General features: G+C 46.6%; 3 protein-coding genes and 1 long non-coding RNA gene across 7 annotated transcripts; 3 read left to right on the plus strand and 1 right to left on the minus strand.

The window, feature by feature from the left end:
* Positions 1–8721: 8721 nt before the first annotated feature.
* Positions 8722–30392, plus strand: YPEL5 (yippee like 5). Its single transcript, XM_048843411.1, has 3 exons — positions 8722–8869; positions 26496–26667; positions 28775–30392. Exons 2-3 carry the CDS (start codon positions 26527–26529, stop codon positions 28997–28999), a joined length of 366 nt encoding a protein of 121 aa, XP_048699368.1. The 5' UTR covers positions 8722–8869; positions 26496–26526; the 3' UTR covers positions 29000–30392.
* On the minus strand, positions 19648–49591 carry LOC142071623 (uncharacterized). Its single transcript, XR_012667750.1, has 2 exons — positions 49461–49591; positions 19648–20267 (listed from the first exon to the last, which is right to left on the minus strand). It is a non-coding gene; the product is annotated as an uncharacterized LOC142071623 (long non-coding RNA).
* LOC125633714 (NACHT, LRR and PYD domains-containing protein 3) lies at positions 48984–70117 on the plus strand. Of its 4 annotated transcripts, none has more exons than XM_048843400.2 (13): positions 48984–49081; positions 51097–51338; positions 53116–53415; positions 55003–55044; positions 55534–57217; positions 58353–58505; positions 62015–62188; positions 62384–62542; positions 65819–65941; positions 67543–67713; positions 68132–68299; positions 68967–69137; positions 69328–70117. In XM_048843400.2, exons 3-13 carry the CDS (start codon positions 53139–53141, stop codon positions 69503–69505), a joined length of 3300 nt encoding a protein of 1099 aa, XP_048699357.1. In that variant the 5' UTR covers positions 48984–49081; positions 51097–51338; positions 53116–53138; the 3' UTR covers positions 69506–70117. The 4 variants fall into 4 exon arrangements, with proteins under 4 accessions (XP_048699357.1, XP_048699354.1, XP_048699352.1 ...); XM_048843397.2 differs by lacking the exon at positions 48984–49081 and adding an exon at positions 49428–49561; XM_048843395.2 differs by lacking the exon at positions 48984–49081 and adding an exon at positions 49659–49719.
* A 29192-nt stretch (positions 70118–99309) lies between these two features.
* On the plus strand, positions 99310–115799 carry LBH (LBH regulator of Wnt signaling pathway). Its single transcript, XM_048843413.2, has 3 exons — positions 99310–99538; positions 102701–102803; positions 113058–115799. Exons 1-3 carry the CDS (start codon positions 99513–99515, stop codon positions 113244–113246), a joined length of 318 nt encoding a protein of 105 aa, XP_048699370.1. The 5' UTR covers positions 99310–99512; the 3' UTR covers positions 113247–115799.
* The last annotated feature ends 27485 nt before the right edge of the window (positions 115800–143284 follow it).

A 143284-nucleotide genomic window follows, 5' to 3' on the forward strand; every position in this document is an offset into this window, starting at 1 on the left:
GGTGTGGGTGACGGGATTGTTTGGGCGGTGACGGGGGTAAGAGAGGGGTGTGGGTGATGGGGGTGTTTGGGCGGTGACGGGGGTAAGAGAGGGGTGTGGGTGATGGGGGTGTTCGGGCGGTGACGGGGGTAAGAGAGGGGTGTGGGTGACGGGATTGTTCGGGCGGGGACGGGGGTAAGAGAGGGGTGTCGGTGACGGGGGTGTTCGGGCGGTGACGGGGGTAAGAGGGATGTGGGTGATGGGGGTGTTCGGGCGGTGACGGGGGTAAGAGAGGGGTGTGGGTGATGGGGGTGTTCGGGCGGTGACGGGGGTAAGAGGGATGTGGGTGATGGGGGTGTTCGGGCGGTGACGGGGGTAAGAGAGGGGTGTGGGTGATGGGGGTGTTTGGGCGGTGACGGGGGTAAGAGAGGGGTGTGGGTGACGGGATTGTTCGGGCGGTGACGGGGGTAAGAGGGATGTGGGTGATGGGATTGTTCGGGCGGTGACGGGAGTAAGAGAGGGGTGTGGGTGACAGGATTGTTCGGGCGGTGACGGGGGTAAGAGAGGGGTGTGGGTGATGGGGGTGTTTGGGCGGTGACGGGGGTAAGAGAGGGGTGTGGGTGACGGGGGTGTTCGGGCGGTGACGGGGGTAAGAGAGGGGTGTGGGTGACGGGATTGTTCGGGCGGGGACGGGGGTAAGAGAGGGGTGTGGGTGACGGGGGTGTTCGGGCGGTGACGGGGGTAAGAGGGATGTGGGTGATGGGGGTGTTCGGGCGGTGACGGGGGTAAGAGAGGGGTGTGGGTGATGGGGGTGTTCGGGCGGTGACGGGGGTAAGAGAGGGGTGTGGGTGATGGGGGTGTTCGGGCGGTGATGGGGGTAAGAGAGGGGTGTGGGTGACGGGATTGTTCGGGCGGGGACGGGGGTAAGAGAGGGGTGTGGGTGACGGGATTGTTCGGGCGGGGACGGGGGTAAGAGAGGGGTGTGGGTGATGGGGGTGTTCGGGCGGTGATGGTGGTAAGAGGGATGTGGGTGATGGGGGTGTTCGGGCGGTGACGGGGGTAAGAGAGGGGTGTGGGTGATGGGGGTGTTCGGGCGGTGACGGGGGTAAGAGAGGGATGTGGGTGACGGGATTGTTCGGGCGGTGACGGGGGTAAGAGAGGGGTGTGGGTGCTGGGGGTGTTCGGGCGGTGACGGGGGTAAGAGAGGGGTGTGGGTGATGGGGGTGTTCGGGCGGTGACGGGGGTAAGAGAGGGGTGTGGGTGATGGGGGTGTTCGGGCGGTGACGGGGGTAAGAGAGGGGTGTGGGTGACGGGATTGTTCGGGCGGTGACGGGGGTAAGAGGGATGTGGGTGACGGGATTGTTCGGGCGGTGACGGGGGTAAGAGAGGGGTGTGGGTGACGGGATTGTTCGGGCGGGGACGGGGGTAAGAGAGGGGTGTGGGTGACGGGGGTGTTCGGGCGGTGACGGGGGTAAGAGGGGTGTGGGTGACGGGATTGTTCGGGCGGGGACGGGGGTAAGAGAGGGGTGTGGGTGACGGGGGTGTTCGGGCGGTGACGGGGGTAAGAGAGGGGTGTGGGTGACGGGATTGTTCGGGCGGGGACGGGGGTAAGAGAGGGGTGTGGGTGACGGGGGTGTTCGGGCGGTGACGGGGGTAAGAGAGGGGTGTGGGTGATGGGGGTGTTCGGGCGGTGATGGTGGTAAGAGGGATGTGGGTGATGGGGGTGTTCGGGCGGTGACGGGGGTAAGACAGGGGTGTGGGTGACGGGATTGTTCGGGCGGTGACGGGGGTAAGAGGGATGTGGGTGACGGGATTGTTTGGGCGGTGACGGGGGTAAGAGGGATGTGGGTGACGGGATTGTTCGGGCGGGGACGGGGGTAAGAGGGATGTGGGTGACGGGATTGTTTGGGCGGTGACGGGGGTAAGAGAGGGGTGTGGGTGACGGGGGTGTTCGGGCGGTGACGGGGTAAGAGGGATGTGGGTGACGGGATTGTTCGGGCGGTGACGGGGGTAAGAGAGGGGTGTGGGTGACGGGATTGTTTGGGCGGTGACGGGGGTAAGAGAGGGGTGTGGGTGATGGGGGTGTTTGGGCGGTGACGGGGGTAAGAGAGGGGTGTGGGTGATGGGGGTGTTCGGGCGGTGACGGGGGTAAGAGAGGGGTGTGGGTGACGGGATTGTTCGGGCGGGGACGGGGGTAAGAGAGGGGTGTGGGTGACGGGGGTGTTCGGGCGGTGACGGGGGTAAGAGGGGTGTGGGTGACGGGATTGTTCGGGCGGTGACGGGGGTAAGAGAGGGGTGTGGGTGATGGGGGTGTTCGGGCGGTGACGGGGGTAAGAGGGATGTGGGTGATGGGGGTGTTCGGGCGGTGACGGGGGTAAGAGAGGGGTGTGGGTGATGGGGGTGTTTGGGCGGTGACGGGGGTAAGAGAGGGGTGTGGGTGACGGGATTGTTCGGGCGGTGACGGGGGTAAGAGGGATGTGGGTGACGGGATTGTTCGGGCGGTGACGGGGGTAAGAGAGGGGTGTGGGTGACAGGATTGTTCGGGCGGTGACGGGGGTAAGAGGGGTGTGGGTGATGGGGGTGTTCGGGCAGTGACGGGGGTAAGAGAGGGGTGTGGGTGATGGGGGTGTTCGGGCGGTGACGGGGGTAAGAGAGGGGTGTGGGTGACGGGATTGTTCGGGCGGGGACGGGGGTAAGAGAGGGGTGTGGGTGACGGGATTGTTCGGGCGGGGACGGGGGTAAGAGAGGGGTGTGGGTGATGGGGGTGTTCGGGCGGTGATGGTGGTAAGAGGGATGTGGGTGATGGGGGTGTTCGGGCGGTGACGGGGGTAAGAGAGGGGTGTGGGTGATGGGGGTGTTCGGGCGGTGACGGGGGTAAGAGGGATGTGGGTGATGGGGGTGTTCGGGCGGTGACGGGGGTAAGAGAGGGGTGTGGGTGATGGGGGTGTTTGGGCGGTGACGGGGGTAAGAGAGGGGTGTGGGTGACGGGATTGTTCGGGCGGTGACGGGGGTAAGAGGGATGTGGGTGACGGGATTGTTCGGGCGGTGACGGGGGTAAGAGAGGGGTGTGGGTGACAGGATTGTTCGGGCGGTGACGGGGGTAAGAGGGGTGTGGGTGATGGGGGTGTTCGGGCGGTGACGGGGTAAGAGAGGGGTGTGGGTGACGGGATTTTTTGGGCGGTGACGGGGGTAAGAGAGGGGTGTGGGTGACAGGATTGTTCGGGCGGTGACGGGGGTAAGAGGGGTGTGGGTGATGGGGGTGTTCGGGCGGTGACGGGGGTAAGAGAGGGGTGTGGGTGACAGGATTGTTCGGGCGGTGACGGGGGTAAGAGGGGTGTGGGTGATGGGGGTGTTCGGGCGGTGACGGGGGTAAGAGAGGGGTGTGGGTGACAGGATTGTTCGGGCGGTGACGGGGGTAAGAGGGGTTTGGGTGATGGGGGTGTTCGGGCGGTGACGGGGGTAAGAGAGGGGTGTGGGTGATGGGGGTGTTCGGGCGGTGACGGGGGTAAGAGAGGGGTGTGGGTGACGGGATTGTTCGGGCGGGGACGGGGGTAAGAGAGGGGTGTGGGTGACGGGATTGTTCGGGCGGGGACGGGGGTAAGAGAGGGCTGTGGGTGATGGGGGTGTTCGGGCGGTGATGGTGGTAAGAGGGGTGTGGGTGATGGGGGTGTTCGGGCGGTGATGGTGGTAAGAGGGATGTGGGTGATGGGGGTGTTCGGGCGGTGACGGGGGTAAGAGAGGGGTGTGGGTGATGGGGGTGTTCGGGCGGTGACGGGGGTAAGAGGGATGTGGGTGATGGGGGTGTTCGGGCGGTGACGGGGGTAAGAGAGGGGTGTGGGTGATGGGGGTGTTTGGGCGGTGACGGGGGTAAGAGAGGGGTGTGGGTGACGGGATTGTTCGGGCGGTGACGGGGGTAAGAGGGATGTGGGTGACGGGATTGTTCGGGCGGTGACGGGGGTAAGAGAGGGGTGTGGGTGACAGGATTGTTCGGGCGGTGACGGGGGTAAGAGGGGTGTGGGTGATGGGGGTGTTCGGGCGGTGACGGGGGTAAGAGAGGGGTGTGGGTGACAGGATTGTTCGGGCGGTGACGGGGGTAAGAGGGGTGTGGGTGATGGGGGTGTTCGGGCGGTGACGGGGGTAAGAGAGGGGTGTGGGTGATGGGGGTGTTCGGGCGGTGACGGGGGTAAGAGAGGGGTGTGGGTGACAGGATTGTTCGGGCGGTGACGGGGGTAAGAGGGGTGTGGGTGATGGGGGTGTTCGGGCGGTGACGGGGGTAAGAGAGGGGTGTGGGTGACGGGATTTTTTGGGCGGTGACGGGGGTAAGAGAGGGGTGTGGGTGACAGGATTGTTCGGGCGGTGACGGGGGTAAGAGGGGTGTGGGTGATGGGGGTGTTCGGGCGGTGACGGGGGTAAGAGAGGGGTGTGGGTGATGGGGGTGTTCGGGCGGTGACGGGGGTAAGAGAGGGGTGTGGGTGACGGGATTGTTCGGGCGGGGACGGGGGTAAGAGAGGGGTGTGGGTGACGGGATTGTTCGGGCGGGGACGGGGGTAAGAGAGGGGTGTGGGTGATGGGGGTGTTCGGGCGGTGATGGTGGTAAGAGGGATGTGGGTGATGGGGGTGTTCGGGCGGTGACGGGGGTAAGAGAGGGGTGTGGGTGATGGGGGTGTTTGGGCGGTGACGGGGGTAAGAGAGGGGTGTGGGTGATGGGGGTGTTTGGGCGGTGACGGGGGTAAGAGAGGGGTGTGGGTGACGGGATTGTTCGGGCGGTGACGGGGGTAAGAGGGATGTGGGTGACGGGATTGTTCGGGCGGTGACGGGGGTAAGAGAGGGGTGTGGGTGACAGGATTGTTCGGGCGGTGACGGGGGTAAGAGGGGTGTGGGTGATGGGGGTGTTCGGGCGGTGACGGGGTAAGAGAGGGGTGTGGGTGACGGGATTTTTTGGGCGGTGACGGGGGTAAGAGAGGGGTGTGGGTGACAGGATTGTTCGGGCGGTGACGGGGGTAAGAGGGGTGTGGGTGATGGGGGTGTTCGGGCGGTGACGGGGGTAAGAGAGGGGTGTGGGTGACAGGATTGTTCGGGCGGTGACGGGGGTAAGAGGGGTGTGGGTGATGGGGGTGTTCGGGCGGTGACGGGGGTAAGAGAGGGGTGTGGGTGACAGGATTGTTCGGGCGGTGACGGGGGTAAGAGGGGTTTGGGTGATGGGGGTGTTCGGGCGGTGACGGGGGTAAGAGAGGGGTGTGGGTGATGGGGGTGTTCGGGCGGTGACGGGGGTAAGAGAGGGGTGTGGGTGACGGGATTGTTCGGGCGGGGACGGGGGTAAGAGAGGGGTGTGGGTGACGGGATTGTTCGGGCGGGGACGGGGGTAAGAGAGGGCTGTGGGTGATGGGGGTGTTCGGGCGGTGATGGTGGTAAGAGGGGTGTGGGTGATGGGGGTGTTCGGGCGGTGATGGTGGTAAGAGGGATGTGGGTGATGGGGGTGTTCGGGCGGTGACGGGGGTAAGAGAGGGGTGTGGGTGATGGGGGTGTTCGGGCGGTGACGGGGGTAAGAGGGATGTGGGTGATGGGGGTGTTCGGGCGGTGACGGGGGTAAGAGAGGGGTGTGGGTGATGGGGGTGTTTGGGCGGTGACGGGGGTAAGAGAGGGGTGTGGGTGACGGGATTGTTCGGGCGGTGACGGGGGTAAGAGGGATGTGGGTGACGGGATTGTTCGGGCGGTGACGGGGGTAAGAGAGGGGTGTGGGTGACAGGATTGTTCGGGCGGTGACGGGGGTAAGAGGGGTGTGGGTGATGGGGGTGTTCGGGCGGTGACGGGGGTAAGAGAGGGGTGTGGGTGACAGGATTGTTCGGGCGGTGACGGGGGTAAGAGGGGTGTGGGTGATGGGGGTGTTCGGGCGGTGACGGGGGTAAGAGAGGGGTGTGGGTGATGGGGGTGTTCGGGCGGTGACGGGGGTAAGAGAGGGGTGTGGGTGACAGGATTGTTCGGGCGGTGACGGGGGTAAGAGGGGTGTGGGTGATGGGGGTGTTCGGGCGGTGACGGGGGTAAGAGAGGGGTGTGGGTGATGGGGGTGTTCGGGCGGTGACGGGGGTAAGAGAGGGGTGTGGGTGACAGGATTGTTCGGGCGGTGACGGGGGTAAGAGGGGTGTGGGTGATGGGGGTGTTCGGGCGGTGACGGGGGTAAGAGAGGGGTGTGGGTGATGGGGGTGTTCGGGCGGTGACGGGGGTAAGAGAGGGGTGTGGGTGACAGGATTGTTCGGGCGGTGACGGGGGTAAGAGGGGTGTGGGTGATGGGGGTGTTCGGGCGGTGACGGGGGTAAGAGAGGGGTGTGGGTGATGGGGGTGTTCGGGCGGTGACGGGGGTAAGAGAGGGGTGTGGGTGACGGGATTGTTCGGGTGGGGACGGGGGTAAGAGAGGGGTGTGGGTGACGGGATTGTTCGGGCGGTGACGGGGGTAAGAGGGGTGTGGGTGACAGGATTGTTCGGGCGGTGACGGGGGTAAGAGGGGTGTGGGTGATGGGGGTGTTCGGGCGGTGACGGGGGTAAGAGAGGGGTGTGGGTGATGGGGGTGTTCGGGCGGTGACGGGGGTAAGAGAGGGGTGTGGGTGACGGGATTGTTCGGGTGGGGACGGGGGTAAGAGAGGGGTGTGGGTGACGGGATTGTTCGGGCGGTGACGGGGGTAAGAGAGGGGTGTGGGTGACAGGATTGTTCGGGCGGTGACGGGGGTAAGAGGGGTGTGGGTGATGGGGGTGTTCGGGCGGTGACGGGGGTAAGAGAGGGGTGTGGGTGACAGGATTGTTCGGGCGGTGACGGGGGTAAGAGAGGGGTGTGGGTGACAGGATTGTTCGGGCGGGGACGGGGGTAAGAGAGGGGTGTGGGTGACAGGATTGTTCGGGCGGTGACGGGGGTAAGAGAGGGGTGTGGGTGATGGGGGTGTTCGGGCGGTGACGGGGGTAAGAGAGGGGTGTGGGTGACAGGATTGTTCGGGCGGGGACGGGGGTAAGAGAGGGGTGTGGGTGATGGGGGTGTTCGGGCGGTGACGGGGGTAAGAGAGGGGTGTGGGTGACAGGATTGTTCGGGCGGTGACGGGGGTAAGAGGGGTGTGGGTGACGGGATTGTTCGGGCGGTGACGGGGGTAAGAGGGGTGTGGATGATGGGGGTGTTCGGGCGGTGACGGGGGTAAGAGAGGGGTGTGGGTGACGGGATTGTTTGGGCGGGGACGGGGGTAAGAGAGGGGTGTGGGTGACGGGATTGTTCGGGCGGTGACGGGGGTAAGAGAGGGGTGTGGGTGACAGGATTGTTCGGGCGGTGACGGGGGTAAGAGGGGTGTGGGTGATGGGGGTGTTCGGGCGGTGACGGGGGTAAGAGAGGGGTGTGGGTGACAGGATTGTTCGGGCGGTGACGGGGGTAAGAGGGGTGTGGGTGATGGGGGTGTTCGGGCGGTGACGGGGGTAAGAGAGGGGTGTGGGTGATGGGGGTGTTCGGGCGGTGACGGGGGTAAGAGAGGGGTGTGGGTGACAGGATTGTTCGGGCGGTGACGGGGGTAAGAGGGGTGTGGGTGATGGGGGTGTTCGGGCGGTGACGGGGGTAAGAGAGGGGTGTGGGTGATGGGGGTGTTCGGGCGGTGACGGGGGTAAGAGAGGGGTGTGGGTGACAGGATTGTTCGGGCGGTGACGGGGGTAAGAGAGGGGTGTGGGTGACAGGATTGTTCGGGCGGGGACGGGGGTAAGAGAGGGGTGTGGGTGACAGGATTGTTCGGGCGGTGACGGGGGTAAGAGAGGGGTGTGGGTGATGGGGGTGTTCGGGCGGTGACGGGGGTAAGAGAGGGGTGTGGGTGACAGGATTGTTCGGGCGGGGACGGGGGTAAGAGAGGGGTGTGGGTGATGGGGGTGTTCGGGCGGTGACGGGGGTAAGAGAGGGGTGTGGGTGACAGGATTGTTCGGGCGGTGACGGGGGTAAGAGGGGTGTGGGTGACGGGATTGTTCGGGCGGTGACGGGGGTAAGAGGGGTGTGGATGATGGGGGTGTTCGGGCGATGACGGGGGTAAGAGAGGGGTGTGGGTGACGGGATTGTTTGGGCGGGGACGGGGGTAAGAGAGGGGTGTGGGTGACGGGATTGTTCGGGCGGGGACGGGGGTAAGAGAGGGGTGTGGGTGACGGGATTTTTGGGCGGTGACGGAGGTAAGAGGGGTGTGGATGATGGGGGTGTTCGGGCGGTGACGGGGGTAAGAGAGGGGTGTGGGTGACGGGATTGTTTGGGCGGGGACGGGGGTAAGAGGGGTGTGGGTGACGGGATTGTTCGGGCGGTGACGGGGGTAAGAGAGGGGTGTGGGTGACGGGATTGTTTGGGCGGTGACGGGGGTAAGAGGGGTGTGGATGATGGGGGTGTTCGGGCGGTGACGGGGGTAAGAGAGGGGTGTGGGTGATGGGGGTGTTCGGGCGGTGACGGGGTAAGAGAGGGGTGTGGGTGACGGGGGTGTTCGGGCGGTGACGGGGGTAACAGGGACTGTGGGTGACAGTTTGGGTGACGCAATGAGTTTTTCAAGCGGATTTTTATAAATTATACGAGGAGTGAAGCCCCGAGCGCGGCCCCGTGACCGCCCCGCCTCTACCCCCGCCCGGCCACCGGCGGCAGCGTCACACAGCGAACGCCCCGCCTCCAATTGACCTCCCCCTAACGTGGCCTCACTCCGCGTTGTGAGTGGCCCGGGCCAGCAGGGGGCGTGGCCCTTGGCCCAGGGGAACGGTCATAGCGGCCGTGGGCGTGTCTCTGGCGGGGACTGACAGGGCAGGGGCGGGGCTTCTGGGGCGGAGTCAGATGGACCGAGACCGAGCGGTAGTGCTCAGCTGAGGGGAGACGCCAGACGCCGACCCGCTCCGGCCGCCCGCCCGCCAGGTAACCGCCCCACGGGAGGGGGACGAGGCCCGTCCAGCCCTCGAGAGCGCGGTGGGCTCCGGTGTGAGGCGGCCCCGGGCCCTGACTCCCTCGGTCCGGGTGTGGGGTGCGGGGCCCCGCTTCCCTCCTCCCAACGGCGCTCTCCGTCCGTCCAGCGGCGCAGGGCCCCCAACCCAGCCACAGCGACCCCCGCCCTTCCCTAGCAACCTCCCGTCTCCCCGGCGGCACCGTCACAGTACCCCCCCCCCCCCACCGCCGGGTACTGCCACAGCAACCCCCACGTACCTCTGCCAGAGCCAACCCCGTACCCCCGCCAACAACCCCCCCTCCTGTGCCACAGCCGCAACACCCCCCTCCCCGTACCGCTGCAGCAACTCCCTCGTCCTCCTGTACCCCCGCCGAGCACCACCACAACCCGCCGCCCAACAGTTCCCGACCCCTGTACGTCCCCTCCCCCCAGCACAACAATCACCCCGGCACCACAAAGCGCAACACAACTTCCTCCCCTGCCCCAACCGGCGCCACAGCAACCCTCCTCCTCAGCACGCACCAACCTCCCTCCGCCAACAGCCCCCTTCGCCTTCACTATCCATAACAGCTAAATAATTATCCCCCATTCCCAGCAGAGCAATACGGTGTCCTACAGCACAGTACACCCCGCACAAACAGAGGTTGGCTGTGGCTATTAGGGGAAGCTGGCTTGCGCCACGGGGGTAGCTTCATTTCCTGTAGTGAATGTGGTTTAACTTTATTACTATTCTATCCACACACACACAGACACATATATATATAACAGACAAACTACCCGGCCAACAAGAATCACTCCTAACCCCCCCCCCCCCCGCCCCGCAAGATAAATAGTACCTGGAGAATCATTCCTTGGATTTATCATTCCCTGGCCCCAAATTTAAGAGGTATAGAGAACTCTCTTGGACCAGTTACCCCTTTGTTCCTCCAGCTCAGCAGTAACACATTTCCTCCTCCAGCAAACCCTCTAATACACCTTTCAATTAAAAAAAAAAAAAAAAGTGGTGCAGAGTGAAGTGTTTGGATCAACTCATCCTCCCCAGTGTAAATAGTTTCAGCTACATAGTCTCTTGGGTTAATAATCTTCCTGTCCAGCAGCAATTGCCTCTGTTCATGACCAATCCGCCCATAAAGTAAATATAGGGAGCACCAGACCTGGGATCTGTACAAACACAATAATACTGCTGAGTGTCTAAATGATGGGTGGGGAGAAGAACGACTGCCTGTGGGATTGCTACTGAGGGGGTTGTTCCTGCTGCCTCCCCCTTGGTAGTATGGTACCTGTGACTCAGGCCCACAGGACTTTTGTGTTTCATGTCAGCTGTTTCCTCTTATTTGTTGTCAAATTGCCTGTGCTTCTGGTAGAGCCTCATTCTCAAACCAGACATAGGCTGAGCCTTTACTTATTGGCTCCCAGCAGCCCACATGACCAGTATCAGCTGTTGGACTGCTCTCTCGCTCTCCCCCGCCCCCCTTTTGGTTTTCTTTGTGTACAGTTTAGGTTTAGATAATAGAGGCTGTGCACTGTATGTTCTGGGGATTGGGGCTATGAGCGAAGGCAGTAGCGCATGCTCTTGCAATCTGCAGTGGCTGCTCGGTGAGGAGGATTCTAGTGCTGCAGTAGTGATGCTGTTGCTCTAGCCAGAGCATAGCTCACTGCCAAATATAGCAGCAGCCTGAGTGACTAAAAACATTTATCAGAGGGGAGCAGGTTCTGTGCCTTTTTTTTTTGGTCTTCTAGGGTTTGGTTCTCTAATAGACATCACTCGAACAGTCCATATTCAGTAAACTGTATATGAAACAGGAAGAACTGAAACAGAATAATCTTAACTTGCTTTTGAGAAGTATTGTGGCAAGTGCAACTGCAAACCTTGTGTATAAAACATGCCTTATTTCAAAACTCCCTTCCGTGTGTGTGTGTGTGTATATATATATTTTTTACCATTGGGGGAAATTCTGAGGTAGTTTACATCCACAGTTTAGGTTTTCTTTTAAACAAACAAAGTTAATAGAAATAATGTAATGATTTAAAAAAATTGTAAAACTTTATTGTGATTCTGTGTGCAAATACAGTTTTTAGGAACAAAGTGACAGTTTACATTCTTTAAGGAAAAATACATGTGTGTGGGAGGGGATTTAAACAATACCTATAGTCTTTGCAAGCCAAAGGTGGGACCCTGACAGTATCATTGACTAAAAACAATTCTGAAATTGTTCTGTTCTTCACTGTCCAAACTGAGTGAAGTGAAAATACCAAAAAAGTAATTTTATTCTCCAACTTCTCTAACGTTCTTTGATCTGATGAGTTATGTATTAGTACCACAATTAAGGAAACTTATTTAAGAAGATTGTCAAACATTAATCCCTTTTATGCAGGCACTACAAATGGCAAACAATACAGACTAACACGGCTGTTCCTCTGAAACCAGAAAAATACATATTTTTATAGCATCCAGGAGGGCTTATCATGCATGTTATCACTTCTGTAGCTTCAGGTGATGCTCCCGTCTGTTTAATCATTAATATAGTTGTTTTCTTTGGTTATTGTGACCATGTATTATCTAATGTGGATATAAACTTGCTGATTTCCCTTTTCCCCTTCTTTCCTCCCATGTCCCTTGCCCTCCTGTCATGTGACCCTGTGTAGCTTGCTTATGATACAACATTCAGATGCAGGAAGTCGTGGAAGGCTGTTATGAACAACAATCATGTTGAAACAAAGTGCTGTCTTGCAGGCAAACCTATTTCCTGACCTTTCAAACTTTAGATAGTATCTTGTGGCTATGTGAGGCCTCATACAATCCAAAAAGACCTCAATCCTGGAAATGGTTCTGCATGAGTAAATCCAGTTGTCTGCACAGAGCCCTGTTGAAGTCAAAACAGCTCTGTGTGGGTCTAACATTTACCTACACAGAGCCATTTTTAACATTAGGGCCTTAATGATGTGCGGCTTTATGTTTCTGCTTCTCCTGTTCCCCCACCCCACCACTTTATAAAAACCATTATTTGTTTAAAAGCATCTTTTCTGTTTATGCCTTTCTGAAGCCTCATTCCATCTGTCATGGGAGATGTTGAATCAGCCTTAAGTAAACCCCGTGTCCTTATTTGACAGCTGACTTTTTTTTTTTTTTTTATAAAACATTCCGTTTCCTCAGTGCTAGAATGATCTTGGTCATCTGATTATTAAGGATTTCACTGCAGTCATATTAAAAGCCAGTTTTATCTAACAAATTTTATATTTGGATCTCTTTCGTCTGACCTGGATTCTCAAGAAACTAAAATATTTATTCCAAGTGTTTTAATTCTGGAAGAGATTTTAATTGAGGCAGTGAGGGAATCAAAAGCAATGTCTGTATATAAACACAATTTATAATGCCTAAACTAGTATGAGAAAACTGATATGGTTTTGAGTAATATATGGCATGCTTGTTTCTTTTTTTTTAAAGGGTCTATTTTAAAACAGTATAGTGCTAGAATTTTAAAAATGCTTTTGTTGCATCCTCCATACACAGAGCAAAATGCAATATCAAGATTAGATTAAGGAAATAACAAAGGAAATAAAACATGCATAGTGTGAATGACATAGACATGTACAAGATATTGTCCTGTAGTTTGTCTTCTAGTGGTGATTACTGAAAATTAAAATGTTATCTTTTAACCATTAATCATCTTTTCTAATGTTATGTGTCTACAGAAATATCCTTTGTAAACTTCTGTTACCCATTACTTCCCCTCTTCTAGTTTTCAAAATATTGAAACATAAACTACAAATTTAATTCACCATAGATTGACTTTTTCATAAGTGGCTTCAGCCATTGTGTGGGGTGAGAAATGTAGGGTGTGCCTGAAAGCTCCATCAGGCAGGTAGGATAGCAAGACCAGAAATGTTACTAGTAGTCTCAGACAAACTTGCCAAATATTGTACTTCCCTTTTCAGTCTTTATTGGGAGCCACTACAATTTTACAGCAATATTTTTAAAGTTAGACAAGTTTCCTCTCTAAAATAATCAATTTGTGTAATTTTTGGGGGGATTTTTTTTTCTTGCATTGGGGACCTAGTTAGCATGGTATTATTTAAGAATGACTTTAGGTGTATAGGTGAAATATTACACGATGAAGTTTTGATTACATGACTCCTTTAAATTTTAGTGTCTTTATCTAACCTAAAATCTTCCAGTGCATAAGTGAATTTTTAGTGGAGATACACTGTAGAAATATCTAAGTCCCCTTCCTGCCAGTGGATGTCATTTTTGCATGTTTATATGTGAATACAGTTGTTCATCTTTTTACCGTTTTAACTAAATGCTTATTTTAAACATGTCTAATAAAACATTGGTGTTTTCAGAGTGAAGATTAGTACTATTTGAACACTGAAGTTGATTAAATATAATTCAGATGTCTATTTTTATTTAAAATGTGTAATACTTTGTGAAAGTTGCTGAGGGGTTGCTTCTGGAGACTAAAGTTCACTATTCTTTTTCCTTAAATTATTTTCAAACTGAATACAAAATAATGTTTGTAAACTTAATTTTTGCTCATCAAAGGCACTTGAAAAATCAGGGAGGAAAGGCCATCTTGTGGTCAAGTGGGATGAGATTTAGGTAATTTCTGGCTATGGACTTGCTGTGTCACATTGGGAAAGTCACTTCATCTCTGTCTCTCCATTACACATCTGTAAAATGGAAGAAATATCTCTACCTTGCCTGGGATATTGTGAGGACACATACGTTAATGTCTGTGGTGTTGTGCTGGTGTGGGGGGCAATAGAGAAAATGGTACTACAAATAATAATGCAAGTCAGCTGAGCTATCTTCTAAGTTCTTTGATACAGGCTGTCTTGTTTGCAACATCGAACACTATATTGATGCACTAGGGCCATGTCTACGCTTACTAGTAGATTAGCACTGCTCCAATCGATGCAGTGGGTGTCAATTTAGCGGGTCTGGTGAAGACCCGCTAAATCGATGGGAGAGCGCTCTCCCATCGATGATGTACTCTGCCTCCTCAAGAAGAGTAAAAGAAGTTGGCGGGAGAGCATCTCCTATCAGCCCAGCACAGTGTAGACACCGTGATAAGTCGGTCTAAGCTATGTCAACTTCAGTTACACTACTTTGGTTACGTGAATAACGTAACTTGGGTCGACTTGCTGCAGTAGTATATACCAGCCCTCAGATAAAAATGCGAGAATACTCGTGCTACCCTGTCAAAATAACCTGGAGAAATTACCTGTTAGGCCTGTCTGCAGTTGGGAATTGTACTATTGAAATTTGTACCAGTGCTGTTGAATAAGTGCAAGTTGCAATTGTACAGAGCATCCACGTTAGCCATCCTGTTCCAGGAGGTTACAGTGCAATGCTTCTGGATGCAGTGCTCCCTGCAGACGTTGGAGGGCCTTTGGATCATGGCCTCTACCTTAAAATTCCTGGCTCAGCTTTCTAGAGCACGTGCATAATGTCTAATAAGTCTGTTATAATGTTCCGCTGCCTGCTTCAGCTTATTCTGTCCGGCATAAGGATGCATGCATCATGAGGAGCAGGGTTTATACCCTGCTAGCTGTAGCCAATGATTTTAGTTTATTATCCACTTATTGTGTGATGTTATGATTAATCAATATGTTATAAGAATATGAGAACAGCCATACTTGGTCAGACCAAAGATCCATCTAGCCCAGTATCCTGTCTTCTGACGGTGGCCAGTGCCAGGTGCCCCAGAGGGAATGTACAGAACAGGTAATCAAGTGATCCATCCCGTCACCCATTCCCAGCTTCTGGCAAACAGAGGCTAGGGACACCATCCCTGCCCATCCTGGCTAATAGCCATTGATGGACCTATCCTCCATGAATTTATCTAGTTTTTTTAATCCTGTTATAGTCTTGGCCTTCACAACATCCTCTGGCAAGGAGTTCCACATGTTGACTGTGCATTGTGTGAAAAAATACTACTTTTTGTTTGTTTTTAAACCTGCTGCCTATTGATTCCATTTGGTGACCCCCTAGTTCTTGTGTTATGAGAAGGAGTAACACTTCCTTATTTACTTTTTCCACACCAGTCATGATTTTATAGACCTCTATCATATCCCCTCTTAGTAGTCTCTTTTCTAATATTCATTGTATGTTAAATAGAGTTAATTGATCCGTATTTAGATGGAATCATGTATTAGATATAAGTAAGAAAAGCTGAAATGCAAGAACTTGTAGGTTGAGGCCTGCAAGACTGTAGCTTAGCTATTTTAGGCCTTGGAGATAATAGAAATGCTGATATAAGTAAATGACTGAAAAAGAATCCGATGCCCTAAGATTATGGGAAAAGAGGTACCAAGTGGTGGTAATGCAAAAATCTAGCTGGAAGATTAATTCTAAATTATAAAAATTCTGTAAAAACACATCTTGTCTCCAACATTTGTCTTAACCACAGGATACAGGGGGTAGGTCAATGTTAATGAGACTAAAGAGAACCTATACAGCCTATAGAATTCTGGGTCCCTTATGTTTCTAGGGGACACGCACCAATAAGAAAAGAGAGGGTTGACACTTTCATGTACGTGCACAGAATGTAGGTATAGACAGAATCACATTATAAGAAAGGGTGCCTGGAGCTGGGAAAATTGAGCTTCCAATGGGAAAACTCCAGCAGGGACTACCCTGTATTGGTGATCAATCCATGAGACCCATCAGACTCTTACTCACATCCTCCTAGATGGTGTTATGTCTGTAGTTATAATGGGTGCATGGATATTTTTAGGAATTTTATATGCTGTGACATTCCTAACTTTGTTGGCAACTTTAATGAAACTGCTAAAATATAGGTTTCAGAGTAGCAGCCGTGTTAGTCTGTATTCACCAAAAGAAAAGGAGGACTTGTGGCACCTTAGAGACTAACAAATTTATTTGAGCATAAATTTGTTAGTCTCTAAGGTGCCACAAGTACTCCTTTTCTTTTTGCTAAAATATAGTGGACCTTGTTCTTGCGATTGTATGTTACTTGCCTATGGTTTCATGTGTTCCTATTCTAGATCTAGAACAAACAGATAACTCTGTTGAACTTGAAACTGTAGCCACCAGAGCCGAACCTATTGTGGTATAATATAACCGTGCTAAAATTAACATTAAATAAAAGATTACATAGCTCATTCACTCTCAGATGTCATGATGGAGGATTACTCGCTCCCACTGTACTTGCTGTTAGCCTGACTGGGCCTGGAGTGTATTTTGATGAGCTTTGGCACCTTTGGGTGGCAGTGTTAAGAAGGTAAGGAATTGACTTTATTTTCTTTCATTTATCCAGTAATTCTTGTTTCTCTGTACTCTTTTGTGTTGCTTTGTTTTGTAGCTTACCTGCTAGTTTCCTTCTCACTTGTATTTCTCTCCAGGATACAGAGGTGAAATGATCTGGGCTTGATTCCAGAGTGAATACATCTTTTGAGCCTCTTCGTGTGGCTCAGGGAGTTTCTCCCCCACCTAAGGGAATGTGGCTCCTGTCGTATGCACCACTTCTCCTCAAGGGAATGATTGAGTGCTGGAGGGCCACGGGAAGGTAAATGAATTACTTGGGAATATGAAGACAGAAGGTCTGTTATTATTGCATCTCCTTTAATTAGCAGTCTTTCGGTTTTCTCTCTCAGATTTCAGGAGTGGTTGGAGATGGTTCTGAGACAGCATCCAGACTGCTGGAACAAGCCCTGGTAAAGTGAGTTTCTGTGTTCAGGTGTCTGCTGTCAAATCAAACATCAGAAGTTGGTGTATTTTCTGGTGATTCTCTGTGTGACCAAAAATCTCTCAGTTGTTACCACGCTTTTAAAAGATTAATAAAGTTTTATTTTGCATTATCTCTCTCTGTCATCTCTTGGTTGTGTGGGTGGAATGGGTAGAGCAAACATCTGTGAAGTACCCCCTTAGGTACTCTTGAGTCAGTGTGCGTCCAGAAGGTGAATAGCTTGATGAGTGACTGCTATTTGCTCTGAGCTGATACTTGCAATTCACTTCATAAAAGTTGCTATCAACTGCTACTTCGATCAAGCGATTAAAAGTTTCATATTTGATTACTGACTCTGAATCACTTGATTCAGAATACTGATATTCACTTGAATATTGTCCAAGTAGTTGTTTTTTCTGTTAAAATTTGTAAACTTTTCCATAAGGACGTTGCATCTCTTGTGCACATTTATTAGAGGGTGAGGAACGACTGGAGGCTGCATAGCTGCTTTGAGGAAGGGCTTGGGGATAAGAAGTCTCCATTTTGGGTCCTTCCCTGTAAATGTCTCTGGTGCTATTTATAGCTTCCTCAAGAACAGCATGGAACTGGCATGATTTTTGATAGCTCTGCTGCTGTCTCCAGGGTTATGAATATCAGCAGAGAACTTGAACTACTATGAGAAGTCCACTGTAGCTGTTTCTATATAGATGCAGGGAGACAATGCTGGACTGGTTTATACTCTTCCGTCATTGGAACCTTGGCTTTTGTAACTGGAGGTCTAAACTTTTTTCAACAAAGGCATTTAGTTTCTGCAGAATTAAAGCCTTAGTCTCTCTTTCACTGGAGAGAGGCATCCCACTCCCACCAGTGAGTGGATTTTTCAGACCCTATGTGTGCATGAGACAGTGAATAAATATACACCCATACCTCTTACATGGGATGTGAAATCTGAAAAAAATAAAATTTTAGACCAATTATCTTGGGTGATATTGTACCTTCCATTTAGGGACACTGGATGCTAGTCTGGAAGGTACAAAGGCAGCTTTTTGCCTCTGCTGTATGGGTTCAAGACATACTTGACTATACTCCAGACAAATTCCTTTGCAGGGCTCAGCATCAGTATGTATGAAAGGGCAGCTAGCCTTTGTCCACAGCAAAATATCCCCTCAACTTGTGTGTTCTGCAGGTAAGTTAGTGCTAAACTGGTGCTTACCTTAATTTTTTCAGGGAAGCGTCTCAAGTCCAAATTCAGAGTTTTCCTAGGGTTTTCCTGCTCCTTGATAGCAATACAGCTTGTCCAGGATACTCAAGATCAAATCAGCTTTTTAAGGCCTTTCTTTTAGCATTCATTTTGTAATTACTACTGTATTTCACGTTAATTTCTAGATTTATATATAACCTAAAGAACTGTGCATGAGGTAGACTTTAGAGCGGTTCAACTAGACCTCATTTACTTACTAAAATAATTGGATTTTTATCAAGTAGTTATAAAATCCGGAGCCCAAATAAGTATTCCAGATCTTTATCCTTGCAATAAGGCTAAAATTTGTAATGGGGAAGATAGGTGTGTGGATTTTTAAAATGTTAGAAACTGTAGTAAGGATTACATTAATTGCTAGTCATAGATTTTTAGGGACCCTTATGGTTATCTAGCCTGACCTCTTGCATAACAGGCCATAAAACCTCACGCAGTAATTTCAGCATGAAGTCCAAAACTTTTGTCTAAGTTACAGTATTTCTTCAAGAGAGACATCCTGTCTTGACCAAAACTTGGTGATGGAGAACTGCATCTCTAGGTAAATTGTTCTTTTGGTTTAATTACCCTTGCAGTTAAAACTGGGTGCCTTATTTCTAGTCTGAATTTGCTTAACTTTACCTTCCAACTGTTTGTATATCATTATGCCTTTTTTCTGTTGTATTAAAAAGTAGTCCATCAGAAATCTCTTCCCCGAGTAGGCACTTGTACAACATGAACAAATCACTTCTGAACCTTCTTTTGGATAAACTTTAAATAGGTTGAGTTTCTAACTATAAGGTGTGTTTTCTAGAGCTCAGATCATTCTTGTAATTCTTTTCTGAGCCCTTTCCAATTATTCAACATCCTTAGATTCTGGAACATGGTGTCTATCTCACTAATGCTGTGTGTAGAGGTAATATCAACTCCCTACGCTAGCTGATATTTTCTGTTTATATTTCCAGGGATTACATTAGCCCTGTTAGCTACAGCATTGCACTGGAGGTTCATGTTTAGTTGGTTGTCTCCGCCAAGTCCTTTTCAGTGTCTGTTTTCAGGATGCAGTCTCCCATTTCCTTTTGTTCCAAGACTTTTTTTCCATAAAGCCATGTTGATTAGTATTCGTTATGCTATCATCTTGAATTCTTTACTGATTACATCCTGTATCCACCTATCCATGCTTTTGACCAGGATCAATGTCAGGTTAACTGGCCTGTAGCTTCCTAGGATATCCCATTTGCCCTTTTCAGAATATTGACACAGCGTTAACTTTTTTTCAGGTCCTCTGGAACTTCCTCAGTATTGCAGGATATGTTCAGAGAGCTCATTGGTCAATTATTTTAATGCTCTTGGATGCAAGTTATCCATTTTTGCAGACTTAAAAATGTTTAACATTAAATAGTTGCTCTTTTACATGGTTTTTAGTTACCATTCGACTAGAGCATTTCATTATCATTGTAAGATATGAATATACCATCCAGCTTCTTTCCAAATACAGAAGAAAAATATTTACTGAATACTTCTGCCTTTTCATGATGATTTTGTCATTCTTGTTCAGTGTTAGGCCTATACCATTTGTGGGATTTCATTTGTTCCTGATTATATTTGTCATTTTTAAGCTTACTGGCTGTGGATTTTTTCACAGCTTCCTTTAGTTTACTTTATCAATTGTCTTCTTTTCCTATCAGCTTCACCATTTTTCCATTTGTTACAAAAATTTTAAACTCTTTTATTGCTGCTTTTACCTCCCTTCTTTTACCAAGTAAGATAAAACCGTGCTAGAAAGGGATATCTTGCCACTTAAAATTCAACTGTAATGTTGAAATTGTTTTATCAAGTAGAGAGACCTGCTTTATTTACTCTTTAAAAGAAGCACAGTACATGCTGACTGAAAAGGAGATGCAGAATCTAACACTGTTACCTTGAAGTTATATATACTTAAATACTGAATAAGATTTTTGAGAAACACGTAATTCAAACAAAATTTTAATACATAAAACCTGTGGTAAAATAATTCTGTTCAATAATAGGCTGCTTATTTCATTACCAAACAAACCACATTACCATACAAATTGGCAATACAAAGCAACAAGAAAATCACTGCCATCTACTTTAAAAGTATGTTTTAGGTGAGAATGGATGAGATTTTTGTTTAATTAGTTTTGTTTCATGACTGTGAAGCAAATTATTTCAGTTTAGGAGATAGAACCTTTAGAAATGGAAATCTGAAGTGGGAAAATATTTATCTTAAGATTCACCATATCAGATCAGACTAAGTGTCCAAGTTGGGTGTCCTGTCTCTGGTTGTCCAATGTATGATCTTCACAAGAAAACCAAACACCATTCCTCACACAGAATGAATTTGGTGCATTATGTACGATGTAGTAATAGGGGAAGAGAAGGTAGATATTCTCTTCTGATTCTTCTTGGTAACTGCTTCTTGACCTGAAACATAAAGAAAGCAGTACTTTAACTGAGCTTCTAGAAACAAAAGTTGTTTGGTTGTAAAGCTTCTTTAAGAGAGAAATGGAAATAAGATAAATGATTCAGTAACAGTCCACTTTAAAATGTATTCCTCTGTTTAATGCAGGTTATCCTTCATTATCTGCTTTTGCTGTTTGGGTATCTTCTATGCATAATTAATGGCTAACTTTCAATATCTTGGCAACATCAACACAACTAACTTACTTTAGCTCCTTTTTGCAGGTTAGGAGAATTGCTCAGCTGCTTTGGTGATAGTGCCTAGAAATACCCAGGGTAGACACAAACATTTTAAGCTATCCATTTTTATTTAAATAGAAAATGTTTATATACAAGCTGTCTACTTCTAAAGCCTCTGGAAGGTGGGTTGTTTATGTGAAATAGCATCTGAAGCTTAACTACACTATTATGTATATGAAGCTATAGTGTTGCCAGGTTCTGCAACAGGCAGCGAAGTATTGCGGCCCAATCTGCTTTACTAGAGGAACTAAAGCATCCTGGATGATTTTTAGCATTGTGTGTAATAGTGAAGCATTACTACATGGTTGTATGTGACAAATTTTGACAAGCTTGGCACATGACTAAGAATTAAAGTGACTTAGAAAAATTTATCTGTAACCATCCTGCTGATTCACTATATCTGTGGTAATACTAAGTGATGTATCCAAGTGTTGACTAAGATGGATGAGTTTTATTGGAATGGCATGTCAGGGATTCAGTAGAGAGAATACATTCTAAAATGGGGAGGGAGCATACGGTTTTGAATACAGGAGCCACAATCATTACAGCCTGAGGCTGTGGTTCGCAGTTGTAAGTTACTGCTCTTCAGGCTCACTCACTTAGTACATCTGATTGTACTTCCATTCCCTCCTGGTTCAGAGCACTCCAATATGTCCTGCTGTGCTCATCTCCTGCTGTTGTCCTACTAGCATATGGCAACAAAAGGAGGAAACGGCCACAGGCAATTGTGTGTAGAGAGGCTATGCTGTGGAATAGCTGTTTTGCAGAAGACTGCAGCTGTGAAAATGTCTATTACAGTATTGAGTACTTTTCCAGGACTGTACTACAAGTGTTGAAGGGGCACATTGTGATGACTCTTATTTGTATTACAGTAGGGCCCATCTGATGAAGTGAGCTGTAGCTCACGAAAGCTCATGCTCAAATAAATTGGTTAGTCTCTAAGGTGCCACAAGTACTCCTTTTCTTTTTGCGAATACAGACTAACACGGCTGTTCCTCTGAAACCTGTAATCAGATTGGGGCTTCACTGTATAAGGTACTGTATAAACACCAGTACAAGGACAGTCTCTACCCTGAGGTAGTTTCTCTTGCACTGTCTGAATGGTGCTTCACAGCTTTGTTTGGCTTTGGAGACTGCCCAGGGCTCTGATCCTGCAAATAGTCATGATGTTGCTAACTTTACAATTGTGAGTAGTACTGTTGAAATCAATAGAATGAGAGACTAGTCCAGTGCTTAGTGCTTGATCTGCAACAGGCATCCTGTGTGACCTTGAGCAAGTCACATATGTCTACCCAGCAATAAAACACCCATAGCTGGTCTGGGTCAGATGACTCAGGCTGCAGAGCTATGACATTGCAGTGTAGCTGTTTCGGCTTGGGTGATCCCTCTAAGTAAAGTTTATGCAAGATGTGAGGAAAGTGACATGGAGTCTGTTAATGAAGAAAGCTCTATGCTGTTTCTTCCCCCACTTGGTAGCTTAATAGCTTTGTTTACCAAATAAGTAAAAATGGACCTTCCTGAAGACCGGGCTAGTCAGAGAATCAAACACATGTTCCTTTGTCTAAGGCAGACCTGTTCACCAGCTCCCTGATTTAAACACATTTTCAACATGCCTGGTTTAATCATACTTTAGTAATAATCCTAGCCTATATCCATACTTTTAATACACATTGTGTATATGCATCATGCAAAAATATTAATGATTAGGCAGTTTTCAAATGATACCTCACAAAGCATGTTTTGTGCAAAGATTATTACAATAGTGTGTAGGGTGTGAATATAGGGATTCTTAGGGTCACAATAGGCATTCACTGTTTTGGTATAGAATTGATCATATACTCCCACATTTGATCCGACTTGGCTAGAGACTAGTCAATTTCAAAAGACAATAGTTGCAGCAGTATTAGATTTAGGATTCCTACAAGCAAAACAACGTTATTCTAAAATTAACTTTAGAGCTCCATCCACCTCATATTGAAGACAAAGGAGGTTTTGGTAGCGACTTCAGTGGAAATTGGATTGGGCCCTTACATACATTACCCAGAGTACTTTACCATCTCACAAATGCAGTATTGGCTGATCTGGATTTGGAGTCTGGAAACAAAGTTAAAACTCTATGAAAATGCACAGATCCCATTTTCAAAAGCCGTTTCTTGACTTGCATGCAATAGACTTAAGCAGACATTTAAACAAACAGGGCTCACATGCTTTGTACTACAAGGGCATTTTAGAGAAGAGGTTCTCAAACAGTAGTGACTGAAGCATTGATAGGCTGTGTAGTGCTGTCATATAGTGCTAGTTCTTTACTTCTGCTGCTAAATACAGCTAAAAATACATTTTTCCTAATATTACTGTTCTATATAAATTGCTGTAGATTATATAATAATCAGTGGGCTGACCACTTCCTTCCATATTGATGCCAGTCATGTACTTAATGGGAGGTTGTTGTACCAATAAAATAAAAACCAGCAGGATCTTATTAAAGGGAAAAAGGCAAAATACCACATTTATTGTGAATACAGAAAGAATCATAGTAAGCAGTTAGTTCTAGTTATAACATTCCATTCAATCTCATATTTATTCACACATTCATTCATACAAACACACACACACTGGTTCTGCAAGGTTGTTATCATAATTACCAGCCTTAGAGTTGCTCATGCCAAGCCACTGGCCAGGTGGCCTGGACATGAGGAGGGAGCAGGGCCTTGTCAGATGCTCATCTGATGCTCCTGGAAGTTGGTTTGCAGAATCAGACCCCAAAGTTCTCACTTTTTTAGAGTCTATTTTTATAGGAATTTCTTCCTATGCCAGTCTATGGGAATTGCTTCATCATGCTGTTGCTGAATCAATCAGCAGATAGCACATTCCTGACGGCTCCAAGATGTTATCTTGTTCTTTGGTTCTCCCATTCTTGAGGCTGTTGGGTGGATTCCAGTCTGCCCTCCGGGGGGGGGTCCTCTGGTTATTTCCACTTGACGCCTTCTTCAGCCGATGGACACTGGATTCTTAGGCTGGCACCTCCCTGATCATTCAGTTATTATCCACACCAAGCATCCATCCACATACATCCTCTATCTCTATTTTAATCACAATTGTTAATACAACAAAAGGGTGGGGAGTCTCTGGGTGCTGTTTCTGTTGTTAGAGTATTGCTTTGAGTCTCTCTCTCTGTGAATTGCTTTGAGAATAGACTCTGTCTTAGAATGTACAAACACAATTAGCAGCTTGCAAGTTTCACACATAGAGGGAGAGAAACAGTACCAAAAACCAAGAGACCTCTTAATTAGTAATACCCTGGAATTTAAACTCTGGGGAATCAAACTCATTTGTGATTTTAATACAGAACTTCTTTAATATGATCCAACAAGGTGAGGTGTCTGAGACAATCTTAGGTTACCTTCCATACTATCAGGTTTCAGAGGAACAGCCGTGTTAGTCTGTATTCGCAAAAAGAAAAGGAGTACTTGTGGCACCTTAGAGACTAACCAATTTATTCCATACTATGAAAATGTTTGAGAACCAATGACTTTTTCTTTCCAGTTTTGTTAGGTAACTGCACACACTATTTTCTTATTTTTAATATAGTAAACATGTATGGTTGGATAGTCATGGAAATTTTCTATTTAATGCTACCTTTCCCTGTTAATTGCTTATTCTTAAGGAAGAAAGTGTATTTGCTTTTAAAACATAACTGCATCATTGATCAAAATGCAACAAAACAGTGTCAGCATTTGTCTAATAACAAAACAGTATAAAAGTGCAGTGAAGGGCATTTTTTCTTTTTTAATGAACAGATTTGTTGCAGGCTTCCAAGGAGATTTATAAATGCTAATGAGAAAATAACTTCAGTATTATGATAAATATCTTGACTTATTATTTATTTGTATTACCATAGCACCTAGGAGCTCTAGTTATGAACCAGGACCCCATTGTACTAGGTGCTGTACAAACACAGAACAAAAAAACAGTCCCCACCTCAAATATGAGACGAACAACAGATGGATACAGACAGACCTATGGGGGAGTACAGAGAAACAGTGAGACAATACTGGTCAGCATAACAGTGGCCTATATAAGAGGTCAATACCCTTTGATATGCTGTTTACATTAAGATATCACATATTTATATAATGAATTTACATGTACCAGAAGAGAACCTTAAAATCAAATAAATGCTTTATCTAGACTTGAAGTACTGATGATTTTTCTTTGGACTTTAAAACAAATACATCCTTGTTACTTTCTAAGGTTCAGGTAAACATTTTATTTTGATAGGTCATGGTACCTCTCAGTGAATAGAGTGAACACCCCTACTTTAAGTTCTTACATCATCTTATTGGAGTGCCTTACAAGTTTAAACATTTTTCCCAATTATCTTGGGTATCTGAAGTTGCTCTGCCATCTAACATTTCCTTACTAAATGAATAAAATAAAGACACACTAAGTTAAAAGAAGTTTGCATGTTATTTTGAAGTTAATGAGATTTGTGCTCCTTCTAATGAGCTCAGAGAGAATTCCACTATTGTAGGCCAGCTGCTGAGGAAAATGTCCTCCCATGCTCATGAATCCCACATGTCTGATAGTTCCTGAGTAATTGTGTGAAATCATGTTTGCATATCGAGAAAGCAGTTTTTCCAGTAATTGAGGCCAGTTTGTGGAGGACTTGGAATATCAGGATTTGATTTCTCCCCCCACCCATGGGTAGCAAATGTAGAGAGCAGAGTATGATCTTCTGTCCAGTACTCTGTGTTGCTGAGTAGCTGCTGTGTTCTCAACTGACTGAAGCTGTTGACCCTGGTAAAGCTCCACTCATAGGTATGATAAATTGCAGTAATCGGGAGATAATGAATGCTTGTATCACTGTGGCCAAATCAGTTTGGCAGACAAGGGTGCAGTCTTCAGGCTACCCATAGATGGAAGATGGCACTTTTAAACAATTTGGTTATTTGAAGTATCAAGGAGTCCAGAAGGACCCCAAGACTTAACTATCTTAAGGATTGGAGGGCTGATCCTTTTGCTGGAGGAGGATGGTACGGATGTGGCAAATCCTTTCAAGCATCTCCTTCCCCCTACCAGCATAACCTCAATCTTGCCTGAATTCAGCTTCAGCCTACTATGTTAAACGCCCAGGCTACCTATGTTAAACACTGTTATGCACGCTTTCTTGGTCCTCCTTGAAGTGTCTCAGGCAACTGACTGGGTGGGATTTTCATACCCAGTGCAGAGACAACTCAGTTATCAAATCAGTTGAATTGGCCATGTATCAAGTCTGATCAAACTCAGAAATGCTTTTTTTATAATGGAAGTGTCAAATACCTGTACTGACATGATGGTGTAGCTATGACAACACAAATGTCACTGTAATGACTGTGATGGTCACCTTCTTAAAAACAAACTCTTATTTTTGTTCTACTAAAAATCTGAAGGAAATGAGATTAAAAAATCTGGTTTTAAAATTAAGGGTTAAGGATTCAGCTCTAGCCACATACAAGTAAGGAAATTAAGACCTGAGGTTGCTCTGGGTTTCTGTGCTTCTCCCCGCCCCCTTCAAATATTGTGTGGGGTGTAAGCTGCACGATATTGATTTAAGTCAAAGGGAGAGATTTAGTTAAAAGCTGCCCACCACTTGGAAATTTTACAGAGTTCTGATCTGCCAGCTGTATATTTACTGGTTTCTTCATAACGCATTCCTGAAAATTATAACATTCTGCTGGGACAAAGAAGAAAATTTAGGAGAGCCCCTCCTGATTTTGGTTAGGTTCTTAGTCGCTATTTCCATCAGGGTTAAGGAATAAAGGATGAACACAAACTGTAAGTTCAATATTTTATAGATCATAAAGAGTTTGTGTATTCATTAGCTGAATTGCCCTGCAATGTGTTCTGGCTGTATGTTAGAGGAAGTCTTATGTTAATTTGCTGTATGGATGAAATATCTCTGTTTGCTTTCAGGTCTTGAGTCTAAATTTAAGAACTCATAAAAATGGGCAGAATTTTCTTGGACCATATTGGTGGCACTCGTCTGTTCTCTTGTGCAAACTGTGATACAATCCTGACCAACCGCTCTGAGCTCATATCAACTCGCTTTACAGGGGCCACAGGGAGAGCCTTCCTTTTTAATAAGGTTGGTAAGAAATTAGATGCTGAGAGAGAGATCTTCTTGCTTTTGAAAATCAAGTTTGTGGGGGGCTAAGAATCCATCATGTTAACTGTTAAATCTTCTTGGATTCAGTCGACATCCTGCTGTTGTGATTTTTTGTTTAAAGGGTGTTGGGGGGGGGGGGGGTTTGGTGTTTTTTTTCCTTTCTAAGTTGCTCTTTAGGTCATTGAAATTTCACCATAAACTGCCTAAACGATTGCAGTTAGTGCTTAAAAGGCTACGGGGAGGATTGTGAATTTCGTATCTTGCCAAAGTGCATGCAGTTAAACTCAAAGTATTCTGAATTCTATAATGTAAAGTTCAGGTTCATTGTAATAATACTTTTACGCAGGGTTCCAAAGAGATTTACATTTATTTTTTGTCTAATCTATTCCAGATTTTTATACTGTGCCCATTGCTATATCTTTAAACTTCACAACACCATTGCAAGTGTGTAGATAAATACTGTCCCCATTTTACAGGCATGTATAGTGATGTAGAAGTTGGTATCTTGACTAAGGGTATGTCTACACTGCCCACCGGATCGGCGAGCAGCAATCGATCCAGCGGGGGTTGATTTATCGCGTCTAGTCTAGACGCGATAAATCAGCCCCCAAGTGCTCTCCTGTGGACTCCTGTACTCCACCACCGCAAGAGGTGCAGGTGGAGTGACGGGGGAGCGGCCGCAGTCGACTCACTGCGGTGAAGACCCCACAGTAAGTCGATCTAAGTATGTCAACTTCAGCTATGTTGTTCACATAGCTGGAGTTGGGTAACTTAGATCAATTTCCACACCCCCACACCTCCCCCAGTGTAGACCAGGGCTAAGATTGGCAGAGTTGGGAATGAGAATAGAATATGGCTCCGGGGGGGGGGAATATTTATGTAGAGACCAGATTTTTTTAGGCTGACTCTGACTTAACACAAATTTTCTGTGCTTTCTCAACAAATATGGCCAGGTGATCGGGGATGTATTTTCTTGAAATTGACCATCAGCAACCAGACCTTGGTAACGCATTTTTGTCAGCATAGTCCTCCCAGGTACAGGCAGAAGTGTCTTCAGTTAGTTATGCGTGGTTTCAGAAAGCACTACTGTGGTATGTGTTGAGTTCTGTCAGTAGGTCATATATGCAAGTCGTCTTCCGTATACTGCACATGTGTAAGGAAAGACAGCAGTAAATCTGTCCTCATACTAGTCCAAAAAGTGTTGGATCTTTGGGTCCAAATTCTGTTTGAGAAACAGTGAGTTTTGGCTAAGGCTTTGATTGTTGTTCTCTGCAACCCCAATTTGCATCATTGTAAAGTATCAGATTATTTAAATGGAATCTCCATTACAGTTGTCATAGACATTGCTTTTTTAGCAAATTATTTACACTATTTCCACATGTTTAGTTAACTAAACAAGTTACAGGTGGATTTTTTAACTGCTAGGATTAAGGAAGGGAAGGCATGCATTTGTACCAGCCCTAAAAGGCATACGCTTGTCAGCTCACTCAGTTTATCTTTCTCAGGAGGTGGGATTTTCAAAACTACCAAAGGGATTTAAGAGCCCAAGTCCCATTGAACTTTGTTGAAAGTCAATGGGATTTATACTCTTAAATCTCATCTTAATTTTTTCCCTGAAAAACAGCTTTTAACTCTAATATTCCAGTGACTAAATTGACCGATCTATTCCTGTCACCACACCCATTGCTAATATTGGGTTTGGTATCAAGAAATTACTTCTGACATCAAGGGGTTACTAAACTATCGGATTGTGAGTAGCCTTATCTAATTGCTATGCCTTAGTTGGGCAAACTAAATACTTGTGCTTTTTGTAGCAGGATCTCGCTGTGCTTGAAAAACAAAGTAGGCTTAGAACACCCTTGTGAGGTTGATCTTTGCAAGCTCTGCCCGCACAGGCAGCAGAACTTCGATAGTTGCATCTGTTACGTTTCAGCTCCTAATATGCACAGTGCCACAGGCTCTTCACTTAGACGTTTTGTACTTCGACAGAGGTGCTTTGGATTTCCTAGTAACTGGAATATGGCTTTAAGAGTCTTGCCTTCGATAGGCTTAACCCTTCTCCTCATCCCCTTTATATTTTTCTCAGGTGGTAAATCTGCAATATAGTGAAGTTCAAGATCGGGTCATGCTCACTGGCCGCCACATGGTTCGAGATGTGAGCTGCAAGAACTGCAACAGCAAACTGGGTTGGATCTATGAATTTGCCACTGAAGACAGCCAGCGCTACAAGGAAGGCCGTGTTATCCTGGAAAGAGCTTTGGTCCGAGAGAGTGAGGGATTTGAAGAGCATGTTCCATCCGATAATTCCTGAAGAGACTTCGGCCTCTTTCCTGGTTTTCTTCAGTGAAACTCAAAAAATAAAAAATAAAATAAAAAAATAACAAAAAAATTCTACTTATATACACTGTCACCTTAGCATCAGAGTTGGATTCATTGAACTATGGACTGGGAAAGATTGTGAGAGTATTTCAGATGGAAACTTCCTTTCTTTATTCCTTTAATTTTTACTTTTCTCCCAACAGGTGTTTGTAGAGAATGTCGAACAGATGCTGTAATTTTTTTCTCCTTTGTGTTTCAATCTCTTAGATCTGAGATTGTATCTGCAGCTAACAGTGGGGTGAAAGGAAAATAATCTGGTTATACCTTTTGTTAGAGAAATCAGTGGTTTTTAGTTCATATAAACTGATACATCAATAGAAAATTATTTTATGTCCAAAGGTGTTTTTTAATTTACTTTCCAATTTTTGACCTAAGTTTTTAACTTTTTTTTACCCAGTCATTTCACCAGATATACTAGTTTAAGAAAAGAGATCTGAATTTGTGATGAGTGTGAAAGGTTCAGTGTTGGTACGGCTTGTGCTGGCCATTGTGCCATATTCTTGTTGAGGTTGATCGGTAGCACAGAGCCCATACTTTCTTGTCATTCTTGACCCAAAGATGTCACCAGTCTTCATTTATTTGTAAAGTCCCTTTCACCATGTAACTGCTGATCGGAAGCTATTTTTGAAATAGGGCAAAACTGCTTGGCTTTTTTTCTTTTAACTGATGTAATTTATAAGCATAGTAATAATCTAAAGTAATTGTCTGTTTAGTCTTGTTGCTTTAAAAGTCAGAAGCTGTTTGTAATGATGGGGTTTACTGAGTAACTACTGTTCCAGTAGTGAATGTGGTTTTTTCCTTTTCATCTCTTTACTAACCTCATTAAGTAGACAAAGCTATTGCAAATCTTAATTCTTGTTCATATGTGTTTTTTTTTTTAACCCAAGACTTTGTGTTTTAAAACACAGCTACAGGGTAGGAGGAGGAGAATGCTAGCATGTGCATTCATGCGTACAATCTGCAACTTCTTTAAACAGCTTGTTTTCAAATGCTGCTTCTGGTATTGAAACTTGTATCTCTCTCTCAATTTTATTGCATCTTTCTATTGTGATGTTAGACCTTTTTTTGTCTTTCCAACCAGCAGAACAGGCTTGCCTGGTTGTAATTACTGACTTGATTCCTGCTTCCTTCCTGTAGAAGTCAACTATTTTAAGATATTGAAATCTTTCTTATCTCTTGGTGAAAATGTTCTCCATTACCTTTCTTAAGGGTGCCCAAACATTGTGACTTGGAACCACACTGACAACTTGCTAAGAGCCCAATGGCTGCACCTAATTTGAATGTTATGTACTGTTCTTTATCAGAAATAAATATGCATAGATATAGTTTCTGCCTGAACTTATATTTTTTGTTAACCAGCAACTAATATTTGTTTACATTGTTTGTTAGTGGAGTTAAACAGAACAAGGAATCCATAGGCCCTATCTCTGTATCTGAAACAGCAGACAGATGAGTTGCGGGGGGGGAGGGTAATATTCCAGAGGGTTCCTTTGGACATTGGGCTGTGCTTTGGCCACCCCATGGCTTAAATCTATCACCTATTAACTTAAAAGTAGCTTTACTATAGAACTATGCCACTTAGAGGGAACACAGTGTAGATTCACATACCAGAACTCTGAATCAAGGTACATAAACAGTAGTGTAACTTGTGCCTCAAGTGAGCCAGCTCTTCATGAATCCAAAAATCCCCATTGGAGTGATTCTCTGCAGTACTCTGTGTCCTTTTAGTGTTACAGTACAATAAAATGTGTTTCGTCCTGAATTGTCTCCCACCAGTGTGGTGTTTTTGCCTTTGATTATTTGCAAAATTCAGTGCTTCATAGGATCAGTCAATTGAGCAAATGTCTGCAGTTCCACAATATAAGATAACAAGAAATGGTTCAACCTCTCATGTTGTCTGAGCAGGTGGCAATGAGAGCACAGCCAAGGAGTACTCAGGGTTTAGCATGGTGGTTCTCAATGCAGCACAATCAACACCCATCTGTGGCCCATGTGACATCCTCCGGGCCGTAACTAGGATGGAGTGGGAGGAGCACCAGCCCAGGATGCAGAGCGGGCCAGGGGGAGGGGAATGGGGCAGTGCAGGATCAGGCCTAGCAGCAGCAGTGCCCCCCCAGCAGAATTGGGCCCAGCAGCATTGGGAGGAGGCTAGGGTGCTCAGCACCCCGCTGTGCAGGATTGCAGGTCCAGTTACCCCAGCTGGAGCAGGCTCCCTGGCCCTAGGACCCTGGTGGGCAGGGCATGGTGTATCGTTGAGGTAGGAAACTAATGAGCACAGGGAGGTGGTGCAGGGACTAGGGCTGCAGGATGCAGCCCATGCATGAGGGACAGATTCTACATGGGAGGACTGGTAGCTGGGGGCAATCCCTGGATGGAGGGGTTGAATGCTATGAGGGTAGTCCTTAGGGGTGCTGGGTGAGGTTGCTGGGGGGGCGTACCTAGGTGGGGGATTGGGTGCATGGGGGGCAGGCCTAAGTTGGGGGTGCATGCTGCACTGGGCAGGGCTCCCCATCGTCACCAGCAGCCTCTGCAGCCCTGCTCTCCAGTTACTCAGTCCAGTTGCAGCACAGAAGTGAGGGTGACAATTTACCATGCTGTGCCACCCTGACAAATATTTTTTCAATGTTTTGACTTATTTTGCTAATGCTTTTGGTAGACATTTGCCAGTGTTGAAGTGAAAAGTACTATATCAATTTGAATCCAGTATACTCATCATATGCAAAACTCAAATAATAAAGCTTCCCTCAAATGGCTAAATTACAGTTCAAATTGGTTGGCTCTTAACTTTCTAGGCCAGTGGAATTAGGAATGTGTTTTAGAAAGAGTGGATGCATATTTGTTACCTCCAGGCATGGATGATTGCAATGTTCTATACAGTAGGTAGGGCTGACACCAAAGAGGCATTCACTACTAACAGGGAAATTTGAGACCACCTCAACCTGATGATTCCTATGCTGCACTGGCTCCCAGTCCAATGTAGGATCCCATTTAAGGCCACAAATGTACCAGGTCTCTCTTCTGTTGGGTGATTTACCTCAATTGCTGTGATTCTTAGGGATACCAGGAAATAAGTGTGTTTGCTGCTCTGAAACTCTCAGCAGCTGGCCCATGCCTTTTGGCTCTCAAACACAGTGTGCTGCTTCAGCCCTGAATGAGAAAGCAACTACAAAGAGGAAGCAATTAACTAGTCGTCTTCAAGTAGGATCCCTAGGGGTGCTCCACATGTGCCTTTGATTGGTGATTTCTCATAGTAGTGTCCATTCAGCATGCGTGTCACTCAGTCTCGTGCCCTGTGCCATTGTTATATAGCACTGCATGGGCAAACTGCCCTCAGTTCTTTTTCAGCTGCCTCAGTCATTAAGATCTCTAGAAATTTGCCCAGGACCGACAACTTCACCTCCGTTTTCTTCTGATGCTCCACCATTTCACGGTGAATTGGAGGAAGAGGATTCTGATAACTTTGCCTTGGGTCTCCCAAATATCAGTACAGGGCTCTCCTACTTATTCAATAGACTAGAGGCCCTTTTCCAGGAGTCATCCAAATACTTCTGACCTGGCCCAGATAAACATGGTTTCCTTACCTGATACAGCTGGCTGTTTACTCACTCACTGATCATTCTCCAGGCCATTCCACATCTACTCTCCCAGGAAGACAGGAAGATTCTTCACCCCAATCTCAGAGTTCTTTATCTCAAAGCATGTCGGGTCAATGGTTCACTGGATGAGAAACAACCGGCCCAGAAGAGTAAAAAGAATATTGTTACACAGTAGAAAATGGTCTGTTCTTCGAGTGATTGCTCATGTCAATTCCAATCTGGTGTGCGCACACTCCCTGCATAGCAGCGGGAAAATTTTTCCCCTTGCAGTATCTGTTGGGTTGGCCTGGGTGCCCCCTAGGGTCGTGCCTTCATGGCACTCAATATAGGGCCCTGCTGACCCACCACTCACTCCCCTAGGTTTAAAGCCTGCAAGGACTGTGGCAAGTCTATGCCCAGGAGCGAAACCGCATGCTTCGTGTCTGAAGTGTTTGGGGGAGAGCCACCTGAAGGAGTGCTGCAGGATCTGCAGGGGGTTTCTCCAGAGAACCCTTAAAGACTGGGAGTAGCGCCTTAAGATCCTTCTGATGGAGGCCACGCGCAGTCCACAATTGGACCCTGGCTCAGCAGAGCCAACTCAAAGCACCTCCTCCTTGATGTGAAGTGCACCAGTGGCACGCAAGCCAGTGCCGAGAAGGACTCCTCTACAGACCCTCGGCACCGCCACAGCTCTGCCGGCAAGATACAGGCCACAGGGAGACTCCAGTCTCAATCTCTAGTGCCCCAAAGGAAAAGGAGGCTGGAGAGCGTCCGTTCTTGCCCAGCCAAACCTAAAGAGCCTGCTGCCGTGAGACCCGAGTCAGGCCACACCGCTGCCCCACTGCCTACCAGGTTCATGTCGACTCCTCCTCCTGCTCCCACAAAGGTTCAGTCGAGACCGGACCCCCCTGCTTTCTGGCCTGACACAGCCGAGAGCTGCAGCTGCCCTCCATGCCAGAGGCGTTTGAGCTGCTTGGGACTTGCTGGAGCTCACGCTGCCGTCTTCCTCCGTAAGGTGTGACAAGTCTCTGGTGCAGATTCATCCACCGGTACCATCGAAGGGCAAGCCAGCAATGATGGTATGGCACTCCCCATCGCCTATGCATCATTCCCCAGCACGGGCCGCCCATACAGGGGACCTACACCTGTCCCCCAGTCCACGGTGCCAATCACCAACACCTATGAGCACTGCTCCTCCATGATCATCCTATTCGGAGTCATCGGAGGCGGACTTGTGTCCTCCAGCAGAAGCAGGAGGACCAGGTCCCGGTGTGACTGGCAGGCCCTGACCCAGTGGCCCTTCTGGACGCCCAGGGCATTTCACCAGACTCGGGGGTTGCACTCTACATCAGCGTCGGTGGCCTCGGCATCCTTTGTGCCACCACAGGCGGTGGCGGCTCCAGGAGCATCGGCGTTAGCGCTGCCCCAGTCAGCAGCTGGGGCTCCGACACCAGCGGCCCCCTCAGTGCCGAGGTTTCTGGCACCGATGTCCGCAGTATCCACAGCACCAGCACGAGTGGCCTCGGTGCCATTGGCCTTGGCCCTGGCGGCTCCCACTCCACCTGCGGTGTCTGCACCATTCCTCCCAGTGCTGGCGACACGGGGGCATTGGGCACCGCGAGACCGCCTCGGACCAAGGACAGTGAGCAGGGCCCGCTTCCTGCAGGGCTCTCATCTTCGTCCTCCCCAGACAAGGCGGTGGTGGGCAAGTCAATGGCCTCGGCTTTGGAAGTCATCAGGATCTTGCTGCAATGGGTGGCACAGAACCTGGACATCAAAGGCAAAGGAAGTGGTGGAGGATGCCGACTCTCTGCCCTCCTCGCCCCCTCCGGACCTGCCTGCAATGCCTTGTCACTGATCAAGACCATCAGTGATACAACCAAGACATCATGGCAGACACCAGCCTCTTTTCCTACCTCGGCAAAGAGGAATGAGAGGCGGAACTTCATCCCTTCCAAGGGGTACAAACATTTATATACCCACCCTCTGCCAGACTCCCTGGTCATGGACGCAGCCAACCAATGCAAGTGCCAGGGCTACCAGGAGCCCTCCCTGAAAAACCGAGAGGCTAAAAAACTAGATCTGTTCAGGAGGAAGATGTATTCAACTGGGGAGTTGCAGCTCTGCATCTCAAACCAGCAGGCCATTGTTAGCAGGTATAGCTACAACACCTCCGGAGCAATGGCCAAGTTTGTGGAGCTGCTGCTGCAGGACTCACACGCAGTGTTTTCTGTACTGGTAGAAGAGGGCAAGCTCATCACCCGTGCCTCCCTGCAAGCGGCCCTGGATGGAGCGGACGCAGCCACCTGCACTATGGCTACAGGGATAGCCATGAGGAGGAGCTCCTGGCTCCAGGCTCTGGCCTCCCCTACAAGCAAACCATACAGGACCTCCCCTTTGAGGGTTCGGCCCTCTTTTCTGAAAAAACAAACACGAGGCTTCATCGCCTGAAGGACTTGAGGGCGATGAAGTCCATTGGCCTCTGTCAAGGTTCCTCCCCCACTCTGAACTCTAGGGTACAGATGTGGGGACCTGCATGAAAAACCTCCTAAGCTTATCTTTACTAGCTTAGGTCAAAACTTCCCCAAGGTACAAAATATTACACCCGTTGTCCTTGGACTGGCCGCTACCACCACCAAACTAATACTGGTTACTGGGGAAGAGCTGTTTGGACACGTCCTTCCCCCCAAAATACTTCCCAAAACCTTGCACCCCACTTCCTGGACAAGGTTTGGTAAAAAGCCTCACCAATTTGCCTACAGACCCAGACCCTTGGATCTTAAGAACAATGAACAATCCTCCCAACACTTGCACCCCCCCTTTCCTGGGAAATGTTGGATAAAAAAGCCTCACCAATTTGCATAGGTGACCACAGACCCAAACCCTTGGATCTGAGAACAATGAAAAAGCATTCAGTTTTTTACAAGAAGACTTTTAATAAAAAATAGAAGTAAACAGAAATAAAGAAATCCCCCCTGTAAAATCAGGATGGTAGATATCTTACAGGGTAATTAGATTCAAAAACATAGAGAACCCCTCTAGGCAAAACCTTAAGTTACAAAAAAGATACATAGACAGAAATAGTTATTCTATTCAGCACAATTCCTTTCTCAGCCATTTAAAGAAATCATAATCTAACACATGCCTAGCTAGATTACTTACTAAAAGTTCTAAGACTCCATTCCTGTTCTGTCCCTGGCAAAAGCAGCATACAGACAGACCCAGACCCTTTGTTTCTCTCCCTCCTCCCAGCTTTTGAAAGTATCTTGTCTCCTCATTGGTCATTTTGGTCAGGTGCCAGCGAGGTTACCTTTAGCTTCTTAACCCTTTACAGGTGAGAGGAGCTTTCCCCTGGCCAGGAGGGATTTCAAAGGGGTTTACCCTTCCCTTTATATTTATGACAGCCTCCATGCCCCCGCTAAACAGCAGAAACGTTTTTGGCTACAGTCTCCGCCATGGTTCTACCAGCCACACAGTAGGCAGGATAGTTCCTGGCAGAGGAACAGAAACAACAGGAAGAGGCCTCACCCTTCCTCAGTCCAGGGCTCTGATCAGTCAAAGCTGTCTTCAGGCCAAAAGTAGGCCTTTTGAAGGCATGCTTGAGGACGGCGTACCAGCACAGACACTGGATCCAACCAGCCTTACGTTCTTGTCCAGACTGTCCCCTTTCTACCCTGAATGGGCTTGTATTACATCAGACCACTGGGTACTCTGCATAGTAGAAAGGGGATACTCCCTCCAATTCTCTGCCCTCCCTCCCTTCCACCCCCCTTTCCCTGTCCCTCTTCAGGGACCCTTCTCATGAGCAACTCCTAATAGAGGAGGTGCACTCGCTCCTAGCACTGGGAGCAGTAGAAGAGGTTCTTCAGGAGCTGAAAGGCAAGGGCTCCTATGCCCAGTATTTCCTATTACCGAAAGCCAAAGGTGGCCTCAGGCCTATCCTAGACCTGCAAGAGCTCAACAGGTTCATGAAGAAACTGAAATTGTGGAGGCACAAGTCGGATTCGTAACACCAACTTTCAACAAACTGGGCCTTCTCTTGAACGTGCGGAAGTCAACTCTGTCCCCGGTTCAGCAGATAGAGTTTATCAGGGCAGTCCTGGACTCCATGCAGGCCAGGGCGTACCTCCCAGAATCGCGGTTCCGGGCCCTGGGTGACATTGTTTGAAGTCTCAGGCAGTTCCCTACCACAACTGCAAGGAATTGCCTGAAGCTTTTGGGACACATGGCTGCTTGTACCTATGTGGTACAGCATGCCAGGCTCAGACTCCAGCTGCTTCAATCATGGCTAGCCTCTGTGTATTGACCAGTTTGGGACAGTCTGGACAAGGTCGTCACCCTGCCTCGCCTGACCCCCATCTCCCTCCTGTGGTGGCTCGACCCGCAGGTGGTATGTATGGGAGTTCCTTTCACCAGACCTCAACTGTTCCTCTCATTGGTGACAGACACGTCAGCCTTGGGGTGGGGTGCACATCTTGGAGACCTCAGGACACAAGTCTCTCTGGTTTCAGGCAGAGCTTGCTCTCCACATCAACGTCAGAGAGCTGAGAGCAATCCACCTAGCACGCCAGACCTTCCAAGTTCATCTGGAAGGGAAATGTGTATCGGTTATGACGGACAACACCACAGCGATGTTTTATATAAATAAAGAGGGGGGTGCACACTCCTCTCCTCTGTGCCAGGAAGCCCTTGAGCTGTGGAACTTCTGTGTAGCTCATTCGATACACCTGGAAGCATCCTACCTCCCCAGAGTATTGAATGAGTTAGTGGATTATCTCAGCAGGTCGTTCCATGGCCACGAGTGGTCCCTGCTCCCAGATGTCACAAACTCAATCTTCCAACAGTGGGGCTCTCCCTAGATAGACCTGTTTTCTGCACGACGCAACAGGAAGTGCCAGCAATTTTGCTCCTTCCTGATTCACAGCCCGGGATCCGTCACGGACGCATTCTTCCTTCCCTGGGAGGGCCACCTCTTGTATGTGTTCCCTCCCCTCCCTCTCATTCACAAGGTGCTCCTCGATGTTTGAAGGGATGAGGCCTTGGTGATATTGATAGCTCCAGCTTGGCCCCATCAATACTGGTACACATCTCTCCTCGGCATGTCTGTGGAAGCCCCAATCACCTTGCCGCTCTTCCCGGACTTCATAACACAGGATCACAGCCATCTCCAGCACCCGAACCTCGAGTCGTTGCACCTCACAGCACGGAAGCTCCATGGCTGAACCCGAGGGAGCTCGCTTGTTCGGACCCAGTCAGGCAAGTCGTCCTGGGCAGTAGAAAACCTCTACCAGGGCTACCTACTTGGCCAAATGGAAGAGATTTTCAGTCTGGTTGGCGCAACGCTGTCCGTGACTGACATTCGTGTCCATACCCCTTATACTGGACTACCTTCTCCACCTTAAGCAGCAGGGGCTGTCCATGTCATTAATAAAGGGTCACTTGGCCGCCATTTCTGCCTTCCATCTAGGCACAGAGGGCCAGTCAGTCTTTTCCGACCCTATGCTCAGCCGTTTCCTGAAATGTCTTGACAGGCTATACACATGTCCCACAACCGGTCCCAGCCTGGGACCTCAATCTGGTCCTTCCTAGAATAATGGGGCCACCTTTTGAACCACTGGTGACATGTTCTCTACTGTACCTCTCATACAAGGTGGTTTTTCTGCTAGCAATAACTTCAGCCAGGAGGATGTGCACGGCTGTAACATCGGAGCCTCCTTACACTGTGTTCTATAAGGACAAGGTTCAACTCAGGCTGCATCCAGCTTTCCTCCCTAAGGTTGTTTCCCATTTTCACATATACCAGGACATCTTTCTCCCAGTTTTTTATCCTAAGCCGCACTCAAGCAGCAGGGAGCAAAAACTTCACTCGCTGGACGTTTGTGGGGCGTCAGCTTTCTACGCTGAGCGAACCAAACTGTTCTGGAAGTCCATTCAGCTGTTTGTCATGGTCGCGGACAGAATTAAAGGGCTTCCAGTCTCCTCCCAAAGGATTTTGTCATGGATCATGTCTTGCATCCGGGTGTGCTACGACCTGGCGAAGGTACCAGCCCCTCCGCTTACAGCTCACTCCAACAGGGCGCAGGCTTCATCAGCGGTGTTCCTGGCACACCAGGAAATATGCAGAGCAGCGACGTGGTCCTCCATTCATACTTTCACATCGCATTATGCAGTTGCCCAGCGGGCCAGAGATGATGCAACCTTTGGCAGAGCGGTGCTCCAGTCAGCAAACATTTAAGCTTCAACCCCACCTCCAAAATTTAGGCTTGGGAATCACCTGATTGGAATGGACATGAGCAATCACTCGAAGAAGAAAAAATGGTTACTAACCTTCTCGTAACACTTGTTCTTCGAGATGTGTTGCTCATGTTCTTCCAATACCCACCCTCCTTACCCCTCTGTCGGAGTAGCTGGCAACAAAGAACTGAGGGGGTGGTGGGTCAGCAACGCCTTATATTCAGCGCCACGAAGGCACGACCCCAGGCCGACCTGATGAATACCACAAGGTGAACATTTTTCCGGTTGCCGTGCATGCGGCGTGAGCACGCACCTGATTGGAATGGACTTAAGCAACACATCCTCAAGAACATGAGTTACAAGAAGGTTAGTAATCATTTTTTCACTTTACATACTCTCAGAAATGGATAAGATTTGTCTGCCGGTGTGATCATGATCACAAACATACTCCACCGACAACCTCATCGCTGCCAGAGATACAGGGCTGTATTCTATCACTCAAAAGCTCCGGGCTGTTGCAAAGCTCCATTAGAGTCCTCACAGTAGCCATCATGGCTTTCCATGCTCCAAGAGAGTTACCCCATTTTGCTCACCTAACAACAAGGGAGGTTCCTCAAGGGGCTTGGAAATCTCTTTCTACCAATCAAGCGTCATAGGCCAGTTTTGGACCTCAATCTGGTTGTTAAATGTGTTACAAGACTACAATTTGAACCACTCCTCCCTTTATCAATGAAAACAGCATTCCTGACAGCCATCACATCGGTGTGATGGGTTGGGAAAATAAGGCCCCTTATGGCATATCCCCCTTTTGCAATATTTGTTAAGGAGAAGGTCACGTTACGACCACACCCCAAATTTCTAACAAATTTCCTATGAATTCTGTATTAACGAACCCATTCATCTGCCAATTTTCCATCCTAAATCTCACCTATATAGATGAGGCACTGTTACACACCCTTGACATCAGGAGAGCCCTGGTTTTCTATCTTGATAGGACTAAACCCTTCAGAAAGACTCCCAAATTGTTTCTCTTGCTCGCAGATAGAACAAAAGATTCTGCAATCTGTAAACAAAGACTTTCCAAGTGGCTATCTGACTGCATTAGTTTTTGCTACGAATCTTGTAATCAGAGATGACGTGTGGGGGAGCGGGCAGGGTCAGCCCTCCCCCCAGATTTGCTGCTTGGCTTGTACTGAGCATGCTCACACAGACTGAGCATGCTGAGTAACACTGCTAAAGCAGCTGCCCTCGCTCCGGCCCCCCCTACCCCCTCCCTCACACACTCTATCCAGGTCACCTCTGCTTGTAATATTCAAGCACCTTCTGACTTAGGAACTCATTCTGCGAGGTCCATTTCCATCTCTACAGCCTTTCTCGGAAGTGTTCCCAGCATTGAAATATGTAAAGCCGCAACTTGGGCTTCTGTACATATATTTGAACGCTATGCAGTAGCTCACGACTCTGCTTCCAATACTGTGTTCAAATTGGCTGTACTTTCTTCCATACCGGACTCAGCTCCAAAGCCGTCTCCACCTTAGAGGGAACTGCTCAGTAGTCACCTAGAGTGGAGCACTCATGGGGACACTACTCAAAGAAGTGGTTACTCACCCTGTGTAGTAACTATTGTCCTTTGATGAGTCCCCATGGATGCTCCACTAACCATCCTCCTTCCCCTCTCCTTTGGATGTTTCTGTTATAGGGCTTCACTGTAGAGAAGGAAGTGAGGGCAGTTCACCCGTGCAGTGCTATATAGCAATGTGATGGGGTACAAGACTGAGTAACGTGCACTGGCAGAACAGACACTGCTATGAGAAATCTCTGATCAAAGGCGCAAGTCGCACAAGCGCACCTAGAATGACGCACCCACGGGGAGTGGCGGACGACACATCTCAAAGAACCATAGTTACTGCACAAGGTGAGTAACCACTTCTGCGCTTATTTGTCTCAGCTTCCTTCGTGACACTGCCCTAGTAAGGAGTTTTGTAATCTTGAAACCTGATCAGTGGGAATTGGGCTAAGACTATTAACTTTTCTCCTCGAAACAAGCCAGCAGCCTGGAGCTAGTTTTCCCGTTTGTGCCCATTTTGTATCAGTAGTGCCCTAGCTTATATGGGTATTGTGACGGTTTGGGACATCTGTTTACAATTGATGAATTCTGATTAATTTAATGACCTTTATGTATAACTATAATCCTCAGTGTATTGAATCAGACACTAGCCAGCAAAGACTGGCCACAGAACAATTAAAAGAGTAGTTAACATTGAATGACTCTGCCATGGCAGAACAATGTATATGTTAAAGAGACTGGCCAAGCTAACGGAAGTTGGTTCTGCCCAGGTTGCCTGTGTAGTAGCATAAACTGCTCCCTGGCAGAATTTCCTAATGTGACGGCTGCAGTTTGTGCCACTACACTGGCAGAGAGTTTGGGTTGGAGGAGCCTGGGGAAAGGGGAACAAAGAGAGGTGTTAGACACTGCTGTTGAAAAAGGGCCTTGCTCTTTGAGCTGGTGTGAACCTGTTGAGTGCTACCTGAGCAAACCAAGGAGAGATCAGCATGGATTAAACAGCTGAGGAATCAATGCAGGTAGCGTTCATTTCAGTTTCATGGCACAGTTGCAAGATCGGAGGAGGAGGAAGAGTGAGAGTCTGTGTGTGGCTGGCTAAAGGGTGACTTTGCCCTGAGGAAACACTGACTAGATATCCCTCCTGGACAGAAAACCACAATGTGGTGTTTTCCTAACTGCACCCTGCAAAGATGAGAATAGAGAGGAGGGGCCCTTGTCTTGTGCTCATTTACAAAAAAATTAAATCCTGGCAAGAGAAAATAACTCTGTTTTGTTTGTTCAGTGGGCTACTCTTACTCACTGCTGCCCTGTGATGGTAGCTCACCCATAAATATGCTCTGAATCCCTCTTGGATTCCAGGTGCCATATTCATTTGGGGGTGCATTATTTATAATTGGTACAGCTCTGAGGCATGGCAGGGTTGGATTAACCTTTTGTGGGCCCCAGCACCAAACATATTTGTGCGCCCCTATGTCGTCAGTGTGGGCCTGGTGTGGAGGTGCCATAGTATACCCGGTACTGAATCTCAGAGACATTTTTCATTTTGATCACACTCCTCTACATGACTATATGCCTTGCCATACCCAGCTCCCTCAGCCCCCAGTTTTTCTCATTGAGCTGTACACCCATGTGGGTATACCAGTGGCCACAGTGAGCAGAACTTCCAAAGTGATCAGGGAAACTCTCCACAGATTTATCTCCTTCCTCATTCAGACCTTCTGTAGCCATGTCTCCAGTACCACCCTATGTCACCAGTTACCGTGTGTGGTCTTAGTCTCAGCTCAAAGTTCCAAAGCCAGCAGATACCTGATCAATTCTGACAAATCCCTCCCTCAGCACCCATCCTGCCATTTAAGCAAGCCACTTGCAAACACCATGTCCCCGAAGTGAGGACTTAGCCCTTGGGAATCTGAAGACACCAGCCTTTCTCCCTCTGCTCCCATCTACATGATAGTCTACTACCTGATCACCACTACCTCTCCCCATACTTTTTTCCTTTCTACTTTGGACATGCTCCCTAACCAGCTGGGACAATTCTCCTGCTGCAAGCCTGACCTGCTTCCTCTTTCTCTGCTTCCCTTGACATTCCTTTCCTACTGGTGACCTCTGTTCCTTGAGGTTAACTCCAGTTTCTTTATCTGCTTTAGCTTAATGGCCCCAGTAGTCAGAGCCACCTGCCGCTTCTCTGGCTATAGCTATAGGGCCAGTTGCCAGAGGCCAGCCTTAGATAGCTACAGCTACTAGTCAAGGGAGGGGTGGCTATTCCAAGGCTGAGCATGCTTGAACCTTGCAACGGCAGCACAAGGGACTCTAAATCCTCAGCGCTGGCCCTAGGCAGCTGCAGACTCTGCAGTTATGCACTTCTCTCCTCTAGGCCATGGCATTAAGTACCTGAGATGCCCATCACTTGCAGCAAAGGCCACCAATTCCCATGCACCCCTCAGCTAGCACATAGTCATGCAGAAAGTGCAGCCTGAATGATTTTGGAGGCTGGGGTGCCAGGAGTTCCCCATCGCTGAGCAGCACCTCTGCAACAAGCTCACATGCCCCCCCTCCGCTGTGGGACCAGGACCCTGTGTATAACCAGTTCTGTCCAAAGCCTCTTGAAGTGAGTGGAAGTCTTTTCGTTGTCTTTAATGGGCTGTGTATAGAAGCAAAGGACCTTATTCTAGACTCTAGGAGCAAAGTGCATTCTATGCTGCACTGGTTTACTATTGTAACAGGAAGGTCTCACATGACCGAGTGAATAAGCAACACCTCCTACAGCACCTAACTTTTTCAGAGAGGCTTCCCACCCAATTACTAAATGTAAACCTGCTTCTCTTACCAGGGCTGAAAAGATTAGGACGTATGGTCACAAAAGCCAGGCACTTCTGAATTCAGCAGGAATTTTGGATATGCACAGAACACAGACAGGACTGGTTTGCGCATGGTTATAGAACTGCAGTAAAGTGGAGCAATGTTCAGTTTGTGTGATTGGAGGATATCTGGATCCATATTATAAGACTATCCTACATAAATGTGGAAAAGCTGAGGTGTCTTTTTTATTCTTTTGTTCCACTCTGCGTTTCTATGGGGAATTTGCCAATGTAATATTACTGTCTTCCTTTTAAACAAACAAAACGAAAAAAAAAATGGTAATAGCTGTTGAAAATAGCAATTCCAGTCCTAGTTAGTACTGGGAAGACCCCAGCATTTGTTGCTCAATTTTATCCTACTTTTTCTACAGCAAATTACAGTGGATCAGCAGATTTGATTTGGGAGAAATGAAGTAACAGCTGCCCAAATTGAGCTTGAGCACTCCTGAATTTTGAGGGTGTTCAAATCTGGAAGTCAGGTGCTAGATTCCCTTTCTGAATATTATGTACATCTGGAAAGGAAAAGTCAATTTCTACTTTCATTGCTCAGAAGTGGAAATCCTCCTGTACTGTATCTGAAGCTGCCTGGGTCCTCCTCCCCTCCCTTACTTTTCATTTTAACGTCTGGTGGGATCCACATACCTTCCTTGACAGATTTCAGAGTAGAAGCTGACAGGTTTCAGAGGAACAGCCGTGTTAGTCTGTATTCGCAAAAAGAAAAGGAGTACTTGTGGCACCTTAGAGACTAACCAATTTATTTGAGCATGAGCTTTCGTGAGCTACAGCTCACTTCATCAGATGTATACCGTGGAAACTGCAGCAGACTTTATATACACACAGAGAATATGAAACAATACCTCCTCCCACCCCACTGTCCTGCTGGTAATAGCTTATCTAAAGTGATCAACAGGTGGGCCATTTCCAGCACAAATCCAGGTTTTCTCACCCTCCACCCCCCCACACAAATTCACTCTCCTGCTGGTGCTAGCCCATCCAAAGTGACAACTCTTTACATAATCAAGGCGGGCTATTTCCTGCATAGATCCAGGTTTTCTCACATCCCCCCCCACCCCCATACACACACAAACTCACTCTCCTGCTGGTAATAGCTCATCTAAACTGACCACTCTCCAAGTTTAAATCCAAGTTAAACCAGAACATCTGGGGGGGAGGGGTAGGAAAAAACAAGAGGAAACAGGCTACCTTGCATAATGACTTAGCCACTCCCAGTCTCTATTTAAGCCTAAATTAATAGTATCCAATTTGCAAATGAATTCCAATTCAGCAGTTTCTCGCTGGAGTCTGGATTTGAAGTTTTTTTGTTTTAAGATAGCGACCTTCATGTCTGTGATTGCGTGACCAGAGAGATTGAAGTGTTCTCCGACTGGTTTATGAATGTTATAATTCTTGACATCTGATTTGTGTCCATTTATTCTTTTACGTAGAGACTGTCCAGTTTGACCAATGTACATGGCAGAGGGGCATTGCTGGCACATGATGGCATATATCACATTGGTGGATGTGCAGGTGAACGAGCCTCTGATAGTCTGGCTGATGTTATTAGGCCCTGTGATGGTGTCCCCTGAATAGATATGTGGGCACAATTGGCAACGGGCTTTGTTGCAAGGATAAGTTCCTGGGTTAGTGGTTCTGTTGTGTGGTATGTGGTTGTTGGTGAGTATTTGCTTCAGGTTGCGGGGCTGTCTGTAGGCAAGGACTGGCCTGTCTCCCAAGACTTGTGAGAGTGTTGGGTCATCCTTTAGGATAGGTTGTAGATCCTTAATAATGCGTTGGAGGGGTTTTAGTTGGGGGCTGAAGGTGACCGCTAGTGGCGTTCTGTTATTTTCTTTGTTAGGCCTGTCCTGTAGTAGGTAACTTCTGGGAACTCTTCTGGCTCTATCAATCTGTTTCTTTACTTCTGCAGGTGGGTATTGTAGTTGTAAGAAAGCTTGACAGAGATCTTGTAGGTGTTTGTCTCTGTCTGAGGGGTTGGAGCAAATGCGGTTGTATCGCAGAGCTTGGCTGTAGACGATGGATCGTGTGGTGTGGTCAGGGTGAAAGCTGGAGGCATGCAGGTAGGAATAGCGGTCAGTAGGCTACCAGCACTCCCAGCTACCTTCGAGACACCACTGACTTCCTGAGGAAACTTCAATCCATCGGTGATCTTCCTGATAACACCATCCTGGCTACTATGGATGTAGAAGCCCTCTACACCAACATTCCACACAAAGATGGACTACAAGCCGTCAAGAACACTATCCCCAATAATGTCACGGCTAACCTGGTGGCTGAACTTTGTGACTTTGTCCTTACCCATAACTATTTCACATTTGGGGACAATGTATACCTTCAGATCAGCGGCACTGCTATGGGTACCCGCATGGCCCCACAGTATGCCAACATTTTTATGGCTGATTTAGAACAACGCTTCCTCAGCTCTCGTCCCCTAAAGCCCCTACTCTACTTGCGCTATATTGATGACATCTTCATCATCTGGACCCATGGAAAAGAAGCCCTTGAGGAATTCCACCATGATTTCAACAATTTCCATCCCACCACCAACCTCAGCCTGGTCCAGTCCACACAAGAGATCCACTTCCTGGACACTACAGTTCTAATAAACAATGGCCACATAAACACCACCCTATACCGGAAACCTACTGACCGCTATTCCTACCTGCATGCCTCCAGCTTTCACCCTGACCACACCACACGATCCATCGTCTACAGCCAAGCTCTGCGATACAACCGCATTTGCTCCAACCCCTCAGACAGAGACAAACACCTACAAGATCTCTGTCAAGCTTTCTTACAACTACAATACCCACCTGCAGAAGTAAAGAAACAGATTGATAGAGCCAGAAGAGTTCCCAGAAGTTACCTACTACAGGACAGGCCTAACAAAGAAAATAACAGAACGCCACTAGCGGTCACCTTCAGCCCCCAACTAAAACCCCTCCAACGCATTATTAAGGATCTACAACCTATCCTAAAGGATGACCCAACACTCTCACAAGTCTTGGGAGACAGGCCAGTCCTTGCCTACAGACAGCCCCGCAACCTGAAGCAAATACTCACCAACAACCACATACCACACAACAGAACCACTAACCCAGGAACTTATCCTTGCAACAAAGCCCGTTGCCAATTGTGCCCACATATCTATTCAGGGGACACCATCACAGGGCCTAATAACATCAGCCAGACTATCAGAGGCTCGTTCACCTGCACATCCACCAATGTGATATATGCCATCATGTGCCAGCAATGCCCCTCTGCCATGTACATTGGTCAAACTGGACAGTCTCTACGTAAAAGAATAAATGGACACAAATCAGATGTCAAGAATTATAACATTCATAAACCAGTCGGAGAACACTTCAATCTCTCTGGTCACGCAATCACAGACATGAAGGTCGCTATCTTAAAACAAAAAAACTTCAAATCCAGACTCCAGCGAGAAACTGCTGAATTGGAATTCATTTGCAAATTGGATACTATTAATTTAGGCTTAAATAGAGACTGGGAGTGGCTAAGTCATTATGCAAGGTAGCCTGTTTCCTCTTGTTTTTTCCTACCCCTCCCCCCCAGATGTTCTGGTTTAACTTGGATTTAAACTTGGAGAGTGGTCAGTTTAGATGAGCTATTACCAGCAGGAGAGTGAGTTTGTGTGTGTATGGGGGTGGGGGGGGATGTGAGAAAACCTGGATCTATGCAGGAAATAGCCCGCCTTGATTATGTAAAGAGTTGTCACTTTGGATGGGCTAGCACCAGCAGGAGAGTGAATTTGTGTGGGGGGGTGGAGGGTGAGAAAACCTGGATTTGTGCTGGAAATGGCCCACCTGTTGATCACTTTAGATAAGCTATTACCAGCAGGACAGTGGGGTGGGAGGAGGTATTGTTTCATATTCTCTGTGTGTATATAAAGTCTGCTGCAGTTTCCACGGTATACATCTGATGAAGTGAGCTGTAGCTCACGAAAGCTCATGCTCAAATAAATTGGTTAGTCTCTAAGGTGCCACAAGTACTCCTTTTCTTTTTGAGAGTAGAAGCTGTGTTAGTCTGTATCTGCAAAAAGAAAAGGAGTACTTGTGGCACCTTAGAGACTAACAAATTTATTTGAGCATAAGCCTCCCTTGCTAGGCTTCAGATAGAGAGGTGCACTGTCCATTTAGTCCACCCAATTCCTTCTTTGGGGACAGCCAGGCGAGGTCACACCAGCATCCCTAATTCAGTCTGGGGAAGTCTTCTGAGGGTAATATCTGGGCCAAAGCCTTCTACTCCTTGTTCCCCATTCACAGTGCCACCCCCTTCTAGCAGCCAGCTCTCCATTCACAGCAAGCTGCAGTGCATGGGGTCTCACAGCTACCCCACTCCCTACCCCGCCCTTTCCTGTTGCTAGCGCCCAAAGGAATGCTGGGAAATGTAGTTCCTTCCCTGCTCCAGGGCCAGCACTATAGGCAGGGAGCTGGCCAAGAAACTACAGTTCCCAGGGCCCCATGGGTTCTCAGCTCCCAGGCTGGATCCCTGCAGCTCCGAAGCTCCATTTCTGCAGCACTGCAAAGGGGGGAGGAAGTGAGTGTTATGGGCTCCCTTCTGAGCTTGGGCCCGGCGCTATGGCGTCATGGTAAATCCAGTACTGAGGCACGGTTGTTATATAGGGAACCTATGTCATGTAACCAAGGTTGCTGATTGGTCTAGTCTTCACAACAACCTCAGATGTTGAAGCAGTTCACGACCTCACCCCTCTCCCCCATCCTGTCACACAGGGTTTCCCGGGGGAGACGACACATACCCTAACCTTGCCTACCTACCTTTTGCTGTTTGCAAGTAAGATTGCTCCTAGCCTTACCTGCCTCCTGATACCTTCCCTCCCAGGGATCTCCAGGAGGAGGGTATTTCTTGGTGTCCCACCCCCAGTGTATTAAACTGTAGGATCTTCAGAGAAGTGTACTAGGCCCAACCCCCAATGTTAAGCTGCAGGGTTGTTGAAGAACTCAGATACTATGGTAAAATGGGGGGCCCTAAGTACCGTAGTTATTCTATAGATCGGGGTGGCCAAACTGCAGCTCAAGAGCCGCATGTGGCTCTTCTACAGGTAGAATGCAGCTCACGGAGCTCCCCACTTCCCACCCCCCTATTCTCTGCCTACCAGACTGGGGGGGGGGGGGGGGGGGAGGGCAGAGCTTGGGGCTTCTGCCCTGTGGTGGGCTGGTGGGGCTAGGGGCTTTTAAGAACGGCCATACTGGGTCAGACCAAAGGTCCATCTAGCCCAGTATCCTGTCCTCCAACAAGCAGGGGAGGGGTTCATGGCATAGGCTCCAGCTTCCCCTATACACGAGGGGTACTTGACCTCCACCCAGGCCCTGCCTCCACTCCACCCCTGCCCCCAAGACCCCGCCCCTCCTTTCCACCCCCTCCCCCAGCACACTGCATTCCCGCTTCTCCCTTTCCCTCCTGGAGCTGACCTGCATGCTGCAAAACAGCTGTTTGTGGCAGGTGGGAGGCGCTGTGAGGGAGGGGGTAGAGTGATCAGAGGGGCCATCGGTGCAGGGGAGAGGGAGGAGCTTGGCTACCAGTGGGTGCTGAGACCCTGCTAATTTTTCTGCGTGGGTGCTCCAGCCCTGGAACACCCATGGAGTCCACAAACTATGGTTCACGGGGCTTCAGCAGGAGTGGGGCTGAAGCCCTGGGCCCCAGCAGGCGCCTCCTATGTGGCTGAAGCCCCGGCAGGTGTGCCCCGGCTCTCGAACGTCTGAAGATTGTCATATGCGGCTCAGAGGGTCAGTAAGTTTGGCTACCCCTGCTATAAATAGATTGCATCTCTTCCCATGTAGTGCTGCCACAGATGTGATCGGCAGGGGCTCCCAGGCTGCAGCCCCTAGATTTTGAAAGACAGGTGACTGCTGGCACAGCAGTTTTTACACTGACCCTTCGGCTTTTAAATTCACTCTCCCACTTGGCCCAAAATAGCTAAAATTTGTAGCCAGCCACAAAATACATTTGAAATAAGCAGACTTCCTGGTGTTCAGCTGACAAGAGGCTCTGCGATGTGGCAGAAGCCAGCCAGCAGATGGTGCAAGGGTTGAAAGTGAAACAACTGAAAGAGAAAGGAAAACAGGCTTCTAAAGAGGGGGGAGGGGGGAGCATAAAAAAACTTACTGATGTGGACAGACGGACAGGGAAATCTTTGTTTGTTTGGGCTGGGTGAGGATTTCACACATGAGTCGCTTGTTCTTCCCATGCTGAAGGAAGTTCGAAAGGTAAATTTTCTGTCTGGCTTGTGCGGAAGTGAGATTATATCCAAGCAAAGCAGGGGGTCATCTTTTTCTTAAAATGCTTCTAACAGCCTTAAGGTCCTTCACAGAAGCAGAGCTTGATCATTTCCAGTTCCGGTTAAACTCCTCATTCCATTGAGAAGGTAGGGAATGTAGAATGAGAACTATGTTTCTGGCTTTGGTGCATTTCAGTGAAGATGCGGCTTTCCCAAGATGTAGTGCGTTTGTGCTTTTCAGAATGTGCTGTTCTTTCTGTGTTTAACAGCATCAGTAACTTGCGTAAGAGAAGGTAAAAACTGGAGATGGGTTTGAGCTACAAAGTTCAGCTGCAGATCCAAACCTCGTCAGAGTATGGGGGTGTTCAGATCCAGGGTTTTGATTCAGTCCAGGGTAGAGACAAGAGACTTATCATGACATTCAGCTATGGGGGTGTTGGATCTGGGCTTTTGCTCTGGGACTGTCTCTATCCTCTGCATTAAATAAGGTAAAAGTTTTTAAGTCTCTAAGGCAGTAAGTCTGTTCAGTTTCTCGGCTTTCGCTATACAGATTGGATGTCACAGTTCTTCTGATTTCATGACAAATATTGCAGCAGGCATGTAAAACTGAAGAGGGCTGCTCCTTTCCTATTCAGAGAATATACAGCCCAACAGCAATCACTAATCTCTCCTGGTGACAGTGACTGTAACAATTATTCTGAAATCGGCTTGGGGATGCCCTATTCTAATTCTTTCAAGAGTCTGAAGATTGTATTCCAAGCAGAATCTTAGGGTCACCCCAGACGGAGAGTGCAGAGGGAAGGTGGGGAGGGAGAATATTATGTTTCACAGATATATCTTGGTCCCCGTGCACAGCCCAAACAAATGGGATTGTTCAGAGGAGCTGTGCAGGGTGATGCCCGTATCACCTCCAACCCGTAGGCAGGGCCTTTGCTGTAGTGTCCTTGGTCTGTTAAACTACCCCTAGGTGGGTTTTGGCCAATATATCCTTCTCCACTAGGGTGACCAGATAGCCAGAAAAATCGGGACAGGGGGGAGGGGGGGAGTATAATAGGAGCCCATATTAAAAAAAGTCCCAAATATCGGGACTATCGCTATAAAATTGGGACATCTGGTCACCCTATTCTCCACCCTCATACTCCCTCCCCCCCCCCCCCCCCCCGGCCTGCTTTGGAGGCCTGTGCCCTAGCTGCTAGGCTTTATAATAGTGCATGCTCTGAATACTTTTCTAGAATACAAGTACAAAGATACAGCTTGGCTGCTGAGGAACTCATCAGAGGTGGGGTGGCTAGATGGAAAACAAAGTGATTTATTTAACGTTTTTATTCTTTCATTTGCTCTGTATTAAGATCCCTTTTCAGTATAAATGAATATAATTATTCTTATTGCTACTAGCATTAATTCTACTAACCATATGAAATCTAGGAAATGATCATGTTTATCCATCTTTCAATAACTCTGTAGAATTAAGGATTTGTTGTTTTGCCTTCGAAATATGATAAACTGTCTTTTGACCTTTCCCAGCACTGAGCCAGCTGCCTGAAACGCTTTGGGCCTGACTCTTCTCTCGCCCCCACTGGTTTAACACTCACATAACCCATTGACTGCAGTGGAATTATTCCTGATTGCCAGCAGCATGAGAGGAGAATGCATCTTCAGCTTTGTTATTCTGAGGAAATAAAACTCAGTGGTTGCTGAGCTGGCAAATTTCATTTTCATTTGGAGTTCTTTCCAGTGATGAAAACACGCATCTCGTGACCTGTACAGTAAGTGGCTGTTTCTTGGATGCACCCCCTGGTTCTCTCCAGTGAGTTGTGTGTGAATCTTGCTGTATTATCTCAGCTGTAATTTCCCCCTCCAGCCCCAATCAGATTTTTAAAGGAGCGACTGAGGTTCCCCATGGATTATAAGAATTCAGCACAGCCTCTTTTCTTTCTTATAGAAACAGGACAAAATCAGTACCTGATCTGAGGCCGTAGGAGTAGTGGTTCAGATAAAATAAACCCTGAACCCAAAGCACTCATGATTTATTTTTTGGGCATACAACCTAAAGTAAAACCAGGTTTCTCTGTTCACTCTGACCATAGAGTCATACAAATGAAGGGTTGGAAGGGACCTCAAGAGGCCCTCAAGTCCAGCCCCCCTGTGCTGAGGAAGTTTGAACATCTCTCACGGGTGTTTGAACAACCTGTTCTTAAAAATCTCCAAGGAAGGCGATTCCACAACTTCCCTTGGAAGCGTATTCCAGAACTTACTATCCTTATTGTTAGAAAGTTCTTCCTAACAGCTAACCTAAATCTCCCTTGCCCCACCACTACTCCAGCCCAAAGGAGGCTGACCCAACCCCAGCCACTGCTTCATCCCTGGGGCCACTGCTCCAGGAGTCTGGGGCCAACCAGCTGCTCTGGTGGTCCAAGGGTCGCTGCTCTGCTGGCCCTGGGGCTGACCACTGGACATCTGCTCCAGCCTTGCCGCTGCTCTTGTGGCAGGGGCTGACAGCCGCTGCTCCAGCGCTATGGGGGCTGACCCAATGCTGGTTGCTGCTGCAGCCCTGGGGCTACTCCTCCCTCAGCCCTGAGGCTGACAGTTGCTCTGGCCCTGCCCCGGAAGAAGTCCCAGAGGTCTCAGAAAGTCACGGAATCCGTGACTTTCATGACAGAATCGTATCCTTAGTAATCATACTTAGCGTTTATATACAGAGCTTCTCAACCAAAGATCTCACAGCACTTTACAAAGGTAGGTAAGGATTATTATCCCCATTTTACACACAGAGGTACAGCGTTTAGCTGACTGGCCCAGACTCCCATGTTAAACCAGTAGCAGAATCTCAACTAAAAGTCAGGTCTCCTGACTCCCCAACCCATCCTCTAACCATTAGATCACACTGCCATCCCCAAAAGGAGGTATAAGCCAATTGATTTGGATAGTATGAGAACCAGCTGAACCTGGTGCAGTAAATCAGTTCTCCCTTTGAAACAGTCCCCTACAGGCTTGACTCTCTTTGCAGGCTGGGGCCTAGCAGGTATTGTTGGATCATAGAATCATAGATGATTAGGGTTGGAAGAGACCTCAGGAGGTCATCTAGTCCAACTCCCTACTCAACGCAGGACCTAATCCCCAACTAAATCATCCCAGCCAGGGCTTTGTCAAGCCAGGCCTTAAAAATCTCTAAGGATGGAGATTCCACATCATGCTTTTGCTCCCTTTCTAATGTTTCTGGGCTTCCCCATTTTATTGTGCCCCGGGGTATGTGACAAACCACTGAGCCTCCAGAACCATTCAGATCTCCCATGTGTTATGGCACCATTTGGATGATTGTGTATACTGCACTTTGTGGTGCATTCCATGCATTCAGAGACAGTCCCTGACTGGTGTAAATGGGCATAGCTACACTAAAGTCCACAGAGATTTAGGCCAGCTGAGGAACTGTTTATTTCTAGTGTGACTCATCAGGATGACTGTAGCCTTCATCAGCTTGCTAGGTCCACCCTATTATGTGGGTTTTTTTTTTTTTTTTTTTTCAATTACCTTATTTTCTTTAAGGCAACTGACCTTCATTGGGTGCAATGACGGAAACGTACCAAGACATCCTGCTGATGATCTTGGAGGAGCTGGTAGAGGAACAGAGAAAGAAGTTTAAATTGAAACTCGGTGACACTGAACTGAGGAAGGGCTATGCAAACATTCCCAAGGGACGTCTGGAAAAAGCTGACGTAACAGACATGGTTGATCTGCTGATTAGATACTACCAAGAGGAGTATGCTGTGGAGGTGGTGATAAACGTGCTGGATCACATCAATGATAAGGATCTGGCTGAAAGGTTGAGAAGAAAGTCAGCTGAAGGTGGGTGGTGATTAGGATGATATCTAGCCCCTGTCTGTAAGTATAGATAGAGATGAAAGGTAGGAGCTGGATTCTGTGGCAGCCCCATGACATTGCAGTCCTGGTGCAAGCTGGCCCTAAAGCCACAGGAGATTGTCCTGGTGTAGGGTGATCCTTCAGGGGCACAGAGCCTTGCCTTCTCCAATATAAACACATAGCAATGTCTATGTGTCATAAATATAAAGGGAAGGGTAAACCCCTTTGAAATCCCTCCTGGCCAGGGGAAAGCTCCTCTCACCTGTAAAGGGTTAAGAAGCTAAAGGTAACCTCGCTGGCACCTGACCAGAATGACCAATGAGGAGACAAGATACTTTCAAAAGCTGGGAGGAGGGAGAGAAACAAAGGGTCTGTGTCTGTCCGTATGCTGCTTTTGCCAGGGACAGAACAGGAATGGAGTCTTAGAACTTTTAGTAAGTAATCTAGCTAGGTATGTGTTAGATTATGATTTCTTTAAATGGCTGAGAAAAGAATTGTGCTGAATAGAATAACTATTTCTGTCTGTGTATCTTTTTTGTAATTTAAGGTTTTGCCTGGAGGGGTTCTCTATGTTTTTGAATCTAATTACCCTGTAAGATATCTACCATCCTGATTTTACAGGGGGGATTTCTTTATTTCTATTTACTTCTATTTTTTATTAAAAGTCTTCTTGTAAAAAACTGAATGCTTTTTCATTGTTCTCAGATCCAAGGGTTTGGGTCTGTGGTCACCTATGCAAATTGGTGAGGCTTTTTATCCAACATTTCCCAGGAAAGGGGGGGTGCAAGTGTTGGGAGGATTGTTCATTGTTCTTAAGATCCAAGGGTCTGGGTCTGTAGTCACCTAGGCAAATTGGTGAGGCTTTTTACCGAACCTTGTCCAGGAAGTGGGGTGCAAGGTTTTGGGAAGTATTTTGGGGGGAAAGACGCGTCCAAACAGCTCTTCCCCAGTAACCAGTATTAGTTTGGTGGTGGTAGCGGCCAGTCCAAGGATAACGGGTGTAATATTTTGTACCTTGGGGAAGTTTTGACCTAAGCTGGTAAAGATAAGCTTAGGAGGTTTTTCATGCAGGTCCCCACATCTGTACCCTAGAGTTCAGAGTGGGGGAGGAACCTTGACACTATGTTTAAAAAACAAATCCCCCAAAACAAAACACTCCACTGCACATCCAGCTTCCCCCTGGAGAGAAGATGAGAGAGAGAACGAACCACACATGGGAGATGTTAGCCATCTCAATGCACTACTGGAAGATGCTCTGATGCTGTAATGATGAGGGAGGTATTAGAACCTAGACAGAATGCAATAGTGGCTCCTAGGCTACCTCTGCTCCTGGCTGCTAACGAACATTTTGGCTGGGGCTTCCTTGAACCCTAACAATCCCTAATTGAAGATGGCCTTAAGGGCCAGCATGACAAACTCCTTGCTGGATTGCACCGTGTATTTTTTAGACACAGCTGCGGCTCTGAGCCCATATGTCTGTATCATTATAGAGTTATCATAGATATGACATATATACTCTGTTGAGAGCATGTCCAGGAATCAAGACATGATAAAGTGTGTCTTTTCTTTCAGTATGGAAAACCAGACCTGTTTCTGTAAAGCCCCCTGACATCGGTAAGTCACTGCCCCAGCAGTTTGTGCACTATCCTATTTTTGTTTTAACACCAAGAACCAACAAAGTGATATGAAATACAGTGGCACTTGTGTGAATGTGCTTGAATTCAGTGCAACTCCATTTACAGTAAAGTAAAATGGAAGGTCAGAATACATCAAAATGTGCAGCTCCCAAGTCTGCTTAAACTGAAACTTCCTCTTAGACTGAAGTGGTTCAGTGGAAACAAAATGGATTTTCTCTAAGAGAGTTCTACTGGACCCAAACGTGCCAGGTATTTGCACAGTACAGTTTGTCTAGGTGTAAATCTGAAATGGATTTTGGGAAGATCTCTGGTAAGGAAATTGGATCCACGTCTGAGCTTTGCAGATTAAGCCATCTTTACTGTAAAATGTCCTCTAAAAATGACTGTTTCTGTCATATTGATATATTTAAGGATATGTTCTTAAATAGACTAGAATACCGATAAACTGTTCTCTTCTCTTTTCCAGACCACAGAGCGAACTATGTGGCCTCCGTGAAGGAAAAATTTAGAAGAGTGAAGGATTATAATTCCAGGCCAGGAGAATGGGTGTCTTTGGAAGACCGCTACACAAAGCTCTTTATAGTAAAAAAACACCGTCAAGCAGAAGATAAAGAACATGAGCTACTGTCTAGAGGAAAAAGACACATGGAGATCATGAGGAAGCCGAGCAACTTTGCGGACTCCCATGTTAATGTGGAAGATCTTTTTGACACATTATCAGATGGCACAATAACGAGAAAAGTGATCTTACAAGGAATAGCAGGGATTGGAAAGACTGCTACAGTTAGCAAAATTATGTACGATTGGTCATCTGGCAGGCTTTACCAGGGCAGATTTGATTATATTTTTCATTGGAGCTGCAGGGAGCTGAACCAAAGAACAGAAAACCTGAGCTTAGCTCAATTAATTTTACAAAACTGGGGACATCCAAAGCCAGAGATAGGGGAAATTTTGTCTTGCCCAGATAAAGTCTTGTTTGTCATCGATGGCTTTGATGAACTCAGGTTTCCTGAGGATTATGATAAAAGTAAAAGCTTATCCTGTGATTTGAACACACCTCACTCAACAGCAGCAGCTGTGGTAGAAAGTCTCCTCAGCAGCAAGAGCCTTTCAGAAGCATGCCTTCTTGTCACAACAAGACCCTTAGCCGTAGGAATGCTGGAGACCCATATGCAAAGTGACCTCTGGGCAGAGATTGTGGGCTTCTTGGAGGAAGACAGAAAGGAGTTTTTCAAGAAGTTTTTCAAAGATGAAGAGAAAGCAGCCTTTGCCTACAGTTATATCCAAGAAAATGATGTAGTGTTCACCATGTGTTTCATCCCCCTCATCTGCTGGATTGTCTGTACAACCCTGAGCCTTCAATTGAGGCATAGCGAAGTGCTCGATCAGAAGGTGAGCACAACCACCGAAATATTTACCTATTTTGTGTACAGTTTATTGCAGTCCCATGGTCATGCACAGACATCCACACAAGACCTTTTTCACAACCTTGGATCATTGGCCTATGCCGGTGTGAGGGACCAGAAAGTGCTGTTTGATGAGAGCATGCTGAAAAAGTGTAACTTGGAGGTGTCAAAAGGTCCATCAACTTTCCTCACGGAATTGCTGCAGGCAGACATTTTTGTGGAAACTATCTATAGCTTTGTCCATTTGACAGTTCAGGAGCTGTTTGCCGCCTTGTTCACCTTCTGGAACAAGGAGAAAGCTTCTGAGCTCCTGAAAGAAGCCTTTGTGGAGAATAAAAGCCATTTGATTTTAACTGTTCGCTTTCTGTTTGGATTGAACAACGACAAGTCACTAAAGCCTTTGAAAAGGTACTATGAAACCTGCATGGGCATTTCAAAGGATGAGCTTCTGAAATGGACTAAGAAGGCGCTTCTTATTTGCCAGGAACAGGGCGAGCAGAACCATCTCCTCCTGGAGCTGTTGCATTGTTTGTTTGAGATTCAGGATGAGGAGTTTGTCATAAGTGCTTTGGAGGAGATCAAGGAAGTGGTCTTCTTGGAGAACAATCTAGGGCAGGATGACCAACAGGTGATACTGTACAGTCTGCAGCATGCCAAGGAATTCAGTCAGCTGAAATTGGCCAGTCTGAAAGAGAGAGACATGATCAAACTGGTTCCGTTGCTAGGGAAATGCAAACAGATCCAGTAAGTACCATCAATGTGACCAAACTTTAGCGGAGTTCACAATATTCTGATCTCACTTGTCTCAGTGTGAACAAGGAGTAACTTCACAGAAGCCAGTGGAGTTACACTGCTATAAGTGAGGTCAGAATCAGGCCCAATAACGTTGTGAAGGTGAAACACACAGCAAAATTTGGCCTGAAAAATCCTTGTTACTTGCTGTTATATATGAGCCAGCAAGTAACCTCACAGCATAAGCTGAGTTTTCAGGGTTTGCAGTTAAACAGCGCCTCCCCGCATCTGTACTCCTTGGATATGTCCACTTTGGAGTTGGAAACATCCAGACAATACACCAGCTCTGCTCGTGCTCCTGCGCTAATATTAGCAAAGTATCCAAGCCCGCTGCCTCTCTGGGCCCATTCTTGGGGGACTAGCTCATGCCGCCACCTATGTCCCAATGTCCACATTGCTATTTTTGGCATGCTAGCTTGAGAAAAGCTAGCATGTGTCTGTCTACTGGGCAGAGGGACACACTCCCAGCTGCAGTGTAGACATATTCATTGAGAGACAGTAAGCATGGAAAGCCTCAGTTTCATTTTTAGTCTCTCTTCAGAGAGCTTCATATTAAGACCCTTATCCAAACATATTCAAATATCTGCTGTCTTCTTCTCTTCACTTGTCTGCACTGCACGTCCTTCATCCCAGCCCAACCAAATCCTCCTCCTTTCCTTCCCAGCCTTACCCTTCTCTCTTCCCAAATAGCGCTGCAGCTCCAATGCCTAGCCTCCTGCTCCTTTTCTGTAACCCCCAAGTTCCATGTCCTCCTCCTCCCAATCCCTTACCCCGACCAGGACTCCTGCCTCTTCTGGTCCCATCATGGGGTATCATCGGCTCCTCAGTCTCTCTACTCAGCCCAGATCCAATTGTTAATTAATAAACTAAATACTGTGCAGTGCTCCTTCACTCTTATATTTTCTGTATCTAATATAAGACTACTACATATTGTACTCTGCAATAGACTCCCATGGAGTTTTGGTCTAATCATTCCTGTGATAACATCCGTCTCCGTGCTGAATGGTCTTCCTGATTAGCAGAGCATCTACTCCTGTAGCCTCCGGTATAGATACTAACACTGCTAAATCTGTTTTTCTCCCTATAGTTTGAATGCCTCTGGAATCTCATTGTCTACGGTATACAAAGTGTGTGCTTACCTTTCACAAAAGCTTAGAATGACCAGACTGCACGTGGAGCACGAAGAAGAAGATGAAATGTATTTTACAGTGGAAGCAAGCTGTGAAAGGGACCCTTGCACGTAAATAGAACTATTTGTCTTGCTCACTCCAAGAGACAATCTAGAGAGAGAAATCATTAGCGGCAAACACTGCAGTATGGCTTTGGACAGTGAAGGTAGAATCATATGCTATTTCTATAAAAGGCAGCCAGAGCAGGATAGTTGTGCTCCTTTGATATCTGATGGCAAGAGAGTTGAAAGAGAGGCCAACAATAGTGTACTTTCCAGTTCAGCAGTGGATAGTAGGACCTAGCCTTTCCATATGTTGTCCCTTTCACACTCATGTGGGATAAAAGTGATCATGAAATTAAATTCATGATTCTCAGAATGGTAGGAGGGCAAACACCTCAGCATTATGTCAACGGGATAGCTTCTCCTGTTGACATAGCTACCGCCTCTCGGGCAGGTGGGTTAACGACACCAACGGGAGAAGCTCTCCTGTTGGCATAGTAGCATCTTCACTAAAATGCTACATCAGTGCAGCTGCGCCGCTGTAGCACTGTATGTGAAGACAAGCCCTTAAATGGCTTCGAGTTGAAAGGGCCTGATGAAATACGTCCTACAGCACTAAAGAGATCTCTGAGCCATTAGCGATTATCTTTGAGAATTTGTGGAAGACAGGATAGATGCCAGAGGACTGAAAAAGGGCAAATATAGTGCTAATCCACAAAAAGGGGAATAAGGACAACCCAGGGGATTATAGACCAGTCATCTTAACTTCAGTACCCAGAAAGATGAGCAAATAATCAATTTGTAAACACCTAGAAAATAATGTGATAAGTAACAGTCACCATGGATTTGTCAAGAGCAAATCATGTCAAACTAACCTAATATCCTTCTTTGACAGGGTAACAAACCTTGTGGATGGGGGAGAGCCGTAGATGTGGTATATCTTGATTTTAATAAGTCTTTTGATGCTGTCTCACATGACTTTCTCATAAACAAACTAGGGAAATACAATCTAGATGGAGCTATAAGGTGGGCGCACAACTGGTTAGAAAAGCATACTCATTCGTCAGTGGTTCACAGTCAAGCTGGAAGGGCGTATCAAGTGGGGTCCTGCAGGGATTTGTCCTAGGTCTGGTTCTATTCAATATCTTCATAACTGATTTGGATAATGGAGTACACTTATCAAGTTTATGGACAATTCCAAGCTGGGAGGGGTTGCAAGTGCTTTGGAGGACAGGTTTAGAATTCAAATTAATCTTGACAAACTGAAGTAATGGTCTGAAATAAATAGGATGAAATTCAATAAGGACAAATGCAAAGTACTGCACTTAGGCAGGAATAATCAGTTGCATAAATATAGGGGAAATGATTGCCTAGGAAGAAAGACTGCAAAAAAGGATCTGGGGATTATAGTGGATCACAAACTAAATACGAGTCAACAATGTAATACTGCTGCAAAAAAAGTGAACATAATTCTGGGATGTATTTGCAGGACTGTTGTAAGCAAGACACAAAAAATAATTCTTCCACTCTACTCAGCACTGATAAAGACTCAATTGTAGTATTGTGTCCAGTTCTGGTCACCATACTTTGGGAAAGATGTGGACAAATTGGAGAAAGTCCAGAGGAGAGCAACAAAAACGATTCAGGGTCTAGAAAACATGGCCTATGAGGAAAGATTGAAAAAGAAATGGGCTTGTTTAGTCTCAAGAAGAGAAGGCTGAGGGGGGACATAACACCCTTCAAGTATGTAAAGGTGTTATAAAGAGGAGGGTGATAAATTGTTCTCCTTTACCACTAAGGACAGGACAAGAAGTAATGGGCTTAAATTGCAGCAGGGGAGATTTAGGTTAAACATTACGAAAACCTTGCCAACTGTCGGGTAGTTGAGCTCTGGAATAAATTGCCTAGGGAGGATGTGGAATTTCCATCATTGGAGATTTTTAAGAACAGGTTAGACAAACACTTGTCATGGATGGTCTAGATAAGACTTAGTCCTACCTCAGTGCAGGGGACTGGACTTGGTGACCTATTGAGGTCCCTTCCAGTCCTCCATTTCTATGATAAACTCACCTCTGTATGCAAAGGGACAGCCCTAGATTAGTGCACCATGTAATTCCACTGAAGCCTTATTTTGGTGGGTTTAGATAGGATTTACTTGACGTGTAGACCTTATGCTGGCCCTCTGCACAGGGGAGAATTTCACCCAGTGAACTCCTGAGTTCTGATCCCAGCGCTGCTGAATCACTGCAAGGGGCCCTGGGCAAGTTGCTTAACCTCACTGTCGCCATTTTGATTTATCCATAACATGAGATGGATCTGTCATGAAGATTAATGCCTGTGAAGTGTGTTCATGATGGAAAGCTCCATATATGTATGTGATACATGTTATCATCATCTCTGTATTTTAATGAGATGCCTAGTTCATGACAAAGTTTATCAGGCACTAGTCCCAGTTGACAACCCCATCTTAATTCTGCCAATGCATCACAACTTGATAAGGCTCAGCGCTTCTAATGGCCTTCCTCAAATGCAACGTACCCTGGTGGGGTACAGTTGCTGTGTCATAGCTTGCTGCATGTTCACTCAGTCAGTGAAATTCCCACCCCATGCAGGGAGCCAGCATGAATCCTGTGCACCTCCTCATTCCTATGCACAGGGGTGAATGTCATGCCTAGCTAGTGTTGGTCTCATCAAGATCACAGAGCTGTTTTGAATAGCAGAGCAACGTAAAGAATCATAGAACTGTAGGTTTAGAAGGGACCTCAAGCTGCCAAGATGCAGGATTTGTTGTGTCTAAAAGAAGTGGTATTCTAAGTCATCATTTTGTTTTATTTGTCTTTGTAGTGAATGCATATGATGATGTTAGAGGTGACCTTCTTGAAAAGGAAAAGAAAAATTGGACTTGTTCCCTTTTTTGCCCACTATTTTTCAAAAAAAGTGCATTTGGATTTTTGTCCTATGCTTGCATTTATTTTGGAAATATCCAGATATCAAATCTAGTTCTTCTCAGGTTTTGGTGGATGGACCCATTGGAGGTCTCAGAGATATGGATAGTGATTCCTTTCAGCCCTTGCTTGGTGGGACTGGGGTATTAACAAAGAGAAGTTTGCTTGCGCATGTGTCTCTGGGTTTGAATTAAATAGCTGTTAGTTAAAAGTCTGTACTTTTATTAACCTGAATTTTAAAAAAAGTCACTTCCTCTCTCAGTGAGTTTTCACTTGCATGGTGTCTTTAATGGCATAAGGCTAACAGCACTCCAATTGACCATAGAATCTTAGAGGAAGAATTGGGTAGACAAGATCTAAATTTTGATGTCATGAAAAAACATGAAAAAACATTTTTCATTTCAAAACACCATATGGGTCTCTTTCATATATAAAAATTTTTTTTTGAAGGCCACTAACCCAATTCTCCTCCCCTCCACCCCTTCCTATTCCTTTGCTGGTCACCTCTGTGCAGTAAAACCATTCAGTTTTGTATTAGCCAAGTGGAGATCAGACTGGTTTTGTCCTGACATCTCATTTTATTTTCCTACTCTGTTAAAACCTCTAAGTAAGGTGATCTCATTCTGCTTACAGAATAACTTTAGATAACCTTCCTGAAGACACTGCCATTGCAATTTGTGACCACGTTATTCCAGCTCACCCTGGCATTGTCGCCCTTGATGTGAATAGGATTCAGGGAAGTGAGGAATTTGTAAAAAGCCTGAAGAATAGTCTTCTGGACTCGGACTGCAGACTGGAATCAGTGGGGTAAATGGACATTTGTCATTTCAAGTTATCAAACAGACTCACCATATCCTTCCTCTCATAGAAACTGAGCCAGGTTCTTCCTGATGATAAGCATCCATTTATTTTAATTTCATACTTAAGGACCGAGGCAGGTCATCTTGTGACGGTCAGGAAGGTGTTTACAGATGGTTTGATTCAATTTTATTTTCTGCCAAGCTTCAACATTGAGAACCCCAGACTCCAGGCTTTCCAGGACATCTGCCAACATCTTGCTACTCACCGTAGCCCGAGAAAATTCCTCTTATTCCGAAGGTATGAGGAGGATGAAATACACTTTGGATACGAGGCAAAGGATGAGGAGAAGAGTGGCAAAAGGTACGTTTTAATTGATTCATCTTCCTTTGTCTCTTGTTGAAATAATATGTACCGGGGGGAGTGTCACTGGGACATCAAGAAGTGGATCTAGCTTTAATAAAACATCACAGGGGCTTTCTTTATAGAGGGTTTACATGTATTTTCATCCTTCTCTGAACTAAGACAGCACGTAGCCAAAGCCTAAAAAAAATGGAGAGATTGAAATTTGGATTTCACAGCCAGGCGTTTCAGTGTGCAATCATCTCAGATTTGGTCTCAGAACATGAGGGTTAACAGTCGCAGCATCCAGATTCAGAATGCGTGTAGCATTCAGCATGAAAATGGACTGCCTAAAAGTTCCAGTATCCTGCTCTCAACTTCCTGGTCTGATTATCCTGGTTTTAGTTCATAAGGTAGCAGTCCCAGTTCACAGACTTCAGCCTGACCCTCATACATAAGGCACCCCTGTTTCAGACTACAACATACCCCTGCCCTGATTGGCCCAGACGCCACTTTCCTCACCAAGCCTCGTGTATTTTTTTCAGGATCAAATCAGGGCAATTAATTCCTGCTTTTCCTGGCTAATTGTTGTCATGGCAACCCCCCATTTATTTCCAGGTCTCAGCACTCTCAGTCTCTGGAACTCATTTAATTCCCAAAGAAAGGGGAAAAGGAACTAGCACAGGAAAATGCTGCAGAATAAATAGATATAAAGAACAGGGGATGAGGGAAGGAGAGATCAGACAGTCTCTCAAACTCCATTTGTATCCATTTACTCAGGCCTTGTCTACATTACACAGTTTTTTCAACACAAGTTATGCCAACATAAAGCCACTGCTTTAATTAAACCGCTGTTGCATGTCCACACTATGCTCTTTGTGGAGGCGGAGTGCATCCACACTAGCAGCTCTTGCATCAACACAGAAAGCAGCACGCTGTGGGTAGCTATCCCACTGTGCATCTGGCTGCAGGGTGCTTTGGGAAGGATTTCTCCCCCTCCCCCCGCAGCAATAGCCTGCCCTGCCTTCCTTGCCACAGAGTTCCTAGTGCTGGGGAGAGCAGGATTCCACATTAATGATTCTGTGATTCCCTCCAAGTTCTCCCACAGCTTCCTCTTCCCACAGACCAAGATGATCTACCCCTGTCCTGTAGTCCAGGCATGAATGCGTTTGCTGCCAGGAGCCAGAATGCCCAGCTGCTGGACAGTAGCTATGAGAGCTCTCCACACTGAGGAATGTCAACACGTCCCAACACTTCCCCAGGGTTTTGAAAGGGGAGGGGCGCATGCCTGTGTAGCTGGATACAGGGCAGCGGCATTCAAAACAGTGAGCAGAGTGGTCACAGCGGGTATTGTGGGATACTTCCTGGAGATCAGTTACAGTGACTTAACAAATGCAGAGTCTACACTGTTGCTTTGTCGCCCTAACTTTTCTGCAAAAAGCTCTATGCCAACAAGAACAAATGGATATAAACTGGTCATCGGGAAGTTTAGACTTGAAATTAGACAAAGGTTTCTAACCATCAGAGGAGTGAAGTTTTGGAATAGCCTTCCAAGGGAAGCAGTGGGGGCAAAAGACCTATCTGGCTTTAAGATTAAACTCGATAAGTTTATGGAGGAGATGGTATGATGGGATAATATGATTTTGTCAATTAATTGATCTTTAATTATTCATGGTAAATAGGCCCAATATCCTGTGATGGGATGTTAGATGGGGTGGGATCTGAGTTCCTACAGAGAATTCTTTCCTGGGTATCTGGCTGGTGAATCTTGCCCATATGCTCAGAGTTCAGCTGATCACCATATTTGGGGTCGGGAAGGAATTTTCCTCCAGGGCAGATTGGAAGAGGCCCTGGAGTTTTTTCTCCTTCCTCTGTAGCATGGGGCACGGTTCACTTGCTGGAGGATTCTCTGCCCCTTGAAATCTTTAAACCATGATTTGAGGACTTCAATAGCTCAGACATAGGTGAGAGGTTTATCGCAGGAATTGGTTGGGTGAGATTCTGTGGCCTGCATTGTGCAGGAGGTCAGACGAGATGATCATAGTGGTCCCTTCTGACCTTGATATCTATGAATAAGGTGGTTTTATTTTGTTTGCTGCCAAAAGTAGCATTGTAGTGTGTCCACCTCTAGCTTGAGAACATCAAGTGGGGGGCAGTTATGTTTTTTGGAGTCATCTAGTTGAGGTGTGGTGCATAGAACCAGATTTCTGAACTTACAGTCACGTTTGAAAGGTTGTTTAACATTAAAGTAAAAATACCTGACCAGGACGATTGGTCTGCAATAATCTTTGTTAGGATCTTCAGAAGCTCTAAATAATGATCTTTAGTTCAACACAGTGCTGATGAACTTTGCCAGACAGTACCCCAATACAACCACCAAACAGTGCAAAGTAAATTCTTCATGAACTGGACTCCTTTCCCGTTGACCTTCTGTAGCATTAGCATGTCTCCTAAGGCAGTATATAACCCAGGCCCATTCAGTGAGGTGATTTGTCACCTTTTAGTGATGACTGACCCACATAGCCAGGTTGATAAGCCTGCTTCATCTTGGGCTAACAGAGCGAGATCTTTTAGCTCAGGCGCCAGAGCTTATATTTGTAAGATCCAGAGGTTGTTGATTTGATCCTTGCTTATGATGATCCACCCAGGGGCACAGCATTACCACTGGTGTCTTCCCAGACACCAGAGGTGCAGATTAGGCCCCTAAAGCACTTGAGGCATTGACACATTTAACGAGGATCTTATATGTACTTCCAGCTTTAACTTCATCTGAGCAATACGGGGTTGGTTGGTAGGTATTTGGTATAGTGATACATAAATGTAGACCTAGAGAGATTAGAAACATGGACAAAATATAATCAAGTGAGATTCTATTTGAAAACATGCAAATGAATACATCTGGGGGAAATAATCTGAAACAGAGATATTCAGTGGGTGGGAAATGGTAATGCTAAAAGAGACTTGAGAGGGAAAGGAGAGCAATTTAGACATGAGTTTGTGATGTGATAGAAAAGGGCAGTGTGATTTTGGGGCTGCGTACACAGAAGCATCATACCCTAGGATTTGCAGACGCTGCGCTTGTTTAGATTTGTAACTTGAGTCAAAGTAACGTTATTGTTATGAATAATAGTTGATAAAATGATGTCATTTCTACTGCCTCTTTCGCCAGATTATCTCAGAGCGGTTAATTGAAATGGAAACCGCTGTGGAAGAAGAAATGGAAAAGCCATGCAGTAATTCTTTTAGCACCTTTTTTCTATAGTTATAATGTAATCTTGTTCACTTTCTTTTATCCAGACTCCAAAAGAAAAAGAAGAATGAAAAGAGAAAGGGAAAGAATGAGGCACAGAAAAAGTGTTTTCCCTGGCCATGTTTAATAAGGAAAACGGGAGAGAAAAAGCAAAAGAAAAAGGACTGCATGTAAATATTCCCTTCCCCTTTTTCATGACTCTTTCTTGAAATATTTTCAGTAGTTCACTGTAATAAGATAGAAGCCCCTGAATATATTTACCCACAAAGGGACAGATACCAGATCCAAATGAGAATAAACGATATACTGTTGTAAGGAAAAAATAAACTGTAGAAGGACTCGAATCAAACCCATGCATGAACTTCAGGGAATTTCAAACCTGGTTCCAAACTTCATGATTTGTGCCCATCACTATATTAAGTAAACCTGAATCCAGGATCAGGAATGCCACAAACTTTGGCAACATCTAGATCCAAATTTTGCAGTTCAGTCCCATCTCTGAAATAATGGCAGAGAAGAAAGGAAAAATGTTTGTTTAGTTATTTTCCTTGGTCAGATTATTATTATTATTATTTGTTTACAAGTGTGCCCATGATGTGCTAGGTAGAGCTGGGAGAAATTGTTTGAACAAAACTTTTTTTTGGCAGAAAACACAGATTTGGAGAGACAGAAACATTTCATCAATTCATTTTGACATATTTTGTTTCAACATTTTCTAAACAAAATGTTTAATTTTTTTCGTTTAAAACAGCTTTTCAATTCAAATTTCCTTTTAATATTATTTTTTAAAATATGTTAAATGCTCAAAAACGAAACAAAATGTTTCATTTTGGGTTGAATGAAACCTGAAATAATTGTTCAACCTGAAATAATTTTTTCCAGCTTTTCAATTTGCTAAAAATTTTATTTTTGGCTCTATCTGAAACTACTTTTTCCCCAGTTCTTTGGAAATGCCAGTGAACCAGAAAATCCATTATTCTCTCACCTCTTGTGCTAGGTGCTTTCTAGACATACAAGAGGAGCTCACAGACTAAGGTCAGACAAACAAGTAGACAGAGGTCAGGGACTGGGGACAACAAAATGGATTTTCTGTACAAATCAATAAGATTTGCTAAAAGCAGTGTGGCTAGTGTGTTGTAAGAGGGACTTGAAAATGGAGACGGCAGGGGCCTAGCATGAGTTCAAGGGAACTGAATGGCATGGAGGTGATTGTTTGAGGTGGATGGACAAAGGCAGTTTAACTGGTGAAGTGGAGGGAAAGGAGATGATGCATATCTTGACAAGGGAGGGCCACTCTATACAGATCCTTGAAGGAGGATCATGCATCATGTTGGCTCTTCCTCTATGGGTTCTCTTCCTGACTCTGCTATACTATCTATGTGACTATGGGTTTTCACTTATGACAAGATTTTCAGAAGTGTCCTATAATTTTTGGATGCTCAGTTTTTGGGTGCTCAGATTGAGACCCCCGAAGGGCCTGATTTTCAGAGGAGCCAAGTGCCTATAACTCCAGTTGACGTGAATAAGAGGCTGCGGGTGCATGGCTGCTCTGAAAATCCGGCCCCAAGTGTTCCAAGTTGGGCATCCAAAACAAGTGGCCAATTTTGAATATTTTGGCCTTTACTGCTTTGTGCCTCTGTTTCCCCAGCTAGTACGCACTTTGGCAGAGTGTTTAGAAATCCTCAGATGGGAAGTGCTACTGGTGGGAAAAGAGTTGTTGTTTCTATTTATTGTTATAACTTTTAGTGTTAAAATCTGCTTTTTCCACTAGTGCTGTCCTCGCCTGTCTCCCTGAAGAGTATTTTCTTGAGCTCACCATGTGGGTCACCTCCACATTCACTCCGCTAGCCCTGTGCCTGGATGAAAATTCCATCAATGATGAGCTGATGAAAACAATATGTGAAAATCTGAACAGTACTGATTATCAGCTTCAGTCACTGAGGTGATCAGAATCTTCTAAGGTATCTTCCTGGTATCCAGGATAGGAACATAGGAATCTGCCAGAATTGCCAGGACCAGATCAGTTCTCCATTTGGTTCAGTAGCCTATCTCTGGCAGTGACCCATACTAGATGTTTCTGAGGGCTGAAGTTTATACCAGCTAAGGATCTAGCCCCCAGTTTGACTTTCATGAAGGTCTTACACAGTAAATACTCGCCAGTGGGAATTACTCTTGAGTTGTTCATAATGAGAAATCCAGGGGTTGGTAGGGGGTCTAAAAAATAGATGTTCATGTAAGTTCAAAATATCTGTTACAGCAGTCATCCCTCTCCAGTTTGAAGTCTGGACTATCTCTGTCTATAGCTGTCTTTCAGTCCAGGGCTTGTTTAATCTTTTCTCTTTGTATGTTTCTTTTTAAAGCCTTCGCTCTTGCAGCATAACTCAGGAGAGCATGGCTAATATCTGCTCACTATTCCTCTGCAACACGGCAGTCTCCTTGGACCTTCAGAGTAACTCTGTGGGGGATGAAGGAGTTAAACTACTTGCAGTGTGCCTGAAGAGTAAAGGTTGCTGCCTAGAAAAACTGAGGTACAGTTGGAGAGAGATGCTCTGGTGTAACTGTTGATATGGAAAATGAGGCACTGTAACTAGCGCGTAAGGTGGTATCCATTGGCTTCAAAGCATAGTTACTAACATAGGCCCTGGTCCTGCAAATATTTATTCATGTGCTTAACTTTACCATCCATTTAAATGGGACTGCTCTTGGTAGGCAAGATAAGCATGTGCCTGTGGCCTGGTCTACACTAGAAAATTGTTGGCTTAACTATGTCTCTCAGGGGTGTGAAAAATCCCCCCCCCCTCCAACCCTGAGCAATATAGTTAAGGTGACCTAACCCCCAGTGTAGACAGCGCTAGGTCGATGGGAGAATTTTTCCATCAACCTCGCTACTGCCTACCGGGGAGGTGGATTAACTACAGCGACAGGAGAATCCCTTAGTGGCTACCCTGAGTGTTTGCAGGATTGGGGCCATAGTCTAAGAAATGAAGAGCCGGATGATGGCCGGCAGAGAATTTGCTGTGTGGACAGGAGATCTTTTGCTGGCTGCCTCCCTCCTGGCAGAAGGATTCTGGGGATAGGGCACGGGCGGGATAGGGTGGGGGAGGCAGGGCGGAGTGAAGGCCTTCTGCACCCAGTCCTCTGAGAGCTGAGTAGAAGACACACATCAGTCCAACTTTTCTTTCATGGTTATTTCAGCTTATCAAGTGCTGCCCTCACAGAAGACTGTGTTCCTGCCATCACCTCTCTGTTTTCCCGGAAGAACACCCTGATTTGGCTTGACCTGAGCTTTAATCACCTCGGAGATGGTGGAGTGAAAGCCTTGTGCTCTGCCCTGAAAGATAAGGAGAGCCATCTTGAGAAGCTAATGTATGTCCAGGCTCCATTCTTTTTCCTTTTGATTTTGTTGATGCCATAAAGAGTCCCGGGTGGGTTGTTTACAAAACCGTAATGCACTCCGTAATTCTTCATTTTCATGATGGTTTCAGTGATTTCAGGCAGCAATTAGGTTTTCAAACTCTCTGATTCCGAGTCTTTCCTCTTTCTTCCTATTGCGTAGCCTTGAACACAATGGCATCACTAACAACTGTGAGCAGGAGCTCATCCAACTCATTGAAAACACCCTGTCTCTGAAATATCTGTGCTTGGATGATAATGAGTTTACATCCACCTCCAAAGCCCACATCTATGGCGTGTGGGACAAGTATCATGATGAGGAGGAGGTGGAGGAAGACTGACTGTGAGTCGCAGGTGCTGCACTCAATTCTCCCTTCTTGGCTGTGAAGGTAGGTGCAGATCTCAGGAACTTCAGTATGTTACACAAACATGGTGCTAAGGAAAGGTACCAAAATGAAACCACTGGGATGTTTACAGTATATTCTTTACACACTGAACAAAGTACAATACAGGGTGCAGCAGTGCAACCATTTCCTATACAGCTCTGCCCATGAGCCTCAACCCTGGCATGGATGGAGCACCTCTAAGGATGAGATGGTTACAGTGTCCGTGCTCACCCAGCCCTTGGCTTTTCTGATGTGACTGGCATAAATGGTGCCAAGCGGAGGTGATGGAAGAGAGAACAAAGGGGGCAAGAGGAAACCCACCTATACAAACCCAGAAATTAAAATCTGAATTTCAGAAATGACCTTATCAAGTGTTCTGACATTTATAGAAGGCAACTTTGAAAACTACAATCTCCTCAGAGCTGCAACCTGGTGGTTGTTCACTACACTAAAAGAAACTAGGGCAAATAACTCTTGCCTGTGAGTAAATGTTTACTGGTTCTTGTGTAATACTGAGCAGTACAGTGTAGTACAAATAGTTCCAAAATTAAAGGATAATGCAAGACATCACCTGTTTCATGTCCAATTTCCAGATTGTGAGCTGGCTGGGGCAGGGACTGTCTTTATGTCATTTGTTTATACTGTGCCTATTACAAAGGGGCCTGATTCCTCACATGGGAGTTTAGGTGCTACTGCACTAGAAATAATAGTATAGCCATGCAATAATCAGTTATTCAGTGTTTTAATGCAAGGATCAGGCCTGGATTAGGTCTCTCTTGTATATTCCATGCATGATCCTAGCACTCCGCTATTTCCCACAGAGGGGGCCAAAGGAGTGGAAAATCTGGTCCTTTGGGACTGAGATAATGAGGCCTCATCTTCCCCTCCCTCTGACCTCACAAAATCCTGTGAACAAATCTTGTGGGGCATATGGCATCCATGGGTTTTAGGTGGATGTTGCTGGGGCGTGAGTTGTGGGCTCTCTGCAGCTTTGTTCCTTAGAAGCCCACGGAGATTTCCCACAGTAAATTAATTCTGCCACTCTCAGGGTTAGTTCATGCAAACACCTGGTCTGTACTTTTGGCCATTCCCCCATGTCTCCATGAGGGCACTGAGCCAGGAATGAGCAGTAGGGCCCTTTAGAGATCCATGCTGCCACAGGGATCAGGGTCTCACTTCCCAAGGCTGCCCAGAAACCAATGGGATTATCATACATCCATATGGTAAGAAGGCCACTCTGAAGGTGCCTCACCTTGAACTCATGTTGCAGAATAAACTCTGTGACTAGCATGGTTGCGGATCTTTCTCACTATGTGTGGCCTGGTAGTTGTGTTTTCTCAGTACGGCCTGGTCTAGACATGGATTTTTTTTGTCAGTTATGCACATTAGAAAAAACTGCCTTGAAAATTGGTATATCTTAGGTCATTTTTAGATTCCCTGGGATTCTATATTGTGTGAGCATTTCGTGTACCGTGTGCTGAATAATAACATGAGGATTCCGTTCTTATTAAACTAACCTGGCTCTTCATTAAAGCAACTGTTTATAGAATTACTCCAGCCACACCTTAACATTCCTAGCCGTGTGCACACAGACTGACTTCCCAGTTTCTCCTCCAAACTCTTCTCTCCTGCAACCTATTCACCTCTCTCCATGGTCCATGTACGTTGCTACAATGAGAATGATAGATTCCAAGTCCAGAAGAGACCATTGTGATCATCTAGTCTGACCTTCCATATAACATAGGCCATAGAACTTCACCCAGTCATTCCTGCAACGAAGACAATCCTACAAAGAATCAAACCCAAGAATATTTACAATAAAAATAAATTCCTTAATGTTTTGCTTTTGACTGTAACTCACAGCTCATAAAACAGCATAGTCTATAACCTCTGCAGATCAATACAGTCTGAGACCTCTAATGCCTTGTAAACTGGAACATTTAATGGGATTAGGACTAAAATGTACCAAGGCAGCTAATTTTTCATTAACTATTAATATTAATAGGCTCTTCTAAATGTATTTCACAAGTTTCAATAACAACCTAGTAACTTGGTATGGCATTTTAGCAATTTATAATCCCCTCCTGTAACAGGGATCTGAATTAATCTTTATACATCTCATTAGTTTAGCCATCACAGATCTTTTACAAGGCAATTGGCTTTCAGCAGCCTTCATTTAATTTAATTTATTAATATCTCATTTATATTTCATATATGCTGTTTTAATTATTAAATCGCTTCATCTCAGAAACATAATTCTGTTATACAGCACCTACTCTATGCTTTTAGAGCCTGAAAAAATTTTAAAGGCATTTTTGAAACAAGAGAAGGTTTTTGTTTGTTTGTAAAATCAGATCTTAATTTTGAGCCAGAGGTTCATGAAGTTTTTCTTAGCAAATGAAATTGATTTTTGTTATTTTTAAAAAAAATTTTCTCTATTCTATATATAAAATTTTATAATAGAATTACAAAAGTGCAAACTATATAGGGCAGAATTATCATTTGTAGAAGTACCATTAAACAGCAAATACAGATATTTGGGTGTTTGGGGCATGGGGGTGGGGGAGGGGAGTGACCAGTAAATAGTCTTCTCCGATAGCACTATAGCAATATTCATATCTGCTATCCAGTGTAATAATTATTATTATTCATTTCAGTGAATAATCTGAAGTACATGCCATTAAGAAGAATAATTCATGTTCATAGAGCAGCCTTCATCCCAAGAATGCCAAAGCAATTACAAACAATGCACCATGAGTCCTGCTCATCCTCTTCTTCCCATTAGTTCCACTAACCTCAATAGAACTAATCACGTGAATAGAGGCTGTGGAACTGGACAGGATGCTGGGACAGGCATATAGGGTTCAGCTGCCTTATTCTGGTGTCCTGTTGTAGAACCCCACTGAAAGATGCAGAGCTGTTTGCTAACAGATGTTGGCAACCAGACTAGGTGGGGTCCCATCAGCTCTAATTATGGAGCATAAGTACTGTAATTCCAGAGTGTCTCTGAGGCAGAAGAGAATTAAGGATAGGAACAAAGTGGTCCTGCAGAGACAGGAACAGCCAAGCTCATCTTGAGATTATATTGTCAGTTAAATGAACAATAAAGACAAAGCCAAGGAAAGGGGTATGTTTGGACAATACCCAGGGCGATTGCTGTGTTAGGAGCAGGATGGGAATGCCGTCCACTTAAACAGATGCTACACACAGTACCGCTGAAATGAGTCCATCTCGGGGTCAGGGGGGATGCAAGACAGGGTATCAAACAGCACACACAACATTGCACAACAGGGCAGAGAGGGAAAGTTGTGACCATAGAGAACCAAGGAAGCGCCATTCCAAAAAATGTCACGAGATCTTGAGGGTCTGTTTTTTGGCACAGAGAGAGAAAGACCTAATCTGTGTGTAACCACTGTGACTGCCTGCGTGTATTTGGGGATTTGAAGGTGCAATAGCAGGAAGCGTGCCTCCGGTTGCACGTATTCCAAGCCACCTAAGCATTGAAAATCAGGCCTTTGGTGTCCATGTAGCGGAGAAAAGACTTGATATTTTTAAATATCCCATCTGAAAAATCCACAGGGCATGCACTCAACTTACTGTACCTACTTCAGGCCAAGAACGGGCTGAGTCCCCCGGCTGTGATTGGTGCCTGAGGTTTCATGGAGTCTAGGGATTCCAGCTCTGATGCTGAGACCACCAAGCTCCATCCTGGAGAAAGATCTTCCTCCTCTCTCAGGAGTAATGTTCAGGCAAGAAGCCCAATCCTGCACCCATTGAGGTCAATGGGTATTTTGCCATTGACTTTCAATGAGAGTAGTATGGGACCTGCGGTACTGCGTGAGAGACAACAGCAAATGAATACATCTCTGTAACAATGATAGGGTCAGCTCCTCCTCTCCTGCAGGAAAACCAGGTGGGAGGAATTCTCAGTAAGGGTCCCCTTACAGCGTTTCCTGTCAAATTGCTCCATTGTGGGTTTCTATCCTCCCTCCTCCTACAGAATAGGCAGGTGGTTCCACCCTTGGGACCAGCAAATCCCTTGACAGTCACCAGACATAAAGAGCCACTGCTGCAGTCTTTGTTCCTCTACACTGCCTCCTGGCCCCCGGCTGCTCTTCCCTGACTCCCTGTCAGCAGCTTCCTCTAGCACCCTCATCAGAAGGCGTCCCATTCAGAAAGGAATGTTGTCCTAGCTGTGTCATGTTCTGAGCAGAGTTCCCACGAGATTGGGGGGCGGGTGTGTGTGTGTTTCTCGCCACCCTACTTCCCCTCCCACTGTGTACAGATCCTCAGACCTAAGAAGGGTTCTCTGCAGGGCCCGGGGCAGTGTGGGGACAGGTGTGGTGATCCATGCACAGAGATTCCCTCTGTATGGAGAGCTGGGGTGCCTAATTGTCTTAACCCCTGCTAACAGGCTGTACTTGCTAATCATGCGCGTGTCACTGTGCATTAAATCAGCTAGGGATGTGAGTCTCCCTTGGGAGCTATTTGCCATGATGTGAGTAACCTCTGTCAGCTAAAGCCCTCCTGGAGGGAAAGTTTTTAAACAATGCTGTGTGTTCTATCCTCCAGTAGCAAGCAGGGCAATGAGCATGTTCTTCCCACGGTCACTTGCTGCTGTAGACCAGCAGTTCTCAAACTTCATTGCACCGTGAGCCCCTTCTGACAACAAAAATTACTACAGGACCCCAGGAGGGTCATGGGGGACCAAAGCCCGAGCCCCACTGCCCTGGGCAGGGGGGGCAAAGCCAAAGGGCTTCAGCTCTGGGCAGTGGGCATTTAACCTGAGTCCTGCCACTCAGGGCTGAAGCCCTCGGGCCTCAGCTTAAACGCCGGGCCACAGCAAGTCTAATACCAGCCCTGGCAACCCCATTAAAACACGGTCATGACCCGCTTTGGGGTCCCGACCCACAGTTTGAGAACCACTGCTCTAGATAAAGGTTAGTATCAATGAATAATATAAAGAGAGAGAATCAGGGCAGCAAGAAAATAACACACAAAGGACCAAGTTCAACTCCCAGTGAGATGGGTGTAAGTCTGGAACGATTCCAGAGTGACTGAGCATTGAATGAATGGAACAAGCAGTGGGGTGACTCCAGAATTACAGCAGTGTGACAAGAACGTGATCGGGCCTACAAGTGGTGAATGATGTTAGCGCTCTCTGTGCTGAACTGCTTCTGGCTGTATTTTGGCACTTGGGTTGTCCTGAGCAGGGTGGTGAGAGGCAGTGTCAGGGAAAGCAGCCATCTACAGTGTTTTATTTAAAGGGACATTATCAGTTTAGTTTAGGCCCCAAGTTTTAAATTTTGTTTGGGGAAAAAATGGGGAAGAGGGTGGCAGGGCTACAAAGGCTGACAAAAGTCACAGCTTGAGTTGGCATGGCTCCACTTCTAGGGGTAGCCTCTGGCATAGCTGTGCTAGGCAGGCAGCAGTCTAGGCCATCATATCTACTAGGACATCATGTCTACAAGGACACCACCAGAATAGACTGAGTGTGTTACTCACCTGCCAACAAGCCACCTCCTGCTTGAACTGTCCCCTGGTGTTTCTGCCCACCTGGAGTTCCCCTGTTTCTGTTGGTACCTCTGGCCTTAAAGTCTATGTGCCTAACATTATGATCATCTAGGTTGACTTCCTAAATGTCACAGGCCATGGAACCTCACGCACCCACTCGTTGAATAGCCCCTAATCTCTGGCTGAGTTACTGAACTCTTCAAATCATGGTTTAGAGACTTCACAATTTATTCTAGTTCAAACCAGCAAGTGATCTATGCCCCAGGCTGCAGAGGAAGGTGAAAACCCTCCAGAGTCTCTGCCAATCTCACTTGGGGTAAAATTCCTTGCCAATCCCAAATATGGCGATCAGTTAGACCCTGAGCATGTGGGCAAGACCCACCAGCCAGACACCTGCTAAAAAGAAAAGGAGGACTTGTGGCACCTTAGAGACTAACAAATTTATTTGAGCATAAGCTTTCATGAGCTACAGCGAATGCATCCAATGAAGTGAGCTGTAGCTCATGAAAGCTTATGCTCAAATAAATTGGTTAGTCTCTAAGGTGCCACAAGTCCTCCTTTTCTTTTTGCGGATACAGACTAACACAGCTGCTACTCTGACATCTGGTAAAGAATTCCAATAACACAGAACCCTCTCCATGAAGTGTCTCCTTTCCAGCCGTTGGACATATTTGCCAATAGCAGATGTGGCTGTGCAATATAGGCAACCTGGTCACCTGTGACAGGTGCCTTTGAGTATTAAATACACTGCAGAATCCTTGGGCTTGAACTACATTGGCACCTCCTTTGATCACCACTACAGCCAGCACAAAGGACCTGGGAGTTAAAAACACCTGCTGTACCCAAGTGATGAGGGGATCCCTTTAGAACTGGTTTCAGAGTGGTAGCCGTGTTAGTCTGTATCAGCAAAAACAACGAAGAGTCCTTGTGGCACCTTTGTTAGTCTCTAAGGTGCCACAAGTTCTCCTCGTTTTTTCTTTAGAACTGAGGACATGACAATAACAGGGCTGCTGAATTGGGTGGGTGACAGGGAAGAAGGGAGCAGGGGCTGATTGATCTGGGGAAGGCATCAAATCCCATCTTCACCTAGGAAACCGTGGGTCATCCACATCGAGCCCCCACGTCCATTAGGCACACCAAGCCATGACACAGACCTGCAGGCAATGAGAACGAGCCCATGTGCACTGCTACTTGGTGGCTTCTGCAGCAACCTCAGCTCCCACACTTGAGACTTTTCTAGTGCCAATGACGTAAGTTGTAGATTCCCCAGGGAGCGACAGCAGTGAGCTCTTAAAATAAGCGGGATTGAAGGCCTTTATGATCCAGAGTGAGGTAAACTCTTGAGGTAAACAGGTCACAGCCATGATAGCTTTGCTTTTGCATGGCAATGTCATACCAAAAGCAAAGCTGGGTGAAAGAAGCCCAACTGCTCCCTCTGCTGCTCATACCCAATATCTCATGGAGTCATGGCAAGAGTCTTTTTTTTTTCATGCAACATACCTGGCTTTAAAAGAGGCACTTTTAATCCATGTGCCTTTTAAATGCAGCTGTCTGAATATCATTTGTAATACCTGGGAAATACATTCTGGAATAAGATTAAATTAAATTAGAAAAAACAGTAGACACTTGTGGACAGTGTCATTCTAGCAAGAATTATAGCAACACCTTCCAAAAAATAAAAATAATAAAAGAAAATACTTGAAAAATGTTTGTGCTTCTTTTGGGGGGTTTTCAGCCAACTCCATTCTTCAGTCCTTGCTCTTTGCTGAGGAAGGTGCCAACCAGTGCCAACTGAGGTTGTTTTGGTGATGAGTAGGCTCTTGGCATAGACTCTAAGTAACATAGTGACACCACCAAATTCTGACGTGTAGGCCCCTGAACAATCTTCTGATGGTTGGGCAGATCTTTGGGTCTGGCCTAGCTCTGCTCAGCGCTGAACTCTGGGGGGGCATAAGGGTTGCCATATGATACCTTTATGTACTTCCAATCCAAGGGGCTCCCATGGGCCAGTTCAGCATCCCCCCCCCCCCCCATGCAAGGCAGCTCTAACCTTCAATAGCTAGTAAACCCCCCAAAGCGTGGTTACACCAGCAAGCAATTACTAGATGCTATTGCCATGCCCTCTTCAAACCCTAGCACCACACTTCTATTCCAGGGAGGCTGGGAGAGGGTTTCTATGGATACTTTTCCATTAGGAACAGGACTGAGATCCAATCAACTCATTTCACACAAGCACTGAGCCAGTGATGGCTTTACCCGGTAAAAGTCAGAGCTACCATTTGTTAGTGAAAACTTCCCCCCTCCCTCTCCTCTTCCCAAGATGGAGGTTCCTCTCCATTAACAATTTCATCTATGCATTACAGTTCTGCAGTCCAGGTCTTCCCTCTACAGCAGAGGTTCTCAAACTGTGGCCAGTGGACCACCATCGGTCCGCAAGCTCCATTCAGGCGGTCCGTGGATAGTTCCCTCTAAGGTGCACGCCTGGGTGGCAGCACATGAGAGAATGAAGGGCCACCCACCTAACTAGTGGAGCTGCGCAGGCCTGGCTCCACTAATTAGGTGCCTGGACCCTGGAGAAGACGCACATGTAAGATGAGGTGGTGGCCTTGAGGGGAATGTGGGGTAGGTGGGAAGGGCCAGTGGGGTGAGAACAGGGGGTGGGGGGAATTTGGGACATGCAGGGCTGCAGAGGCCAGAGAAAAGTGACTTTCCCCAGCTCCAGGGCTGCGCCTGCCAGGGAGAGACCAACCTCCTTCCCAGCCTCAGCTCTGTGGCTGCTATGGTGGCAGGGAGACCCCCCCTCCTTCCTAGCCCCAGCTCGGGGGCTGCCGCAGTGGGGGGGAGAGGGCACATCCATCGCATTAGAAAGGTAAGCCTACTGATATTAAAATACGAGTTCTGTGCTTTTATTTGTAGAACAAAAAAAGTTATTATTATTAAGTTTTTTAATGTAGTGCTTTTATCCAAAGCACTTTATAATAGTTAGCTAATGATACAAACAACATTTGGAAGGATCATTAAGTGGTCCTCTGAGACCCTCAGCAATTTTCAAGTGGTCCGCGGGAAAAAAAAAAAGTGAGAACCACTGCCCTACAAGACACCAACATTGCTATTGATTTCAATGGGATCAGGTTCAAACCATTTAACCAAATGCCAGGGACTAGCATCCCTCTCTGAGATTCTGGGTATTCCTCCCACCTCCAGGATACAGGTGATCAGGCCCCAGGACAGCATAGTCCCGGCTATGCTGTATGTAGAGCATGTTGCCGCTTGTCCTGCAAGAGGCTGCTTTGTTATAAATGGTTCAGAGCCCCTTGGATTGGTGTAAACAGCTCTTTTGCCAGCCAGCCCAAGCAGAGTGGAGACCACTGTTGAGCAGAGGGCTGTACTCTGTCCAAGGTAACAAAAGCCAGCTCAAACTATTGCATAAAATTATTCAGAAAACGGTACAAAAGGGAGAGGGGAAGATGGGATTGGTCCAAACGACAAAGGCTGTTGATGCCGCCCAGTGACTGTGTTAAGATAAATGAAAAGATAATGAACCCAAATTGCGGTGCTGGAAATTAGACCTAACTGGTGGGTAAAATAATGAGGTTATTCTACTCACCACTCCCTTTTGGGGTCCTTTAAAAAAGACTTTGTGGGGGGATCAGAACACAGGGGACAGCTGGACTGAAAGGAGCAAGTTTCACCCTCATGGCTGCCATCCCCATTATCTCCTGGGATCCATCACAACATGGTTGGGCTGTCATCATATGGTTCCTGAGAAATGTTCTGCGCGGGCCAGACCAGAGAGAGGGAACTGCTGGCATTGCCACCTCCATCAGCTTTGGCTAAGTCCCGAACAAGCCTGAAATGTGAGACTTGGGTTCCTGCTGTCTCCATCCGCCCCTCCCCCTCTTCCTCCTGCCGTCATTTCCTTTCCCCACCTTACTTCTGCTCTATCCTCTCTCTCTTTTTGCCTCTTGTTTAATAAGACTCCGGGTTCGCCAGCCAACACGGTCTCGTTCGCGACACTGCTGTGAACTAGAACTCGGCAGCCTGAGACTGGTGTAGGTTTGCCAGGTCTCAGCGTGGCTGAGAAGACCGCGTGCCACGCCCGTGTTTCTCCAGCAGTGAGGCTGCAAGTACGAGCCAACACCAGAGACGCAAGCGGCACTGTCTGCCTTTGCTGCTCTTCTCTCTTCCCTTTTCATAGTATCATAGAAGATCAGGGTTGGAAGGGACCTCAGGAGGTCATCTAGTCCCACCCCCTGCTCAAAGCAGGACCAATCCCCAGTTTTTGCCCCAGATCCCTAAATGGCCCCGTCAAGGATTGAACTCACAACCCTGGGTCTAGCAGGCCAAAGGTCAAACCACTGAGCTGTCCCTCAGTGGGTTTGTCTCATTTTGTCATCGAGGAAATGGGTTCAGGCTTTAACAACAGCACCAGCCCATTGCAACTACATTTTTCTCCGAAAAAAGGAAGTTAGGAGCCTGAATACCTTTGACGATCTGGGTCGTATTGCCAGCCGCCATTTAAAGACTGTTTTTTCCTTATAAAAAACTCTCGCCAGTTAAAGGGAAAGGGATGCTGTTTAAATAAAAGCCTTAATTAATACTTTACATTTCAAATGCCACAGCTGTTTTCCCTTCTTTTTTTGTATCTTTAATAAAAGGTTATCAAAAATGTAACAGTGGATGTTGCCATGGGAATAAGCAGGCTAAGAGCTCTGTACCGGAAACCCTGTTTCACTGTTCAGTGTTGCACAGTGACCGGGTCACGTTAACATCTTCGACCTGCTAGGTCCATTTATTCTATTTATCTAAATTAACACAACAGCACTGACAATGGATGCCTGCCTAATATGGCTCTGTCGTTTTGCAATAGCTGTAAAACAACTGAATAAGAATTAGGAAGTAAACATGACTGGATATTTGTGTGAATTCCTCTTAGCTGCCCATCACCTCTTCCCTAGCACATGCAGAGAATTTAATTTTGAAGGCTGAATCTTTCTTTCCTCCGCCCTGCAAGTATTTTACTTTCTACGTCACCAAAGTGTCTCAACACATCCTCTACCGACTGCACCATTCTCTCCCTTCTGGAACCAATAATGTTTAAATGCTGGACATTCCAAACCGCATTCCCCCGAATCCTCCAGCTACTAGCTCTTTGCCGGCATTGGATTTCCCCTTGAGGCTCTAAGGAGACCAGTTCTAAGGCAAGCATTTTTAGCTAAACAGGATTGTTTCTGGTTACTAAAACTCAGGGGGAAAATCACAGACTGACAGATGTTGCAGAGTCCTTAAACCGTCCTGGAATGTGGTGGTTTTGAGTAAATGTTATTACTGGTAATGACTAGTTGATGTGAGGTTATGGTATAATTTATAGTCGCCTTATTTTAACTTTGATCACAGCTGAACTAAATCTCTGAAGTCAGCTCTGTGCCTTAATATTAAGGCTCAGCGGATACAAATCTTTCTGCTGAAAGATGCAGTGGGGCTACTTGTTTAGCTCAGTTTCAGAGCTCACTTTAGAAGAGCTGTCTCGTGGCTAGCACAGGAGCTGGGGAGTCTGTTCTGGGGTCTAGTCCCAGCTCTGCCACTGACTTTCGACGTATTCCTGAGCAAGTACTTAATTTCTAGGTATCACTTTCCCCAGGTGTAAAATAAATCTAATAGTGGGTCACATGGGTTTGGGGAGTGAATTATCATTATTAGTACTAGTTAGATAAAGCCCATTGTCCTAATAATGTTCTAGTGACTCTGCTGAGCCACTGAAAATGTCTTGCAGTGTAATTCATGCTGCTGGGGGGCTGGTGAGGAGCCAGCACTCACAAATCACTGGCTGGTTCTACCCACTCCCAAACTAATACAGCTACAGCCACAGGAAAATAACCTTTCTGTTCCAACCCTTAGGAGGAGACTGTGACATGAAGTGTGGCTGGGCCAAACTCTGGTCCTACTGAAATTAGTGAAATCAATTTACCACTGACTTCAGTGCAGGTAGGATCTGGCCCCGGCCTTTTGAATACAATCCAGTCTGGTGACAAAGGCCTCTGCAAAGGTGAAGGTGTGATAAGATAAGGGCTAGCTTTTCTTCCTCTCTTTCTCTCTCTGTTCTGCCGAGTTGATTCGAGCAGGATCAAGCACCTTTGATGTGTTGTGCGACTGGGATGCTGGCTGGCAGGTGACTATGTTAAATCCAACAAGCTCTGCAAGCTTGGATCAGTCTAAGTCTCCCAAGATGCGTCACTAAGACACTTAGGGTCAAATTTATCTCTGCATTTAACTGCTGAAGCCAAGATCATTATGCCCAGGATGACCTTGGCCCACTGTTCCAGATCAACATGCAATGTCCAAAAACCTGATAACTCTGCTGCTTTCGATGTCTGGATTTCTAACTCTATTTGTTGAATAGCTTGTCATGAGCCTTCCTTAACTGGAGGGACTTTACCTTTAAACAGCCCAGAGAAAGCTGTGCTCTACAGAAGCCACACCCAGAAAGAAGGTAATGAGAGCTCACACTGCTGCTGGCTGGATTTAGGAGAGAGATCTCCATGGAGGAGGCCAGATACTGTTATATGGGAGGCCCTTTGAATAAGAATCAGTTAATTATCCTGTTCATCATCCTACAAGGAAGCAGCCCTTGTGGTATATACTGAATATATGCTCGTCTCATCTTCACGTCAGGAGGCAGCAGACAATTTAAGAGGTAGCTCTGCATTAACCCCATGGTTGGTATTGCAGGATAGAGAAGAGATTCTGACTACGTACACAGTGGGAACACAACCCGGCTAGTCATGTTTAAATGATCTGCAGGATTTAACTGGTATCCAAGACGCAATGTGGACTGGACCAAGGCCCAGGCATCAGGAACCTCTCAGTTCTAATCAGCTCTGCCACTGTGTTGTTGGGCAAGCCACTTAATCTCTCTGTGCTGAGTCCTCTGTGGGTTCATTAGTTTAGGTTGCTTAGTGGTTTGAGAACATGGAGGGCTGCGTATTATTGTCCAGCATGTTTCTCTTGACCAGTCAGACCTATGCTAGGTAGACTTCCTGCACAGATCCCGCCACATAAGACTGGTTGACAACATGGTTCTCCAAACAATAACCCTGTCCAAACTGACCAGGGAAAGCATGCCAGCACCCTGCTAGCAACAGCCACGTTGACATGCTGCTGCAGCTAACGCTGTTCTGATCCAGGGCAGGGGCTTGGGGCATCTTCTGGTCAACTGATCTGAACCTGAGCCTTCTGCCTGAAGACAAACTTCACTAGGATAAAACAGCTGAAGCGAGCAAGAAAAGAAATGTAAAGAAACAAAGACCGCACAGTCCCTGAGGAGCTGCCCCGTCAGAAACAGAGTCACTCCCAGAGGTCTGAAAAGTAGGTTGAGCTGTGACGTTTCAATAATAATAATGATGATAATGATAAATTATTATTATTCTCAGCTCCTATATATCAGTAGGTCTCAAACCCCTTTATGAAGCAGATTAGTATAATTATCTCCAATTTACAGACATAGGAAAGCAAGGCACAGGGAGGAAGTGACTTAACTAAGGTCACCCATTGACCGAGCCGAGAATAGCACCCAGGCCTCCGATAGGCTAGTCCAGTGTGCTAGTCACTAGGCCATGTACACTCACTCAAGCTAGCAGCAACTCCAAACCAAACTCTCCAAGTAGCTCAGCTCAAGGTTGCAGGTTCAGTGCCTCCTGGAGATGAGCCCAAGCGTTGAAGCTAGGAGCCAGAGCCAGAGCCAAGCCCACGCTTCTCCAGCCTGTGGGGAGGTTTGGATTCAGGGTTCCAGTTAAACCCATTATAGAGATGGGCCCATGCTGTGTAGTTGGGATCCTGAGTCAAACTTCCTCAAGGCTTCAGATCAGGTGTCCTGATCTGCACTCCTGGCTAGCCCTAACTGGCGACAGGCACAAATCCAGCACCATTCCAAGCTTTTGTGGCTTTGATTTCTTTGCCTGCCAAATCCAAGACAACTGGCCAGCTCAGATTCCTTCCTCCCTATTCTGGAATCAGGTCTCTGCTAGACTAAGGCTGCCAGCCCCAATCACAGAACCCACTGAGCTCACTGCATATTGAGCCAGGTAGCTGCTCATGTGATTGGCCCTCCCTGCTGCCCCTCATATGGAGAGGAATTATCCTGCTTCTTCCCAGAGAAAAAGACTCCCTATCCCCTAAGAATGAGGGCAGAGATCTCCCTGCTCCCCCAGAGAGGAGGGGAGAGGCCATCCACATGCCCTTCCAAAGGACAGGAGGTAAGTCAAATGGCAGCCCTGCAAACCAGGCCAGTGTCACTTTAATGAAGTTTCCCTGGCATACATGCAGAGATGAGCAGCTGCTTTGGAAACACTTCATCTCCCCATTTAGTAATTAGCACTAGAGTCATTAAAAAGCTGAGCATGTTACCGAAACTGCTCATTAACTCTCAGGTCCCCACAGGACCAGCCACTTAGTGCCTCACTGGTTCCCCCACAGGATAGGTTTGAGCATACACAAGTCTCTGACGTACTGTACTCTCAGCTATAGAGACAGGAGAGCTGTGTAACTAATAATACCTGTTTGAACCTGCTTGCTACAGCACAGTTTGCAGTCCATGGTGTGACAGTGAATGTTTAGAGATGGGCCTGTTCTCCATGTGTAATAATAAGGAAGCGTTGCCCTTTCCAGCTGAAGATTTTAACATAATTTTACACCAGTGCATAAGTATTATCACCCCCATTTTAGAGACTGGGAGTCCAAGGGATTTGGCCCAAGTGGCACAGTGAGCAATGCTAGGAATACAACCAAAAGCACTGTCTTCAAGTGATGGGCTTTAACCACTAGACAACACTGCCTCCCAGCATACAAGGTCTTTGTTTGATGTCAGTGGCAAGGCTGGCGTTTGGTTTTGCAGGCCCTTGTAAGAAGCAGGTGCTTGTCACATTTCCCCACACATCAGGCTCCGATCTGCTCTCATCCTTCCCCGCCTCCCACCCTGACAGCCTTCTGTAATTTGTACATGGACCCAGCTATTTACCTAACAAGCAAGCAGCTGAGGAATGGTAGTGGACAGTGCGAGGCAAGAGGGGCATGGCTGAAGCTCACTCTGGATAACATGCGCCTACCATAGGATGGGGAAAGTAGCTGGAAGACGTGGTGAAGACTATATCTGCCCTTTTAACTGAGCAGGTGTGTCCACCAGGTGTTACTTGAGCTCACTGTTGGTGGGGAGGGGAGTTTTTGCTGTTAGACAATTGGCTAGCAGCAGTGACCAGACTGACTTTTCAATCCCTTAGGCCAGCTACCTGCGTACGGTCAGCTGTCTACTCCCCACTTTTCTTCTATGTGCCCCACACTGAGATGACTCTGATCAGCACAGAGTGGTGGCTGGAGGGAAGATAGCAGCACTTTAAGCCTTTTTTCAATCAAAAAACATTTTATATAGTGTTCTTGAATTATCTAATGGAACTCACTGCCACAGGAAATTATCAGAGTCAACGTATAGAATGCCCTGCTGTAGGATACTAATAAAGTTAGCCCATGGAACACACTCTTAGAGACCATTTAGGGCTCATAGTAAAGGATATTACTGAGATTAACCCATAGAACTCACTGTTGCAGCATGTTTTGAAGTTACCTTGTGGAATTCATTTCAACACCATATTACTGAGGTTAACTTGTGGCACTCACTGATGCAGGATATTACTGAAGTTAATCTATGGTGCTCATTGAAATGGGATAGCACTGAGGCTAACCTATGGAACTCCCTGCCACAGGATATGTATAAATGCAGCTTGGAACTCAACTTTCACAGTGCTTAAGACTCTTACATTTTATGGAAGTGCAAATCTGACCTGGATTCACACACAACATCTTGTGCCTGTGATTTCCACAAATTAACTTCAGTTTGACTCTCAGATCAGAAGTTTTGATTCTTCCCAGTATATAGATAGGAGTCAGCTAATATATTGTGACATAGATCGAGTCCTGGATTGAGGGCTTGGAGGAAGGATGTTTTGGTTTGGGTCCATCCCTGCTGTCAAACACCCTTGACATTTATGGACGTTCCGCTCCAGATGTTCACCCTGTGTCCATCTCCAGTATTTAGATCTCACATGAGAGAAAGAGGGACAAAAAGGCAAATGTGCCTAGTCTTTTAGCCAGCTGTGATGAAAACATAGTGCTTATTCATCCCACCATAAGAAACCCATTAAAAAGGGAAAGGGGGCAACTCTCTGGGTCCATCTTAAAGTCTTTACATGGGCTGTGGCACCTTTTCACTTCTACACCACAGGAAAGCACAACAACACTTTAGGTTCAGAGGAGGGCAGGGGATGCGAGAGGTAATATCACATCCAGTTTTCTCTTTTAAACACATGGCAACTGACCAAGCTTCCTGTTCCATTTGGTATGAGCACACTAAACACCAGTGACCCTCCAATACGGCTGACCATATTTTCCAAAGAGAAAACAGAAGACCCCCAACCACTCACCTGAGGCCTTCCCTCCCCCCGCAATGTGAGGCTGTTGCCCGTGGCTGAAACCCTGCTTCTCTCCCCTGGTTGCCTGTGGCTAGAACCCTGCGGGGGAGGCCCTCAGCGGCCTGTCGGCCATCACTGGAACCCTGCCGCCCCCAGGCTGGAACGCTGTCTCCCCTCCCCAGCTTTGCCTCCCGTGCTGTGGAGGGCTGGCATCTCGTTCCTCCACACTGCATTTGTCCCGTTTGCTCTTGCCAACTGATCATGTCAACAAGAGCAAACGGGACAAATGCCTCCTTTTGGAAAAAAAAGGCGGGACGGCCAGGACAGGGCTTAACAAAGGGACTGCCCCGGCCAAAACAGGCCATATGGTCACCCTATCCAATAGCCATCTGCACACTGCGGCTACCTTTTCCCATCAGGCCGTGGTAGCCAATAGCAGGACACGCTGAAAACCTGGGCACCATTTAAAGGCTTTAGACATAGGGAATGGCACAAAATGATCTATTCCAAATGGCCCCAAAGTAAGAATCCCACCAAACAACAGCTGGTCAAGCTACAGAATCAGGACATGAGAGCTTTTCAATTTCCTATTTGTGGATGCACAGATTTGTTTATCTTGGGTCCCCCTGTGTTGGCCTTCTAGGATCAGCAGCCAGATTTTTGCAGCCCTTGATGAGAAGTTGTGCCATACTGTTTTCTTTATCAGGAATGGCCACCCATTTCCTCTTCTCTCTGCCTCCTTCCTCCTCCCCTGCCCCCAACTGACATGGGAATTCCACTTCTGTGTATTAGACACGCTCTTTGTCTTTGTGTCATGTAGTGCTGTGATCTAATCAGATCTCACAAGCTGAGCAAGGTCAGGCCAGGCCATAGCATCAAATGCCCTCAGGGAACACCAGATACTACAAGAAATGGTGGTTATGCTGGTGCTCTCCCCTCTGAGTCAGTACAGGACCCGGTGTCCCAGTGTGGTGTCAGTGGTCATTATGCTAACAAAGGGACCGATTTTCAGGTGAGATGTAAAACGAAGGTCCCGTAAAGATCCCATGACTATTTGCACAAGAGTACGGATGGCAGGCCTGGTGCCCTGGCCAAATGCCAATAAGGTAATTACTATTTATTTGGCTTCCCTAAATTCCTCTAAGGGTTTCAACTGGAGGAACTACTCCCCCACCTACCAAATTTATTCTCAGAGGTGGCTTCATTTCATTGGTGGGTGAGAAAGGAGCATGTACACAATCCATACATCACTTTTACAATGCATCCTGTGGGATGAATGGTTTTATATCCGTGTCAACTGTTGTTACTATACGTTCACAGCCCACTTTTTCAACTTCCAGCCCCAAATGCTCTTTTCAGGTGAAGAATGCAGGTGGTTTTCCTTTTAGCCTAAAATTATCTACTTTAGTTCTAAGACATCACTGAAAATGGACTTTGAGCCACAGGTGCGGGCACCTTCCCACAACCACAATCCTTCTGTTTCCCATTTGGTCAAAAAAACTGTGTATCTTTTGTACAAAAAGAAAAGGAGGACTTGTGGCACCCTAGAGACTAACAAATTTATTTGAGCATAAGCTTTCGTGAGCTACAGCTCACTTCATCGGATGCATTCCTGGCACATGATGGCATATATCACATTGGTAGATGTGCAGGTGAACGAGCCTCTGATCGTGTGGCTGATGTGATTAGGCCTATGATGGTGTCCCCTGAATAGATATGTGGACACAGTTGGCAACGGGCTTTGTTGCAAGGATAGGTTCCTGGGTTAGTGGTTCTGTTGTGTGGTGTGTGGTTGCTGGTGAGTATTTGTTTCAGGTTGGGGGGCTGTCTGTAAGCAAGGACTGGCCTGTCTCCCAGGATCTGTGAGAGTGATGGGTCGTCCTTCAGGATAGGTTGTAGGTCCTTGATGATGCGTTGGATACTCTCAACTTGTCCATCACTGTGAAATGGCCAACCTGCTCTGTTGGTCAGGTGCGTAACGCACTTCTGCTGTAGCACCAAAATGTAATTGGTCTGTCCTTTAGATTAAAAAAACAAGGCAGGAGGGCTGGCGAATGGATTATATAGTGAAACTCTAACTAAACCAAATCATCCTAGTTGTTGCAAAGCCACATGTTCCCCAGGAGGGGGCACACACTTGCCATCCAAGGCTGCTGCAGCAAAATGTTAGAATGCACCAATGTTTGCAAAGAGAAGATAAACTGGTAAAAGAGCCAAATTTTATGCTGGCATAATTCCACTGGAGTCAGTGGAGTTATGTTAGTAGAGAATTTGACCCATTATATGTACCAGGGGAAAGGCTTGATCGGTCTGTCTTAAGCAGAATTTCTCAACAGCAGTTATAGCTTTAAGGGCCTGATCCTGATCTTACTAACACCAAACTAATCAAGGGAAAAGTTTGTTGGCTTTCAGTGACGTTAATTTGATGTCCAGCTAGTGTAAATGGGACAAGAGGCAGCCCCCCAAAGCTGCATTTCAAGGGAAGAATCATGTGTTATTTTCCTCACTGCGTGCCCTAGACCCATGGCAGCCCCAGAGGGGAACTAGAGGGAAGCAATGCAGCTCCCAGCTGTCTCACTCCCCACCTAGGCTCCCACAGAGAAATCCCCAGACTTTGCAGGGGAGGGTGCTGACAAGAGCAGCACCTTTTCTGCTTTGTACCCCCCTCCTCCCCACCCTGTCCTCTGACCTCAGCAAAGCTCCATCCACATGAAACCCAGGAAAGGGGCGTCTGCACAGTGCAAAGAAAGTGCCATTGAGGAGGCACACTGCTCCCCCGCCCTGCACAAGCAAGGGGAGAGCTGCGCCTGGTGTACCCAGCCCAGCTTAATGATCTGCATCCTTGCATTGTTTTCAAGAAGGAGCCATTTGAGAACATCTTTATTCTAGTGTTTTGAGTAACAACACAGATAATGAACTGTTCTCACCACTAGAGGGAGTTTTTGTACTAATGTAATCCATGTAGGTTATGCAAAAAGAAAAGGAGTACTTGTGGCACCTTAGAGACTAACCACTTCATCTGATGAAGTGAGCCGTAGCTCACGAAAGCTCATGCTCAAATAAATTGGTTAGTCTCTAAGGTGCCACAAGTCCTCCTTTTCTTTTTGCGGATACAGACTAACACGGCTGTTACTCTGAAACATGTAGGTTATGTCTACACTGCAATAAAACACCTGCGGCTGGCCCAGAGCTTGGGTTGTGGGGCTATAGAATTGCAGTGCAGACGTTTGAGCTCAGACTGGAGCCCTGGTCTGAGATCCCACAAGGGGGGAGGGCCTCAGAGCTAGAGCTCCAGCTGGAGCCCAAACATCTATAGTGCGATTGTATAGCCCTGCAGCCTGAGCCCCATGAGCCCAAGTCAGCTGACATGGGCCTGCTGTGGGTGTTTCATTGCCATGTAGACACACCCATAGTGGCTGGTGTACACAAGAGGTTTTATGGGTCCTGAATAGCCCTCCTGCCCCCACTCCCTCCTTAGAGAAGATAGTTGGCTAGCTCAAGGAGTTGAAATGTATGCATTTAACACTGGTGATTTCAGGTTCAAAACCCTCATGTCAGCCAAACAGCATGCATTCTCTTTATAGAATAGTACTTGATGATACTCATCATTGCACTTTACACAGCAAAAGAGACAATTTTCTGGGGGTGGGAGGAGGAAAAACAGCAATCCCCAGAACGATGGGTGCCGAATTTCCAGGGCCCCATTGGCCAGATAGTCAGAGGGGCTGTTGACTTTCTGATAGCCATTACGTTGATGGAACTCATAAGCTGCTCCCTATTTTCTGGGACTTGAAGATTGTGGGCGTGAAAGGCCGACATGAGCACAGAAGTAAGTGTGAGGCCTGGTCTACAGTAAAACGTTAGGTAGATCCAGCTATGTCGCTCAGGGGTGTGAAAAATCCTCACCCCTGAGCAATGTAGTTAAGCCGACCTAACTCCCAGTGTAGACAGCGCTAGGTCGACAGAAGAATCTTCTGTCAACCTTGCTACCACCTCTTGGGGAGGTGGATTACCTGAGCCAATAGGAGAACCACTTCTCTTGAGCAGGTAGTGTCTATATTGAAGTGCTACAACTGTGCCACTGTAGCCTTCCAAGTGCAGACAAGCCCTGAGTTAGCTGTGGTTGGTAGAGCTAAATCAAGGTTAGAGAATGGCCCCAGTCACAGCATACAAATCCAGACCTGCAAAGAGGAAGGGTTTTTGTGCACTTCCATCCCTGGTAAAGATGTTGCATATGCAGCATGCCTTTCTCATCTCTTCTGGACAGGCAGATTCGGTATTTATGCCACAGTCATCATCACTATGGTATCAGAGCGTACTTCTCCCAGCTGGGTATGCAGTTAACTGGCCTATTCTTTTAAGCAGGAAGCTGAGGATTTTACTGGATTACTTCTTGCCTCCCTGACAAAGGTAGATCCCTCTACATTAGGCTGAAGGTCATTGTTAGGCATCATAGTTCCCATTAATTGACCCCAGCAAGAACCTTTCACTAAGTGTGGAGGGAACTTTAGCCTCTGTCACTATTGGCCTCGTTGCCAGTGCATGCATGAACACACATACATGAGATGGGACCCCACCAAACCCCAGGATCCCAAACTCTGGGATCCAATCGTTGCCTCTGGTCCCTACTTCTATAATGGGCTGAACAAAAACCTCCAAATCTAAAGATACCAAAACTTTGGAGGAATTTGAGTCCAGATTTGGATCAAAATTTCCCAGCCTAGAACCATCCCTGCCACTCACTCGCTCACTGGCTGGGCGGAAGCAGCTGACTAACGCTCCCCAGTGTCAGAACCGTGCTGCTGCAAACATTATTCATATCGTGCTTGTCCATGGACAATAAAGTGTGTCCACTGATGGGTGGGGAAAGGCTGTTTTATTCTCCATCATCCCAGCCAACGGGTCGCAAAGGAAAAATATATGTATTGAAAATCGTTAACTGCAGCTGCCACGTGCTCCTCATCTGCTTCTCAGCTTTTGTTTTCTTCCAACCCTCCCCCTTGGGCTCTACGCTCTGCCTTCTCTTCTCTGTGTAACACGCCCTTTGGCTTCTTCTGCTGCTACTGGCAACTTGGCACTACATTTCCACTGTTCCCTAGTCCTGGAAGAGCTTCTCTCCTCCAGTTTCCTTGGTGATCTCTGTCTCCTCCTTCAGGTCCCTTCTTGAGACCCATTTCTTTCGGCACCACCCCCTCCCTGCTCTCAGCTCCAGTGTGCTCTCTCTCTTCCTTCCTCCTCCTAATTAATAAACGGAGACCAGGAAATAGAGAATGACTCAATGGTCTGAATTCTTTATGTGCTGCAACTCCCCAGAGCCACTTTACCTTTTCCCCAGGTTTGCACTCCTCCATGGCTGGTTTCCATCTCTCCTTATATTTTGTGTGTCATTTAGGGCCCAGTCTGGCTAGCATTGACCTCCTGCTAGCTCAGGGATTGGGACCTTTCCTTGTTATCTCTCAAGTTCTCACCATACTATTGATGCTATCCAAGTGCTAAGTATTATGTGACTTACAGTCAAGTGAAATCAGCAGCAAAATTTCCATTTATTTCATTGGGATCAGGACTGGGACTTTAAACTGTAAGCTTTATGGGACAGACATGCTGATCTTTGGTCCATTCTCCATTATGCAGCAGATTATCTGCTGTGGTCAAGATCTGTCTGGGGCAGCAGAGGATGGGGGGACCTCAGGGAGCCAGTTATACCAACTAGAACAATTTACCAAGGGTTATGGTGGATTCTCCATCACTGACAGGTTTTAAATCAAGACAGGACATTTTTCTAGGAATTATTTTGGGGAAGTTCTCTGGCCTGTGCTATACAGGAGGTCAGACTAGATGATCACAATGGTCCCTTCTGGCCTAAGACTCTATAGATCTATGAAGAGCTCTCTGCTCAGTCCTGCTCCAGCACCAGCTTTGGCATCTGGCAATGTTCCCAAAGGACTGCAGCCACAGGTAGCCCTCCCCTGAGACGCTCTCTTCCCTGGCGCAGCACAGGAGGGGTGGCACAGCAGACAGCTCTGGAGGCTCTGAATCCTGCTGGGGACTCCTCTATGCCAGGCAATCACCAGCTGGGGAAAAGGTGTTTCTTCTCCCTTTCTACTAGCTGAGTGGCACACAGGGAGCAGAGAAGTAGGTTTGCTCCAATATAAAGCAGTTTTTACACTTACAATACTATAGTAACTAAACCAATAATAAGATGACTAGATAGACACAAGCAGTAACCCGGACATTGCTGCAGCACTTTGGGGGCTTAAACCTTCTGGAGGCTGCCGCCATAGGAGAGTGATGCAATCCCACACAGTCTAGATATGTCAGCAGTGCAGCTTGCGTAGATATACTGTAACACACGGAAAAGTGATGTGATGATGCATGTTTGAGTAAGCCTGGTGACACATACTGAGGGAGGACAAATACACACACACAAATGTAGGCAGATAGTATATAGTGAGTTAACTGTAAGTACGAGTGTATAAAGTCCCAGTCAAAGAGTGTGTAATATTTCTTGTGCTCCAGGCCTGATTCTCACACTGCGAGTCATCATTTGCACTCGTGGAAGGTGGGTGTGAAATGCTGCCGTTCTGATCTGGCCCTGTGCCTTCCCCATGTGCTGGTGCAAATGACCACAGTATTTTCCAGGCAACCAGGAATCAGGCTCTTTGTGTTTCAATCCACCACTCCTTGGCCTCCAAGAAATCAATAAACCCCCAAGAAACAGTTATTTTATAGTGTAGAAAATAAATCCATGTGTTGCTCTTAAGCCCCCTCTGCTGGATCTGAAAGTAGCAGGTAAGTAACACACACCCTTGCCAGGGATCCGTGCTGCTGACTTCCTCGGTAACGGTCTGGCACTTGCAAGGGAACAAATCAAAAGAGCCGTGTTTGGTTTCGGCTTTCTTTGAAACGCTGGAGGAGATAGAGCTTCCCACAGGGAGCAAAACTAACATGTTTAAACTTGTTTGACAATCAAGATGGAACAAAAGGAAAATCAATTTAAAAAATGGATGAGCACAGGGTTATTTTAGGTTTCAAGATGAGGGGCCTGATCCTGCACATACATCTATCGGTCATCTCTCTTGGGTTTTCTATAGTAACTATCGCTGTGGTGTGTATGGCCTCAATTCAGCAAAGCATTTCTGCACATGCCTAACTTTCAACATGTGCTTAAGTGCTTCACTGAATCAGGGTTTTGTTGAAGGGACTTTATTGGTCTGCATAGCCAGTAGTATTAATCACATCTGCAAGGGCTACAGAATCAGCCTCCAGCCTTGTATTCTTCACTTACTTGTGTAAAACAAAGCAAAGGGGTTGGTTACAAAAGTGACTCTTATTTCTGTCCCCTTAGTAGCATCTCTAGCTACTACAGATGCTGCCACCAAATAGCACCAAGGCACTCTGGTTTGCCAGAATTACGTTCCTTGCCTTATTCCTCACCCAGGCCATGAAATAACACTCTCTCTATCCACCTTTTGATTCTGTTCCCGCGTGATCGCCGGCTGAAATACAACAAGGATGTCCAAACGCTGATCTTGTTTTAAATTTCTGCAGGCTGCAGTGACACTCAAGCAGCATCTGGAAGTCACTGGGAAACATGATGCACTCCAAGCCACAAGACCCGCTTTTCCAGGGAGATATATAGCTTGACGCACTCTGCAGTTGAGGAGCTTTACAAGAAGGGGAACGTTTGCCTTGGGACAAACTCAGGTAGGGCAAACCGTGAATATTGTAATGTGTGGAGACAGTAAACATGCTATATGCTTACTTCAAAGTGCCAGTTGCAACTTGCATGACAGGGTTATGGTTATTTTCTCCCATGATACTAGAGAAATGAGTAAAAGAGAAGCAGATGATCCATGGTCTGATCAGAGAGGATCTAACAGTCTGAACACAAGAATGGGAGTTAGGAACTCCTCTTGAGTTCTAATCCCAGTCCTGATGCGGCCTCTTTCTGTGGCCTTAATTCAACTATTCAGAAGGACACTGGCAGGTCCAATCTGGCCCCAAATTTAAATTTGTTAAAATAACTTTGTACAAAAGACCCAGACTCATGATTTTGTTTCTAAACTCCACTGAAGGGTTTATTTTTTCACTAAGAAATTTTCCCTGCAGTATTTGCAACCCTGACTGGGAGACACAAATGCCAAGTTCCATTCCCAAGTCTGGGGAGCCCTCTGGGCCTTGTTCACCTCATCTCTAAAATGGAGCTTATAAAGTGTACCTTCATAAAGCGTTTGCAATCTAAGCTTTAATGTTTGAGTTCCCAGTAATATATTCATTATGATCATTTGTCATTTCCTGGTCAATGCACTTTCTGGCTACCACAGACTTACATATTGCTGCATTAGAAGAACAGTTAAATCCAAAAAGTCTGTTTCCATTAACATTTTAACTGTAAATGTCATGAAAACACTTGGAATAATATAAGGTGTGATAAAGTTTTGGATTTTATTTTAACAAATCCTAAACTTGAAGTCTGAATAAACTACCTGACCTTGCCCCTTTTATTTCTCGGCTCTACAAATGCTCTACACAGGAATACTATTAGCCATTGTTTTCTGGCATGTTTCTCGTGATCCTTTTATTGGCCGATTGTTACTGATTTGTAACATCATGGGGAATTCCTGTTTGTATTTGCTTGTGTCTTGTTGCATTATATTTTCCTGAAAAACAAAATATTGTAAAGATTGATCAAATTAAATTAAATTATCAAAGCAGCAACAGTAGGGACTAGAGCTTACTGGTATAAATCAATAGAGTTACATTAAAAATCAATTTACACTGACTGAGGATTTGAGCAGCATTGATTTGCACTGGCTAAGGATCTGGCCCCATGGGTTTAAAGGAGTGCAACAATGAGATGAAGGAATCTGGGAGCCCATGATTAGACAAAGAATAAAGAACTGAAAATGTTTCTATGTCAGGCTCCCTTTACTTGAACTGCCTGTCCACCAAAGTCAAATCATGGAACTGTTAAGGTGTATTCCATGTTTATCACTGGGACATGGGAGGTGGACTGTGTTTAGTTCTCATTTTCATGTAAATCAAAATTCTTTGAGCCTGGTTCTTCTCTCCCTGAATACTATTTTACTCCTGTGCAATGGCATGGCATTCACTGGAGCACCTCCTGTTTTACACTAGCGTAAGTGGGAGGAGAATCATATTCAAGGATGTAATAAAAAGTGAGGAAATTACTGAGCAATGGAAGGGTTAAAGGCCTTTCTTTTTTTTTAATTGATGTGTTACGGCTTGTCTACACAGGGAGTTATTGTGGAATTAGTTTAATTCACTTTAACTTTCATTCAGAATTACAATGGTTTTAATATGGTTTAGTTTAATTCAACTGAATTAAAACTAAACTGAAGGAAGGCCACTTTAATGCAGAATGAGAGTGTTCACACAGAGGTTTAATGAATTTGCTTTAAATTCACACCTTTAGTTAATTTGGATTCATTTTCCTAAGAGGTTCCACGTAGAGAACCCTAAGGATATATATGGCTTTTAATATCTATGCAGGATTTTTCTACCTACTGAGTATATGGGGCCAAATCCTGAAGTCAGTACTCAGACAAAACTCCTGATGGTGTCAGTGCAAGGGCTTGTCTACCCTTGGAAATTTACGCAGATTAAAGTAGGGTGTGAATCTAATGTGCAATAGCTATTCCTGAATAACTTCATGTGTTGACATGAACTTTTAAGTATATGTTTTCATCAAGCAACACAAATATATATTTTTAGTGGTCCATGCTCTCTTAGACCCAGCCCCTGGCAACCCCCTTAGAACCAAACGCTACCTAAAGATCCCTGTACCTATGGCGTGGAACAGGCCCAGTCTAATCTGACTTAAGGCCTGGGGTTCCCTGCTCTGCTTTTTCTATTAAAAAAACAAAAACAAAAAAACCAACCCAGCCAGTGAGAGGAGAAACTGCTTTCTAAAAAGTCAGGGCTGGATTGAATTATTTGTTCCAGCCTTGTCCTCTGTCTAGAGTCAATCAGTTAGATTAATCACAAAACAGTCCTCAGTCAGCTTGGTACTTGAGAAATCAAGAACAAAAGACCTCAATCAGATGCTGCCATGGGAGCTAGGCCCAGAAGGATTAGGGGGAAGCCACAGAACTGAAGTGCTGCTAACTAAAGAAGCATTATTGACACAGAAAATTCAGTGTGTCTGGTTTAAATGGGACACTTTCTTTTTCTTCTTTTCTTCTTTTGTTATGTATGGACAACTCCATACAAATGGACAAAACCAGACTCTACATGTGTGTATGAGAGAGGCAGGGAGAAATTTCTGACGATCCATTAGAGGCAATTGAGAAAGGGCCCGATATGGAGAGTCCTCAGCTCCTGCTGGAGGCCAGGGTAGATCAGGGCACTTAGGGCCTGATTTTTAATGGTATTTAGATGCCTAAAGGGTCAGGCACCCAATGGGATTTTCTAAAGCACCTAGGCACCTAACTCTTATTATAGTTACCTCAGTACTTTTGAAAATCCCACTAGGCCATCTCCCTGAATCTTTATGTACCTAGTGCCCTTAAAAATCTGGCCCTTAGAATCTCACTAGATTGGGTCCTGGGTGAACAAAGTCAGTGACTATAGAATTGCATCTGTCTATCAGACCATTTGGTTAGGAGCAATTGGAGCGTGGGCCTGATCCTGAGCACCACTGATTTGAATGGGAATTGCTCGCCTGCGCTGATTGCATAATCAGACCTTTTGATTGTTTTAGACCTGTTTTAGACCTGTTTTAGTCGGCTCAACTCATTGGCTCCAACATTTAAAAAACAAACAAGGCCCAAAATCTTATTCATTGTTCATGAAATCAGTTGGATTCCTATTGCTGACCTTCACTGGTGCCCATATGTTCTGGGGGTGGTGATAAAGGTTAAACTGATTATATTCACTTCAGGGTGAAATTCACCTGTGTGGAGACAGGCAGCATGAGGTCTATGCACTGCTTAAGTCCCATTTAATTAAGTTAAGCCTAGTGCTACCCTTTTGCACAGGGGTGATTTTTCACCCACCAGAACTTAAATCTGTTTGGGATGGTTTGATCAGTTCCTCATAATTTACTTTAACCTGGCACAAAGGAGAGATTGCTGGCTCCTGATGCAAAAAGACCATTATATAATATTAAACTAGGCTATTCAGCTGTCTGTCGGGCCCAGTGGAAAACACGCACACCTATGGTTTTGGGGTGAATGGGTGGGGCAACATTTGGTTTTAAACCCAGCTTTCAAAAATTAGAGTTTAACACGTACCCACTTCAGCTTTTGTATGAGCAGCTGTTTTCCCTGCATAACATTCATCTGAAGGAGCAATATGGACAACTACTACAAGCACCATTCCAACTTGTATGCACAATTACCCGTTTTGCTGGCACGAAGTTGGCTGCCTGTCTGAGGATTTATAGGATGCTGGTGTTGTCAGCACAGTATCTGGGTGCCTGTTGCAGGCAAAACAGTCCCATAGCGGTATTTGTGAGTGCTGCTTAGGAACCAACTTTGTCTTTCTTTCTTATTTGTATTATGGTAGAAACTAACGCACCAACTCGAGGATCAAAATCTAGTGCTAAGTGTTACAAGCAGGTAAAATAAAGACACTCCCTGCCCTAGACTGTGAGCTCCAGGATTACAAGAAGACATAAAAAGCCGGGAACAGATGGACAGGGTCGGGAGATGGAGGATAGGAAGGGAGGGTAACAGTAAAAACGTGTTGTATAGGTCAGTAGTCTCTGGAGCCCAGCCGGACCAGTGACTGACAGTAGTGCTTTTCGGGATCTACCTCTGCTGATTTGACCCACACAGTAGCACCTACTCTGTATCCCTTGTGATTTCTTTTTTGCTCCGATATTGCCGAAGGATTTGTAGTGCATGGGATTAGTTTATGCACACAGCCTAGGGTTTAAATGATATTTTAACGAGCATAGGCCTTTTGGGGTGCTCTGCCCAGGGGTGACTTTCATCACCAGTGATTTAATTTTAAGAGGAAAGCTGGGGAAATTTACCCGTTCACCTAAACTATCTGCTACCTTGTTCTAATGGTTCTATAATTTTCCCAAGCAGGCAATGTATTTTCCACCTCCTCCTCCTGTACTTTGTTGTGGTTGTATTCTTGTTTTATAAATATGGCTTGGCATTATTTGCCTCATTTGGGAGTTTGGAGCCCACTGTGTGGCTTTCTGCTCAATTCCCTCCTGCTAAAAGTTTCACAAATCAATCTTTGCCTGCAGCAGACACTCTTGCATACCCTGTCTATCTTGTGGGTAACCCGCCAACAAGAGAATCCTCCCCAACAATTGAGAGATCAGTTAGAGATCGTTTCTCTCTCTGTGTCTCTTTTTTGGGAGGTGGGGGGAAGGCAGTGTCCATGGAGCTGGCAGAAACCCAATGTTCTTTCACTGGGAATACTTTATTGTCATGATCAATGTCAGTATCTCTCTAGCTTAACCTGACAGCGGCAAGGAAATTCAAAGTTAGGGTTCACACACTATTCTCATCTCACCCCAATTTGCCTATGCATCCCAGAGGTCTCCAGCAATATGTAGTTTTACGTAAGGTAAATAGTGGTGTTTAGGCACAGGGGGTATAATTCACCCCTGTGCAGAGCCACTTCAACCCTATTTAATATCTCCTTTTATGGTTCGAGGGAGATTAAGTGGTGCACAGGCAATGTGATGGCCCTCTGTTTCGGGGTGAAGTTCACCGAAAGTGAGATGATGTGTTATGGACAGAGTGCCAGCCCTACCTCAGACTCCTGTTACCTTAAAACAGTCACATTGCTTCTGGAAACTAGTGGGCAGATGGCACTCTCAGCACACTGGTGTAAATGCAGTAACTCCATTAGCGCCTGTGGATTGGTACCCAGGTAACCAAGAGCGGAGTCTGGCCCAGCCTTTGTGTTTGTGTGTGTATGAGTGAGGGAGTGTCATTGACGTGGAGCGGAAAAAACCCAGCACCAGCAACGATTCCTTCCGCCAACAAAGAAGCATAACACATTAAAAATAAGATCCAACATAAAGAGCCAGGGTGAAAAAAACAAAAACTCAGCCCAGCAATTTGTGATCACGCAGCTCTTCCTCCTCCCACCTTCCCATGGATTATTTTAAACCTTGCTCCTATCCAGATTAGGCAGCCCAAAATAGAAACCAATAGTGCTCTCTTCTCTTCAGCGTCTACTTGGAGGCAGCAAGGTAAAGAAAGCAGGGGAGTAAGGCAGAAAGCTGAAAGGAGGTGGAGTGGCCGCTGTGATTGGTTCTAACAGCTCAGTCTGGTGGAGAGCCAGGCGGATGGACCGGACAGAGATGATGGCGCTGTGCTTGACTAGCTCGTGGGCCTGTGCTGCCAGCCACCCTTTCAATGAATGGGATTTTTTTTTTAAAGGAGTGAGAGTGTAAACGTCGCACGCAGACTCACTACCAAAGCACTTAGCACATGCGGAGCCGCCCCGATCTCTGGTTTCTGTGCAGAGCTGCACGCTTGCAAACCCAAAGACGCCCGCTCGGAAACGCCGCCCGGGGAGAGGGGAGAGGGGCTCGGTCACATCCCGAGCGAGAGCGGGGCTGGGCTGGGTAACAAGCTGCGGCAGCAGCCCGAGCCCCGCTGAGGCCATGGAAGCGAAGCGAAGCCCAGCTGCGTCCAATCGGCGCTCGCCAGCCCGGGCTCCCAGAGCGGCCGCTCGCCGCGGGGCTGGAAGCTCGACACCATTCATGATTTTGGTGACGTCACCCAAGGGAGGGGGCGGGCGCTCTGGGCAAAGCCACGCCCCTTCCTCTATATAAGCGCCTTCCCGGGCCGCTGGGGCGGCTCAGGGCTGTAGTGGCGGCTGGCGGCGTCTCCTTTGTCTTGTGGGTTAAAAGCCGATCAGCGCGTAGCCTCCCCGCCGGGCTGCTCTGCCCCTGGCCGTCTCGCACTGCTCTCAGGGAAAGCCACTGGGCCCTGACGCGCTCCCTGCTTTCGCATCCCAAGGACGCGTGTCAGCCTTGGTGGTAGGACTTCATGTCTGTATTTTTCCCCATTCACTGGTGAGTAGCCTCCGGCGCGGGTCCCGGGGGCGCTTGGCTAAGGCTTTGGAAGGGGTGGGGGGGGGGAACATTCGTCCTGCAATGGCTTTGCAGGCAGAAGTCACAGTCAAGGTTGTGACGGGAGGGGGAGGTGTGAGGGAAAGGAAACAAAGGACGTGGGCTTGGGGGCCGCAGTAAAGCGTGCAGAAGGGCTAGGGGAGGTTGGCTAGAAGACGTGGCCTGATCTTCCTCCTACCCGCCCCAGTCACAAAAATCTAGGGGGTCTTGGAGCTTGTGCTGGGGTGGGGGGGGGGCGTTGGCTGGTTTGGAAGCCCACTTGAGAGCGGATGCGTGAGCTGCCGCCAGGGCTGTGCCGGGGAGAGGGGTTTCATTCACGGAGGGAGTCTCTGGGGCTGCAACAGGCGCTAGCAGGGGCCTGAGCCTGGCAGGGGCGTGGGAAAGGAAGGGGTGTTGCAGAAGCGATCTGGCTGCCGTGGATCGCACATGCTGTAGCGGCTGCAGTGTCCCATCCTTACACGCGCACACACCCCGCGGTGGCTCGCTAGCTCCTCTTCATCCTCTCCCTGGCTTGGGAGAAGAGCGCGGGCGGGACCGTGCGGGGATCACGCCGGGGAAGGCAGGCGGAAATGCTTTCCCTGTGTGTGTTTGTCCAGCAGCTGGAACTTGCTAGGCGGTTTGCAAATCCCGCACCCGGTTACCATCTTCCTTGCGCTGAGCCTGGCCAGCGTCAGGCGCTGGGACCAGCAGCGAGGGCAGAGGCGATCAGGTCAGCTGCAGAAAGTGACCAACACCTTGGCTGCAGCTGCTCATCCTAACTCCCATTTCCTTCCCTAGGGAGACAGTGGAGCAGCCTTGCCCTTGCCCTGCATCCTCCCCTCACCCCCACCTCAATAAATCCACAAGGCCAGACTGTGCTCTGTTATGCCAGAGTAAACCACTGAATTCAGCAGTTACTCCTGTGATGAATTTAGCCCATTGGCCTCACTGCGGGTTCCTGTGGATTTACACCTATATAACTGCGGGCACAGGCTGGGCCAGGCTCCCGTATTGCCTGTACACTCCTTTTCAAGTGCATCCTTTGAACAATCAGTGTGCAAGTCCATTTGAGGACTGAAATCTGAATAGCTCTGGACTAGAGCTAAAGCAGATTGTGTGGGAACTTTAGTGAGCTTGTCACCTTTAGCTGCCCCATGGCTACCTTGCAGTAGTACGTTGAAGTTGAGGTCCTAAAACCCTGCTTTTCAGTTGCTTATGGCTTTCTTCTCCTCCATTTGGGCTGAATTAGAGGGGTTGCTCAGGTCAGAACACTGGCACTTATGTTGCCCCTCCAACCTTTCTTTCCAAATTAAAAATCACCCTACTTAATATCCTTAATGTTGCTTCTGGGAGTTGTAAAAGGACACTGAGTTAAGAAGGTTTCAGAGTAACAGCCGTGTTAGTCTGTATTCGCAAAAAGAAAAGGAGTACTTGTGGCACCTTAGAGACTAACCAATTTATTTGAGCATGAGCTTTCGTGAGCTACAGCTCACTTCTCACGAAAGCTTATGCTCAAATAAATTGGTTAGTCTCTAAGGTGCCACAAGTCCTCCTTTTCTTTTTGAGTTAAGAAGCCTTCCTCCCCTGTTAATACCTTGTATTCTTAGAGCTGAGCGTTCTAAACATCTGACTACATGTCACCAACACTCTTGTTCACTTCCTTTCTTTTTGATTCCCTCGATGAAAATAGACACTGTGGCTCTTGCAGTAGTTTGGATTGCAAACGCTTTGGGGGAATGGTTGCAGGCAAATGTTGTTGTTTTAGTGCAGTTTAAGACCGTCCTAGAAACATGCATGTAGATACTGGATTTTGCAAAAACCCTTGTTTTTACTAATCCTGTGCTGACTGGCTAGTATCCTTCTAACCCATTTAGAGTTGGAAAATAGAGAGCTCCAGCTCATCAAACAAATGGCTCTGTGTAACTTCTCTCACTCCCAGGGCTGGTGTGTTGCCGCAGAGGCTAGGAAGTACACAAGCTACTATTCGCTTAGGCTAGGGAGGTTGTATACTAATCTGCAGTGCACTTGCAGAGATCTCCCATCAGCAAGGTTCTTTGTGTGCCGCTTAGTGAAAGTTTGGAAAAGAACACTGTCTTTTCCAGCTCTCTACCAGTTACTGTATGGGTGACGCCTACGGTGGTGCAGCTCCACCAGTTGTCATGACTGAGTGGGGTATATGATATAGTGAAACCTGCATCAACTCTAATGCTACAGCTTTCACTGCTGCTACTTCCAAGAGCTGGTGCATCATATGGTCTCACTTTGCCAATGTGAACAAAGCCCTTGTCTGTGCTTATCATTCTAGATCTGTTATCCGTGTATCTTGTGCTTTGGGATGCTTTTGAAAGCCTTAGGTCTGCTGGTTCATGCATAGTAAGCTGGAGTGGCGTTGGGAGGGCTAGTCTGAAGTGACTTCATAGGAGCAAGGTGCAACAGATGGCCAGTATTTTGGTGACAAATGTGAGTTGACTTGTGTGCGCAGATACAAAGTACTGCGGTTATAAATAGGCTTAAAGAATAGCATAACGTAAAATAGAGGAACCACAAGCTGTGAAAATCAACTTCACTTTCTCAAATTGTTGAACTGGAAACTTCATTATGACTGCAAAAGCAGAGCTGGAATTGGCATATCTCTTACTCAACCAGTGTGGAACTAAATACCTGAGGTAGCAAAATAAGTCAGTAGGGGTTAAAATGGATTAATTTTTAAAGCTGGGTGGGGGGAAATAGGAAGTGCTAGTGCTTGGTGTGGTGGGTGTTGGTTTTTTTTTTTTTTTTTTTAAACCTACACTTAAGGATAGACTTGGAGGAAGTGGAGTTAAACTTTATCAGTCTTGGTGAAATCTTGTGTTGCTCAAAGTGAGAGATCCTGCAAACTACTTTTTGGGTGCATGATATCGTGTACTGATTCTTTAGGTGAATAATTTTAGATCCCTTATGAAGAAGGGGATGGGGGAAGAACAGAAATAGGATTCAGTGGTTTAGCACTTAGGTTCTTATATCTGTGACTAGCTCTGCAGCAGTATAAAGCTTTAGTTCTTTAGATACCACATAATTTTGTTCAAGGACAACTGTGATCTAATGGCTCCATAAGAGCTGAAAAAATATCTCTATCTTTGTTTCCAGCCCTGATTATCTGAGATCAGCTGAAATGACTGAGGTGATGATGAATACTACATCTATGGATGAAATCGGGCTAAGCCCCCGCAAGGATGGCCTATCATATCAGGTAAGGTCTCTATTGACTGGACAGCATTGTTGGCTGGTTAGGTAAGAACTGTCCAAGCTAGGTTGAAAATTTCTAGCCTAATGTACCTTTCCATATCTGAGCTAATAAATCTTGCCGTAGTGAGAACAAGTCAGTGGTCTAGAATGTTTGCTTGGCAGCAATTTGTCAAAATTTAATTTCAGTCTTAATATCTGATTGTATTAACCAAGTACCTCTTTGTTTTTTACATAATCCTGATCATGTAGCATTCTTGGAGGGGGAGGGGTTATGCCAGGGGGAAGTTTCCTAATCAGGAATTTGGATAGCCCTAGTGGACAATCTAACCCTGGAGTTTCTTTTGACAGAGCTGCAACTTGGCACACAAGCAGTCTGCCTAGAGCAGATGGGAGGAGTTATTTGTGGCACTTCAGTCTTTCAAGATAATTCTTTGTTTATACTGAGCAGATAAGGCTATTTTAAGCTGTTTGCATGTGCCCTATGAGACAGTCTATTTCCCCATTCTCCCCAAAAACCCTTAATATGAATACTCAGTGATATAAGCTCCTGGCACTTCAATAACCTTTGGTAGGAGGCTATAACTTAAAATGACTGCGTTAGTAGAACTAGCTGGAAACTGGATTTTTTCCATCCCACAAAAATTGCAAAAGCCAAAATAGTGAAGTGTTTTGTGTAAAATAATTAATAAAAAAACCTCCAAATAACAGGGTTCTAAAAAAATTTTTAGAAAATAAAACAAATTTTAAAAATCTAAACTTTTTGTTCCAAAAATATCAACATCCTGCTTCACTGTTTCTGGAAACTTCAGTTTTTCAAAGCAAAGTTTCATCAAAATTGATATAATTTTGCAAAATGTTTTGGTTCCGCTTAAGCAGCATCTTCAGATGTGAAACTTTTGACAAAACTTTCAACCGGCTCTAGTGACTAGCTCTGATATATGAGCCATTAAGACAATATTGGTGGGGTGGTGAGCTCTTGTATGACTCTTGATGTTAGCCTATTGATTGACCAACATTTCAATGCTTGTCTCAATCTATTTTCTGCATCACCTTACATGTGCAAAGGATGAGCATTTGAATAATTGTACCTTCCCAGTCCTCTCAAATGGAGATTATTCACCCTTTAACTACCCTGTGGGAAACTTACTATTAAAGTTTGATATGTGAGCTTGTGCATGCAAGTGGCTGGCTTATGTGTGTGCCTGATCTGTGCATAACAGGGCAGTTTATAAAAAATAACTTTGCACTTGCAGATGCTGTTACAGCTACTGTATGTGTAGGTTTTAAGTATGCATGCAAATTGGTGCACCGTTGCACGCCTAGCTCTTGAAAAGGGCCTTAAATATACTAGCATAGAGTGCATCAACATGTTGGATCCAACCTAAACCAACCCTCTGGACAGGGAAAACGTGGCATGTTTGGTTTGGTTCCACGTGCTGTGCTCTGTTTACATGTCTGTATGTGAAATAGCTGTTTGAGTGGCTCTAAAGGTTGTAAGGATGCTCATGAGTGAGTTGGGGCTTCTAGAGAGTAGGCACACTTCAACAAGAAGAGTCTTCAAACCCCACTTCATCATGGTAGCACACAACCAGCCATGGCAATAATGATGTTAATAGGTCACCACAGGAAACCAAACAGCCAATCAGGCCAATAACTCCCTTCCTCTAGGCTCCTCTTAAACTGTCCAGACAGATCTGGAGGTTTTGGAGAACTAGTCAGAATCTAGGTGCCCTGTTTGTCCTAACCATATTGCATGAGCATTAGCGATACTAGGACCCAGGTCTACACTCCACACTTACTTCAGTATAACTGTTCCTTTGGGGTGTGAAATATCCACACCTTTGAGCGGTGTCCTTATGCTGACCTAACCCACAAGTAGACAGGACTGTCTCAGCGGGAGAGCTTCTCCCGTCAACATAGCTACTACCTCTTGTGGAGTTGACATTATTAAGCTGACTGGAGAGCAATCTCCTGTCAACTTAGCATCTTCATCAGAAGCAGTGCAGTTGTGCTGATGCAAGTTTGTAGTGTACACCTGCCCTAGTAAGTGTCTCTATTTAGACCCTAACATGGGGGGGGGGGGGGATGTAAACTGGTTGGATGCAGCATTCAAGTTGCTGGGAGTTCCACTCACATTTGCAAGTTGCATTTAGTACTAAGCATTGCAAATTACTGTAACAGCAAAGTGGTGTTGGCTCTGAGCTCTTGCTTCTCTGTAGTGGTCTGGTCCTATTCAAATGCCTGCAAGCTTCTTATTGGTGTGTCTACACTTGCTTGGCCTAACTGACAGCCTAGTTGACTGTAAGAAGCTACTCTCTCCCTCTGTTAGCATACAGTCCTTGGCTGGCTGGGTTGAGTGAAAAGTGGGTGGTCACCTTTTAGTAGGACACTAGCAACATGCTGGCAATCTTCAGAAGCAAATTGTTATATGAACAATGTACACAAGTGTCCTGCTTTATTTACATTCCCTGTAAATCAGGTTACAATGGGGAATGAAGGTCTAGATTGTAGCCCTCCCACTAATGCACTGGGATGGAAACTATTTGTCATATTGTGGTTTGGATTACTAAATGTGAACAGTGATAGAAAATAAAACAGCCTTGTACAGTTTAAAGTAAAATCAAACACTAAGAATGAAAGAGAAACCCCCCTAACAGGATGCAAACAAAATTACTAGGCTCACTGCTTTCTGTGACTGGCACGGCTGACCCACCCCTCCTGCTGATTGTGAAAGATTTTCTATATGGGAAACTGTACACTAGTCTATTGAGTGCCTGAGCTTAGTATTTTACAAGTGGACAGGGCTAATGAAGCATGAATGCTCCTGCAGTACAAGCAACATTGTTCTAAGCTACAAAATCTTCTTCTACCCATCTTGCAGAGTTGAATTCCAATTATAAGAACCGCAGCACTTGGACATAAGAGGCAAGGACTTGTAAAACCAGAATTGGAGCTCTGTTGGTTTTAGTATTTTCTTGGCTGGTGGACATATGCAGTCCCTTAATTTCAGCATGACTCTTCTGTACCAGTGTTCAACTTAGTTTTGGATTGTGGTGATGAGCTTGACATGGAGTTGTAAATCTAACCATGGGTCTCTAGATCCCTGAGCATTTAAACTGGTCCCTAGTTGGATCCTGATCCTAGAAGGGGACTGTTCTTTGGAAGGTGGCCCTTACCAGTAGAAAACTCATGAACTAACTTGCAAGATTTTAGTGCCCTTAAATCAGAACCTTGATCCTAAAGTAAATGAGCATAGATTTGGTACTCAGCTCTGTTTTGAAATGCTCTTGTGATCACTGGAAAACTATAAAAGGCTCTGTGCTAAGAGAATGTAAACCTAGAGTTCAGCAGAACTTTGCAGGAAAGATTAACCAGTGATTTCTAAACTTTATTGTAAGACTCCTGCCTCTGTCCTGCACCAGCTGTTGTGCTCTGTAGACTTAAAACACTGATCTCTTCTGTACTGCTGGCAGTAGAGTATCGCTTCTGTCTAGATATACAACTGAACTAATGTACCTCATGAGTCCAGTGCATGTCAGGAAAACGAACGTATCCTGGTAAGTTTGCTCTTAAATTAGCAATGTGAAGGCCTGACTTCCAGAAGGATGAGGCAAGCATGGTCTTTTTGTAGATGTCTATACCTACTTTGCATGTGCTGTTGTACTCACATTGGCCCAATTCTCCATTTGTATGCAATTATATGTACACAAACACATCTCAATTGTCAACTTTCTGTTCCTTTGGCTTTAATGATAGCTAGCATGGAACTATACTTAAATGCAGCCAATAGACCGTCTTGGAGAGTTTTAAGCTAATGCACTTAAAACTCTTTCCTTGTAGGACAAAGTTTTTATTAATACATTACCTAGCCAGGAAGATGGCTCAGCCGCCAGGTTTGAAGGGCCAGAATAGAAGCAGGTGGTGAAAGCAGAGCAGGAGTCTGGCACAATAAAAGCATATCCCTATGGGAAGCCTGGGCAAAATATATCTGAAAAAATGAAGTCAGACTGGGTCTTGTGACTGCAGTGAAGAGCTATTTTTGGATCCCTAATGGCTGTCCCATAATTCCTGTGGGAATATTAACACAGTAACTCATTCAAATGCAGCTGATGGAGCAAGATGCCCCTCCTACGGAGACAAATGTGCACATGAAGAGTTTCATTCATTTCCAGTCTGGCAGCCTTGTGCGAGTCCTGTCTCTTTACAGCCAGTTGGAGCTAATGTACGGTGACCCCTTCTTCTCTCTCTCCCAGCCCCGAGAAGGGCTGGTTATCTGAAAAAGCCTAATAGCCACCTCTCTGCTGGCTCACCGTCGCCTAATGTCATTCCACAGCAGCGCAAATGATGTGGGTGAGAACAAGGCTCTCAAGACTAAATTAATCATTTTTGCTGCACTGTTGTCAAAACAGTGCCTTGACCTGAATCGCTCTTAATTTCTTGGAATGGTAGCTGGGGTTGAGCACAGTGAAAACATCTTGATGCCTGAGGCAGCTGTACTGAGCAAGGAGTGTGCCAAACTCTGAGCCAAGAGTTCTTTCCTGTGGACTAACTGCCCTGGACAGGTGACTGATTTATGTCTAAATGGGGTAGGCATGCAATGACTGAGCTGGCTTAGTCACATCAGCCCTGCTCTGGTGGTCCTGGGAAGCTCGAACCCCTTCAGTCATGGTATTCTCATGGTGGGATCCTAGCACTGGCTAGGGATCTGATCTGTCTGATATGTGTAACCCTCACGCACATGGCAGAGACTTAGAGGTTTCTTCCCCTCATTGAGACTAGGGCTTCTCACAGCACTGTCTACCCGTGGAAGCCAGCTCCTCTTTTGTTCTGCTGGAACAAAGTTGATTTTCAATAGGAAAAGGCAATATTGGGTGTTGCTAGCTGACTCCATATAGGGAGTCACACTAGTGTTACAGATTGGGTTGTAAATCCAGAGTAACTCCACTTAGTATGCCTTCATATTCATCTCTTGTCTTATAAGACACCTTTATACTAAAGTAAGGAAGGCCATATCTGTACTGAGGCAATCCTGTGTTGGAACTGATATCTGTGGACTGTGTAAAACTGTCCCCGGAAGGGATTCATTCCACTGTATAAAATGAAAGCCTGGATGAAAGAACTTCACCTGTTACTCAAATCCAGCTGTGCATAGTACAGGCAGTGGCTCAGGAAGTTGCACTGGCATGTGCTGACACATGTCTACTGCATAGATCAGGCTAAACACTTAGGCCTAGGAGCACAGTAGTGCTTCAAATGTTAACGAATATGATCAGAGCTAAAAAGGATAGAGATGGAATTGTTAGAACTAAAGGTAACTTTCTTGTAAACCAAGGAACAGCATTAAACTGAAACCCAGGATGATAAAGGGACCATCTGATCTCAAGACCTCCATGTAGAATTTCTTACCCTCCCCTATGCAGCTTTTGCAAGGGGAGATCTGTTCTCCTGATTGGCAACGTCACCCACAAACACCACTTTCCTTACCACTTTTCATCAGTCTGGACACTTGTCTATGCTATCCTGAGTAGTCATGGCAGTAACAGGTGCCCTAGCGTTTCTTATCACTTACCTCTAAAGAGAAGGATAATCCAATGTGAACTTTCATCCTGTCTCTCAGAAGGGCTATTGTATGTTCTGCTTCTGGGGATGGGAGAGTGGGTTAACTTTTCCCTTGACCGCTGTCCATTCAGGTTTGAAATAAGATGTAGTTGGTCTCGGGCTTCTTTAAGAACATCTAGCTTCTAGTATCATGGCTCTACCTCTAAGGATGGTAGTATCTGTATGCACCCTTGAATTCCATTAGACTGGGTTCTCTGCTGTGACAGTAGTGAAGGATATTCCACTGGATGCAGACTGAAGTGCCAACGTCAGAACATAAGTCTCCTAGAACTGGTGTCCATATAACATAGGTGGTTAGACATGTATGGCTCTGTCCAAGGCAGCAACTGGCTTCATTTGGGAGTATCTTTTGTGTCTGGAGGGAGCTATATTCTCCCACCAGTGCATTCTTGCTAACAACAATTTTCAGGGTGTCTGGGGAAGAAAAGACCCAGCAGCTGGAGTCTGATCTCTGTTACACCAGTGTTGATCCGAAGTTAACTCCCTCTAAGTCAATGGATGTTGCTCTGGATTTACACCAGCGTAACTTTGACTGGAATATGGGCCTCTGTATCTAATGTTGTGATCCTTCCAAGTCTCCCATTCCCCTCCCAGAAAGCAGGATGTTCATGCTGCTGCTGCTGTCTCGTTTTGTACTGACAATAATTAGCCCATCGTGTACTGTTAACGACACTGCATCTTACTGTCCAGTAGTATCTGGTTTCTTTATTAGCATTTCTCAGCTTCTTGCAGTCCTGCATGAAGTTAGCAGCCAAAGGTTAGTTTAATTATGGCAAAGCTCCGCTGCTCTGGGGTGCTGGGAAAGGGCTCTGGCACCATCTGCCTTTCCAGGGGTGTTAAATATTTTCCATTCTCTGTGCCAAGCTCTCAATCTAGGAAGTCACTTTTGGGTCACCTGGCATGGAGATCTACATGGATGACCTTAAGTTTGGGGCTTCAATTTCTGGTATTGCCTTTCAGTTCACCTTCTAGGCAAAAGGTGAGAACTCGGGTTGCGTGTACCAGAGCTGGTGCTGAATCTACTGTGGAACAGAATGGGATTGCCAAAAGACCTCTGAACAAAGTCTGGATTTGAGAAGGCAAAGTATGCTGCATGTCATAGTTAAGGCAGCAAACCTATTACTTGCCCTCTGCAGCCTGCAAAGATGTGTCCCAGAGCTCTTTGCATAAAGCTTGGAAGCCAAGGCTTGTGATTCAGTGACCACAGTTGCTGTGATTGCATATTCAAAGTTGTATGCAGTCATGTAGATGGCAGGGGAAAGTTAGCCCATCAGAAACGCTCTTCTGTAGCATTTTTGGATGGTGGAAGGTGCCAAAAGCTCATGTCCCACGCTGATCTTAGCTCTTTAACTCCAAGACTCTCTAGTGAAGCATGTAAGTACAAGCTTTAATATCCACACTGTATGAGCATTCACACTGCATTTCAGGACAGGATTTTGAGTGCCATGAGCTCAACATAAAACCTGCAGTGAGTTATGTGGGTGCAGATTTCCCTTTTTGTTTCCCATTCCTGCTCTGGAGGGACATCCCCCTCAGGCTATTTCAGCCTATGCTGTATTTCAGATCATACAGAGTTCTGGCTGAGGAGGGTGGGTAAAGAAGTGATTCTTCTCTTCTGTACAGTGACTGGGAATCTGCCTCTCATTTTGGAGTGGCTAGGGGTCAGAGTACATGGGGTAATTTGCCTGATCTGTTCCCTAAATGTAAGTGGCAGTCTTATTATGACAAACCTTTTTCTTTAGTTCCCACAATAAGGGCAATAAGCGAGGCTATCTGTCACATGCTAGGAAATCTGGCTTCATACGCTTTTTCCATTGACTGTCCACACCCTTGGAAAGGGTAATTGCGACATCTCCTTTTTTGTGCTGCCTCTGATTAAAAAGCATGACTTAGTGGAAAAAAAGCTTGACCTCCTTGAGTTCAGCCTCTCGTGCAGCTGTTCAAGATAAGATTGTGCTAGTAAGAAAATAAAGCTGAACACCACATTTGGGGATGTTTGTTTGTGAGGAAATGACTCGCTCCTTGGCCTCTGAGAGACCCAATCTGTCAGTCTATTTTCAAAACTACTCCATTTGATCTAATGCAGCTAAAATGATAGCAGCCAAAGGTTAGCAGTATAATAATTAAGCTGTTTTCCTACAGTGTAGGCTATTTTAGTGGCATTATCAGCATATATAACCTACTATAATACACTTTCTTTCTATTGCAGCCCTCTAAACAATACAGTGTCAAGGTTCTCTGTATTCCAAGTCTGGGGAGTTAATACTGAAAGTTCAGTTCTGTCTACAGCTCTTAAGCAATGAATTGGATGTCTGGGATTGGCCTGGCTGAAGCCACTAAATTGTATGAGACCCGGTTGCTGTATGGCTTGCTCTGGGAATGAGTAATAGCACGAAGCACACACCTGCAACTGCAACACACCTGTTAACGTCACAGCATTCATAGGCCTTGTCCATACTATACTCCTCTTGGCTTCCTAGCAGTGCACTGAAGGACCTGGCTAAGGTGCCCTGGAGCAGTGTGGGAGAGCTGGAATTAGACGCCCCTCTGCCTTCCTGCCTACTGCTCGCCTAGGCTGCCTGTCTGAAATGTGGCTTTTTGTTTTGATCCATCCCTGACTGGCAGTCTCTAGTGGCCATACTGAGGCTGTTACTTCACTATCTTCTCCCAAAGTTAGTCTTTCCTTTCCCTCCCTTCTTTAGTAGCCATTTAACTGCTACTAAACTGGCAGGAACTCAGGATTAGGTCCCAAAAAGTTTTCCATTATCTAAAGAATAACACAGCTTAAATCCTGTGAAACCCTGAGTATTCTGAACTATGCTTCCTTTGGCTCTTGAGTCCTGGCAGTGAATCTCAGAATACTCAATGGAAACTGATCTGCAGAAGGGGTTAATTGACTGCCATGTTACAGCATATCTCTAGTAGTGCCATTGAAGAGGTTAGGCCAAATTTTCCAAGAATGTCTACTGGGTATGGGTGCCCAAGCTAGGACTGGAAGGGGACTTTTTGGATCACTTTGTCCAGCCCCCTTCCATTGCAGGCAACACCATCTTATAGTCCCTTTCATAAATTTATCAAGCTCCATCTTAAAATTAGGTAGATTGTTTGCTCCTGCTCCAAACTCACAAGAAACACCTCAGGCTTCTGACTTGAGCATTTGCAGTTCCAATTGTAGTGGCAAATGCTAAGTGTTGTTAAAAAAACACAAACAGGCCTTGCCTCTCAAAAAATGAGGCATTCCAAACTAGTGGATGCTTCTGAAAATGTAGGCATTGGTGTCTAAGTGAGGCACTACTCTCATCTCCTCTGCAAGCCTCGGGAAAATGGAGTAGCAGTAGTGACTGCTGTATCATATTTTAAAGACTAGGTTTTATATTTAATGATGCGCAGGTAAATGCTTAGTTGTAAACAGGACAGGAAATTTTGATAAATGGCTAATTGTTTAATTATCCACTGGATAATCAGAGTTGGTAGTTGTCCCTCTTTTTCTACTACAAATTCTTGTCTGTGTGAACTGGGGGGTATTAAAGACATCCATTGGTAACCCCCAGTTGCACTGTATTGCTCACAAGCAATAGTACTTTCTTGCCTCTTTCCTGCTTTGAAGGTTCAGTAAACTTGCCATTTGGTCTCTAACTTCAAGTACTCCTGCAATACACTACTACAAAAGCAGGGTGCTTTTCCTAGGTTGAGTTTCTGCCTTGACACCTAGCACTGACAGTATATTCTGCTCTAGAAAACCACCTGGGTGCTCTCCCATCTCCAGCATTATCCTACCAAAATGGCACCAGTATTTGGGCTTGAGTGGTCTGCTGGGGTTATCAAAGGGTGGGATCCAAATGGAAGACAGCAGGAGGTCCAAATCAGCTTTAGGACTGGGAAATGCATCTCAGGAACTTTCAGAGCAATAGAAAATACTGGCCTTGTAGGACAATCTGAAACAAACCCCATAAACATTGAGGGATAGTTTATTCTAGCCTCTAAATTTCATCCTATGACTCCTGCATACTGTCTCCTAATCCTGGAAATGTTCTCTAGGTGGATTTATTTTTACATTTCAGTAAAAGAGCCACTTTCTCCATGTTGACTCTGAACAAGCAGTCTTAAATAGCAGGTCCAAACCCTTGAGGCAAAAAGACCAAGAAGCAGAAGAGCTAAAATAGCAGAGCCTGTTTTCACAATATTTCTGGCCTGACCAAAAGCAGGAAATGCAGACATCAGATTCTCATAGCAAGGTTTTTAGCTCTGGCTGCAAATTCATGAGCATTGGCAGTAAGCAGTGAATCTCTGGGAGGCTTACTTGATATAAGTATCTGAAAGTATAGAGATGTCCATCTTGAACTTTACTCTAGCAGCCTGTCCAGTTTGGAATCCCTCAGACAGCTGCCCTGGCCCCTTTTTTTTTTTTTTTTTTTTTTTGGGCAGCATTCTGGTTCTTCAGGTCCTAGCCTGGCTCATGAGTTTTCCTGAAGCTAACCTGCAAGTTCAGGAGTCTTCAGAACTTCATTTATGGTTGACTCTGTCCCTTGGAACCAGACCTCTTGAGATTTGGCTCTTGATAGTTGTGATGCTCTGTAAGCTGCTAGCCAATATCAAAACGCTAAAAGGTACTAATGAGGCATTCCTTTTTTTGTTTCAGATTTTCCCTGACCCCTCAGACTTTGACCGTTACTGTAAGCTGAAGGACCGCCTGCCTTCCATTGTGGTGGAGCCAACAGAGGGGGACGTGGAGAGCGGTGAGCTGAGATGGCCACCTGAGGAATTCCTTGTCCAGGAGGAGGAGGAAGAAAACTGTGAAGAGGCAAAGAAAGAGAACAAAGAGCAATAAATGGCAGCTGAAGAAAATACAAGGGATTGTATTGTCTTGAGGGAAGCGCCACACCTGTTCTGAAGGTCTTTTTTTCTTAAGAAAAGACAAAGTTCAATTTTGCACCTGCAAGATCTTAGGTTTTTTCATATTCTCTGTGTCGAGAACTGAAGCCCTCGATGTGACAGACTCTCCAGACCTTCTGAGGAAGGAAGTCATGCAGAGAAAAATGTTTGCTGTTCTCAAGATCACTCTCTGATTATTTTTTTTTTTAATTTTTTTAAGACTGAGAGGCAGCAGTGAAATTCCAAGGCCCTTGGTGGCTGGTGAACAAGCAGGGTTGTTTAATGAGTTGTGGGGAGGGTGGGAATAAAGCGAAATGTAAATTGCAGCAGTGTTGAGCAAGGAATTGCCTCTGGCTACAAAAGCATGAGACTAAAGTCTTCAGCTCTTAAATTTTCCTTTCTTATAAGCTTCTGTTTGTGTATCTGGAGTGGAGGGGAAATGTATGGTGACATGTCCCAAATGGATGCTCTGCTGACAATTGCTGGGTGGCATAGAGAGGCAAAGGGGCTTGTAGTCTTTGCCCAGTTGCACATCTCCTGAAGTTACACAAGCATGTGTAAGAGTAATGAATTTCTTGTGTTAACTATCAAACCTGATCCCAGTCTTTGCCCAGAAGATATTTTCTCTCCTTCTCTTCTGTCTGCATTTAATCCTTGTAATGCTGAACAACTCAGCTGGCAGGGTCAGTGTGTTCTGCTACTCTCCATCTGTTCTGCAAGATCCTCATTCCTCTTGCGGATTAGCATGAGGTAACAAAGAAATTTCGCAACATCTAAATCTACCCGAGATCTTGTTCTAGAAGTAGTTAGGATGTTTCTCTCCTGCTAGCTGAGACTGCTGTAGGAAGAGACAACTCATGGTGCATGAAGCTTGCAAGGTGAAGGGGCCACCTGCCTTCTAGATGATTCTGGGGCTGAATGGTTTCAATCTCAAACATGCTGGGTCAACAGTCTGATCAAAACTCTCTGAGTAGAGGGACATGAGGAGAATCTGCAGGGAATTGGTAGGTTTGGGTTTTCTTTATCAGCAGTGCTTTACCAGAGTTCCAAGACCTGGCAATGCTGGCAGACCAAGATGCTTGCAAAAATCAACCGCATAAGAATGGATGAAATTGAAAATTCGCATAAAGTCAGAGAAGAATGTTGCCAAAAGTGAAATCAAAGAGGCAGTCTTAAATCAAATAGCTGACTTGAAAGGATAAGATGGGGGTGGGGAAATGATTCCTCTCTTCACAGTATTTCATGGCTTTGGAGTGTTTTGGACAAAAGGATGTGCTTCTGATTGTAACAAAGTATTAGTAGGGTTTAATAAGGGGCAAGCTGGTTTGTAAGGTCTAAGGTATCCCATGCAACTTGTTCAGTGCTGAGTTCTGTCTGTCCTACCTGACCTTTGTCTACTAGGGGAACTGGTTGAAAGGCAGGCTGACTTGCCACTTTCCACAAAAGTGGCAATCCAGCAACTTTATGGAAAAGCTCCAGGGGGCTCCAAGGCATCTGTTGGGGAGCTGACAAGTCTAAGAATAAAGTGCTGGTAGTTTCCACCTTAAAACAAGTCTGGAGACATTAAAGGAAGAAAGACCGATGTTAAGGCCTTAACCAGACATTTTGATAAAACCCAGTGCATCCCATCTGCTAATAACTGGTTCAATTAAAAATATATTTGGACTGTGTGTATATGTGTGTGTGTGTGTATATATATATATTTGTATCTAATACCTCATGAGTAGTTTAAACGCTGGTGGGGGTTGGGGGATTGCTTTTAACATATCGGCAGGATTGTTTTAGTCTTTGTCTTGCTTGTGATTAAAGATAATGGCAATAACTTACCAGCTCTGTTACGATTTCAGACAGACCTGAGGGATTGGAGACTGATTCTTTTTTGCATTGTTCGGACTAGTACCTATGTAGAATGCAGCTTGTCTCTTCCTCCTTTTTAGCCGCAAAGAACCAGTCTGTCTCTGTCTCTCTTGCCCCCCCCCCCCCCCCCGCAAGGTTTGGTGGATGCTTTGTCATCACTGACCTCTCATCATGATCTAGTGATATCATTTTTAAACTGATGGATCCAGCTGTTTGTATCTGAACATCTGTTCTAGTCTTGCTGTCTAATGGAATGAACTTGTACACCTGTATACCAGCCAGTCTCCTTTTTTTTTTTAAACTGTTACTAGTCTCCAATCTGTGCCATCATGCTGAGACTTGTTAACAGAGGTTACTACGTGGGTAGCAAAAGGATGGAAATCCTTATCCCCCAGATGTGAGCAGAAGTGTCTGCCGTAAAGACTGGCATATTCCTGTCTGCATCCTCTTCTTTTTTTTATGGTATTGTGTATATTTCTATTTGTCAAATGTATTTGAAGAACAAAGCACTCCAGTAAAACTCCTGTTGTCTGATGTACATTCTATTTCTGTAATTCTTTTTTGAGCCTCAGGGAGAAGCTAGCTTTTTTTTTTTCAAACTACTTTTTTGTCACTGTGACAGTTGTAAATAAAGTTTGAAAATGCTTTCCAACTTGGTGGCTTTTTTAAATTCTGCTTACAGAAAAGTGGGTTGGGATTTCAGGTTTCCCAGAGCTTTAATCTGTACTGGAAGCAACCTTTCACTTTAAAAGCAAGGCCATATTATGCAAAGCACTTAGGCATGTGTCCCAGTAAAGCTGATATAATTTAAGCATATGTTTAGACTTACCCGGTAATTATAGTTCTTAAGGGGCTTGTTGAGCTAGCACCTAAATCACTTGAAAGGATGAAATCAAGGGACTTGACTCTTCTTTGCCTTGCACCTCTGCAAAGAACTAAGGGGTGGGGGAATTTGCAAAGGGACTTGGGCATTGCAAGTTGGGCACCTAGGAAATCACAGGAACACTGCGATCTACAAAACTGAGTTGGGCACCTAGTGTCCCAATCCAACAAATGGGGAGAGACAGGAGCCTAAGAACATGATCCACAGTCTAGAAGCCAGTATACTAGGCCTCTCCATGTCTAAGTTAACCAATGGGAGATGCCCATGTGCTAAGCCCTGCCCCTTTCTCAGAGATGGATGTCAAGGTGTAAGCAGGTGCCTAGCTCTGCTAACAATCCATGAATGAGTGTGTAATTTCTTGTGGGAACAAGTTAGGTACCTGCCTCACTCCCAAGGAGGTGGTGGTGATGGTCCTACTGCTCCCGAACTTTAACATGGTGGTTAAGCACTCTCCTGGGATGTGAGAGATCCAGGTTCAATTTCCACCTGCCTCTACCAGAGCAGGGAAGAGGATTGCAACTGAAGTCTCTCACCTCTCAGGGCAGTGTTCTAATCACTATGGGATATTCTGATGTGGGGCTCCTTCAGTCTCTCCTGTTGAGGCTGTTCCCCTGTGGATAAATGAGTGACTGGAGCAGGGGGCCTGGACTTGGGGTCTCCCCCTTCCAAGTGGTGTCCTAATCACTCAACTACAGCCTCTCTCTCTCACCCAATGAGTGTTCCTCTGTGGATAAACAAGTGTGTGCTCATGGAAGACACTCTGCAGTCTGGTGGTCAAGGCACCCAGCTGGGCTAAAAGTTCCCAGGTGGGGGCACCACCAGTCTTCTCCTGGCTTTTGAATGGGACCCAGTTTGGTAAGCATGCTCAGAGTACCTACTGGATTGGGCTGTTTGTGTTCACCCCCTTAAGTCACCCAATCTTCCCCAGGGTTTGTGGATTGTGCTGGGGCTTGGTGGGGAGACAGGTGTCTGGGTGCTTAGAGTGAGCCAGCAGTGCTTGTGCTGAGGCAGAAACGTAGGTGTTGGCCTGAGGGAACTGTGGCCTCTAGCTGGTTTGACATGACTTTTGTGGACCATAGTGGGGGACTCGGGTGCCTAAGTAGTCTTGTGGATTCTACCCTAGATTTTTTTTTTCAGAGGCACAAATGGCACTTGAAAGTCTGAGTTGAACCCCACACTTGAACCCCACACTCTTGGGACATCCACCCCAAAGTAGTGAGAGTCAAGAACTGGGCACAATCTGAAGTGCTCTTACTGACTGACAAATTGCTTGTAAGTGTAAAAGCCAAATCCATCTCCTTACCCAAGTCTGTCCTGATACCTGTATGTTACACTTTCACCCCTGCTGCTTAGTTCAAAGCACAGCAACACTACCCTAAGAAGGCCACAGAACACACACACATGGACTACAGAGACAGTAATCAAGGAAGGCATTGGCTGAAGATTAGGGCTGTCAGCTGTGCTGACCCTTCAAATTCAACAGGCCTGCTATATTACTATATGGTTGTTACTGACCCAGCTACAACACCATTAAAACGTGTAGCACGGACTCCACCTTAATCATTCTGTGACCAGACTAAAGCCTTGGTCATATCCAAAAATGTTAGCTGTCTGACTTTGTTGAGCTGGGACCCTTAAATGGAATCTCTCTCTTTTAGACAGCTTTTCTTGTATCGGAACATTTTAATTGCAGGTAGGTTACAACCAGATTGCCAGGCTCAATTAACTGAGAAGGCCCTCTGTGCTTAATGGGGCTAAACTTTGCACTAGGAAATCCAGGTGTTAAGGGCCAAACACCCTCTGAAGTCTAATTCCTCCAAGAGGGAATTTGTAGTTTTATTGGCTGGGTATATAATGGACTACAACCAAATCTCCTCAGACTAATTGGCCTGTGACTGGAGCATTAACTTTACACTAGACTGGTTTAAAGATACTAACTTGGGACCTGACACTAAAATTAAATGCTTAGGAATTAAGGACACACTTAGAACTAAACCCCAGTTTAGAGATGCTTAATGCTTTCTTGCTCCTGTGATGTGGATATTTGCGTGAGTGCTTCTAGTGGAAAAATGTCAAGTTTGCTCTTTCCTGATGGGACTGTGGTTTAAGCCTCTTTCCGAAGTGCCCCATTTTAATTTAGTTTTTCACCTCTCCTTAGGCCTTCAAATTCTCTCCATTATAGCAATGTTGCAGCAATCTGTGAGATTACTTGGGAAGCTGTATTTCCTGCACCAGAATATTGGTTCTCTGATGGCAAAGCGCAGAGCTGGTAAGGATTAGAAATGAGGGAGGAAGGAGCTGGGAGCAAATGAATGTGCTTGCCTGCTATGTTGGTGCACATGAGCTGAAATTGTTCTCTGGCTCAGATTAGAACACCCTGGATTGTGTGTTGTTCCGTAAGGGTGCATTTTAATTCTTTGCCAGCACCGAAAAGGTGGTCTGTCAATCTGATCGGGTGAACATCATTTGGAGTAGAAGAACTGACCTGGCTGAAGTCAAAACTAAAATGGGCCTAGCAGAACTATGCTGGGGGGGAGGAAGTCTATTATATGGTGCTTGGCTTTAGCCAGTGTGGTCACTGTCCTCCTTGTGCGAGCACCACCAAATGGAAACAGAATTGGCCTGCTGTCAAATGGGTGGCCCTTATCATGCTGGTGCTTTCTTACAAATAGAGTGCATGTTCTAAAGCTACTCAGTGATTGCTTCTCCCTCTTCCCTTTTGTTTAAAGGTTTAATTCCTTCTGGAGGGAAGGGGAAACAATGGGTAGGTCTACCTAGCAATTAAACACCTGTGTCTGCTGACTCAGGCTCAGAGGATTTGGGCTGCAGGGCTGTAAAATTGCACTGTGGGCCTGGGCTCTGGGATCCTCCCCTCTCGCCGGTTCCTAGAGCTCAGTCTCCAGTCTGAACCCAAATGTCTACACAGCAATTTTACAGCACCGTGGCCCAAGTCAGCTGACTCAGGCCAACCACAGGTGTTTAATTTCTGTGTAAATATGCCCTGTGTGGCTACCATTTCCACTTGAAGCATTAATTCTTCTGAGGGTAGTGCATTTAACTGTAAGGCAATGCAAGCAAATAGCTATATACCACTGAGTTAACAAACACTATTCCTTGTCTTGGCCTTTATCATGCATTCATTTTGCCCCATCTTTGAAATTAGTGGCATGTGCATTTCCAATGCGGTGCTGAGCAGATGAACTTCCACTAGATTTGCTCCCTTTTGTGTGCACCTGGCCCCTGCAAAGTGCTTGGGTCAGTAAAGTGAAGCAGTTTTGCTTCACCACCATCCAGGGGTTCATAGCCTGCTAGTGCAGGTAACAATATCTGCTGTGGTATAGAAGAAGCATTGAATCAGGCTTCTACTTAGCAGCACTTAAAGAGCTAATACCCTCTTTTTGGTAATGAGTAGGGGATAACCCCAAATTCCTGTCCTTGACAAAAAGTTCATAATGGTCTAAAGTTTGTATTTGAGCTATTGAGAAGCACATCCCCATACTGCCTTGGCATTGCTTTGGCAGATCTTGAAACACAATTTAAAAAAATACTTTAGTCTAATAATCTGCAACTAAATGAAAGCCAAGGAGCAATGCATTTTAATAGACATGCTTCAAGCTCTCCAAAGCAATCGAACAAACCCAACTTGTATACGTAAACTGGAGCAACTACTAAACCCTCAATCCTTTTCAGAGTTTTTATTTTCAGCTCTGGCATGTTCCAGATTTGGACTGGGTGATTGCTTTCTGTTTATGTTTGGCAGGATGGGAAAGGAACAACAGTGAGAAAATAAAAAGTTTAAAAGCTGAAACTGGCTCCCTTAACTGAAGTTTAATTATGCACAAATCTGATCCGAACCATCCCACCACAGCTGTGCATGATATTTCAGAGTAATTTTGCTTGTCAAGGATAAATATTAGCTGACACTTATGTAATATTTATCACCCCTCCCAGTTTAGAGATATGTATCCATGTTTTACAGTTTAAAAAACAAGCATAGCTGTCTTTCTGTGCTGTCGCTAAGTCGGGTGTATGGTGCTGCCATCATATATGAGATAGATCTCTAAGTTTCTATAAGGACATCACCTTGGTGTCTGAGAGATTCTCCTAGATAAAGACCAGGAGATGAGAGCTCTGTTCCCAGCTCTGACACTGCCATCCTGTATGATCTTCAGCAAGTCACTTAGGCCAAGAGACACAAAGGTATTTAGGCTCCTAACTTCCAGTGATTACAATGGAAGTGATGACCCTAACTATTTTGTGGATCTCAGCCTTACCTTCCTTTGCTCAAAACCAAGCTCAAAGGGGTCTTTAGGGTAAACCAACAAATAACTGACAGGTATTGAGATGCTCAGGTGGGAAGGTGCCACTGATGGGCCAGGTACTGTGGTACATCATGAATACCAGATGCTTGAACCCCTGATGGAAGCCAAGAGAGCTTTGGGAGGCAGCATGCCCTGGAAGCATCAGCTGTAGACAGAGAAACAGGTGATCTGGGTTCTTCTCCTAGCTAGGCCACCACCTTCCTGTGTGAACTTGGATTAGTCACTCTGCTGGAAGGTATTCTAAGAGTCCACTCACTACACTCAGAAGTGTAGGGCACTGACCCTTCTGTGGCATTTCCAGGTCATTGCTAATAAAGCATTTACCTTGTGCTGCTACCACCTGGGCCTGCCTGTGCTCATTATCCTTGCCTACGTCCCAACACTAGTCTCTCTGATCTTTCTGTGCTTCATTTTTCTTGTCGTGAAGCTATGGATAATACCTACGTTTGTAAGGAAGTTTGAGATCCTGGCATGAAAGGGACCAGGTGTAGGTAAGTGCAAATTTGTAATAACAGAAGTGAAAGTTTGTGAGTGCTCCTTTGAGTGTATAAAGATTTTGTGCTCAACCTGGTGTAAGGCAGAACAGCTGGGGAGTGAGATGAGTTCAGAGGCTAGTTTTGCAAATGGTGGCTAGAGTCTGTTAGTTTACAAATCTAGAGATCATGTTAATGTAATTTGTCTTGAGTGCTTTATGAAGACAATTATGTCCAGACTTACTGTGGAGGGAGGCTGAGAGCTGCCCTAGAACAATAAAGTGGGAAATGAGTGTTGTTTTATACATACAGTATCAGGAATGAATGTCAAAAGGTTTGGTGGTTCAGTTTGGGTGCTTCTTTGAACTTTCTTATATCCCTATGCTTTGGAAATGGCGCTGGCAAGGCAAGGAGATTGTCCGGACTTGTTGGGCTTTTCTTTGGGGGAAAGGAGACATTGGGGATGGAAGGCAGGGCTATATATTAGAAGTGACACACACACTTTGATCTTTCTCATGTTGTTTCAGTTCTACCTTAGCACCTGGAAAAACTAAAAAAAGCCCTAGCAGCGTTAATGTTTTAAATCCTCCACAGAAAATTCTAACCTTGATTCCGTGCAAATGTGAGTGAAGGTCCAGATAGGTTCTTATTGTATCTGACCAGATTCATCCAACCCTAATCAGGGGTATGTCATGTCAGTGATCCAGTGCACACAGAGGCTACAAAGTATTGTTCAGGACAATTTATTTAGTCTTTCCAATGTTCTTTTTAGTTAAGCTGAAAGTTTGTGTGGAGGGGATGGAGGGAGGGGTCAATTAGCCCTGGTTTCAGATGCAAGTGCAGTTCATAATGCTGCATGGTCACTTGTGGTGATACTTGAAACAATTCAGAAAATACTAACAGCTGTTTTTTAACTCTCTGATGTGGTTAGAAAGCTCAAAACCAGAAGATTGACCAGCTTGAGTGTGGGATGTGGGGGTTTATTTGAGGGAGAAACTGAAAGACTATAATGGGCCAAGTTCATGCTGGGTGAAACTCCACTGAAATAAATGAATTGCGTTGAATGGGGCGTCTGTTAAGGCTCGGTGCTGAGCTCTTGACTTCCTGATGTTTGCTACAACGTGCCACAGTGGTGGAGAGCTTTCTAGTGAAGTAGAATAGCTGTTCACTGAAAAATTGGGAGGGGTCCATACCACAGATGTTTGAGAAGAAGCATTCACCACAATGAGGATGTTTTTTTCCAGAAAGATTTAAGGAAGAGGGTGATAGGCTCCAGAGCCTCTCCCCATTAGGTCACCAGTTTCATGGCAGGGCAGGGCACGGCAGTAGTAACTGAGTGACTTTATCACCTGATGGTTGTTTGATGACCCTTGTGAAATAAATGGGCAATTTCACCACAGTTTCCAGTGGATGGAAGTGCGCCCCAGTCTTTATTCTCTAAGCCAGCACCTCTCACTGGCAAGAAATCCAAATAAACAGAACAACCAATCTACAAGGGGAAGGGATGGGTATTGTTTTTACGGTTGTGAATCAGGCTTCATCCCACCAGTGCAAATATTCTCCACTACCCCATTGTTGTAAGTGCCTTGCTAGCTTTGGCTGTGGTGTGGTTTTTTCCATGTACAAAGAGCAGCAATAGTCTTCGGGTCAGAATTACCTCTATTTTGCACTAAGAAAACAGTGAAAGAGTACAAAGCTAAGGTCCCTGTGTGTGTGTGAGAGAGAGAGCACAGTGTGTACGTCTCCTCTGAAGCAGGTGGCCTCTGAATACACAAAGTCAGCAAGGAGAAGGGACCACCTCATCCCGAAAAGGTTCAGAAGGCAGAAAAAAGTCATAAAAAGATACAAGCTTCATAAACCCGTTTGTGAGACAGTGGAGTGGGAGCAGTATAAGGAACATGGTGGTGGGGAGAGGAAAGCCACAAAGGAAGTGTATGCTGAGCACTTGCTCTCTACCAGAGCTGTAACCACACAGTGTTACCGTAGCAGCGACCACCAGCTTCATCTGATAAATATAACCAAGGAAGTAAAGAGCATAAGAGGAGAGCATGTCATAAGCCAAGCATGAAAATGTCACAGCAGCTTTGGTTTTATTTTCAATACTTCCTTCTTTCTTCTGCACTTGACTTGTTTATGAAGCCCGATATTTCCTGCAGAATCGGTCTGTACGTGTGTAATGCTATCATTCTCCTTCTCCCAAACATTGGTATGACCTACGTGCTTCCCTGACTCCAGGCATTCATGCAAAATACCCTGTTGGAGTTGGTGGGACTCTCATGAGCAGGGAATGCCCCCAGAACGAGGGCTGCAGCCTGCTTGCTTGAAGGAAGAGAAACACCAGGGGCCAGATCCTCAGCTGGGGGTAGGCAGCACAGTTGCATTGACTTCAGTGGGGTAGCATCAGTTGATACCAGCTGCGGTTCTGCCCCCTTCCTCCCCCCCACCCGATGTTCGGTTCTGGGCACCTCTGTACCAGGAAGGTGCAGTCAAATTGGAAGGAAGGAAGGAAGGAATCTGATTACAAAACTCACTTATGGCCCAGTCTACACTTCAAACTCGGGCTATGTTGCAGCTGGACTAGTGGACAACAAAACTGCAATCACCTGCTCTGTCATGACGGGTGGTTGTTCCTCAAGAACCCTGATTGGCCACTGTTTTCCATCATGGTTGATGCCAGCACAGTTGCATTATGGTTGCCATGTCATCTCTGGACATGCTACAGAGGGGTAAGACCCCATCTATACTTCAAGAGGCCCATTATATCCATTTTGCAGTTAGCAGGGGGAAGGCCTTGAATACGCTGACAAATTGAATGACATGGTACCTGGTGCACTGTAGCTGCAGTGCAGGGAGTGCCTCATTCGTTCGGCCGGCAACAGAGTGCCTTGTGGGTGCAAACTGTGTTGCAAATGTGTTTCTTTGGAAACCTCTTCAAACAGGGTCACAAGCCCCACTCTGCAGAGGGCCTGTCTCTCATGTTCCAACTCTGAGGCAGCTCTTTACCCTTCCCCTGGCCTCTTAAGTAACTGGACACATTTTTAATGGGTCAGTTTAATCCATTAATGCTCCAGCCGATGCTGTTTGTGACACTCTTGTGAGGAGGGGAATTAATGACAGAATTAGAGCAGGATTTAGACTGTTAAATGTGGCCTGATGGAAAGGGAGGACGGGGTAGGAGGTGGAACACAGTGTGAGCTACGTATGTCATAGAGTGCAGCTCTTCTCATAGGACACGCGGGGGCTTGTCGCTCCAGCCAAACCTTGATTTATTATCCCTATGTCTGAGTGGGAAGGAATTTAAATAGTTACCATTCTTGTGACCAGGCTCTTCCAACCCCCCTCCCCCCACCTTGTTAATCTGAATTAAAATGGAGTTTTCCAAATAATTCAGAAGTCTTGACAGAGATTCATGGGATTCATCATAGCTGGGTGTACAATCTGGGGGTACATGGGGGAGGGGGAACTTGGGCCTGTGATCTTGGTCTGCAAAGTAGGTAATATGGATGGGAGTTATACAAACCACCCCCCTTCAAAACTAAACATGCAAGGGGTGACCTTCTCTGCAGAAGGCCAGGAGTTCCTCAGGACATACCTCCACTTGTGCTTTGTTGAATTGGTGCCTTGGCTTCATCCCATCTTGCAGATGGGGATCAACATTGTCAGCAGTGTGCTGGGCAAACCCATCTAGCCGAAGCCTGAACACACCCCTGCGTTTTGCGTCCAAAAGTTCGACTCATGCTCAAAAGCTGTCAGATTCATTTTCCACTGTGGAAAAAGGGGAAGGGTTAAACAGCTCGGGGTAGAGGATGTGGGGGGGGGGGGGGGGAATGGAGCAGGGAAGTGTCTGAAATAAAGACCAGATTGGGGGGATGAGAGAAAATCCAATGACAAAATACACATGGCATGTACCTTCCTGTACCATCTTCAATTTGGTGGGGAGGGAGAATCCCTCATACAGGCCTGATTCAGGAAAACACTTAATCACATGCATAACTTAAAGCATGTGCTTAGATTGCATTGACTTCACCGTGTGCTTGAATGCTGTCCTGAATAGGTATGTTTTCCTGAACTGGAGCCATGTAGGAAAGGCCTCCCTCTAGCTAGGAAAACATATGTTTTAAATATAAATTCCCTCGGGGATAAATTAGTTTTAAGTACAAGAAAGAAAAGGTTCATGAACTCAGGTTCATTCAGTGAACCTCTGATCCCAACAAGAGCTGGAAAGATTTGTGAACCCTTGAACTTTGTGAGGTTCTCCCTTCCCAAGCTGTGAAGATCAGTTAGGTCCATGAAGATTAAAAATACTCCCCTCCTTCCAGATACAATAGGTTTGAAGGGCTCAATCCTGCAAACTAAATCCTGCAAGTCTAAACCATTGCATGGGCACACACATGACTTGACTCACTTGAATAGTCCTATTGAGGCCTATGGGTGTATGTGGGCTTGAGTGGAGCAAATACCTTTTGTTGACCCTCCACACACAGGTGAGTTTCACTTCTAACAAATGGCAGAATGGCACAAATCTATTGAGAGGAAATTCACTGAATAAATTATTCACTAGGAATTATCCTCTCTGCTCTTATTCTGAATACATAAATGCTGCAGCCTTAAGTAAATATTTCTCTTTAGTATTAATCCACCATCAATAGATTCCCCTCTGGATTATTAATTATACCTGACACTTATATGGGGGCCTGATCCAAAACCCACTGAGGTCAGTCAGAGTCTTTCCTTTGCAGCAGGTCTTGTTGGATCATTCTCATAGAGCAGAGGTGGGCAAACTACAGCCCGTGGGCCACATCCGGCCCGCGGGACCATCCTGCCTGGCCCCTGAGCTCCTGGCCCGGGAGGTTCACCCATGGCCCCTCCCCCACTGTTCACCCCCCTCCCCCACTTAGTTACGCCGCTGTGCGGGCAGCAGGGCTGTGAGTTCCTGCCGCTCTGAGTGGCATGGTAAGGGGGCGGCGATGGCATGGGTGCATGGCAGTCAGGGGGTTGGGTAGGGGGTCCCAGGGGGTAGTCAGGGGACAGGGAGCAGGGGGTGGTTGGATGGGGCAGAGGTTCTGGGGCCGTCGGAGAGCAGGGGGGGGTTGGGTAGGGCGTGGGAGTCCCAGGGCCTGTCAGGGGGTAGGGGTGCGGATAGGGGTCAGGGCAGTCAGGGGACAGGGAGCAGAGTGGGTTGGATGGGTCAGGGGTTCTGACGGGGGCAGTCAGGGGGCGGGAAGTGGGAGGGGATGAATAGGGGGCAGGGGCCAGGCTGTTTGGGGAGGCACAGCCTTTCCTACCTGGCCCTCCATACAGTTTTGCACTCCGATGTGGCCCTTGGGCCAAAAAGTTTGTCCACCCCTGTCATAGAGCCTATTGCCAGATGATCTTCAAGCCAGATCCTCCACCAATGAAGAAAACAGGAGTACTGTTATTGTCTTAATGAGAACAGGATTTAGCCCTTAATTAATGTAAGCTTTGCAATACCACCTGGAGGTAGGTAAAGAACTGGTAAAACAAGTATCTGTGTTTGTATAATGCCTAGCACAGTGGGGTCCCAGTTTATAACTTGGTCCCCTAGGGGCAATGGTAATATAAATAAATAATAAACAACTTCTTTTCATTCACTCTTCAGCTGGCTGCAGATTCAGGAGTGGAAACTAAAGTCCTTGTGTGTGATGTGTAAAGCAGTTTGCTCTCATACAATATGAAAGGCACTATAGCAAGGCGGTAGCATCATTAATGGGAGGGGCACTTCATATATCGGTAACTAGAAAGAGAGGTAATAACAGTGCTTCTGAAATTTTATTTCACCTCTTTCTATCTAGCTTCCTTCCCAAGTGCCGGATCCTGCAGATACTTCAGTGAAACTACTCACATGGTTAAAGTTACTCTGTGTGTGTATGCAGGATTGGGGCCTATTTGTTTCAATCCGCTGTCACATTCATGCAGAGAAAAGCAAACTCTGGGAACTGACTGCCAAATTTTTGGCTGTGACCAAAACAGAGCAAGGCCTGGCATGAGAAGAGGTTACTGACAAGAGCTGATAACAAGCTGACTTTGCTAATTACTGTTTTTAAGTCCAAAGTCATCGGAAAAAATGACTAAAATTACTTTTCGCACACCAACAACAAGAGAAAAGCTTACTGGAATGTCTGAGTCATTATTCCAACTACTCTTAATTATATAGAAATGCATATTTTATACACTATATTACTTATTATGAATGTACATAGATGCTTCGGAAAGCGCAACAGTTATTATTATAGACCCAGCTGACTCTGGGTTTGGTGAACCGGCTGAACTGAGATGGTGGTGGTTGTGTTTTGAGGGGGTAAGGCTTAAATTGCAGCAAAGTTTCAAATGAGTAAACGGAACTTTTTGCAGAAACAGACTAACACAGCTGCTACCCTGGAACTTTGAATGTGTCTCAGTTTCTGGCTGGGCTGGTTCACAGCGCGGTGAGCAGATTAGGGTCAGTCCGTCTGTCTGACTCATTCACCCCTCACAGTGTGTCTCTTTGTTCTGCATTTGTATCGCACCTATCACAATGGGGTCCTGGTCCATGACTGGGCCTTTTAGTGCTACCAAAATGCAGTACAATTGTATATATATTCTGGGCATAAAAGAAATGTTCTAACTGGGTGAAAATCTTCTCTGTGCAGAGGACCAGCACAAGACCTATGCACCAAATATGGGTTTAGGTGGGACTGAGGCCAGGTCTACAGTAGAAACTTTTGCCAGTCTAGTAATGTTGGTTAGGTGTGTAATTTTTCTGCAACATTCTTACATCAGCAAGGTAGAATAAGACACAGTTGTACTGGAATAAAGGTGTTTCTGCTGGTATAGCACAGGGCTGACTGTCCTTAACCATGAATAACAACCATTTAAACATTCGAATCAATAGTAAAGAGAAACCATGATCAAAGGAAAGTGAAACTAAACCTATAAACCCCAATTTCCCCTTGAAAAGAAGCATCAACAAACTAGCCAGTGCAAAATATCAAAGAGCAAAAATCAAACAAGATGTTTAGCTGGAGCATTCAGCCACTTTTCTTTCTATTGCTTCCTTGTTCCCATTAAGGGCCTGATCCTGCAAACACACGTAAGGTGCCACAAGTACTCCTTTTCTTTTTGTGAGTAACTTCGTTCATGTGAGTGGTCTGACTGAAGCCAGTGTGGAAGCATTTGCAGGACTGGGATTTAGATGATAAATTCTTCAGGGCAGGGACCTTGATATCTTAGGGCTTGTCTATATGACAGAACTAGACTGATATAATTAAACCACTCTAATTATACCACTATAACTTCCCATGCAGGTACTCTAATTTAAGTGTAGCATATACCGTTTTTAAAGTGAAATAAACTACACTAGAAACAGGCCCTTTTATACTGGAATAAGGGTGTCTAGGGGTATGTCTACACTTAAACTGCTACAACGGCACAGCTGCAGCACTTCAGTGTTCACACTGCCTACTCAACAGCAGAGAGGGGCCTCTCATCACCTCCCCGAGAAGCAGTAGCTATGTCAAAGAAAGAATTCTTCCCTCCACCTAGTGCTGGCTATCCCGAGGGTTAGGTTGGCATAGCAATGTCACTCAGGGGCATGGATTTTTCACACCCCTGAGAGACACAGCTATGCCAATGTAATTTCCCAGTGTAGACCAGTCCTAGATGGGGAGCTGTACTGGAATAACTACAGCATAACTCATTCCAGTGTAGTTCTGCCAGTAAATTTCCCTGTGTAGGCAAGCACTCCTTGTCTTTAAAGCCCCCGGCACATTGATGACGATATACAATCATAGGGCCAGATCCTAAGCTGGTGTAAATTGATGTACTTCCACTGAAGACAACTTACAAGCCACTTTGCAACAGCGCGGATGTGGCCTGGGATATTTAGGACTTATATTGCACATCCCATTTTCAAGGCACTTTACAAACCTTGATGCAGGGAAGCCCTTCAGTATGTCCTCTAGTGCCATTGGCACCGGTCAATGCCTCTTGCTCCCCACTTCTCTTGTAAAGGACTCACACTTCAGTGCACGTGCCTGATGTTTATCAGCAAGGGATACAGGGAGCTGAATCCTTTCACCAGCAGAACTTTCGGAGGCCAGAGATGATGGCCCAGAGCCAGTGCATTGCTAGCTCCCAGGAACAGCCCCATGTAACTGGTGTCATTTATATTCTTGTTTTTCCTGGGTTATTTTTGCATCTATGTGACTGGGCTTTCACAATAAAGCAATAAAGATGCTGAGGCCCTGGTTAAGAAAAGAGCCATGTGAGTAAAGTAATGTAGCTAGTATCTTGAGTGCAGTTACAGATCGCTGCGAGGCACAAGACTGTGGAAAACTCCAGCATAAAAAGGGTTAGGAACACAATTGCATAATTCCTTTAATGGGTTGTTTTGTCATAGGCCATATCATAAACAGGCAGGCACTGAGGAGAGGGGGAGGAAGAAAGATTCCTTAGTCAGACTGAAGCAGGACTGGGGCTGTAATTCATTGCTGGGTGACTAACTTAATTACCTGCTTTTTGCAAATTCTCCTGCTCCCCCTCCCAAAGTGGTTTGTTTCTTTTGTGGTTTGACCTCTTTTACTCTTCCTTTGTTCTAACCACCCCTCCCTGTCCTGATTATAGACACTCGCCCCCTCCTACCCAGAGCCAACGCTTCCACACTGTTCTGCAAAGCAGGAAAAAGAAGGAGCTCCCTGTATGCACCCAGGGCTCCAGCTGCATTGATAAGAAGAGGTGGGTTTAAGATGCTGGAATGGAATGTCTGGGCATCTCTGGATTTGCAGGGCCTGTTTCTCAAGGTCAGCGTTGGAGCTGGATCCAAGCTTTTCCAGGACCATTGCCTTTTAAAACATACCTGTAGTATTTATGGTAACGGTCCCAAGCCCTGCCACTAAGCCCTGGTCTACACTAGGACTTTAGGTCGAATTTAGCAGCATTAAATCGATGTAAACCTGCACCCGTCCACACGATGAAGCCCTTTATTTTGACTTAAAGGGCTCTTAAAATCGATTTCCTTACTCCACCCCTGACAAGTGGATTAGCGCTTAAATCGGCCTTGCCGGCTCGAATTTGGGGTACTGTGGACACAATTCGACGGTATTGGCCTCCGGGAGCTATCCCAGAGTGCTCCATTGTGACCGCTCTGGACAGCACTCTCAACTCAGGTGCACTGGCCAGGTAGACAGGAAAAGAACCGCGAACTTTTGAATCTCATTTCCTGTTTGGCCAGCGTGGCAAGCTGCAGGTGACCATGCAGAGCTCATCAGCACAGGTGACCATGATGGAGTCCCAGAATCGCAAAAGAGCTCCAGCATGGACCGAACGGGAGGTACGGGATCTGATCGCTGTTTGGGGAGAGGAATCCGTGCTATCAGAACTCCGTTCCAGTTTTCGAAATGCCAAAACCTTTGTCAAAATCTCCGAGGGCATGAAGGACAGAGGCCATAACAGGGACCTGAAGCAGTGCCGCGTGAAACTGAAGGAGCTGAGGCAAGCCTACCAGAAAACCAGAGAGGCGAACGGCCGCTCCGGGTCAGAGCCCCAAAGATGCCGCTTCTATGATGAGCTGCATGCCATTTTAGGGGGTTCAGCCACCACTACCCCAGCCGTGTTGTTTGACTCCTTCAATGGAGATGGAGGCAATACGGAAGCAGGTTTTGGGGACGAAGAAGATGATGATGATGAGGAGGTTGTAGATAGCTCACAGCAAGCAAGCGGAGAAACGGGTTTTCCCGACAACCAGGAACTGTTTCTCACCCTGGACCTGGAGCCAGTACCCCCCGAACCCACCCAAGGCTGCCTCCTGGACCCAGCAGGTGGAGAAGGGACCTCTGGTGAGTGTACCTTTTAAAATACTATACATGGTTTAAAAGCAAGCATGTGAAAGGATTACTTTGCCCTGGCATTCGCGGCTCTCCTGGATGTACTGCCAAAGCCTTTGCAAAAGGTTTCTGGGGAGGGCAGCCTTATTGCTTCCTTCATGGTAGGACACTTTACCACTCCAGGCCAGTAACACGTACTCGGGAATCATTGTACAACAAAGCATTGCAGTGTATGTTTGCTGGAGTTCAAACAACATCCGTTCTTTATCTCTCTGTGTTATCCTGAGGAGAGTGAGATATAATTCATGGTCACCTGGTTGAAATAGAGTGCTTTTCTTCAGGGGACATTCAGAGGAGCCCATTCCTGCTGGACTGTTTGCCTGTGGCTAAACAGAAATGTTCCCCGCTGTTAGCCACAGGGAGGGGGGAGGGTTGAGGGGGTAGCCACGCGGTGGGGGGAGGCAAAATGCGACCTTGTAACGAAAGCACATGTGCTATGTATGTAATGTTAACAGCAAGGTTTACCCTGAAAGAGTGTAGCCACTGTTTTATAAAATGTGTCTTTTTAAATACCGCTGTCCCCTTTTTTTTCTCCACCAGCTGCATGTGTTTCAATGATCACAGGATCTTCTCCTTCCCAGAGGCTAGTGAAGCTTAGAAAGAAAAAAAAACGCACTCGAGATGAAATGTTCTCCGAGCTCATGCTGTCCTCCCACACTGACAGAGCACAGACGAATGCATGGAGGCAAATAATGTCAGAGTGCAGGAAAGCACAAAATGACCGGGAGGAGAGGTGGCGGGCTGAAGAGAGTAAGTGGCGGGCTGAAGAGAGAAAGTGGCGGGCTGAAGACAGGGCTAAAGCTCAAATGTGGCGGCAGCGTGATGAGAGGAGGCAGGATTCAATGCTGAGGCTGCTGGAGGACCAAACCAGTATGCTCCAGTGTATGGTTGAGCTGCAGCAAAGGCAGCTGGAGCACAGACTGCCACTACAGCCCCTGTGTAACCAACCACCCTCCTCCCCAAGTTCCATAGCCTCCACACCCAGACGCCCAAGAACGCGGTGGGGGGGCCTCTGGCCAACCAGCCACTCCACCACAGAGGATTGCCCCAAAAAAAGAAGGCTGGCATTCAATAAATTTTAAAGTTGTAAACTTTTAAAGTGCTGTGTGGCATTTCCCTTCCCTCCTCCACCACCCCTCCTGGGCTACCTTGGTAGTCATCCCCCTATTTGTGTGATGAATGATTAAAGAATGCATGAATGTGAAGCAACAATAACTTTATTGCCTCTGCAAGCGGTGATTGAAGGGAGGAGGGGAGGGTGGTTAGCTTACAGGGAAGTAGAGTGAACCAAGGGGCGTGGGGTTTCATCAAGGAGAAACAAAGAGAACTTTCACACCGTAGCCTGGCCAGTCATGAAACTGTTTTTCAAAGCTTCTCTGATGCGTACCGCACCCTCCTGTGCTCTTTTAACCACCCTGGTGTCTGGCTGCGCGTAACCAGCAGCCAGGCGATTTGCCTCAACCTCCCACCCCGCCATAAACGTCTCCCCCTTAGTCTCACAAATATTGTGGAGCACACAGCAAGCAGTAATAACAGTGGGAATATTGGTTTCACTGAGGTCTAAGCGAGTCAGTAAACTGCGCCAGCGTGCCTTTAAACGTCCAAATGCACATTCTACCACCATTCTGCACTTGCTCAGCCTGTTGTTGAACAGCTCCTGACTACTGTCCAGGCTGCCTGTGTACAGCTTCATGAGCCATGGCATTAAGGGGTAGGCTGGGTCCCCAAGGATACATATAGGCATTTCAACATCCCCAACAGTTATTTTCTGGTCTGGGAATAAAGTCCCTTCCTGCAGCTTTTGAAACAGACCAGAGTTCCTGAAGATGCGAGCGTCATGTACCTTTCCCGGCCATCCCACGTTGATGTTGGTGAAACGTCCCTTGTGATCCACCAGAGCTTGCAGCACTATTGAAAAGTACCCCTTGCGGTTTATGTACTCGGCAGCTTGGTGCTCCGGTGCCAAGATAGGGATATGGGTTCCGTCTATGGCCCCACCACAGTTAGGGAATCCCATTGCAGCAAAGCCATCCACTATGACCTGCACATTTCCCAGGGTCACTACCCTTGATATCAGCAGATCTTTGATTGCATGGGCTACTTGCATCACAGCAGCCCCAACAGTAGATTTGCCCACTCCAAATTGATTCCCAACTGACCGGTAGCTGTCTGGCGTTGCAAGCTTCCACAGGGCTATCGCCACTCGCTTCTCAACTGTGAGGGCTGCTCTCATCTTGGTATTCATGCGCCTCAGGGCAGGGGAAAGCAAGTCACAAAGTTCCATGAAAGTGCCCTTACGCATGCGAAAGTTTTGCAGCCACTGGGAATCGTCCCAGACCTGCAACACTATGCGGTCCCACCAGTCTGTGCTTGTTTCCCGAGCCCAGAATCGGCGTTCCACAGCATGAACCTGCCCCATTAGCTCCATGATGCATGCATTGGCAGGGCCCATGCTTTCAGAGAAATCTGTGTCCATGTCCTGATCACTCACGTGACCGCGCTGACGTTGCCTCCTCACCCGGTATCGCTTTGCCAGGTTCTGATGCTGCATATACTGCTGGATAATGCATGTGGTGTTTAATGTGCTCCTAATTGCCAAAGTGAGCTGAGCGGCCTCCATGCTTGCCTTGGTATGGCGTCCGCACAGAAAAAAGGCGCGGAACGATTGTCTGCCGTTGCTCTGACGGAGGGAGGGGCGACTGACGACACGGCTTACAGGGTTGGCTTCATGGAGCTAAAATCAACAAAGGGGGTGGCTTTACATCAAGGAGTATTTCAGGCAGGACTTCACAGTGGGTTCCAATAAGAAATGGTGCACCTAAGTTATTGTTCTTATTGGAACAAGGAAGTTAGCCTGGCCTCTGATTGATACATGGCTAGATTTACCTCGCTGCACCTTCTCTGTGAGTGACTGCAGTGTGACCTAGAGGAATGAGTCCCCTAGACGGGGGAGGAGGCAAATGAGTACAAAACAAATCTGGTCTATTTCTTGTTTTGATCCACTCCATCTATCTTTTACATCTTTGGCTGGCAGCAGACGGTGCAGAAGGACTGCATGCCATCCACATCTCATGGCTGCTCAGCAGAAGATGGTACAATACGACTGCCAGCCATCCTCATCTCTTGCCTGCCCGGCAGAAGGTGGTACAGTATGACTGCTAGCAATCCGTATCGCCTGCCTGCTCACCATAAGATGGTTCAATAGGACTGACTGCAGGACTAAAGAGAATGACCTGGTCAAGTCACTCCAAATTTAGTCCCTGCGCCCATGTCTGCCCAGGTGCTCCCAGCCGACGTGGCCAGGAGCACCTTGGACACAACGAGGACGGCTACCAGTCGTACTGCACCATCTGCTGCCAGAAGGCAATGGGTTGCTGCTACTGTGTAGCAATGCCGTACCGCGTCTGCCAGCAACCAGGAGACATACGGTGACGGTTACCTGAGCGGGCTCCATGCTTGCCGTGGTATGGCGTCTGCACAGGTAACTCAGGAAAAAAGGCGCGAAATGATTGTCTGCCCTTGCTTTCATGGAGGGAGGGAGGGAAGGGGGGCCTGATGATATGTACCCAGAACCACCCGCGACAATGTTTTAGCCCCATCAGGCATTGGGATCTCAACCCAGAATTCCAATGGGCAGCAGAGACTGCGGGAACTGTGGGATAGCTATCCACAGTGCAATGCTCCGGAAGTCGACTCTAGCCTCGGTACTGTGGAAGCACTCCGCTGAGTTAATGCACTTAATGCACTTAGAGCATTTTCTGAGTGGACACACACACTCGAATATATAAAACCGATTTCTAAAAAACCGACTTCTATAAATTCGACCTTATTCCGTAGTGTAGACAGACCCTAAGGGCTTGTCAATGGAGGGGAGGGGGAAGAGACTGGAATAGCTATTGCTGAATAACAACTCCTCACTAGCTCACAGGGCGGATACCCTTATTCCACATGGAAAAGTGCCTTTCTGCAGTTTAGCTTAATTCACTTTTGATGTGAACTAACAGAACCCGCACACAGGCACTCTGCTGGGGTATGTCTACACAGCAAGTGAAGGTGTCCCTGTAGCACAGGTCGGCATACCCACACTAGCTTTAATCTACCTAGTTCAGGTAACCGTTGTAGTACAGACGTGGTGGCATGGGCTAGCTGCCCAAGTACAAACCCGCTAGGGACCCTGGGTATGTACTCTGACAGCTAACTTGCACTGAAGCCTTTGCCGTCACATCTACACTCCTATTGTTACTGATGCTAGCTAGAATAAAGGTAGCACAAGGTTCTACAATCATAGCATCACTTGCAGTGCAGACATACCCTGACTATAGAATAAGAGTGTCCACATGGGTCACTACCAGTGGTGCTGGAACCCTTTTAATAGTGGGGGTGCTGAAACCCAGCCCCCTTACCCCTGTCAGCCCCCCGCCCCCCTAGCTGGGGCTGGGAGCAGTGCTGTGTCTCCGAGGTGGGGGTGGGACCCAGACAGAGGCAAGGGGGCAAAGGCTGGGGGCGGGCACAGGGCCAGGAGCAGAGCCCCGGACAGGGGACCTGCAGCTGGGACCCCAAGAGCAGAGCCCCAGGAGTGGGAGGCCAGCTGCACGGCCCTGGGCACAGGGCCAGTGGCCGGGAAGCAGGGCCGGCAGCTGGGACCCAAGCCCTGGACACAGAGCCAGTAGCCGGGGTGCAGGGCCAGTGGCTGGGACCCAAGTCCTGGGCGTAGGGCTGGGGAGCGGAGTCCCAGGCATGGGGCCAGGGAGCAGGGCCGGTGGCCGGGACCCAAGCTCCAGGCTGGGGAGGGGAGGCCTGGGCATGGGCCCAGCAACCCCGCATAAAATCTGGAGTGCTGCCGCACCTCCTGCCCCCTAGTTCCCACACCTATGGTGACTACTGTGGAATAGTTATTGCACTTTAAATTCACACCCTAGCTATTTTGCACTAACTTCCCCATGAATTCCCTGTGTAATCAAGATCCTGCAAGAGTGACCTGGCAGTGTTTGGCACTGTAAGTCTTTCTACACCTCTGTATCTTGTGCGATTTCCAGCCCAGTTCTGCGCGCCCAAGATTCAGATAATTTGGAGCATCTTAGGGAAACAAACAAATGTCTGGGTCCTTAGCCAATCCAAGCTGCCAGAAATCTGAGAGTTGCTCATTCCCAGTCATTTTATTGTCCTGTTTCTGAGGCATGGGAATAAAATCTGAAGGATACAGACTACAGAGGGAGCAACCCATAACATTGCTAACGAGGTTGAGCAGATTAGAAGATAAGTATCAGTACTTTGAAATCCTCACACAGAAGGCACTTCACACTCATAAATTAATTATTTAAGCCTCCCAGCACCTCTGAGAGGCAGGCATTATTATCCCAATTTTACAGATGGGGAAACTGAGTGATGGAGCGGTCAAGTAATTTCCCCATGGCCACACAGTGAGTCTGTAGCACAGCCCAGAAGAGCATCCAGGGTGTCCTGATTAGAGTGGTGTGAAATGTTTTGTTACAAAGTGAAACTCAAGCCATAGGAAACTATTTTCATGTGGGGCATAAGCTGGCTTGTCTGTCCCTACCAGAACCAAGCCCTGCAGTGAGATTCTTACCGCGTACGTAGGCTATTGAGATCGCTGCTATTCACACTCACTCCACTTAGGCCACCCTCCCAGCCGCTCTCCCTGCACTTGCTGACAATATCATTAGCAGGGAAAAGTTCAAACTGGGTCAATTTGCTGCTGACATACTTGGTGGTTCAATGTAAGGTGCTCCGCCTAACATCCTGCAGCCACCCACTCCAGATTCCTGGCCAGGATGTTAGAATACCTGATGGAGAGACTGCCTCATAGACTCCATTCCAGGTGCTACACTGAGCCCAGTGCACGCTGGGACAGGACTTTAAAAGTTTAACCGGTGCTGTGTGTAATATCCATGCACTGTTCTGGCAGGCTCATTAGAGCTCCTAGTTATGTACTTGACTATTCAAGACCCGGTGCTTTGATGTAAAGATGTTCCCCCAAGTGACTGGGAACCCCTGAAGAATCTGACACAGAGGGATGAAAAATTCTGATCGCCAGAATAAGCAGATTACAAATTCTAGGTAGGGTTTAGCCACACAGCTCTATTACTGCCCATCCACCACTGATGGATAGGAAGCTAAATGCTCTGCAGGAGAAATAAGCAGCTGAAATTTGTCCATTGGAACAAGACAATGGATGATGAGCCATGGAGACCAGCAAAAATTCCCCAAGCTGCATAAAACGTGCAGGGGAAGGAAGATGATGCATCACAAGGTGGTATTTCTTTTCAATTTAGTCTCCTAGTAAAATGATAGCTATTTGGTGGGCTGGATTCTTCCCTCACTGATGCCATTGTAAACTCCACGTAACACCACTGAATTCAAACCTTCATTGCAACACGTGTATTGTTATTGTTACCGGCAAGAGGAGCCCGATTGGAGTTCAAGAGGGTTACTCTAGGTTTGCACTGGTGTAACTGAGAGAGAAGAAGGTGGCCCTGGGAGAGAGAGAGTTTGCAGATGCCATTAGTGTCATAGACTGGACGTGCTGACAAGACGTCAATGAGCCCATTCTGATGTGGGCAGGAACCTAGGGAAGCACTTTTTGAAGAATGGCTCTTTTTGATGTCAGAGAGAGAAATGACATGACCCTTGCGATACAGATGTCAAGTACGCTGAGCTGAACTCACATCAAAGATCCTTACTGCGAGTGGGGTGGGGTGCGGTGGGGGAGGGGATAATTTGTCTGACTAATACCACCTGTTCCATGGGGCTGTATGGCTTAACAGATCCATCTGCCAGAAGTGGGTCTGAAGTGGAGGAAGAGAGAATTAGCTGGGGCCAGCAGCCTAGCTCTGTCATCTAGTAGAAAAACACTTCTGTTCTGAAGAAAGGAATGAGAAATACAACTGATCTCCCCAATGATCCAGGATTTCTGCGTGTTGTGTGGACTTCTGCTTGGCCTGTGTGACTGGAGGGGGAGGAGGAAGGAGGGAGGCCTGAGCAGTGGGTGAATGTATCTGAGCATAAGGGACTGAGGGGCTGCAGATATTTCAGTGCCACTTCTGGCTGAATCTGAGTGACACTTGCAGTGTGGCTAACTATCATGAGTATTGTGGTGATTGGTGTTTTTGGTTTTTTTTTTCTTTAAGCCTTGCCTTGAGGAGTCATGTCATTACATGAGACTCTCATCTTTCATTGAAAAATAAAAGCATTTTTAGCCGGTGTATTTGCAGAGAAAAGCTTGACAAATGACCCCAGAAGGCGAACAAAAAGAACCCCCAATAATTGGCTTAAAAATCATGAGTGTTTGGTTTTGTTTTGTTTTGTTTTTTAATAATCTCATGGTTTTTGAACACTTGGGGCTGGCAAAGGCCTAACAGGTGGGGCCGGATGTGAATGAAGCACACACTGGTTGTGTATATCTTCTTTGGTCTGAGGGGGATCAGCTGGGTTTCCTTGAAGGACAGAACGGTTGTTTATAATTTGCATTGTGACAGAGGCTGGAGGTACCAGTCAGTTAGATTTTTGACCCATTGTGCTTGACACTACACACACCTGACAAAAAGATGGTCTCTGCCCGAAATGCTTACAATCAAAGTGCTCTGGAAGGCTGACTCTGGGCATGCAGTCCTAGGCAGGCCAGCAGTGTCCTCCCCCACTAGCTTACACTCACTTGCAAAAGCAGGTACCAAGAACGCTCTGCTGGCCTTAATATTTTGCTGTCCTGAGTGACCTCTGGTGTGTGCCTGTAAGGCTGTGTAGAACTGGTGTGTGCATGTATCATTCTGATTGAAGATGGCAGGGATGCCCTGAAGGTACCAGGATCTGGAGCTGACGTGTCATTTCGGCATGCTGTAGTGACCTCAGAGAAGCCTGCCATGTGTGTGTAATGAGGGGAGAGGTGTGTGGAGGGCAGGGTGTGTGGGGCAGATGTCTGTGTGTATCATGTGAAGCACATTCAGCTGCTGCCCTGAAGGAAAATCCCGAGCTCCTGACCTGGAAAGATTAGAGGCTGAGAACACGATGAATGAATAAGAGAACGGCTAGCTTATTGACGGTTAAGACTATGAACCAAATCCTCTGCGTCTGTGGGCCCAGTCCTGGCCCCATTAAAGCTGGCCAGAGTGGGGAGTGCTGAGCCCCTCCAGGATTGGCCCTTCTGTGTGACCTGGTAAAAGAAGAGAGAAAATGGGGTGAGGTACGGCTTGGGCTTGACTCTTGTGTTTTGGATGGGGGCAGGCTGTGACTGTTACTCTTGTTCGGACCATTGTGGGTTTTAATCCATGCAGGCAGTGCCCTGAGCCTCGGAGAGGTACTTTCCTGGTGGTATCACTACAAATCAAACTGAACGATTAAAATAATCAGCCCAAGGGGGTAAGGGGAAGGGGGCAGGGGAAGGACAAGGTTCACATGAAAGCAGGACACGGGTGTACTGCCTTGTGTAACACACACGTTGTGCAGGTTCCACGCCAGTAGCCGGTCCCTCACTCTCAGCACTGCTGTGTGGTGTTCTAACCTCTGGGAGAGAGGGAGTGACGCTGTGATGATAGTTATGGACGGGAGCTGAAGACACAGGCAGTTAGTAACTGCAGGGTAACTAAACACTATTGAATTTGCTGAGTGAGTGTGTGTGTGTGTCTTTCTCCCACCTCCCCTTTTCCCCTTCCCCCCCGACCCCTTAGTGCAGTCACCTTCTGTTTGACTTTCTATCAAGTGTTTCTTTTTATTTTTATATCATTATATTTTCCATCATATGGCAGGGCAGGAGCCTCCTTATTCGCTTTGCTTCTTTCCCTGAGAAGCATCATTATCACCCCGAGAGAGATGTGCTCTCAGCCCTGGCCACAAACAAGGCTATAGGTGAGTCATCAACGTTTCTGCTTTCCAGCAAAGTCCGAGAAAAGCCTGTGCAAATGGGGGCAGAGGGGCCTACTTGCATTTCTGGGTGTGTGCATGTGCAGCAGTGCTTAATGTGTAATGAAAGAGGTGCCAGGCATGGGCAGCAGGCGAACCCTCTCTTTGGGGAAGCTAGTCTGCTGGCCCCACCCCTTCTGTCTGAGGCTCCACCACCCACATGCCGGAGCTCCGAAACCCGCCCCCTATAACAAGGGGAGCCCTGAGGCAGCCCCTGAGACAGAGGAGCCCCGGCTCACCCACCCTAGCCACCCTGTGCCAGCCCCCCATCCCAGGCCGAGCCGAGCGCTGTGTCAGGCCACTCCCTCCACGCCAGGTCGAGCTGCACCCCTCCCCCCAGTGCACCACACCAGGCCGAGCCACTCCACCCACCGAGTGCCGAGCCGGGCCTCCTGCCCCCGAGTGTCGAGCTGAGCCAGCTGCCCCAGTGCCCGACCGAGCCGCCTCATTCCCGCACCCACCACTTGCTCACAGTGTCCCTTCTCACTCCCCCACCCCTGAGGAGAAGCCACGCAGCGAGCAGCATGGACCTGGGGGGAGGTGAAGTGCAGGTAGGCAGGTGGCAGCCGCAGCAGGCGGTGGGTGGGGGGGCCTGGGGCAGGCGCGGGGCTACTGCGGCCCAGGTGTCCCTTGGAGGCGGCTGCACCAGGGAAAGCTTAGCCTTCTTTGGCCTATTATACCTGCCGTCCATGGTTTCAAGGCTCAAGCAATTTTTTTACATTCATAACCGAAGCAGCAAGCCCAGAGGTGCCGGGGCTATGAACTGCCACGCCCAGCGGTGCTGGGGCTAACCCCGGCAAGCCCTGGGACAGATTAAGCACTGATGTGCACATATGAGCATGTGTGTTCAGAGGCACATTAGTGAGTGAGTGCATGTGCATCAGTGTGTTTATGAAGCTATTTATTTCTAAAGTGCCTTCCCCATAGTATGCAGGGCTCAGACCGCAAGGGTATTTAGGTGTCCAAACCCCACTAGGAGTTCACTGCCTGATGACCTTTGAGGATCAGGGCCTAGGTGCCAGGTGGGTGCATATGGACATGTTTGGTTTTGTGCAAATGTGTTTGAGCCCATAGAGTATTCAGGCTGATGCATGTGTTTACATGCATATACAGTTGTGTGTGCATTTCTTTGGGCGCATCTGTGCTTATGTGCATCATGCGTGTACCTGCTTGTGCAGTTGCTAATGGATCTCAGAATTTGCACGCACTCTCGGAAAATGTTAGAGTAGGTGAGGCCTGGATTCTATTAGAGACTCGCAAACCATTTGGATAATATAAGAACTGACCTGAACTTTTGCCCTAAACTCTAACTTGGACCACATTTACGGATCAAAAAAGGTTTTGTTCATCTCAACTTCTGGGTTCAGAGTGGAGACCATCAGACTTCCTGGGAAAACCTGTCCTGGTGAGATTCCCAGCCCTGCTGTGCAGCTCTGAGAGGTTCCCAACCCAGAGAGGCTGAGAGAGCCTCACCCAGCACAAGGAAGGAGAGTTCCCTAAGATTATTGCTTGAAATCTCTATTGTCCCTCTCCCCCATCCCCATCCCCCAGAGGTGCTTTGTGTTTCTGACAGCTCAGTTGTTTGGACCCCTCTGCCAGCTTAGCTTACCATAGCTTTTAGCACAGGTTGGCCCTGCAGAGGATCAGCTGAAGACGCATGGTAACCAAACACTGATGAATTTGCTCGGGAGAGAGAATAATAATAGTTAGCATATTATGGCTTCAGCGCATGGTGCACACACCAGCTAAGTGATCCACACAATATCTCCAGAAAGTAGGTCAGTATTATCCCCGTTTTATGGATGGAAAAACAGACACAGAGAGGCTGCGTGACATGCCAGAGGCAACATGCTGCTTCAGTGGCAGACCCAAGATGAGAACAGAGTTGTTTCTGGCCTACTTCAGGCAGTTTGTACAAACGTTCCACACCCCGCCCTGCCACTCCCCTTCACTCCTAATCTACAGCTCCCCCTGCTTTGCCAGTCCTTCCTCACCCAGGTTGGCAGAACTAATGGATCTCAGGTCTACAGCTCCCCCCTATTAGTCAAGTCCTACTCCAAACACCAGCTCTGTCAACATACCTCAGTTCTGACCTCCAGCATCCCTGCTGTTCCACTCTTGGGCTCATCACCACCCAGCTCTGCAAATGTACCTGGGCTCTGAAAGCGATCCACTCCTCCTTTGGGTAGTTCATTCTGACCCCCGACAAACCTGGCAATGTGTCTCTGCTACCCTGCACCTCCTTCTGCTTACTCCGCTCCTGGGCCTGGTGAGCAGAGTCTAGCGATCAGCTGCTGAATTGTGACAGGTTTGGGTGGCAGTTTTGTGATGTGAGCAGGAGGCAGGATGGTCTCTCCCCCACTCATTTTCCGTTCGGAGGCATCATTTTATAACTAGGTATGAAGCCCTCTTACGCTCCACATCCTAGGCTCTGGCTGTATCACTCCTTTCCCATCTCATTACCTGCCCAGAAGCAAAGGAAACAGACTTTACCATGGGGAATGAGGGCTGAGCTATGAAATCAGGCTTCAGTGCATGGGTATAGATCCTGCCTCTGCCGTGCATGAGCTGCCATGAGTCCAGGGAACTCTGCAGCAGCCATTGCTGTTACAGGCAGCAGATTCAGGCACCAAAGGCGGCGGCTCTCTTCACTTGCAAGCCCTTCATTCGGGTGTCTGCTGTCTGTCCTTCTGCAGTTCCCGGAGGTGTGAGGACATGCTGCAGTAGCAGGGGAGTAGCAGACTGCAATGGTGGCCTCTTTTGTTGTCTGCCCACACAAGCTGGTGGCTGTGGGGGAGGGAGGATGTTTGAGCCATCAAGGACTGTGCGTGCAGGAAGGGGAACAGCATAGGAGCCACTAGGGACTGGTGTGGTGGTGGGGAAGGGGAAGAGGGCTTGAGTGGATGACAATGGGTGGGAGGGGGGAGGAAGATGGGATTGTGTGTACTTTAAATCTGGGCAGAGGGAAACCGCATTTTGAAAAAAGTGCTTAAGGGCTCATCTGCCACAGCACTGCCAATTCCACGCCCTACAACAAAGGGCTTGTTGAAAAGAGGTGGAAGGAAAAAGGAATTAAAAGAACTTGGAAATTCTTAAGATTCTTTCCACTGGAAAATATGTCTCCACTTATCAGTCAGTGTCAACAACAACAACAGACACCTGCCTTTAAACGCTGAACAGCGAGAATCAGGACAAAGGTAATTTAAGGCCTCAGCTAGCTTATAATTGGCCAGGTTTCAGTTCTGGCTCATAGCTAGGAGCAGGAGAGCTGCCTGTCATTAGTGTATGTATATGCATAAGAGATGGCCCTGAGCTGGAAGACTAGATCAAGACACCTCTGAACCGATGTGTGGTCTGAATTTTGTGACTTGGGCACTCTGGCCCATTTCTTACAGCTGTCTCTCTGCATAGATACAGTGTGCAGAGGCACATATGACTGCGTGAGTGAGGTGTATGCACTTTAGCTGTTTAACAAAAATAAATAAATAAATGATGTTAAAAGAACACTAAGTTTGCAATCTCGAGCTCTCAAAAGTTAGGAAATACCAGAATTAAGGTTGCCCGTGCCACCTTAATTCAGCTCCATTGTGCATATGCATTATAATACAGTCTTCAATTACATGATCACATACTATTATTTCCTCATTCAGTGCTCTGTGCATTTA

Source organism: Caretta caretta, chromosome 3 (genome assembly GCF_965140235.1).
Source record: "Caretta caretta isolate rCarCar2 chromosome 3, rCarCar1.hap1, whole genome shotgun sequence".
Taxonomy (NCBI): domain Eukaryota; kingdom Metazoa; phylum Chordata; order Testudines; family Cheloniidae; genus Caretta; species Caretta caretta.

Bases quoted from the DNA above. Each gene is read 5' to 3' on its own strand.
- YPEL5 (XM_048843411.1), top strand. From the start codon at position 26,527: ATGGGCAGAATTTTCTTGGACCATATTGGTGGCACTCGTCTGTTCTCT. The intron at 26,668-28,774 runs GTTGGTAAGAAA...TATTTTTCTCAG, and splicing joins GAGCCTTCCTTTTTAATAAG to GTGGTAAATCTGCAATATAG.
- LOC125633714 (XM_048843400.2), top strand. From the start codon at position 53,139: ATGACGGAAACGTACCAAGACATCCTGCTGATGATCTTGGAGGAGCTG. The intron at 53,416-55,002 runs GTGGGTGGTGAT...CTTTTCTTTCAG, and splicing joins GAGAAGAAAGTCAGCTGAAG to TATGGAAAACCAGACCTGTT. The intron at 62,543-65,818 runs GTACGTTTTAAT...TCTTTTATCCAG, and splicing joins GAGGAGAAGAGTGGCAAAAG to ACTCCAAAAGAAAAAGAAGA.
- LBH (XM_048843413.2), top strand. From the start codon at position 99,513: ATGTCTGTATTTTTCCCCATTCACTG. The intron at 99,539-102,700 runs GTGAGTAGCCTC...CTTTGTTTCCAG, and splicing joins GTATTTTTCCCCATTCACTG to CCCTGATTATCTGAGATCAG. The intron at 102,804-113,057 runs GTAAGGTCTCTA...TTTTTGTTTCAG, and splicing joins AGGATGGCCTATCATATCAG to ATTTTCCCTGACCCCTCAGA.